This window comes from Lonchura striata, chromosome 13 (assembly GCF_050655825.1).
Source record: "Lonchura striata isolate lonStrDom1 chromosome 13, ASM5065582v1, whole genome shotgun sequence".
Taxonomy (NCBI): domain Eukaryota; kingdom Metazoa; phylum Chordata; class Aves; order Passeriformes; family Estrildidae; genus Lonchura; species Lonchura striata.
In genome coordinates this window covers 2,617,615-2,761,346 of record NC_140715.1, presented here as the reverse complement: position 1 = coordinate 2,761,346, position 143,732 = coordinate 2,617,615, and the positions used below count along the sequence as shown (strand labels likewise).

Genomic DNA, 143,732 nt, shown 5'->3' with positions numbered 1-143,732 from the left:
CCAAACAGGAGCTTTCAGGCTTCCACCTGGGTGCTACAATGAGAGCAGCAGCTCTCCCAGCATAAGCTGGGAGATGGAAACCATATTGAAAGGAGCACATTAGCACTGACTCCAAAGAGATGTGAGCTGGGAGGAACTAAAAGGCTCAATAAAGAAGCGGGAAATAAAGAATTCCTATTTCTCAGCTTCCTGATTTTTGATGCATTTATTATTGGAATTGCCATCTCTACGTATCCCACTAGAAGTTCTCACATTTGTTTGGCTTGTGCTGTTAATTCCAGTGCTATAGTCTGAATAAAGTCAATATTAATAATTCTAGCTTCAAGTACGCATTCAATGGATTTTTGAAGAGGATTCTTTGTTTGCTGAGGTGGTAAATGAATTGTTATATTAGTACATCCACCAGAGACATGTCAGACCCGGTTCCAGTTTCATATACCCAGTTTATCTTCATCAGGCTGGGTGGAGAAACCCTGCTGCCATGAAGAGCAGAAGAGCACATCAGAAGCATCACATTTATTTCTTAAGCTAACAGTGGCACTGCTAGAGCACGAGAGGCTTTTGTTAGCCCAATACAGCTGGAGAAACAGAAAAGCTTTCAAGTGCACAGGGGCTTCTTCTGCTTTCCTGGTATCACCACAGTTAGCCTAATAAAAGCCATGACCCCTGTCTTCAAAATTATCTTTGTTACTCATGACATTCAGTCAAATGAAAAGAAGATTACAATAAATAGCATGTGGATTTTGTCTTATTTTCTTCTGTTTCATAACTGTGTCTGCAAGTGGGGAGCACCAAGGATTCCCAGAGAATTTCCTGTGCCTCCTCTAGTGTGGAGCCTTATCAGGAGCCCTTGTGCTTCCAGAGCCAGCCAGCATCTGACACACGGTGTCCCAGGTACCAGGGCACAGCCTCCTGTGGCAAAGGATCCCCTGCATCTGCTCAGCTCACAGTCATTTCAGCCACCTCAGGTTGGCTGCAGCAGCTCTCTAAACCCCAGTACATCTGCTGGCTTAGAGGTACCACAGCAAAGTAGCCTAACAAACCAAAACAATTGGTTTTAATAAGAATCTTGGCTTGTTTTGACAATGCACAGAATCTTCAAGTTGGCACTCTGAATGATTTTTTAGGAAAATGTATGCATCTTTGCAGCACTCAGCAATTGAATCCCCTCTTCTCTTGATGGAAAGGCTTTCCTGGCTATCTGCTTTCTTATGGATTCCAAGTCCCTCGCAGCTGTTTGTTGTCTGGGCTGGCACCATTTTCACGTGGAGCTGAGTGTGCCCCCGCTGTGTGCCGTGTGCGGGCAGGGCACAGGGCACCAGGGGCACACCCCGTGCCCCCCTGCCTCCCAGCACAGGGCACCAGCGGCACACCCCGCGCCCCCCTGCCTCCCAGAACACTCCCACAGTCTGCAGGGGCACGGGAGGACCCCCGAGCTCTCTGCCCTGTGCAGCAGAGGGGTTTGCCACAGCTGCAGGAGCGGCTGTCCCCTGCTCCCAGCCCTGTTACAGGCAGTAGCAAAACTCTCAGAGTTCAAAGGCATTTCATGCTCACTGAGCATTTTTCAGCAAGAAACCTGAGATTAAATAAACTTGAATCCACTCTGACGAGAAAGCAGAAGATGGAGGGCAAGGAGCTGGCTCTCAGCTGCACAGCACAATCCTGGTGTACCTTGGAAAACTCCCAAGTGAGGTGCACCTCAAACCCACACTGGCCACATTTCCCTGTGGGACCAGGTTTGTGCCTGCTGGCAACACTGTGGATTTCAGTGTGCTAGTGCCACAGCTGCCAGCCTGCTGCACACCCCAAAGTCACCTGAAATGCTTTCTAGCCATTTATCTCATGGCACTGCTGAGGCTGGAATTTACAGTGGATTCACACGTTTTCTCTATTTTCATCCATAAAAGATGACCAGTTAGCTTGTCACCAACAGAAATATCCAGCTTTCAGTGAATACAGGCATGAGACCCTGCCTCTCTGGAAAGAGCTGAGCTGTTCGCTAGCAGAAGCCACATTCCCCCCTTGTAGTAAAGAAACAGGGCCCTGAGCACATCAGCAGCCATGGTCTGAAAGGTGGCTGTGAGCATTGCTCATCCAGGACTCAGAGAGGACAAAAAATCCAACTGTTTGATGTTTTCCCTCTTTCTAAGAATTCTGCCTCTGTGGGAAAAAGAAAGTATTTGGGTCACACAGTTGACTGAAATGCCATTCCCACAGATGAGAGCTGTTTGTGCAGTCTCAGTGATGGAGCAAGCTGTAAATGCCTGTCCTGGGTACACCCCACACCTGAGCCCCAGACAGCAGCTGAGTGCAGGTAAGCTGGGAGGTTTTATTCTGCAGGCGAGACCATTCCCCAGAGCTGGGGTAAGGTATGTGCTCAGCTTCCAGGCTGGGATTCATCACCACGCTCCAGAAGGTGCTGGTGCTCCTGCAGACGTGCAGATGTGTCCAGGGCATGGAGCCCCCTGCCCCAGTGTGCTGCAGAGCTTTAACTCCACTGACTTCCTGAGACAGACACACAACCCCACCGAGGATCTGGGCTCAGTGTGGTTTGGAAAATCCTTCTGGATGCCATTCCTCATCTTTAGGTGACAAAATACTTCTGAAATCCCATCCCAAACACCCTCAGAGACTTTGGATAGTCTGTACATAAGTCTTTCCTGGGCTGCCCAGTTGAAAGTCACTGTGGCTTTGCTGGAAAAAATTTCCAGGTCAGGTCTGACTTAGGCCTGTCCTTGAAGAAGCCATGGAAGTGACAATTAGCACATCTTCTCTGCTGTAGACAAAACAAGTCCAGGACAGATCTGAAAGCTTGAAAGACAGACATACAAGAGTGTTATGTCCTCTGTCTGAGAGCTGAATTCCAGGGAGGGTGGAAGCAGCAATGTAGGACAGCTGTGAGTTTGCTTAGTATTAATATAAAATATAATGGTAATTTAAAACAGAATCTTTTGGTACAGATCTGAACTACATGAGCCAAGTTATGAAATGATATTAGCAGCTGGATCTGAGGAGCAGCTGAGACTAGGCTGGCCAGCAATTGCCGTATGTCTGATTTGCAGAGAATATTTAAATAAGTAAACACAATGAGTTAATATATACATGAAATAACTTTGCAAGATAAGCACCTTCTTATGTGGCAGGTTGTCAGAATGATCACATCCAGGGGAAACCCTGAAAAGGAAAAATGTATATAGCACAATGCTGGATATTTTTTTGAGTATTCAACTGACTCAACAGCATAGCCCAGAATGGTGAACATTTATGATTATCTTTATCTGCTGGCAGGTGAGAGGATCCTGTTGCCATTACCAAAGCCTTAACTCATCTTGGTGCTATAAACTGAAACTTTTTAAAGATCTTCTAGCTACATCCCTGTGTAGGCAGAAGGGGCTATCATTTTACCAGCATCAAAGGTATAGAAAGTCATGCTGCTTTCCAGTAATTCCCTGATAACACCTAGAGGGTGAAACAAACCTGCTGGTGGTCTAATCTGAACTGGAGGAACAAAAAAAAAAAAAAAAAAAAAGTGCTAAACACTGATTCTGGGAAAGAAACTATTCCTTAAAAACAAGCAAGATAGATTCAGTGTCCTGAATTCATCTGAATTTGTGCATGAATCTAAATGTCTCCAGCGAGGGTTTAACCTACAGAGCATTTCAGGATTTGACCCAAGGGAAGCTTTGAGGGACCACCAGAGTTCAGGGGTTTTATTAAGAAATCTCCCCACCTTGAACAGCCGATTGAGGGCTTGAGCATGAAGTAAAAGGCATCCAATTGCTCCACATGCACAGCTCCCAAACACATCCAACCCCCTGAGCAGTTCCCTCTGAATCACATTCTTTTATTGACAGAGGAGGCAGAATATTAATTGCATACTAAGAACATTTTTGAACAGAATTTTTTTGTAATCTCAGCATCTCCCTAGAAAATGTCAACAATTTGATTCTAATAGCAATGGCAATTCTAATTCTAATGGCAATGCATGTACTATCGGTTTATCAGCCTCAACTTTTTTGCTTTGGGTGGTACAAAATGGTACTGAAAATTAACACTGCTATTAATAATAGGTGCTCAGAGTGATACTTGCAGTCATTTTAGAAAAGTTCAAAGCCCAAGTTTATTTTGGCTCTCTAAACGAGATCACATACCACTGTTTTAATTTAGAACAGGACCTTGCTTCAGTTCTTACATGGGTGGGTTCAAACAGGACTGACCATCTCAAAGATGCACAAGCTGAATCCTCCTGACTTCATTCTTATTCACTCTCCTTTCAGGATAGGATAAATTGTGTCATTCAGTAGAATAAAACCACATCCATTCAGGTTTCCTGGGGCTTATTTCCAAGAGGTGTAAAATACCTGTTTTAACATAAAGCAGCAGTGCCTCTCTCCAGAAAATCTTCCACCAGTGAGAAAGGTTTACTCCATAAGGGCAAAAAGCTGTAGTAGGTCTCACTAACTATCAATATCACTTTTTCCTGACCCCTTGTGATGAATTAATGAAAAAAGTTAAATTTTATAGAGGCTGGTTGTGATGGGTAGCAGATGAAATTGTTGTGATGTTTGGAGGATAAGTGCTTTAGGATTCAGTCTGACTGGCAGATGCTGCACAAAAACATTCAGTTGCCACCCCATCATCCTCTCCCCATTTTACTCCCTTGTGGGCAGCTGCACATCTGCCAGGCAGGGGAGGCAGAGGAGCTCTGCACCATGGGGCTGTGCTTGGGTTCACTACACACACCTTCCCACCTCTCTCAGCCCTGAGCCAATAACATGAACACCCCATACCCCTGACAACAGCCCTCAAAGGTAATTTGCACTTTCACAGCCTGGTTTGAAGTTGCAAAGCACATTGAGGGAGCTAGTTAATGATACAGACAGGTATAAAATATATGCAAGTGCATAAAACAGAGGAGTGAAATGGCTCGAACCAACCAGACAGAGCAGTCAGCCCAAGAGCACAAACATAGAAATATGATGGGTATGAAATCATTGGGAGCCAATCAGTAAGCTCCAACTTCTAAAGCAATTTCATAATTGAGTAATGGGACACAGCAGGGTCTGAACTATTGTGTATTATAATCTGAATGGAATGCTGTGAGAAGGCTGGAGCAATCTGATCGCACCGAGACCTCGCTCACAAGAAATGCCTTTGACATATTTCCTTAAAGCGCAGCAATAAGAGCAGAATAACTGCTTGTTAATGACACCCTGATGGGTTGTCTGCAGGACTGAAACTGAGATAGCATAGGTTGGAAAGCATGTGCCTCTCCTTGGCTGGAGTTAACACAGCAGCCCCCACAGACTGCCCACCCACTGCAGCCCTAATCTCCGGCATGCCTGTACAATCACCAGTTTCACTTCACTACATGTTTCTTCCCCAAGAACCTTGCTTATAAAACAAGAGGCACTAATAATCTGAGATGATCCCATGCCAGCCTCCTGTCATGGCACAGTGCTCCTGCTCCATGCTGGCCAACCCATGGCTATCTACACAGCTATATTAGCTGGGTTCTGTTCCTTTCCAATCTGCAGTCCTTCCTTGGATATGTGTGCACTGACTCCACAAGAAAATATAACCACTTTCTGGTTTAAAAGACATCACCCATTCTACCTTCTCCTCACCCCTTCTCTCTGCCCTACTTGCAGACAAGCCTGGAAAGAGACAAAAGCTGGGCTCTGGAAGAGTTTGACACTGGTGCAGTAGGGATGGGTTTTGGTCTGGGCCCCAGGAGGTGCTGGGGGAAGCAGGGCAAACCCTCAGCCTGCTGTTGGCAAAGGCTGGAACACATCTCTCTTATTCACATCTCCCTCACCAATGTGCTCCACTGTGGACAGGGCTGCAGGACAGGCAGCAGACCTTGTCCTGCTTCCTGTACTCCAGGCCAGCTGGGACACAATGTCATGTGGGAGAGGGTGCAGCTTTCTGGGGAGAAAGGGCCAGGCTTTGCTGGAGAAAGCTGAGTGGGTGCACCAGCTGTGGCAGAGTTTGCATCATTATGGCAAACTGGAAGGCTCCTGAAAGAGTCAGGAAGTGTGACTGTGGTGGGGGCCAGACTCCCAGCCAAGCCTCAGAGGTGACACAAAGATTGGGAGCCAGAAGAGAGCTGTGCAGCCCGTTGAGTTGGCCACTGAACCTTCTTGGGTGGTAAGAGACCCCCTTTTCTCCCTCAGAGAGCATTCTGTGCTTTCAGTGCTTACTCTGTTTCAAGAAGCAGCCTTGAACACTCTTGCCCTTTTACAGCATTTCCACACTCTAAAAGGACATCAAATGTTGCTGCAGTTGTGTTGAGGGCTCCAAGGAGCCTGACGTGATCCATCAGCCAAAGCCCCAGCAGGCAAAGAACAGGGAATGAGGGAGCTTTTCAAAGAGCTGAAGTGCTCCTGGGCACAGTCAAAGGAACTCACGTTGCAGAACCAGATTTTTCTAGGTCACTGAAGATACAAGAAAGCTCCAGTTGGGAGCTCATGAATGGCTTTCTAGGCCTGGAAACCAATAGCAGCACCACAGGACCAAATGTCCCAGGAGCTCCACTCTCAGCACCTCACTGTGACAAGTGGCACCTCTGGCGCACCCAGACCTGCGGTGGCTCTGGGGGAGAGATGGGCAGCCAGGTATTTCCAGGGCTTAGGGGTCAGGAACAGAGCCAGCAATGAGAGCTGGAGTGGGCAAACCAATACAACGGAATGAAAAGAAAGTGGGAATTGGGCTTGGAAACTCAAAAGGCACTTTCAGAAAATTCATCCCACATAATTCTAGCCCTTTAAATACTAGGCTGGTTTCTCTCCTCTGCCCAATGGGCTGTTTTCATAAAACCTGTTAAAAATCCCTTGCTAAATTCTGAACTTACAAGGATGCAGCCCAAAGCTCAGTCAGGCTTGTTGCCAGAGGAGTTACTGGACAGATTTGTTCCCTGAATGGACAAATGTTGAGCCAATATTGAAGAGTCTCAGCAAGCATAATGAACACCTATAGCCAGGTGCAAACATGGAGAAACCTATTCCAGAGTGTTCCTGTCCCTTTCAGATGAGGAGGTTGTCTCTATGGACCTTCCAGGGCCCGGCAGTGCCAGCTGCCTGGGTTTTAGAGGGATTTAATCAGGCCCATGTGAGCTATGTGCATGCATGCAAGACAGCCTTGACTTCAACTATCAAACACTAACAACAAACTGCTCACTAATAAGCTCCAGACCATGATTTCCTTTCTTTTCAGAGATTTTTTTTTAAAAAACCTTCCAAATAAGTTTCTCAAAGAAAAATCCAATCTTTTCATATAGACAGCTCACATACTGGAAAAAAAGACAGTATTGCTATTTAGATTATTCATTACAAATTACCCACCTATTTCTTGCTACCAGTGCTGCTGCTTGTATACCTGGAGCTGTGGAAAAGCTAGGGTCACCTCAGAGATTGGAAGGGTCACTAAGAGCAGCCCTGGGATATCAAGCCAGATTAGGATGATAGTGGGACCTCCTGACCTGGCATTTATCACATGTGCACACCAAAAATCTCCTTTTTAGCCCATCAGTTGTTTTTCTGCCCAAATCTAACCTAAGGGCTAGCAGAAATAAACAATAGAACTTCGCTGCAAAGCAAAGCTTTGTAGGTTTCCCTCTTGCAGTGTATGTTCTGTGTGAGTGGTGTCCCCACGCGTGCTGGGATGCCGTGGTTCACTGTCCATGTCCAGGGCTGGGACTGGCAGGTAACAGCTTCCATCTCCCCCTCTCCAGGTACTGATCCCGTGTCCCACACCATGGTGTGGCCAAGCTCCCTGACCTCCCTGGACTCACTGCAGAGCTGTGGGGTTCACAGAGGAGCACAGCCCATGTCATTGCAGAGTTGTACTCTACCTTCTTCAGGCATTCCAGAAAGGTCTTATCTCCTACCACGAATCTATCACACACATCTTCCAGCTGTGAAAAACCTGCTGTCATGTCATAGTCTGAATGCACAACACCTGAAGAAATCACAGAGTGGGGGGACGTGCTACGTCTGTTGTCTTCCTACATTTTCCCAGTGTAGCCCTGGCCAGACTGGACCGTCCACGTGGGTACCTGTGGCTACAGCTCCTCAGGCTGGGCTGAGTCTGGCAGAGTTTTCCACCTAGAGACAAAGCAGCACATGGTTATGTACCCAAAAATAGGGCACACATTTTTCTGACTGACAGATCTTCTTATGTGTTACATTACTATTGTATTTTAGCACTACAAGTATATAATTTGACTAGTCTACAAGGAATTACTGGAAGTGAGACAGTTGTGGAATTCAGCATGTTGGTTTCCTCTTACTCTGAAGCTGACCACAGAACAAAGTAGGCTTTCAGACTTTAGCAGATAGTTAAGATTCATGTGCTATGGATGCACATGAAATCACCTTAGAGGAGATCAAGTGTCAGTTTGAACCAGCAGTTCCTCAGATCTGATGCTCTCCTTTGGCAGAGGCTTGTCTAGCAGAAGACACGAGCCCATGTTCCAGGAGGTCTGTTCCAGAGAACAGCTCCTCTCACTATCTTCCTCCTGCTTCCACATCTTACATCTGCTTGGAATTTAGAGGCTGATTTAGGATCTGACTCTGGCTCCTGGCGAAGGCATCCTGACTTGTCAGTCTCTGCAATGGCTGCTGCAAGAAGCCAGGATAACAGCTTGGGTTGTGTCCACTCTCCAGAGCCAGCCCTGCTGCGGGGCCATCTGGACACTCCTGAGGTGCCAAACGCTGTCGTTCTTGTTCAGCCCAGCTTCCTGCTCCAGGCACCTGGTATTTGATGAGTGGCTGCTCAAGCACTGGGGTTTGACCCTCACGTGTCTCCAGCCCTCCCCAGCAGTGACAAGGTCTGCTCATCAGCTGTTGACTCAGTTTGCAGTAGAGCCAGCTGAAAATTTTTCAACAGAGTGATTTCTCATCCAGTACAAGTCTATTTAAAAATCAAAATATTTCTCGGCAGTTTGTCAATTTCAATGAAATTTTACACCAGGAGAATGTCAAAACATGGTGTTTCATCACCACCGCGCTGGTTCTTCTCAATGGCATTGACATACTTGGTTTCATCCTGGTGTTCTTGCTTCCACTGCTGCACAGAGCTGAATATTGACTCAAACCTTTGAGAGATTTTAGATTTTCCATGGCCTAATGTCTTAGTTTTTCCTGATTTTGTATAATAGGAAAGTAGAAACAAATAATTTAAATAAGGCTTTCTTTTCTGAACAGTTCCTAAATTTTCATTTTGTGGGAAACTTCCAAATTGCACTTTTTTATCTTGATTCAATAACAAAAGGAGCTGGGGAGTGTCAGAACTTCTCCTACAGTGAAAATTCCACCTTCTGAGCAGCTCCCATTAACACCCAGCCTGACCCAGCTGCAACCTTTGGGTCTGTGGGAAGATCCGGGGCAGATCTGCTTCCCAAGCCCAGCAACAACCAGAGAACAAAACTGGCAAATCAGCCTTTTGTGAATCATTACAGCTCTGATGGAGCCCATCCTCCGTGCAAGGAAAATGTACCTCAGCAACAGAAATAAGATCTTAAATCAAATCAGACACAGCTTGAAATATTTATCTACTGTTCTGGGAAGAGGGATAGTAGTGGAACAAATCATCAGAGTTATTCTACTCCTAAGATGGAAAGAAGAAAAGAAAATCTGAAGCAAGTTTTAGCAAAAATGAAGAAGATGACACACCAGTGTGAAGAAACTCTGGCCAATGAAGTGCCATATGACACTGAACAGGCAGCCTCCCCACAGACTGAGGAGCTAGAACCCACATGAGACAACTCCAAAAACAGAGGAAACACTTGCTAGTGTAAGTCACAACAGAAGCCCTTGTAAAACACAAGACCTCTGAATGCAGATAATCAGATCTGGGTGAGATTCCCCTCTTCCAGAGCAGCACTCTTGGGACAGAGATGTTCCATGCTTTCTGAAGGTTCCCTGTGACTGCTGAAGCTCAGCTGCCGTCTGCCTGAGCCCTGTTTCAGATGCTGCAGCTCCTCGCTGTGTATTTGGTGATAAACTGGCAGGGCAGGAAGCAGAGGGTGGGTGACCATAGAGGCTGTGGCACCATGGGGTGACAGTCATCTGCAGAAAGACAGAGGAGCATGAGCTGGCAGGATGAGGTGTGATCCAAACCACTGGTTCCACACTTCTCTAGAGGAGCCATCCCAGAAACCCAGTAGCACCCAGAGGATTGTTTGCCTCAAAAAAGGCTTCAATCCTATTCCAGGGGCAGTTTATAAGATCACCCATAAAAACACTTCACCTCTGCAAGGCAAACTGAGGGTTACAGTCCTAGGACATGAAGAACCTGGCCTGTAAGACAATTTAAAGGATCAGTTTGGTTGATCTTGACCAAATGGTTCCAATTCCCTCAGCCTTCACTCCTGCATTCACCCACCAGCATTCTCTTGCACCTAAGCTGGCTACAGCCTTTGGATCCCATGCAAGAGGAATGTGTCCAGTCTGTGACCTGCTCTTCTCTCCACTTCCCTCCAGCCTTTTCCCCTGGTCATCCAGCTGGGGCCGAGTCCAGCTGTGAAATGACCACACTCCCAACACAAAGCAGGGGCAGTGAGTTTTCCCTCTCATGGGTGCCCATTCCAGCCAGAGGGTTACTAACTGCAAGGTTAGATCATAAGTAAAACAGGGTGGGAACTTCCTAGTAGAGGGAGGAAGCCTCTCAGGGCAATCCCAGTGCAAATAAACAAATAGTATATTTCCAACATGACTGATGTGGAGCCCCAAATTTTTGAGGCTGGGTACCCTGAAGGAGGGCCCTGTGGACCAGAGGCCCCTCTGAAATGCAGTGATTGGAGTGCAGTAACCATGTAAAAGGAGAGTGCAAAGTGACAGAGCCAGACTGTGGTTTTGCAGCTGCACTGGCCTGGGCGATGAAATCAGGCCCAGACAGGAAGCAGTTTTCCTCAACAGTAAGCTGCTATTTTTACCCATCTCAGTTCTCCAATCAAAGAGACATTTGGAGTCAGTGGACTCTGTTGTGCTGCTTGTCGTGACAGCACCAATGTCTGGAGCGGGGCTGGGCAATGAGCATTGCTGGCTCCCCTCTCTATCAGTATCCCTCTGCTATCTCAACACATCCCTGATCATCTCAACACCCCCCTGAAGATCTCAACTCTGCCCTGGTCATCAACATTGCCTCCAAAGGTCAGACCATTCAGGCCTGAAGCTCAGTGGCTGCATCTGCCCTGTGTAAGAGGATAAGTTGAATTTCCCATGGATCAAACAGCCCAGGGTGAGCACAAGAGGCTGTAGCAGTCTCACCAGCCTCTCACCCTGCTGCTGCACCACCCAACACACAGTGTTAGCCTCCAGGAATTATGGAGGAGGAGCTGCAGGGCATAGATGTGTCCAGTGCTTTCCTATCTCAGCTGCTGTGTGAGGATTTCGTGTTCCTATTTATACTCGGAGGCAATGGTTTCCTTCAGCTCCTGCATGTCCTGGCCCTGGTCACAGCCCTGGCTCCCACCTCAGGGCTGCAGCTGGGCTGGGCAGTACAGGCAGCTCCATCTGCCACTTTGTGCAAGGTGACAGCTCTGTTTATTCTCCATTTCTCCTTCTCCCCACCCCACAGCAGTGATGTGGGCTGAGGGAGTGGCAGCACTTCCCAAATCCCAGAGCAATAGATCTGGAGTGAAGTCACGAATAACGGCTGCTTCACAGGAACGAGCTGGAAAATAGAGCTAGAAAGGGGGAACAAGCTGTTTATGCCAGAACCACTGACATCCAGTAACACCAAGAAGCAATGAGGGGGAACATTACCATCCCCTTCTCCAACAGCTGATTTTCCCCCAGTTTCAGTACTTGTCTGTGGGAAATGTGAGCTCATCTGGAAGAAGGTGAAGTGAAGTGGGCAGGGGTTTGCAGCTCTGTCAGGAAGAAAGGAAGAAACCCCTGTCCCCGAGTCCCACTGAGGGCTGAGGCAGCTCCCTGCAGATCTATGCCATCCTCCTCCACAGCAGGCACCATGGCAGGCATTCTTTCAGCTCTTTGCTTGATGTCTGTGCACATGCAGTGACCAGAACATCCCATTACACCACCCTAACACTGTCACTGTCCTTTTCAGCAGATGTTAAATAGCAGAAAATGCTCTGTTTCCAGCTCTCTCCAATGTTCCAGTCCCAGCTTTGTCTCCCTTGCTCTCTGAGGACCCTGCCACACTGCACAGACAAATTGGGAAGCTGAAGACTAGACTTAATGAAAACATATAAATTAACATATGCCTCCTAGGGGGGTTGTTAGGCTCAGCTCATTAATGGTTTAAAGCATATCCAATGCTCTAAGTTATTTGTTTGTTTGTATTTTTGCAGCTGTCCTTAGTTTTCTTAGGTCAAGTAGAGGTGTGAGGTCCAAAATAGCATCGGGATGGCTGAGCTTATGTTTCCAGTCCTGAAAAAACAATGAAGTGCTAATAAAAAAAAAGCCTTGTGAGAAAGATTTCACTCCAAAGCTCTTTGCAAACAACACACAAAACAGCATGGAAATGCAGGAGCCTCTGCTCCCCGGGGAGGGGAGCTGCTGCCAGCTAATTTGGGAGGAGAAGTGGAATCTCAGTGGCCTGGAGAGAAATTTTGGACACGGATACCAGAGTAAGAGAAGTCACTGGATCTTTGCTCTCTGAGCATTGCAGCTCTGCTGGGTGGCTGATGGGCTCAGAGGAGCCCGTCCCTCCACCCCGCTGGTCACTACCACGGACACGCAGCTCTGCCTGCACAGCGCTCACAGCTCCACGGAGCAGCCCCAGGCCCTGCAGCGCCTCTCGCCAGCAGAGGCACTTCAGCCCAGGCTCCTTCTCTAGATACAATGCAAGGAGATGCATGTTCCCAAAACACAGGGACCCTGCTTGGGCTGCAGGGAGCAACTCTTCCTCAAGGGAGCTGCTTTGCCCCCATACCTTGTCATCAGAAACAAAGAGATTCTTGAAGCAGACCTGTCCTGTTTTAAAGTGCTCCTCCCTTTTCCAGCTGAGCACAGCATTAGAGATCTGGAAGTGCAAAAGTATATGTAAGGCTTAGAAGCCTCAAAAAATGCTATGGAAGAACTGCCACCCCTCTCTGGAGTGCGCTGAGCCCAGCAGCTGCTGCACTTCCCCATGCAAGCTCTGAAAGAAAGATCTGACTTTTCCTACAGCTGGCAGTGTTGAAGTGGACCTGCATGTTTGCATCCTGGAGTGGACAAATACTGAACTGAGGTTGAAGATTCCCATTTCTGCACGGGCTTGGTCTCATCTGGTGACCAGGCCACTTGTTTGAGATCTGCTGGATGAGTGGCAGCACTGAGGGGTGCAGGCAGCACCAAGGTGGTGTGCTGAGTACAGGGCAGCACGTTCACCTTTGGACAACATAAAACCAGACTGATGGTTCAGGCAAAGCCTGCAAACCAACCGTGAGCTCATGAGAGGACCTCTTCACTTGTTTTGGTTAACTCCATCAAAGACATGCCATCACTTTTAAGCAAAGAAACTCCACTAAAAATAAATGACACCTCAGCTTGTAATGCCTCTCCATTCCTGGGTATAAACACTGCTAGGAGGTGATGGAAGAACAAACCATCAAGCAACACTCTGATGGAAACTTTATCCCTAAAAATTGCCCTGAGCACAGCAGGAATTACTGGTGACTGTCCTACCTTTGAGAAGAGGTCAGGGAGAATCTTCCCACAATATCCCTTTCTTTCTACAGCAGTCATTAACTGCAACCCTCTTTGCCATCAAGAGAAAAAACACATCTTTAGAGCCTCAGAGGTAAAAGCAGAGGCTTTATCACAGTTTCCAGTGATGAGGTGACTTTTTGAGCAACACTGAGGCACTTGGATTGTCCCTTCCGTTTAACAGCAGCCTCTTAACAAGCAAAACCCTTCCCTTCCCTGGCACTCCTCTCCCCACTTCCACCTCACAAATTTAACCGTAAAAGTCACTAACAGTGGTCTCAGCCCAGGCAAAACTATGACTCTATGAAAGCCACCAGGATTCCCTTTTTTTGGGGTGGAGCCAGAATCCCACTAGCCAGATTTCAGATGGGCAAGAAGAGACTCACTCTCAAGTAAGAGAGGTGCTGTGTGGCTGCAGGAGGAGTTAAGGAGACCACAGGCAAGGCTGCACACCCAGGCAAGGGCTGAGCACCATTCCTGCAAGCAGGACAGGAGCTGGGGCAGCCTTATCTCACACTGCTCAAACTCAAGCTCATTTCAGGAAAGTGTTGTTGTTTTGATCCTTCTTCAAGGGATTGAGCTCAGATGAAACTGAAGCAGGTGCTAATTAAAACCAGAACAATTCTTCAAACTGGGCTTTTAATTACTGTAAATATATGTCAAGGAAAGTTGCAAAGAAAAATAGTAATTTCTTGTGCTACCTGCCATTTTCACTTGATTACCATCACACTTTTCTGTAGAGCAAAAACATCAGTCCTTCATAACAAACTCCTCTCTTGGGGGCTAGTGTGAATTGAGAGCTGTGAGGCCCTGCCATGGGTTCCAAAACTAGCAGCATAATGTCTGTAACAGACATGCTACCTAATTAAATTGTTAGGGAACAGGCTTTTATATCTTTAACACCTAATTTACTATTGTTTCTTTGAAAGTGTTTGGCTTCCCTGTGGTTTTTTGGGCCTCCCTTCTCAGTTTTACGATGGCTTTTAAGTTTTTCGTGTGTGTTTCTACTAAATAACCATTTTGGAAGTTTTGTTAGGGTCCCGGCTCAGGTTGGACCGAGGGAAACAGGGGCCTGTTTTACTGTTGTTCATGCTGGGTGAGTTACCACTACCGTGCTAATTATGTAATTACCCTGTTTTAATAGCTATTGTACACTGCTTTATTGCTAACAAATCTGATTTCCTCTTTCTTTGCTAACTGATTGAACAGTAAAGGCACAGGGACACACACAAACATTATACAACTCCATAAACCTCAGCACCAGAGCTGGGAGGGCTCTAACCATAAACAAGCATCTTCAAGGCAGCAGGTTTAGCTAAATCTACTCCACACTAATGATGATATAATTCTTGCTTATTGGGAAGACACAAAATTGAATTAATTTCTCAAGAACCAAGTGTTCCACAGCTGTTGCTCAGGGAGTCTATAATGTGCTCACAACAAAAATCAGGGAATATACCCGAGATGTTTGGATTGTACCATACCAAAAATGAGTAATGAATGTGTTAATCAGCTACTTCCTCCCTTGTATTTTTAGGGGAAAAAAAACAAAGGAAATATTTGGCCCCAGAGAGGTGGGGGAACATATGTTCCAAAATATTCCTGAATTCTGCACAGTTATTTGGAGTCCATGACTGAAAGGACAAGGTATGGTACTCAGGGATATCAGAATGCGGAGGGGCAGGATGAAAATGGGAAATGTTACAAAATGTCTATCCCATACAAAATTCAATCATAATAGTAAAACTTTATTTTTCTCCTCTGCTTGTTTTTGCCCACAGCCAGCCCCAGGTCTCATTCCCAGTTTATTTGAAGGAGAACCAGTCTCCAAGACAAGTAAAACATACATTAAATTCAGCTGGACTTTCAGCAATTGTGCCTGCTCCTTTCCACTGACACTGATGGGCTCCAGTGCCCTCCTCTGCACCAGGAAGATCCCTGGAAACAGCAGCAAGATCTGACACTTCACATTCCTCCTTAAATCCATCCGTTGCCAGCATATCCACCAAAAAATTGACAGCAAGAAACATTGCATTAGGCTGCTGGTGTGCTAAGACCACTGTCTATCATAGTGAGCAATATTGGCTCGGCTCTCCCTGTGCTCGCTCTCTGTCTGCACCCATCTGCTGCCTTTCCTCTCCTGCTCGTCACTGGGTCAAGGACAAAAACTTTGGGATGCTGGGAGGCTACCAGTGAATACAGAGAGGCACACACATATATGTGTATTTGTATGTACAATGGGTGTGTGGCTGTATGTCTGTGTTTATGGATGCATAGGCATGTGTATGTATATATTTCTATATCTATCTATATCATGCATCAAAAGCAGTGCGGGGAGCCAGGTAGGGGGGGATTCTGCCCCTGTGCTCAGGTGAGCCCCCAGCTGCAGAGCTGCCCCAGCCCTGTCCCAGCACAGGAGGAGCTGGAGCTGCTGGAGCCAGGCCAGAGGAGGCTCCAGGATGAGCAGAGGATGGAGCAGCTCTGCTGGCAGGAAAGGCTGGCACAGCTGGGATTGTTCACCTGGAGAGGAGAAGCTTTGGGCTGAGCTCAGGGTGGCCTTGCAGGGCCTGGAGGAGCCACAGAAAACCTGGAGAGAGAGAATGGACAAGGGATGGAGGGACAGGACACAGGGAATGGCTCCCACTGCCAGAGGACAGGGATGGGTGGGATACTGGGAATTAGGAATTGTTCCCTGTGAGGGTGGGCAGGCCCTGGCACAGGGTGCCCAGAGCAGCTGTGGCTGCCCCTGGATCCCTGGAAGTGTCCCAGGTCAGGTTGGACACTGGGGTTTGTAGAAGTCTGGGACAGTGGGAGGTATCTCTGCCATGGCAGGGGATTGGAATGAGGTGATTTTTAAGGTCCTTTCCAACTCAAATGATTCTGTGATTCTCTGATTCCAGGACTCTGGACTATTCCAGAAGACCATCATGACAACACTGACTGAGATCTACCTACAACCTCTGCCTTTCAGACCCCTTGTCCATTTCCCAGCCAGGCTTCTAGCATGTCCTTCAGAAGGGTCCAAACCTGATCACTTGGTCACAGGCTCTGCTCCTCAGAGTTGTATGGATGTCAGGTCACTGAGAGGAGACACCATGCACAAGCTCCATTTCATCAGCTTCTGCCTCCCACCCTGAAGGAGTTAAGCAGAACTTACAGCATTTTTAACTTCTATTACTCACTTGCATTGAATTATTCTTGGATCAGATATTAAATGGAGATTTTCCATATAGTATCTGTCACAGATGGAAAAAAACCCATCATCTATGGATGAGTGTAATCCATTCATTGGTTTACAGATACAGACCTCTCCAGGGATTGTCAGAAATAAACACCATGTCCTTGTTTGCTGGATTTTTGCATTTGGATTGCTGAGCTAGCTGAAAAAATGTGTGAAATTGCATGAAAGCCGACAGCTCCCTATTGACTCGGCATACGAACAAGCTCCCATGTGTTATTTATTCCAGCAAGTCCATGGACTGTGGCATGTACATGAAATGCAAACCCACTCTGAAATTTGAGGGCATAATAATCAATAATGCTTTGTTTGGAACGCAGCTTTCATCTGCAGAGCCCAGAGTGGTGGCAGGGAGCTGGGGGAGAAAGGAGGGGCAGAAGAACAGACCCTCACTCAAAAAACACAACTGGAACCTGTCTCTTCACCCTGAAAACCCCAGGGACAAGATGCCTGCTGACAAGGCAGCTTTGGCATCTCAGACATGCTAAATCCATGGATTTTTGTTTGTTTGCTTGTTTTTTTAACAAAACCGTCTCTGCCAGAGCAGCTTTACAGTTACCTGCAAAGACCAACTGCAGTGGTTAAAAACTACTTTTTCTTTTGGAATTCCTGGGAGGAATTAGGGATATCAGTGTTCCCAAAGCAAGGGTATGGCAGGATAGGAAAAGTCAAGTCTATTTCCAGCCCTTGTTTTGATTCCTGAACACGGGATTTGCTGCAGCATCCTCTTGCCAGGCTGGTGCCACCACGTCCCCGCGGGTCACCCTGGATGGGCTCACCCCGTTCCCTCGGCAGCGCTGCCTCGTGCTGAGCAGCATGGCACAGCTCCAGGACAGCATCACCCTCACCACACAGCTACCACTCGCTCAGGGATAATTAGTATTTCCCCCATCTGCTAGATGAGCCTGGGGAGGGGAGGCAGGGGAGCGCTGCCAGGGTGTGCTTAACTCTTCCATCCTCAGGCGTTTCACTGCCACTCCCAATCCCAGGCTCATGTCAAACCCAGCTGGAGCCTCAGGAGGTCTGGGAAAGGTAGCTGGATCCTGCCTCCCACCTGAGCCTCTGAGGGGCTGTGGGAAGGGGAAGGGTCTGCCCTGCTCCCACGGGAGCCACCACCAAATCCATGCGATTCCCTGTACGTGGCAAAGCACCCGCTGCTGTGCCAGCACGGGCGGCCTCCAGGTGAGCAGCTCTGGGTTCCTCAGCTGCAGACCCCTGCCCAGCTGGCCCTTTCTGCCCTTCTCAGCCAAGGCAGGGGCCCATTGCCCAGGACAGTGTGTGGGTACCCCTTGGAATGAGGCACTCACGTCCAGGAGACAAAGGAGGATGTTAACAACTGCAGCCCAAAAGGCAGATGCAGGATTAGTGCTGCTCCCGGCAGCAGGCTCTTTCCTGCATTAGAGTCAACACATCACCCGACACTTACTTCCCACCTTCCCTGGGGTGGCCAGAGATCTCCCTTTCTAAGGTTAATGCCTCCTCCTCCCCCAGCACCCTGAAAGAAACAGGATATTTCCTAGTTAATTTATATGTGTCTAATTTTCATATCAACAAAGCAAAGTCATGATTTGAGGCTTTTCCAGCTTTGCTTTCTTTCTCTTCCCACATTCCCACTCTTACTGAGGCCATTTCCATTCCTCCACTCCTTTCCCAGATTTCAGTATTCACAGGTTTCTGGGTTAACAACAAAATAACACAGGCTGGAACCTGTTCAGGTGACTTTTTTAATAATTATTTTTATTTTCTTGCTTGGAAAACCTTTTCCCCTCTCTTTCACCCTTCCCGCCAGGGAGTTCAAAGGGACGTGTTCGCAAACAGGGGCAGGGCAGCTCTCCCCACCCACACTTGCCACCTTGAGGGAGGGAGCGGCACAAAAACTCTCTGGTGAACATTTGTGCAAATATTCATTTGGCATCTGCTAATGTCAAGTCTGGCTGGATTGGGGCTCGGAGCTGCAGAAAAGCATAAATGAGTCAGGCAGACAGCAAAAGCCGAGCTCTTCGTTATGCAAACACGAGCCTCTCACAGCAGCTCTTGTGCACAGGGAAGGAACTCATGCTCCTCGTAATTTCTGTTGTGCTTTGTCCTGCCCTTCAGTTACCATGACTTTTCTCATGCAAAGCCCCTGGTGTGCTAAATGCTGGGCAAACCTCCAGCCCCAAAAAGCACAGCCTCAGTAAAGGCTGGTTCGACATGGAGAGCTTGGCAGCCACGGGCAGCAGCAGCAGCAGCAGCGGGGATGGGGGCTGCCCTCGCTCCTGCTGTCACAGCTATTCTGCTTTATGGCTGTTACTGCCACAAAACCCTGGCAGGACTGAATTCCTGGGACGTACACGGAACTCCACGAGCCTTTGGTCCTGCCAGCTCCCTGGCTGTGACAAACGCAGTAGAGCAGGTAGCAAGGGATGCAGGGCTCCCTGCCAGCACAAGCAAAATGCTCAAACAAGTGCAAATAACCCACTCGCCCAACGTTAAGGGGGTGGCCACAGCCAGGGTGTGTGGCTTGTTAGTAAAGTGTCCACATGCAGAAACAGACCCAGGCCTAAAGGTTGGAGCCAGTTCTCATTGACTTACCTGGTGACAAACCTTCATTGGCAGGACCTCATGGGGCACAGTAGAGCTCACACCACCATGGGAGAGGTTTCATGCAGGAACTTCATCCGTCCCTTGTAAATTCAGCAGCACCAATGCAGTGGTTCATGGACCACACAATCGATACTTTAGAAGTAATTAAACAAGGAGCAGGATTGCTTCCTGGAAATGATGCCTCCAGCACTGAGCACATGGATCCTGGGAAGGATGTCAGAGCACACTTTGCTCTGGGGCTTCTGATACAAACTGGTCACAAACATTTGGATGGCAAGAGCTGGACTGGCCATGTCAACACAGCCCTGATTCACCCAGCAGCTGACCTCCTCCCTGGTCCCCTGCTCTGGCTCACTGCTGCCCTGACATGGGTGACACAGGGCTGGGCCCAGAAGAAGAGGGCCTGGCACTGCACTGTTAACCATGGGAAAATTCAGCACTGCCTTTTCAAATCTTATGAACTGAATAATCAATGTAAGAGCTGGCTGGAAATCTCCACACATTTACAGGTAAGCAAAAATTTTTCATTGAAGGAAGATTGTTTTTTTTTTGTCAAAAGCAGAAAACCTGAGACACGGAATGCATTCTTTTCACATTTCAGTATTTTTAGATTTTGTTTCTAGGCTGGAAAAAGACAAAGAATTTTCCAAGAAAAAAATTGGTTTAAAAAATGCAAAACTTAATCCTTTTCCTTTAACTGTACTTTCCAAGGCACAAAGGACAAAATTCCCAGTCATATTTCACCAGACCTCTAGCTGATTCCTGATTTAATGTTTAGTCCTTGTTCAATCATCCCAGTCAAACCCCAGGTTCAGCATGGCCTTGGTGAAGGTGTCCCCTGAGGTGGTGCCAGGACCAGGCACAAGTGAGGGTGTCCCTGTGTGCCAGGGCAGATGGTCACTGGTGCACAGTGTGGTGGGAGCTTATCCAGGGCCCCAGCTGCACCAACCATCCTTGCCTGGGTGACACCATGGTCAGAGCAGAAAGGAGCACTGACTCCCCCAGCAGCTCCCGCCAAGTCTGGCTCCCTCCCTGTTCCTTTAAACAGCTTCCCACTGCCAGAAGGCAGGGTTAGATTAGATAGCAGGAGGAAATTCTTCCCTGCGAGGGTGGGCAAGCCTTGGCACAGGGTGCCCATAGAAGCTGTGGATCCCCTGGATCCCTGGGAGTGTCCAAGGCCAGGTTGGATGGGGCTTAGAGCAACCTGGGACAGTGGAAGGTGTCCCTGCCCTGCCAGGGGGTGGGACTGGATGAGCTTTAATAACTGAACCAATCTATGATTCTGTGACACATCCCAGCCAGAGAAACCCTGGGAGAAAATCTGAGCTCCTCCAGGGTGGTACAGTGTAGGTGGAGGTGTTGGATGTAGGTGAGCAAAGACTTGTTCCTTAATCATGCAAACAGCTGATGAGTCCATAGAGAAGGACAGGCAGGTGAGTCAGGTCTCCTGCTTTCTCCATTGCACCCACAGCCTGAGCAAGGATGCCTGGATCTCCAGCAGCACCCCTCCTCACTCCCAGAGCAGAAGGGTCTTGGGTTCCTGGGTTTGACTGAAAACACTGGGGAGATGAATCTGAGTTCCTCCTCATCAGCCTAAAGACTTCCTTATTATTTATGACTGGGAAAGATTCCCACCCGAAATGTGTTGCTGGTTATAATTTAAAAGTTTCTTCTAACTCAGGAAATTTCCAGGAAGGTCTAATAGTAAATACAATAATGTGCCCACAGGTTACAAACCAGTGATCCTGTTTGTTTCATTCATTTGCCCAGAAAAATAATGAATACAAAACTGATGGTGGTTTTTGTTTGTTCCCTAAAACAATGTTATCAGTACATGCCCTCGGTGCATTTTTACTGCAACTATAAAGGTTTTTCCAGCTGGAAAGTGAGTCAACTTAACGTTTTTCTTTTAAATTAATGACCATTTAATGTCAGATAAAAGGTTTAAAGGAAAGGATTAAGTACCACGTTCAACAGAGATGGTGGGAGATAATTGACTCAATTTACCCCTGATATCCGTGCAGGACACTGAATGAATGTGTTTGAGATACAGCAGAGCAAGAGACTCCACTGGAGGGAGGCCCTGCACTCTCCTGGTGCAGGTGGGTGCTCACATTGTCCCCTCCATCGTCCCAACACATCCAGCATCTCTAGTGGGTGTGCCTGCACCCTCCAGGAAGATGAACTTCCTGCTCAGGAACCAGCTACACCTTTCAAACAGCAAAGAAGTTGTTTGGCAGATGTGAAGCTGATAATGCACCCTCAAAAGGAGATAACAGAACAAAATGCTCCAGATATTTGCCAGCAGACAGAGGCACAGCCCTCTCCTGATTCTCTAATCTCCAGCCACAGTCATATTTCCACCGGCACCAACCACCACTTCTCTGGAAACCAAATGACTTTTAATCTTTCATTCCATGCACTCCTTTGAGCCATTTTTTCTGCCATTTTCAAGAACTTGGGGTAATTTCTCCTGGATCAATGATTTTCTGACTTCTTTGAGCAGGACAGGTCACAAAGTCATCACCCCAGCAGCAGGGCTGCTTCAGATGTCATTGCTCCGCTCTGCTCACAGCCAAAGCCACCCTGGAGCTTGCTGGCCCTTTTCCCTGTGGTCGTGAGGCTGCCAGCAGAGGCTTTGATTGCTGCTCTGGTGTAGGAACCTCTTGGCTTGGGTGTTCAATGAAGCACAACCGTAAGGCATTCACTCTGTCACTGCTCCCTCGCTACACAGAAGTCACCTATAAATTTCCATGTCATGAATTCCACCCAAGGGCAGGGTTTTGGTTTATTTGCCTAGTAAGTCACTTCCTGAAGGCGATCCCTGCCTCCCGAGGCGGCTGGGAGCTGCCTGTGGGATCTGGCTTGCTCCATGCACATGGAAAGTGATGCCCTGAGAGGAAGAAGGGCTTTGCTGGCTTGTGGCTCAGCTGCTGGCAGGTGGTCCCAGCACGTGAGTGAAGCCACCCCATGTTTGGAGGAGCCACCTGGAAAGAGTGAGGGTCTGTCCTCACTGTGTTGTCTCACGAGCAGGCTGTCTGCTTCACGAGCAGGGTCTGGCTTCACACCTTGCACAGGTACAAAGCAAACCTCCAGCCCTGAATCATTTGGCTGCTGCAGCAGATCGGAGATTAGGGCACCTCGAGCCACGTTCAGACCACCCACGGCAGCGTCTGCTGGCAGCATGTACAGCTGAGCCACAGCTGGGTCACAGCCGGGCCACAGCTGGGTCACAGCCGGGCCACAGCCGAACCACAGCCGAGCCACAGCCGGGCCAGAGCCGGGCCACAGCCGGGCCACAGCCGGGCCAGAGCCGGGCCACAGCCAAACCACAGCTGGGCCACAGCCGAGACACAGCCGGGCCACAGCCAGGCCACAGCTGGGCCACAGCCGAGCCACAGCCGAACCACAGCAGAGCCACAGCCGGGCCAGAGCCGAACCACAGCCAGGCCACAGCCAAACCACAGCTGGGCCACAGCCGAGACACAGCCGGACCACAGCCGGGCCAGAGCCGGGCCAGAGCCGGGCCACAGCCGAGCCACAGCTGGGCCAGAGCCGAACCACAGCCGGGCCACAGCTGGGCCACAGCTGGGCCAGAGCCGGGCCACAGCTGGGCCACAGCCGAGACACAGCCGGGCCACAGCCGGGCCACAGCCGGGCCACAGCTGGGCCACAGCCGGGCCACAGCCGAGCCACAGCCGGGCCACAGCTGGGCCACAGCCAGGCCACAGCTGGGCCACAGCTTGGTCACAGCTGGGTCACAGCTGGGCCACAGCCGGGTCACAGCCGGGCCACAGCTGGGCCACAGCTGGGCCACAGCTGGGTCCCAGCTGGGTCACAGCCGGGCCACAGCTGGGCCACAGCTGGGCCACAGCCGTGTCACAGTCAGGTCACAGCTGGGCCATAGCTGGATCACAGTTGGGCCACGGTCAGGCCACAGCTGGGCCACAGCTTGGTCACAGCTGGGTCACAGCTGGGCCACAGCCGGGTCACAGCCAGGCCACAGCTGGGCCACAGCTGGGCCACAGCTGGGCCACAGCTGGGTCCCAGCCGGGTCACAGCCGGGCCACAGCTGGGCCACAGCTGGGCCACAGCCAGGGCACAGCCACAGCCAAGCCACAGCCGAGCCACAGCCGGGCCACAGCTGGATCACAGTCAGATCACAAACGAGCCACAACCAGGCCACAGCCGTGCAGCCCAGCCCAGCCCCTGATGCTCCTGAAGACGACACCAGTCTTGGCAGGGCCCAGAGTTCTGGAGACAGACTCGCATCCGCCCTGCAGCTGTTTGTGGTGCTTCCCAGCAAACCATGTCATGAAGCCATTTAGCTCTCCAGAGCAAAAGGCTTGTTATGTGCATGGATGTCCTCCTGAAACCACTGGAGAAATCTGGCTGTAAGGCACCAAACGGATGGGACTTGAGCACCTAAATCCCCCAGGCCACAAAAGATCTCAGTCCAAATGTGTGCGAGGAGCTTGGAGGATCAGGCTGTGAAACACAGACGGCAAACTTGCCATGTTCAAGAACAGACGAGTAATCCCAACATCTCCACCTCCACTTGGGACCATTTGTACTCAGCTGACTGGCTGGCAGACATGAAAGGCAGCAAGGACTGAGCAAGGTCTGGGTCACCCTGTGGAGGGGTAGGACAGTTCTCCTCTGTGACTCCATGCAACACATGGCCATACATCCCTGCCACATCCCATACTGATGCTGTCTTGATGGTGAGCAAATGGGATGGTCCCTCTCTGACACAGCAAGGGCCTTGGAATCTAAAAAGCACTGAGAGAAAAGGCAAGGTAGGGTTTGCAACCAGGGTTGCCACATGGGTAAAGGTCTCAAAGGTCTCATTGTAAAGAGGTGCCTGTGGAGCTTCCTGTGGGGATGGAAAGGTAAAAGAGTGAGGATGGACCATACAGGTGTCCTGCAAGGCCATCATGGAACATCTTTGGTGCTCCTTCAGCCAGCACAGGAGTATGAGAACAGCAGGCCTCTGTGACACAGGATAGGGCAAGGACTCAGAGCACATATGCAATTATTTCATTCTTTTTCCAGAGCTATTTAACGTGGATGAAACAAGTTGAACCCCAGTGGTTTTCACTGGGTGGGATGGGTGAAGCACCAGTTTCTACAGGGGTGTGCTGCCCAAAACCCTGCCCTTCTGAGGCTGCTCTCCAGGCTCCCACTGTCTGAGCCCAAAGCTAATTTCCATGCTACATGTTAATTTTCCCCAAGTCAAGAACCCCTCTCTTTCAGCAGTTTTGACATTTGCTGCCTTTCATTGAATTTCTCTGTGCTGGGAGAGCAGGTGAATGGGAGATCCTAATTTACTTTCTCTGCAGTCTAGACTATTCATTACTTTTCTGTCTCTAAATGAAGCAGGCACAGTCCTTTCAATACCTACATAAAGCATTCCCTCACCAGGCCTCTAAGTATTTTCATTGTCAGCCTCTGAACACTTATTATTTCCACTATATCCCCTTTTGAGATCAGATATCCAGAGAGAAGCTCGGTGTGTTAGCAAGGGTCTCCTCTGGACCTATGCTGTGAGCAGACAGGAATTAGGGAATGTTTTACATCCCTCTCCTTAACCATCCTCATATTTTGTTTTACTCTCATAACAGCAAAGATGAAAAAAGTGGCTGTTATTGCACTCATTTTGTGAGTGTAAATGACTGCAATTAACATGGAACCCGACAGAGTGCAGGCACAGCTCGAATTATTCCTCACCATGCTTTGCCTTGCAGTTATCAGGGGTGAATTTTATCTGCCATTGTGCTGCCCATTCACCTAGCTTTGTGTGGTCTGACAATATCTCAACCCAAGGTGGTATATGGTTGCAGGCACTGCCGCTCTCATTATTTACAATGGCTAATTAAGATCCTGCTACAACCTTCATCCCACCCTTAATTCTTATGAAGGAGCCAACAAAAGGTTTTGATTTCCTTTTTGGCTGCAAGACCTTTTGGCTTCTGCAAAAAGGGGATTAAGAATGAAAGCACATAAAGGTATGTGCACAATCACAAAGTCATAACAGCTCTCCCAGTGCAGTCTCCCAGGAATGAAACGCAGCATTAGCAAGAATGGCTAATTGGGACTGGTTTAAGGAGCGCACATTGTGTAGTTCAGTCCAGTAACACTTTTGATCAGGCAGACAACACAGCCACAAATTGCTTTCTTCCCCCTCCAAAATATCTGACTCTACAGGAAACGGTGTTTTACCTTTCCCAAGGAATCCAGACAGGCAGGCAGGCAGACGGATGGTGCACACGAGCTGGGTCTCGTGCGCCCAGGGCACAGCCTGCACAAGCCCAGCTCTCTGCCAGCTCTAGGCAGATGCAGGGTCCCTATCCCTCGCCCTCAGGGTCCCCAGAGGCTGGTGCTGGCTCTGATGGTGATTGCCACTGTCACTGTCACAGCAACTTTAAGATCAGATGGAGTCACACACAGGCAACTCACCCCAACTTTCTCTTCAGGGAGTGCTTTAGGCACTGCCATCAGCTGTGGGTTTCCAAGCAATTGCTCTCCATCACCTCTTTGCCTTCCAAAGAAGTTTGGTCTCAGATCCCTTGCTTCAGGTTGCTTCTAGAGAGCCTCCCCATTGCACACCTTTCTCTGGAACCTCCTCACTGTCTGCCTTGCCCCATGGGGATCAGCTCTCACCCCTGTCCTGTCCCCCCATGGGACAGGAACCCCATGCAGGCTCTCCTACAGTGCTGTGATCCCCAGAGCCTGTCTAAAGCCCAAAGGTCTCCCCTCTCTGTCTTTGCATCCCCAAGCCAGCTCTGCAAGTCAAGCCCAGGAATCTGGTTCCTTAGCTCTTGGAGATGCCAACCCCCCAAATGTCATGGCATGCAGGAATCTATGAAAACCAGAGGTCTGGGACATGTGTTTTTGTTTGTTTGCATGTGCCAACATTTCCAATGGCTCAGAAATGTGTGCCTGTGAAAGCTGCATGTGTGTTACTCATTTAGGATTATTTTCAGTCCTTATAATAGGAGGCTCATTTTATCCTTTTGAAAGCTCTTGAGCAGAGATGATCACAGCCCAAAAGCCTGCCATGGCTGTGAACAACATCTAAGTTTAAGACATAGCTGTCTCTCCTTGGAAAATGGTCCCACCAAGAAGTGGAAGGATTTTAACTCTGTGCTTGTGTCAGATACACACATAAAGAGGCAGCTCATTTCTCTAGACTCCTTTGTAAACCCTAGCCAAGATTTTTACATTCTGGTTCATGCAAATACGATCATCTGATCAAAGTAACATGCTACCTTCCTGGAACTCAGGCCCTGCTGGCTGGGCCATGGCCCATCCCTCGAACACCATTGCCTTCCCTCTGATTCCTGGCCACTCCCTCCATCCTCACACACAAATCCCTCTGGCCAGCAGCAGCCCCAGGCCTGTACCATGGTCACCTCCCAGCTGGCCACTGTGGGCTCTGCTCCCATCCAGCTCCAAACCAGCCACCACAGGGGCTACTGACTCTGCACAGCCTCACAACATACTGGGACAGCCTTTCCCTGCACCCTTGATGCTCCACGCATGCCAGAGTTTCTGGTGGCACCTCTCTCCTGGGTAGTCATAGGGGTGTACCCCAAAATGGGCACATGTCTCTGAATCCCCAAGCTGCAAAGTTTTGGGGTGAAATTTCTCAATTACAAATTTCTCTCATGATTGCCATAGCTCATTGCATTCACTCGGGACAAAAGCAGGTTCAGAATTTCCTCTTTGGCAGAAAAAATCTGGCCCTTCCAAGACTGGTATTGTACAAGCCACTGAAAACCCATTCCAAGGGAAGAAGAAGCCCTCAGATGGGAAGGGGAACATCAGCATCACCTGCAGTGCTTCCCCATCTGGGCCACACTGTCCTGCATCCAGGACATCCCTCAAAACATCCCACGAACCTCAGGATGCCTGAGCTGCTTATCCCAGGAGGAAACTCCCATCAGAGGCTTTGGTGTGGTTACGTCTTCTGTGATTCCTGACCGCTGCGGTTGTTTTTTTCAAAACAAAGGCAGTGTTTTCTATGCTTTAGGCCTGAGCAGACCAATTCATCTCTCTTTAGATGGGTTTGATGTGGCTTGGGAAACTCAACCGATTGTTTTCCAAGCCCAGCATAACTCAGTTATGCTTCCTGTGGCTCAGCCACAGGTCTTCCAGCCTGGCAGCCACTGGGATGTGCAGACAGTTACCCTTTAGTCTGCTCCAAGGCTGGGAATCAGCCCTTGCCCAGGCAGGTGTCAGCCACCTTCACGCTGCACTGGTTGGACTAAACTTTCCGTAATTTTCTGAGTAGAAACGAGTCCCACCCACAACAAACAGTCAAGGACCAGTCACTACCAGAGCTCACAGCTTGGCTTGTCTGTGTCAGTAACCACTAAATTCACAGGTCTTGATGGCCATGGAGCTCCCAGTATGTGCCAGACCTTGCTGAGGGACAGGGACTCTGGAGGATGCTCATAGTGTAGATCTCCTTGTGTTGGCACCTTAACACAGGCACTTAAAATGCTACAGGAGAAAGAAACCAGTGTTCTGAACTTTGCTCCCATCACCCAGCATTCAGCCTCTTATAAAAAGGGGTGGGCAGAAGGAGGGCAACAGGAATGAGTGGGACAGGGAGAAGGTCCGGGCTCTGCACCCATCTGTGGGCTCCCGAAAAGGTTCCATCCAGGGCCTCAGCGAGTGGAGAGACAGCATTTGCTAAAGCAACAGAAAACTGCCAAAGGATTAAAGGTTCAGTGTAGGACTCAAATCAGCTTCAACTGACAAATAGGCAGGGGAGACTATTTTACTCATCACATAATTGTTTTTTACCTTCGAAACTTCTATTTCTCTTTTCTTCCCCTATGAAATCACATGTATTTAAATAAATTAAATAAATCCTCAATAACAGTAAATTAAACATCTCTGGTAAACCCAAATCACTCCACTCAGAACTTTGTCTCACTTGAAAGAAAAAAAAGAAAAGTTTCAGTTTGACCTGGTTTTTCCTCCCTAATTTTTCAGCTCACACTGTTGGAAATAACAGACTACATAGGTTACATCATTTGTGAGGAATCTCCTCTCATCCGTCTCCAAATGAATAACAACAAACATTCAAAAAATAATTGAAGTTTTATATATATCCCTTGGCCATTCAGGTGGTATGGCTGGCACAAGACATAGGCACTTTAAACAGCTGTTGTGAATCTTAAGTATAAACTTCCACCCTTTGGCACAGCACCAGGAAATTCTGCATAGGAATATACCTGCTCTGCCTCACAGCAGACACAACCCATGGTGTTTAATACCTTGAGAGTGGACAGCAGAGAAAAGCTGTTTTCCCAGGGGACATCCCTGCTTTGACCCTTTTCCCTCTGTTGGATGAGCATGACTGAGCGGGGCTCAGGGGAATGTACAGACCCACACACACAGAGCTCCTCTCTATCTGCAGTTACTTGTGTTGTAGAGTAATCCATTGGCCTATAAAAGCCCAACTACTACTACACACACACATTTTCACCTATTCTAACCTTATTTCTCAAAGGAAGGCAGGATAACACAGCCTGTTGTGGGAGCCAGAGTAACCCATATTTTCTGTTACCCAACTTGTCCCATTAGAGCTGACTCCAATTGCTTAGTCAGATCTGCCTTGGTGGACAAGCTCTCCTAAACAATATAAACACCATCTTCTCCAGCTGGAGTCTAAAATCATGGCTGAACTCCGGTTCCACTGCTTTTGTTGAAAGTACAGAGACACCAAATTGAGCAGAGGATCAACCACCAGGTACATGGTGCAGATCACCATCCCTATGGCCTGTCAAGCCTTGCTCCAAGAGCTGGTCTAGGCTGATTGCCTAAGCCAGACCTAACTTCCACCTTGCCATGTTTCCATGAGCAGGTAAATAAGCTGCTGCAAAGACTGAGGCAGTGCAGCAGGCAAGTCTGGCCTGAGCTCAGGCCTCACACTATTTTTTGGGGTCCTCTCCAAGCTCTGACCCTCTCCAACATCCACCCACAGACACACAGGGCTCACAGGCATGAGGGCATCTGGCCCGTTTAGACTACGGCCTTAACTCCAAAAGCCAGGGACGCAGAAATTGGGTCTTCTTGTCACTTAACTACTAGGGCAGCACCCCTTCCCAAAACTTCATTATTTTTGACCTGACTGCTTCCTTCTCCCCGCGTCCCACCTCATGACATTCATTGGAGGATGGATCAGCCATGCTCCCAAAAGTTGTTATAACTACAACTGCACAGATATCACACATGCTGATGTGTGAGAGATGCAGCTGAAGGGATCAGTTCCTATCACAGGTAGGCTACACCTGGGCAGGTACAGAAGGGAAGGACTAAATCTGCAAACATGCTCCTGAAAGAGGCTACTGCACTGCTTCACGTCTGTGAAAAGTTCATCCAAACTGTCTGTGTGACCTAGCACCAGGGGAGTGATCCTGAGCTAGAGACTGTAAGGATGGCACTCAAAGGATTGTTGCCAAAAGCCAGCTGCTGGCCAAGAGGGGAAGATCAGACTCAGGTCAGAGCTTACCATGGCACTTGCATTTGCATTAACAAGGCAGACACTGAACAGAACAACTCTGCTGCTAAGCAGGACAGACCACACCAACTTTGGGGCTCCAGCTGCAGGGATGTGAACTCAGCCACCCACTGACAGCTCTGTGGCAGGGGCTAAGAAGACTAGAACAACTTGGCAGGGGGCTGGAACGTACCTTGCACAGGGACTAGGACACTCTTCATCCTCTTGGCCAGTGGTAAGTTGCAGGCAGGGCAGAACACTACCATGGTGGGTTGTGGGGTAAAGGGTTTGCCCTGCCTAGACCAGACACTGAGCCTAGCTGAGCTGTGACCACTGACCCTTCACCCTCACAGGGACAGTACCAGAGGTCTACCACCCAGAAGGCCTCATCAACCAGCTCTGGTTTGTGCAACATGCTCAAAAAACTTCCTTGGACCCACGGAGTTTCCCTCTTGGGCTCAGTTGCTTCTGCACCTGACAAAGCCAGCCAGGTGTTATGAGCCCATGCCTCTCTCTGGTCTTGCCTATCAAAGCAGTGTGACTAATCCAGCAGTGTTTCTGAGGCAGTTTCTCCAGTACGCTTTTATTAATGCAAATTGAGCAGAGTGCTGGTTAAAGCGTGCCAGGTCAGAGCGCCACACATATTAATGCCATCACAGACTGTTAAATCCCTGCATGTCTTGGTTGGAAATGGGGCAGTTATTTCTATCTTATGGGGCAGTTATCTTCTGTTAATTGGGCCATTTTCTTTATCTCTTCCACAACCCATCCTCCCTCCGGGAGATATCATTTGGTTAATGGGCCATTGAGTGTCACTGCATGATTGATAAAAATTCCATCATCCCATTGGGAGAAGCTCCGCCCAGGGGAGGAGCCAAGCATTCATAACTGGATGTAATCTACTATATGGAAGACCCCAGTCAGCCTTTTCCACTGGATTCCCAGAGGAGCAGCTGTCTTCTCCACAGGATCTTCAGAGGAAGAGTATACCCTTCTACAGGCTCACTGCTTCAACAGAACCACCGTTGTCACTGCAGGAGGGCTGCAGCCACCATTTCAATTGGACTGCTACAATCACCCTGACCCACAGGCTGTCAGGTCGTATTCTGACTCTTGTCAGTGTTGTTTTGTATTAGTGCATTGTTTCTTTTATTTTTATTTTCTTCCCTAATAAAGAACTACTATTCCTGCTCTCATACCTTTGCCTGAGAGCCCCTTAATTTCAAAATTATAACAATTCAGAGGGAGGGGAGTTTACATTTTCCATTTCATGGGAGGCTCCTGCCTTCCTTAACAGACACCTGTCTTTTCAAACACAGACAGTTGCTCTTGAGGAGAATCCCAGAATAGCAATTAAATCCTCATTAACAATCTTCAGTTATAAAGTAAACCAAATGCAAGGTCTCCATGGGAAATCTCAGGATGACTGAAGATTTTCTGAAAGGACAAAATGAGGTTAAACACCATAGACAAGCTACTTCTCTGATCTGGATGTCAGAGAGGGACCTGTCCAGCAGGGCTGCTGACAACCACCTCTAACCAGCTCCTGGCTCGATCCCCGAGCACAGTCCAGGCAGGAGTACCATGTGCTCAAGCACAGGGATGTCCCTCACTGAGCACAGGATGGATTTCCCCTATTTCTGTTCAGTCTTTGAATGTCTCCTACCCAGAGCACCCTTTTGTCCATCTTGATGGCCCTCTGAAGGGGATAAGTTGCAAATTCTTCTCACCTTTGCCCCTGCTTTTGCTGTTAATAAAGCCTGAAAGCAGATGTTCAAATACAAACACTTAATGGGAACCATCAGCCAACAAATCCCTCTAGCATTACCTAATCTAAATGAGCATCAATCTCCTCACCACACTGCCTTTCCCCAGCCTGAGGAACCTGTACCACTACTGTCCAGGAAATACTCCTGCAAACCAATGACGTGAGACACAGAGGCCCCAGCTGCATACTAGTTGTATGGCCCATCACTCCCATGTGCCAATCTCCCATTGTGGGACAGGGAGTAGATCCTCCCTGGTTGCTCACAGCCTCAGTCTGGAAGAGGAGATCCCTTCTGCCCACACTACTCCAGCCTTTAATGCCCCCACCCCTTTGAATTTCTCCAGTGGCAAACAAACTCTGTTGTTCTAACAGTGAAACCATCAGGGCCATGGCAATATTTCAAGGAGAAAAAAGGCACCAATAAAGCCTTTCTCACTCTGGAAATCAACTGGGTGTCTCCTCTTGGAGGTACTAACACAGCAAATCTCCAGTTGCTCCCGATCCTCCACCCCAGCACTCCTCTGAACTTTCCCCAGACTCTTCCCACATGAATCAATTTGAAGACAAAGCTGGCAAAGCCTTCCAGCCCCCACCAACCAATTCCACCCTTGGGTCCTGCTCCTGTGCTTGTCTCCAGGTGCCCCAGGAGAGCAGCTCCCAGGAATCCCCTGGGACAGAGGCTGTTCAGTGACCTCCAGTGCTTAGCTGGCGTGAGGCATCACCTGTACAGCTGCCCAGCTCCTCCTGGAGCAGCGTGGAGTAACCCTGCTAAGCACTGCTCATTTTTCTCCAGGCTTGCAAGGTTTGGAGATTGATTCAGATAAGCATCCTCAAGCTTGCATGCTTATCTGCACTATCTCCCAGCTTTGATCTGCAGGATTTGGCTGCAGCTCTCAAAGTTATCTTGGGAAAGCTTGTTCTGGGGAGAGTCTCCTGATTAACAAGAAAATCTTTCTTAGTGGTTTTGAGCATTTCCAGCCCTGGCTGTAACCAGGGAGTGTAGCCATATCTGCAGACAGAGAGAAGGAAAAGCCAAGTGAGCTTCTCCTTAAAACTTTACTTGGGCTCCATCGCCATTCCAGCTAAAATCTGGTACTTCATCTTGCTTCTTTTCCCCACTTTCTGTTTATGGGACATTTGACATCACCCATATCCTGTGCAAAATTCCTGTAAGGAAAGCTGGCTGGACTGACCAGGGAAACAAGTTCCTGGATGAGCTGGGTGAACCATGCAGGACAAGGGAGAGGGATTTGTCTGGCTAAGGACAAGTTTTAAAAGGCACAATTTTGAATTAAACAGCTGAAAGCAAGAGCCCCTCTAAAAGCTCTAATGAAGGAAACACAAGCCACACGTGTTAATGCAGTCAGATACTAATTTTCCAGTTTACTTTCTGCTTGGCTACAGCTTTAGGAAATATTCCTTGGATTGCAAGGTATCAAATGTGCTGCTCTTGAACAACGCTGGCACGGATTCCCCCATACTCAGCCCACCATCACCCCACAGAGACTCTTCCTTGTGGCAATGACCAGAGAGGAAGTGGAAGATGGTATTAAGGAACAGGAGGAACTACAGAATCAACAGTTAAGTTTATAGTGGGGAAACTGCCCTGAACATTTTCTGCTGGCCTTGCTTAAAGGATAAATATGCATTTAAAAACCACTACTCAGGGAGGGGAAAGAAGTGTGAACAGCAAAAATATGTACATATGTTTTAAATAATTTTTTTTAATTGTTGAGGCAGTAATACTTGGTTCATGGAACTGCAATATACAGAGAGGTGAAATAAATAGCTTATATATATATAATATATATAATATAGCTGGTTTTAAAATATTCCCTTATCATTGGTGTACTAGGTCATCTTGTAGTCACTTGAATGTAGTTAGCAGCATTCTCCAGAAGTGAGCGGGATGCAGGATCACGGAGCTGTGAGTCCCTATGTCGTCAGGAGGGTTACAGAGGATCGGTGCACCGGGAGCTCCACGGGTCAGGTCCCTGCAGCTCCCCCCGCCTGTCCTGGCCGGCGGGGAGCAGGCAATAAATAATTACTGCCAACCGGCACTTAGCGGGGCAGGGTCTCAGTAACTTTGGGAAAGAACTTCGGTTTTCTTTGGTTTTATTTATTTATTTTTAATAATCCTTTTTTTTTTTGTTTTGTTTTGTTTTTTTTTTCCTCTGGGGATATTCTTGAGAAGTTGTCCTTTCCAAAAAAAGCAAAAGAAGCACCTGTGTGTCATCAACAATAAGAAGTCAATTTAAATAGAGCAGTTAATTTCATTTTTCAAGTCACAATAAATCCCGAACAGCTTTCCCCAGCATTTGCCATCTAGTCTTTTATTAATTTTTTTTATTTTTATTTTTTTAAAACACAATGTACAAAAATAGAGCTTCTTCCTTATTTTTAATGTAAAAATATTCCTCTGGTGCAGTTTTTTTTTTCTTTTTGTGGTTTCTTATTGTGACACTATTTTTGTCCGTTTTTAGCTGGGGTTGGTAGGTCGTATTCTCTTAGTCCTCTTGGTGACTGTTGTGTACTTGAAAGGTTTCTGTATCTCCATTTGCCCCTTTGGGTATCTCTTCATAAAGTGTACATCTTGCTGGTTTTCCCGGGTCTTGGGCCCTTTCCGTGGCCTCCCTTTTTTGGTGAATCCAACGTACCAGCCTGAATATTTTGCAGACATCAGTGCTGTGTAGTTATTTTCTAGGACTTTTTCAATGAAGACACACTCCTTACTGGTGCCATCAGGCTGAAAAAGGGGAGAAAAAAAAAAGGAAAGAAAAAATAAATAATCCAAATGCAAGCTCAGTGACCAAAACCCAATTTGGCATAAATAAAATCATCACATCTGGACCTCTTTTTTGGTTCAAACATTGTTAATAAGAGCCATAACAAGCATCGGCTAAAATAGATTTTTTTTTTTTAAAGCATGAAAGTGTGAGGTCATAATTTCTTTTTTTTAAATGGTCTTATCCAAGGGGAGAAAAATTTTTCAAAGACAACAGTTAAGTTTATCCAGTCCAGTGCCTTCAACTGCAAGCAAAGCAAGACATCCAGCTTTGCTTTTTTCCCTTAGGGAGAGAGGATGAATTGAATTCGTGCCAGGGAAACATCATACTTAGAAAAAAACCAAACCCCAGAAACTCACATAGCCCGAACAAGAGCGTTTTCCCTTCTACTCCTCACTTCTGATGTTTTCTGAAATACCTTATGGGCTTTCACCCACAACTACCCAAATCCCACTAAAATTATTACAAGCTTCAGTCTCAGCCTCCACAGCAATTTGAAAACTCTCCCCCATGTGATCCCAGGTCATCCCCTGGCAGATGGACCACACGTGGTGCTCCAGGGGTGCTGGAGCCACTGGGGTCCCTGGGACCCTGGAGAGCCCTGAAGCCAAACTGGGCTCAGCTCAGCCTGGAGATCCTACCAGACCCAGAACTGGGCTTTGAACATGGCAAAACAAGGATCTCTGCATCCAGGACTCTCACACAGCACAGGCAGCACTGGAGGGAGTGACAGCATCACACAACTGCATCTTCAAGTCCTTGAGCACAAAGGAAATTATTCTCACCCATAACATTTGCCAGAAAACATTTTGCCCTTTAACTGCTGAGTTACCGCTGCTGTATGTCACATGTCATGTACACCTGCACTTTGATTTATGCATCAGAAGATATTCAGGAGTAGATACAGGATAAGTAGATATAAGCCATTGCACAAGACTTAATTTAAAGCTCAGCAAAGTCAAAGTCCATTGTAGCCCAATTCAGCTTCCCACTGATACCAAATGAGTTTTTGGGAACTGCAGGCCTACATATACTACTATTAAACCCTGCCCACCCAAACTAAACACTGTCAGATCCTCTCAGTCTTCACTCATCATATCTGGGGGGGACAGGGAAGCTGCAGCAGCGTGAGCTGCTCAGCCACCAGCCCCGGCTCTGCTCAGGGGCTCCTCTAGGCACGAGGCTGGGGCAAGGAGACAAACCCTGCATGGTCACCATCCCTTCCCCAAGGACAGCTCAGCCTGCCCTGCCAGGGGAGCCACTCTGAAATGTGCTGCACAAGCCCTGTGGAGCTTGCTGCAGTTTGTGGCACGGGCAGGCAATCACAGAACAGGAGGGAACCCCTCTGGGCCATGCTGCACAGGCTTCCCCGCACCCCTAAGCGCCAAACACCCACGAGAGGGGAACCATCAAGCACCATGACCCAGGCTGGAGCAGCAACAGAGGAAAGCCAGGATGGCTGGTCCCCAGCAGCCTCCAGGACTCCATGCCTTTAGCAGAGCTTTGATTCCATCCGTGTGACTGAAGGTGATGTTTGCCCTGAAGTCAGCACTGCACCCTGCTGCCTCAAGGCTTTCGGCACCAGGGAAGATCTCATTAAGAGGGTGAATTCTGGCAACTTTTCCAACAGTTCTGCTAATCCAGGGTCTGCACAGGGGTTCTGCCCTAGGATCAGCAGTCTCCATCCAGAATAGGCACAAAGGTCCTCATTTTACCATCCACAACTGGAAGCTCACAAATGCTTTAATGAACAGCAGAACTGGGCAAAGCTCAGTGGTTCCAGTTCCTGGGGGTGTCATTTTCCAAGTCCTGGGTTTGATCAAAGCCACATAAGTGGCAAAGGGGGAAATCAGTCAACACCACAGGGTTCCACCAGATTTCAATGGGAAGCCATAAAACCAGCTCCAGGTTTCTCAGGGCCCAGCCCACTACAAACCCTTCCCCAGTGAGTGGAGAATTTTTAAACAATACCATGGCTGGGATTCAAATCCACCCAAGCCCAGGTGCCTGTGAACCGACCGGATCCATACTGCAGGTAATTGCAGGGTTGTCCCCTTCATGCTCGTGGGAAGGGATGGGATTTGAGCCCTGACCTTGTTGCTAGGAGAATTAAGGGGTTTTCATGCAATTTGGGAGGGTTCTGCTTGTACTGCAATGTTCGTTTTTCACGGAAAATGAGGACTGGAGTGAAAAGAAAATGTGTGTAGGAGGGGGGAATTTATTCTATTAATAACAAAAAAGTATTTACTTATACCTTCAAAGTTGCCAACAGAGCCTAAGATGGAGACAGGAGGTGGAGGAATAACAAGGTGCAACTTCAGGCCAACCTCAGGGCTAATTTGAAGTAAACAAGGTGCATGAGATAAAATAACTTCGTTCTGGAAGAGGAAGAGCTAAATGGTTTGATAACATGAAATTACAGCAGCATTTACAAGTACCTAGAGATAAATCAGGATAAGGACCTCACTTCCCCAAATGGAGCATTCCTGTATGTGCTAAGACACGTCACAGACACACAAATTATTTTCAAATACTGACAAGCTTCAGTCCATTATTACAAGCTTCAGTCTAAGCCTCCACAGGAATTTGAAAATAATTTATAAAAATATATTAAAAATAATTTTACAGCTTCTTTTATGGTCCCCAACAGGATAAATCATTCACACAAGTTACCTACACCATGAAGAGCTGTACACACAGCAATATATTAGGGGAAAAATCAATTTGTGGGGGTTTTCAGTAATTTTTAAGCATCAGGTGCCCAACATTTAAAATATAATCAGTTCCCTATTTAAGCCATAGCAAATCATTCCTTGGGTCTGTCAGCCATCCCCTCACTCCTCCAAAGAGAGGAGGGGGGAAAGAGAAAAGGGACACAGCTTTGGCCAAGCATCACTCGCTGCTCCAGCCACGGGGTCACCCTTCCCCAGGAGCTCCTGATGCAACCGACCCAGGGCTGCACCCTCCATCACCAATGCCAGCTGGGAGCTGCTGCCAAGCACATCTCATACACACTGTGCTGGCAGGGATGCAACCTGCAGAGCACTCGCCCTCCAAAACACGGATCTTTGTGTTTTCAACTGATTCTTGACAATAAATTCTTTAAAGCCTCAGAGTTCACAGGAGCTGTCTGGCCCAGTGTAATGGCCTGGTCAGAGGACAGAGAAGTCCCACACCCAGCCCCACATCCCTGTCCCCTCCACAGCAGGAATAAGGGCTTCCTGAGACCCTCGTGTGCCCCACTGGCTGCTCCTGCCTTTTGGCTTCACCATCCCACTGGCAGCAACTCGAGCCATGCTCCCTGCTCAGAGCCGGACACAGCAGAGGCACAACCCTGCTCCTGCAAAGGTTCTCTGCAAGTCAGAGACCAAATTGTTGGTGTTGGCCCAGGGGCTGCTGCGTGGCCATGCAACAAGACCGTGCCACCTGGCAGGTCAGTTCTTTGCAAAGAAATCATTCAGAGCATGTTTTTGTTTAAACACAGCCTAAGGACTTTGGGAAGATGTGTTATCTGTTAGCAAAATTTCTGATAAATGACTTTTAAAACGCCTGATCTAAATGCCACCTTCCAGGGAAAGCTCTGGGGTGTGGCCCAGGTCTGTGCAGAGTGAGGTGAAAGCCCAGCCTGAGCAGCACCAAGGGCTGGCTCCAGCAGAGCATCTCCTGGAACAAGGGCTGGGGAGCAGCCTCGCTGGCAGCGGGTCAGTGCCCAGCACCAGGCAGAGACCTGAGTGGTGCCAGAGATTTTACAGAGCAGGGTTAGAGCAGCAGCAGCCCAGGCTCGCCCCGCAGTAAGGGGTTCGAGGAGAGTTTCTGCGCCGTGAGCCAGTTCCACCCGCGCAGCAGAGCGCAGCAGAGCCGAGGGGCCGAGCTGAGCCGGGGCTCTGCGAGCACATGGGGATCACCGAGGAGCAGCCCCAGATTGTTTGTGCAGAGCATTTGGTGAGCGGCTCTCCAGTCTTAAACGTGAAACATGTTGAACTGACACTAACGCAGAATTAAGTGCCAAAGCATTTGCTGCTTCTACAATTACACTCCGGAGTGCTTTGGTGCTCCTGCTCTCCTTTTTATGACCCAACTTGGTCTTATTGTAGTTTGGCTTTCTCGTTTTAAGTTCTCCAAATGGAAAGGATCAAAGAGCTCTTTGTTGTCCTAGCAGGAGCTCTCCTCGGAGCGAGGCACTCCTGCCACGAACAGCTTGCAGCTCAGGAGGAATTCGCGGCCGCTCTGTGCCGCCAGCCCGAGCCAAGCATCAGCAGGTGCCGCAGCCGCCCCCGCGCTCCCCGCAGCGCGGCACGCCGAGCCACCGCAGCAGCTCTGGGCGGCACACCGGGGCCGGGCCAGCCTTTCTCATTGGCGCGGTAGGCACCGGGAAACCCAAACTTCCCTCGGCTGTCACAGAACAATGAGCTCCCGCCAGCAGCTCGGGTGACACCGAGGAGCGGGGAGAGAAGCCTCCAGGACGGAATAGTTTCTCTGTTTGCAACGATCGGGGCACAAACGAAGCTTTTGTTAGCTAAGCTTAGGTTAAAACACTTCCCCTCCTCAAGCGCTGCTGCAATTAGGAGCTCTCTGGGTGAGCGACTGGTGATGTGCTGCAAATAACAAAAAACCCCAAACACTACCAAACACGCCTGTGACAACCCAGGAATACCAGCTTGGCACAGGGCACAGCGAGTGTCAGCACCCCAAGTGAGAGAGGGCTGAGTCTCTGGTTTAATTATCACCTTTCTGCCAGCTCAGCCCCCAGGCTCAAAGTCAAACTGTGGTGACACCAGCCCCCCGTACAATGGAGAGCATCTCCGTCTGCGAGGGAAGCAAGCCCCCACCTCCCAAAAATCCTGGAGCAGGAAAAGCTACCACTCAAGCAAAAGGTTTCCCAGAGGTGCATGCACCCAGGCTTTTACAAGGAAAACTGCTGAAAATGGACCTTTCCTGCACCCATCCTTCTCTCCCCCTCCACAGACAGACAGAGGGGGCTCCCAAGCCCTGGCACCCCACCATGCTGGTTTTCATGCCACCCCCAGGTGTGAGGCACACCCACTGAGCTCAGCAATCATTTCAAAGGGCTGCTGAAATTCCCTTGGACACTGACCCTGATAGATTCACCCATTACATTACACAGAAGAAATCCCACCCTGTCTCCTAAATTTCACAGCAGTGACAACAGGGAAGGCTAGGGTTCCCAGGAGCAGCATGGCTCCGCAGTCCCCGTGAGCTGCTCCTGAAGGATGCCCAGCTGAGGACCCAGGGCTGTGCCCTAAATGCCAACCTCTGGCAGCTGTGGAGCTGAACCCCCGCAGTGCCCAGAGACTTGAGGCTTTCAGGAAGTTCCTTCTCTGCCAGAGGGCCAATGCTCAGAGCCTCCTATAGACTCACTCCACACGACTTGGACAATGCCAGGTGGAAGGAGGCAATACAGGAGCTGTGTTAATGTCAGCTTTTACCACTGCCCCTCTCCCCCTTGACACATAACTTCTAAAGGCAGGTCAGAAAACACGATGGGGAGGTGAGCACACCCTGCCAGAGCCCAGAGTTCTGGGGTGGCAGAACCTGCTCACTCACAGCACTGAGCCTGAGTGCTCAGCCATCCCCTGCACTTTATGGACATTATCGGAACAGATCCATCAGCAGCATCCTGATGCTCAGCATCTTGGATTTATGACAAGGCATCCTGACCACAGAGACACCTCTTGACCTAAATGCACATTCCTGATCCTAGAGCAGGCTGTAAATCAGGGAAGCTGCATCCATAACTGCCAAGAGTCACTCAGCCTCATGTGCATTTCCTCCAGCTCTCTGCCCTCTGAACCTGCACAATCCTCCGAGGAAAATACTTAGGAGTCATGATGGGCAGTTCAATAAAAGTGTCTGCCAGCACAGCGGAGAGTTAATTATGTATACAGGACATCTAAGTGCATTCATGAGGCAGGGAAGTAACACAAAACCACACTTTCTCGTGGTCTCAATTCAGGCTGGACATCAGGGGGAATTTGTTAAACATGGGAAAGGACTGCCCATGGACATGGAGTCCCCAACCCTGGAAGTGTCCCAGAGGAGATGCCCCATGGAGGGCACATCTGCCTCCAGAGGCCCCGTTCCAAAGCAGCCCTGCACAGATTTGCCCCCAGCTGCCCCCGCATGGGGGGAACACCCCATCCCTCATGAAAACAGGCAAAAAAGGGCATGGTCCTGCATGTGTGGGTGAGGGCATCCGGGCTTGGCAGAGCCCTGTGCCTGTCTGTGCCAGGCACAAGCTGCAGGAACCAAGGAAGGAAGAGAACAGTTTAAAATCTTTCTTTCTTTCCACCTTCCATTCCAAAATTCCCCTTTTCTAAGTAAGTTCAGCAATCCTCACATTGCCCTGGGAGAGCTCTCTGTCACAGGATAAATGGGACACAGATGAAAGGAGTCTCTGTAGGCTGTACCAGGCAAGGCTGGGGTTACACCAGGACAGGCCTCCTCACCTGCTCCTTCCATCACTGCCATGGCTCCTGCCAACACTCCAGCAGGGTGGCCACAGCTCAAATTAGGGCAAACCAGGTGGCTTTACCTGGAAAGATGCACATTTGCTTGATAGACATTCCTGACTTAATCTCAGAGAGCTGCATGTACTTAATGAGAAGAAATATCAACTGCTTTTTAAATGAACTTTTTAAAGTCAAAACTGCAGGTTCCCTGGAGCAGGATGCTGTTGCTCTTCAGGAGGTCTGAATCCCCAGGTAGGTTTCAGATGTGATATCTGAGCCATCTTCTGTTATCTGCACCCACCAGGTCCAGTTACATGGAAGATGGGAGGGGCTGCACGTGGTAAGGGACTGGAAGGTGCTTTTACCCCTCTGTACAAAGCACAGCCTGCTGCTGAAGGGCTCTGCTGGGCTTTGCTGGGAGCTCTTTTCCAGCAGTCATTTCCAGCCTCCACAGACCAGTCCTGAACTTTCTATAAAAGCCATCTAAGAGCAGCAGCATATTTGATGTAGGCTTCAATTCAATCTATAATTGTAGCAAGGTGGGGGTCACTCTTCTCCCTGGGAACAAGTGACAGGATGAGAGGACAGAGACTCCAGCTTGGGGAAGATCCAGGCTGGACATCAGGGGGAATTTGTTAAACATGGGAAGGGGCTGCCCATGGAGATGGAGTCCCCAACTCAGGAGGTGTCCTAGGAAGGGCTGGAGGTGGCACTCAGTGCTCTGGGCTGGGGACAAGGAGGGCATCGGGCACAGCTTGGATTTAATGGTCTGGGAGGGATTTTCCAGCTTCAGTGGTTCTGTGATAGACAGAGTCGTGCCATTACAGGAAATGTGTTCTTAAAATGTGTTTAAAACATCAGGTGTAGATGATAAGTGGAGCAGGATAACATGACTAGAACAGTTGCTGACCTCATATCAAGTTTTGCATTTGTCCCAGATTTATTCACATTAAACAAACATGCACACTTACTGTAAGTTATAATTTCAAACAAATGCAATCTCATCCAGGCAAGATTCCAGTAGTGACACCACTTTCCCTGGGGCAAGCTTAAATGGGGGAATTTAGAACCGGAAAGGTCATTGCTTGTATGGAGGATGGCATTAGTTTTCTTAATGTCAAGTTATATTACTAAGAAAAGAGAGAAATCCATCATCAAATCAAGTACCATCCATAGAACATTAACATCCAGATTTGTTCCAGCCTGTGAGTGACCAACTTCCAACCCTATGCAACAAATGCAAGGCTTGAGATTTGTCCTCTCTAAGGAAAACTTTGTATCTTTGGGTACCCAAAGATACAAAAAAAAAAAATTTGCTCCTGTTAGAGCACAGGTTTTATTCTCCACTGCAACAATAGCCTCTGTTTTCTCACCTCCTCTCCAAAACCAAATTGCAAGCCAAGGAGAAACAGTCCTTGAGGAGCAGGAGGCCCCTGAACGTGATCTCCACTGCACCCATTTGAGAGAGACCAGAACTGCTTCGTTCTTCCTGCAGTTAAATACATCGCAGTGTTTGCTAAGTAGTGCTTAGAAGAAACATCACCCTCAGCTTAAGAGATGCTCAAGACCAACAAAAAATTGCACTTGGGAGATGAGATGCTCTGAGGAAAGCAATTAAATCCAACTTGATAACTGTCAGCACAAGATGCATTCAGCAGCACACCCTCTCCACCCAGACAAGACAAGGCATGACCAGAGCTCAGGGATCCCCATCAGTAATTTTAATTAATATTAAACCTTAGGGAACTGAAAGAATCCAACAGGACACACAGCTGCAGCCACCACAAAACACAGGGGACAAGAGGTCAGCAGCTTTATGGTGACACTTGCTTCCTGAACACAGCAAGGATTAAATTAAATTAAATTATCACACAGCTTTCAAGAAGATGGTTTTCTTCCCTGGAAGGGGACAGACATCTTCCAGCCATGGGATAAGGAAATGATTCAGAGGTCAAGCCTACAAGTTTGGTCTGTAAGTAAACCTTGACTTTGCAAAGCTTAGACTGAGAGAGAACTGGGGCTTCTTAGAAATATACAAAGGAAACACATTTCCTAAAGAGGAATCACAATAAACCAATAAATGTGTTACACAGCTCTCTGGTGACCTGACACAGCCAGGACACAAAATGCTCACATCCCCAGCAGAGTACCTTTGAGTCCTCATCATAAAAATAATACCATGAAGAAATTTTATTTTAAGTAAAAGGACCACTTGCTTTATTTCAGAGCAAACAATTGAAGAATTATGGCTGTGCTGAGAAGCTTAAGTTAACTGCAGATGTTCACATACAGATAAAAGGTGACTTTCATATATTTTGGTGCTCAAAACTGCCCCAGCACTGGAGCTGAGGCTGCCCCAGCCCAGAGCAGACTCCAGGGCACTGCTGACTCATGTCCAACTGGCCACGGACCAGGATCCCCAGGTCCCTTCCTGCAGCTCCTCTCCATCTTCTCAATGATGTTTGGGGTCTGAGAATGGAGGATGGTGGTTTAGTTTCCAATTCCACTTTTAATTTCATGAGAATCTCAGCTTCTAAATTTTCAGAAAAATAATTCCATTTCTTTTCCACAGGTTGCAGCAAAAAGGCCTGATCAGGTAAATGAAGATTCTGATGGCCCAATCAAAATAAAAGTGTTTTTTTCATCTCATTGCTTTTAAGACCTTTACAATCCTGAAGGCTCTGATTCCAGATTTTTGGACACTTGAGATAGTTCTGAAACAGGTCTCCCTGTCCAAAGTATGGCAATGTCCAAAGTTGGTTGGCTTCAGGGTCCAGTGCATGTGTTTATTTAGATGACTTAAACTAAAAAAACTCATAGGAGAGCGAAGACCCAGACTGCAGTTCCAAACAAGATCTGAATGATATCCAGCAAAAGCCATGTCAAGTTTTGCTTTCACATGGGATGCCAAGTTGGAATGGTTTATGGCTGAGCATGTCATAGAGAGATCCACAAAACACATGCTATTAAACCTGACACCCCACCAACCCTGCTCATGTTTATGTTGCAAATTCAGCATTCAAAATGGTTAGGTTTTACAAGCCCCTTTCAAGCAACCCAAATACTGTGTAACTCCTGGAAAAATTCTGGATAAGCATCAAACTCCAGTGAAACTTAGAGTTCTGCCCCAAATCCAAGATGCAATTAGGTGTGGTTTTAAATATACAAGCTGAGGAGGGAAAACACCTCATGCACTGCACCAGAGTTCCAAACTGCAAGCCCAGGGTGGCCCTGCCCTCTCCACACACCTCCTGGCACCTTTGCAGCACCCCTGGCACAGCAGGCACCGGGAGCACTGGCACCCAAATGTCACACAGGACTGGGGCATCTGGAGGGCACCGGGCTCGGGGCTCATCCTGGACTGTCCTTACCTCAGCCCCCAGCCCTGCAGTGAGGAACTGGTTCTCCACCAACAGCTTTTCAAAGACAACAACTTTTCAAGAAAGCTGAACCTCACTCTCGGCTAACAGCTGATGAAAACCTGCTCCAGGTACAGCAAAAAGGCTTTGGAGGATCCCCTGGTGTCTCCCACCGAAGTGAGTCTCCTTCCCTACAAAGGGAGGCTTCTGCTGAAGCCTCCACAGCTCCTTCTCCCATGGGGCCAGAGGAGTTTCAGGGGCCAAGAGCACATTTACAGGCCACAGTGGGCACCTTCAGTCTTTGGTGCTGTCAGAGTTTTTTAGCCAACTTTCCTGACTAAACACACTCATGCCTCAAGAAAACCCCTATTTTAAAGCTGTAATGTAAACAACCCCAAATTATTACTATCCCCTAAAGGCTACTGCTGGCAAGCATCAGTGATAAAGCTCTGCCAGAGCAGTCTGGCATCTAGCAACAATTTGTTTGTTGTCCTGCAAAAATACAGAGAGCCTTGCCATATGGTATTAGCAACTTTCTGGTAACATTAAGAAATATATTGGCTTGGAAAGCAGTTATCACACCAGTAAAAATGCTGTGTCTGAGAGGCAGGTCTCTGCTGTGAGTGGTACCAACACAGTGGCACTGGTCAGGGCTGGGAGAGGCACTGGTGGCCAGCACAGCCATGCCACCTTCTGTCCCCTGTACCAATGGCATGGCCCTGGCACAGCCAGGCTTTGGCTGGCACAGCTTTTGTTCAGGAGCTGGGCTGTGCCGGGGGACCAAAGCTCATTGCTGCTCATTGGGAGTGCTGGGAGGGTGCCAGTTCTGCAGATGTGGTGTCAGGGGACACATCCCCAAGAGGCACCCAAATTATCTGTCACCTGTCAGGAGCCACCCAGCTGTCCACAGCTTCCTACCCTTCACCAAACAGCTTCTCCCCTCTGCTCACATTTAGCTCAGAGAATGGAGGAATAAAATCAAACTCATTAAAATGCTTTTACAAAAATAATGCCCCTACCTGCCTCCAATACTACCATGATTTTGAGAGTGTGTGGATCCAGATCACTGGGGATCTTTGAAAAAAGGTGGGAGTGAAGTACCCTTCCCACAGATACCTGCTGCAGCCTGAGCACCAGCATTGGCCAGACTGCCTCATCCCACAGGGGGATGTCATGGGACTTCCCTGGACACAGTGCTGGGGTCAGGAGATGCTCTGCTCCCCCTGCAGCAGCCACTGACCCTGGCTGTGTCCAAAACAAGGGCAGGCTCTGGCCATCCTTTGATGGTTCAGGCTTCACACAGACCCAAATGCTCTCCTGCCAGATGGGACAGCACAGGAAAGGCAATCTCTGCAGCAACCCGCAGCTCTGGGGAGCTGGATGTGCTGTAAGGACAGGCTCAGCTGGAGCCCAGCTCAGGAAAGAGCCACCTGCTCTGCCCAGGCTGCTCCTCGCTCTGGGAGACTTCAGTGCCTTACCCTTGCCAGCCTCAGAAACACAAATCCCCACTCTGCCCTTATCTCAATGTACAAGGTAAGAGAAGCTGAGGCAGAAACAGCAGAAGGACTCCCCAGGAGAACCAGTTAGAAGCTCAAGAGCTCCTCCAAAGAGACCATCAGCTCCTCTTTGCCTCTACCACTGAATTACTGCCAAAATTCAGAGTTGCTGTGTTCTAGATGACTTGTCACAAGTGGACAAGTCACATCGTGACTCTCCTTGGAAAAAGAACTGCACCTTTCAGTCCTCTATCCCCCGTGTTTTTAAGAAGAATGAGATAAACAAACAGATTTAATATTTTTTTTTTTTAATTACAAAAAAGAAAAGCAGCTGGCATCCTTGTTCTGAATTTTCATATTTTAGTCTCTCTCCTTGTAGTGTGATTACACCATAAAGCCTGGAGAAGAGAGGGCTCTAGGAAGAACTTACTGAAGCCTTTTAGTATTTAAAAAAGTTAAAGAAAGATGAGGACAAATCTTTTAGCAGGACCTGTTGCAATAGAACAGGTAGTAATGGCTTTAACTAAAATAAGATCAATTTATACAAGATATAAAGAAAAAACTCTTTGCTTTGAGGGCACTGGCACAGGTCTCCCAGAGAAGCTGTGGCTGCCCCAACATCCTTGGAAGTGTGCCAGGCCAGGTTGGGCACTGGAGCTTGGAGCAGCCTGCGATAATGGAAGGTGTCCCTGCCCACGGCAGGGTTGAATGGGATGGGCTTTAAGGTCCCTTCCAACCCAAAAAATTCTGTAATTTTATAATAAAGTTCAGTAGTCCAAAGAAAACCTCAGGAAGACCAGAAAACTCAGGACCTACAATTTTTATGCAGCACAAAAAAACCCATAATCAAAGAAACAGATGGGCAGAAGTAAAAGGAAATAAAATTAAATGTGTCTTGGGCCTTCTTCAAAACAACACCAAGAATCCACAAAAGACCACACTCCAGACTGTTTTCCCCAGGTGCTGCTCACCTGTAACAGAGAAGTCATTGCTGTACAACACATCCCTGTCTCATTTTCCAAAGCACCACAGAGTGCCAGTGACCGCAGCAGCTGCTGTTGTAACAGTCAGGAACCTGCCCAAAACAGCTCCAAGCCCTTTGGTCACTGCTCTGGGAACACACACAGCAGCACCTGAGAGACGCAAAACCCACCAAATTCGGGGCTCCTGAGCAGGCTCCATCAGAGGGCTCTGCTAAGAAACTCTGGTGGAGGTGCAATCATCAGAAATAAGGACACAAAGGCTGCTCTTCTTATCCCTGTGGGTTAATCTGCTTCCCTACAACACAGCCAGCTCCAAGGTAGGGAAAAGCCCTGTCTACTCTTGTGTTCATCACCAGAACAACAACCTGCTCCTGACCATGGCACTCTTTGTAGGTGATTATTGGACACAAAGGGGACTAAATTCAAAGCAGGTTTTCAAGTGGGGAGGATCCAAAACTGCTGAGTGAGGAGAACAAAGCCAGATGGCACGTGCTGCTCTGGCTGGGGATTCTGCAGTGCAAGGCAATAGGAAAGGAGCAGAGGAAAGGCCTGGGTTGGTCCCATGGCTCCTCTCCGGCCAAACGAACATAGCAGGACAACGATGGAACAATCACTTTGTGGGCTTCATTCCCCTCCACCTCCACACTGAACTTAAATATTTGTATAAGCCCAGGCATAACTTTTATCTCATGTTTTCCTTGGGGTTTACTGGCTGTTTAGAGCATCCAGGCTAAAAAGAATTCCCTCAAACTCTTGCCGCAAAGAGAGCTGAAACCATGACACTAATTAAAAACACATTCTTTGGTATCAAGAAGACATGCTATTGTTTTCTTTTGTTGCTCATGAGGAGCTGCTAATGTGGGCAACACATCTGGAACATTTTCCTACACAGCACATTCCCCCCAGCCCAGGTTGGCTGCTTTGGGATCTTGTCATAGGCTGGGGTGGGAGGGCAGTAGTATTTACAGGAACAGACTTATTTATTCTTTGTAACAAAACATTTGCCAGCTTAACACCTTGAAAAGCACATTGGGGAGAAAAAAAAAGGTTCATGCTGCCTGAAAGGTGACAAGCGAAACAACACTCCTGCCTCAGTGCCCAGTGGGCCAAATCAAGGGATAAGCCTTAAATACACACTCCATACAAGTATATGCTATGTTTGGAAAAACTGATGCTGACTTTGTCAGGATGCTCCTGGACACTCCATTCAGAACAGAAAAGGCTGCAGGCTGCTCTGTGTCACTGTTGACCCACTTAGAAAATGATTTTTCTAAGATTTTGTGCTCAATTTACTCCACCTGGGTGCTTCTAAGGTCTCCATGACTGGTATCAGCACTTCATAAATGTTAACAACATTATCCTTGCAATATTTCTGGGGAAAATGCTATGATCACATTTGAAAGATGGAAAATTAAGGCACAGAAAAACCTAAGGTAGGTTTGTGTCCAATGCAACCTTCAAAAGCATCCAAAGTGGTTTAAAACCAGTTAAAATAATTTCCCTGTCCAAGACCAAACAATGGGGTCCCATGCAGAGTGATAACACAAGTGCAGGAGGCAGAGACAATTGGCTGCTTTTCGCCTACCCTCCCAGAGTGCTGATTTCCACTTCTCCCTGTTTTTAGCAGTGGTCTGGATGCCTCCTGCCTCGACAGATAGCTCCAAAGCAGGTCAGGCACAGGGTCCTGGGCTTAGCTTCCACAGAGCATCGCTCCCCAAGGCAGCACAAGTGGAAGAGGGAGGGATCCTCCAGGGAAGGCAGTGTCCCACAGGGGTCTCTCCTGGGACCACAACAGTAAATAATTTTTCACAAGAGCCATTTGGTTTCTGGTTTCTGTTTGGGAGCATGGCATTCACTGCTTTGACTGAAACAAAACTCTGCTTCCCTTTTTCAGGACCACAGAGATGCTACATTTGAATTCCTGGTGATGCAAAGTGAGCACAGCAGAGGTTTGAAGGCTGGAATATTCTATTTGACATTTATTTTTTGGCGGTACTTTAGCTTTGCGCAAGCCTCTGCCTGGTTAGCAAGCCTCCAGCTTTTCCAACAATAAAGAAGGACCGTGTGCATTACAAAAATCCTACTTCAGCACACAAGTTGGGCTGAAGGGGTGAACACGCTGTAATTTGTTACATACTTCCACTGGCGAGGCATCCCCGATGTCCAGATTCCAGCCCTGGCTGTGCTGTGCCAGTGCCTGGCTCCTGGCTGGCAGGAAGGAGCTTTCTGCTGCCCAGCATGAACCACAGCACAGTGCTCTGCTTGCCAAAAGGAATTCTGGGGGAAATTCATATTTGAATGTCCCCCCAAAGAAATACCAGGCGAGGAAGGCGCTGTGGAGGTGGCCCTGGCACTGGGACGCTGAGGTGACTTCTCCCGTGAGGGACGACCCCGTGCACACCTGCAGCAGCACTGGAGAGCCCCACGAGGCTGCAGGGCTCCCTGAGAGCCTGGGGGGGCTGACAGAGCCCCTGGGCCAGCAGGAGCTGCCCCACAAACCCCACATCCCCCGTCCTGCTTCTCATTTGGGGCTGACAGACGAGGTTCAAACACATCATCACAGCCTTGAGGAGGCTGCTCAAGGTAACACTCGGGTTTCAGATGAATTAATAGGAAACACTTACCTTCCCCACTAGCTTGCCTTTCCTGTTCATGCAAAGGTAGAAATCTGTCTCCTTCCCTTTGATCCGGACTTGACTTCCAAAAGTGTCTGTTTCCACTAGAAGCTGGGCTTGGAAAGGAAGAAGAAAAGAGCATTTACCAGTGTGGTCCCATGAAGGCACAGGGTGCAGAGCTCCCCAGGGCACTTTCCCACTGCCCAGCTGAACCATGCCAGCAGAGCCCGAGTGCTCTGCAGGGGACAGCCCGGGGACCACCCAGGGACCGAGCTTATGGCTCGGTGCAGGACTGACACCTCTCCACTCCTTCCCACACAGATACCCTAGATTTAAAGCTGGTTTATCACAGAATAACCAACACATGTGTGGGCTTCATCTGCCACACCAACCCCACCACCACAGCAATGTTAGCTCAGTGTTAATAGAAACAGAGAGGAACAAACCTCTGAGATCATCAAGTCCAACTTGATGGCCTAGCACTGTTGTGGCCACCATGACACCCTGTCCCCAGGTGTCACATCTACATGGCTTTTAAACACCTCCAGGGATGGTGATGCCACCACTGCCCTGGGCAGCCTGTTCCAATTACAATGTTCTCCTTCACGCTGCAGGAGGACTCTTGGAGGGTAAGAACATGGATTTTATTCTCATGAAGATGAAAGATTAGCATGACAAGAAAGAAAATCCTTTTCCCACAGTCAGCATCCCTCAGACACCATACAGAAGTGGTTCAGCCACACACTCCAGCGCAAAACATCACAGTGACCTCCCAAGGGTCACCACAACAGCTAGCAGGGAGAAATTTGGTACTGCTTGTTCTGTCTGATGCACACCCACCCTGAACGTGTCCTCCATGCCTTGTTGTGCATCCAGGAGGTCACAAATTTCTTCCTGGCAGTCCAGGCCAAGGTCTCAGGCTCTAGCTGGGAGAAATGTGGCCAATCTCAGCATCTTGCAGGGTATGGATGCCAGAGCTGGTTTGCAGCAGGAGCCAGGGTAGAGGACAGATTTCTGCTGCATCTCCATAAACACCCTGCTCAGCCACTGCTGTACCTGCAGAAGTGGCCAGGCTGACACCCAGACAAGCAGCATGCCATCATCATCATCTCAAAAACCCAGACAGATCCAGCCTTTTATTCCATCTCTAATCTAAACACAAATTCCAGTCATACTCAAGACTCAAATTCCAGGAATTTCCCTGGAGAGGCAGGAACAGGCAGACTGGACATTTTGGTTCAGATCCATCTCTGACATGGAGGATGAGAAGGGAGACATGGTTGAAACACAATGCAAGAATGTGTGAGTGTCAGCAAGTGCAGCTCCATGCTCCTGCTCTGGAAATACTCACGCCTGCGAGTGCTAAGCCCCACCATAGAAATACAGCTTTTGCCAAACTCTGGAGAATGTTTGATCTGTGCTGCAGAAAGTCACATTCTTTTTGGCATTCATATTTCAAACTTTAAAGCCCTCTAAGAGCAAATATATTCATTGTAAGGATTTACCATGGGGATAGAAATAGGAGTTTGTTTCATTTAAACACATTAATATTTTTCCCACTTGTAAAGTCAGGTTTTGGCTTCTGCAGCAGTGCAAATATCACAAACCTTTATCTCACAAGGGCCCTAAACAATTTTCCCCTCACAGCTCAATCACATCTGTAAGTTCTGGGGCTTCCAGTTTTTAGCTGCTTACATTTATTTAGATCTATTTGTTAAACCTGTTATCATGGGGGATATTTAAATTATAACTTCTTTCTGACAGCAAGTGGGATAATGTCTATATTACAGCAGGATATTACTTGCAATCATGCACAGATATGGATATTTATGGAAGTTTTTCAGAAACACCTCATAGGTTTAGGTACCTGTGATGGAGAGCAGCCTGAAGAAACACCTGGGTGCTGCCCACTTTGTCCCCTCACCTGCCAGGGCAGTATCCAACCTGTGACTATTCTGTGAGGAAGGGCCCCGAGCCAGAAATAACCCTTCATGTGAGGATCCCAAGGTGAGCCAGCCAGGAGGGGGCACAGGGCCAAGGACAGCTCCTCCAGGGCAGGCTGAGCAGTGTGGCTGGAACACAGCGAGTGCCCACTGCTCCAGGAAGCTCAGGGAGGCTGCTCAGGTGCAATGCAGCATTAACAGGCAAGGGAGCAGCAAAGGTGGGACTGTCTGCCTTTAAAGAGGGAGGTGACTCTGAAAGGGCTTCTCCTCACATGAGCAGGATGGAGGTCAGCCTCAGAGCGGGAGACTGAAATATGGATGAAAAATTAAAACTTTACAATTCTAATATAGATTTGTAGGGATTGTATGTTTTTATTATAGTGCTGGGCGCACACAGGGATTTCCCTTCAAAGGGTGTGCACACCCCTAAGAACTCCCGATCTTTATAATTAATTGTTTACTTTTAACTAATTTCTATATGTATAGAGTTTTACAATAGGCTCATGAATATTTATTCTGCTGATTTTGCATTACACTTATAGCTAGCTACACTTGTACTTAGTTTTTGTCAGAAAGTACAGAAAGAACTCTTGGGTCACTCTGTGCTGTCTGTTTTAAGGTCCGAGGAGTCTTTCTTATCTCTTATCTTTTTAGTGTGGAAATCTTTATTCTTTTTCCTTAGCTGGGGCAACTTTGCTAGTGCTGCAGTTACTAGACTAAACAGCATATTTCACTTATGTTAGTAAGCTTAAAGTGGCACATTTTACCTAAATCTAAATGGATTCCTACCTTGTTAAATTTTCATTTTGTCTCGAGACCAGCAGCTAACATATGAGTGAAGGTTGTGGAGCCAGCAATGCCTGGTCCAGGAGCCATGGCCGACACCCAGAGCACCAAGGAGCTGCCCACAGATGTTCAGTGGCCAAACCACCCAGGCACAAACTGGTGTGGGACCACCCAGCACAGGGGTCAGCCGAGGGCTCCACACAGGCCAGACCAGGACAGCACAGCTCCCTCTGAGCTGTGAGGCATTCCCTGCCCACTCCAGCCTGAGAGTAGAGAGCTACTGAGAGTGACTCTGAACATCAGATACAGGCTCTGGCCAGCCAGAGGAGGAGCTAACACCAACAAACCCTCCAGCACGAGAGCTGTGAGCCGTGGTCCCACGGGACAGCCAGCAGCTCCCACCCCTCTGACACAGGTTCTCCTGGCAGCCCGTGCTCAGATAGACAAACACAGGGCACACTGGCCCATGTTCCCCACCCCCTCGCTCTGCAGCCAGTATGACTAATATCCAAGCTGATTTTAATTTGAAAAATATCACCTTAAAAAGATGCCGGTTCCCTGCTGTGAAAATTATAACCATCTGGATGGAGTGATTTCAAATAATTAATCTAGGACTCCTTTGGCACCGCTACTAATTAAAATATGATACCTTCCTCCTCATTTTTAAATAAAAAATTTAACTAAAGTTTAAAGCTCTAATAAAATAATGTAATAATTTAGAACTAGATGGAAGTCACCTTTCCTGCAGGCTGCAGAGGTTATGGCAGCGCTGAGATCCCTCCCAGGCAAGTGCCACAGCACAGCCCGAGCAACAGAGGATAAGCAGGCATCTAGTGAGGTATTTGTGCTGGCAAACACAGCAGCATCCATCCCAGGGCCCCGACAGACAGCCCAAACCCCCAGGGACCATCTTGCACCCCGTGCCGAGGAGTGGGAACAGAGGCCAGGAGGTTCAGCAGAGAATGTCTGTTCCCTGCTGTGACCTGAGCTGCCCTCAGACAGGCCAAGGCCTCACAGAGGTTTCCCACTTTTGCAAAATCTGAGTCTTAAGATGTTGGAAACATCTTATTTCTAGGGATCCCTGACCCCCTTTTCTACAAGAGAGATCAGTGCAGCTTTAGGGTGGGTTATAACCCAGTTGGCCATAACCCAAGGGGTGTGCAGCACCCCTGACAGCTGATGCTTCTTTGTGCAATAGGCATCCTCCCTAAGTGCTCTCACAAGTGGGGACAGGCGCCTTAAACAGCACATAAACAGCACATCTGAACTCTTCTGGGATGAATCCCAGCCCTCAAGGACGCAGCCAGAGTTCCTAGGGGGGTGGAGCTGACCCAGCACAAGGGGCTGCTAATGTCTCTCCCTCTACTCACACATAGCAGGAGAAAAGCTCAGCCACCACCAACACATTTTACATTAATTCAAACTGGACTTGGAATGCTGTCCTGTCCTGTGATAAATACGCCATGGCATAATGGAAGTGCCAGGGAAAATCCAAGAGAATGTACAGGACAGTTCAGGTGAAATGAGTGCCGCCATGCCAGAGCAGCAGCCCCAAAGCATTCTGCTGCTCAGCACCCCTGACTTCCAGCCCCATCTGTCCCTGGACACACCACACAGAGATTGCAATCTTTATTTTCAAAGGCCCTGTGCTCTAGTCTTCAGATTAGGTGTTATTGTTTAAATTCTTTGACAGCTAGATATTCTGATATATTTTCCAGGGGAATAAAATAAAGAGCAAAAAAGAAAAGATGTCTTTAGAGGGTAAGATCTCCTGCTACATGTTTTGCCTTATTGGCCCATTTAACCTAAACCTTCCTGAAAACTCCCACTGGAAGAGACTGGAATTCCTCACAAGTCTAGGTGAAAAGGATTACATATATATATATATGTTGAAAAGCTATCTACCAGCTAAGAAAACATGAAGTCAGGGAGATATGTGAAGGTGGCAGAAAATATGCCAAATTATCTTTCAGATATTTCCTGGGAGTGGGAGGACAGGAGCAGAAAGGCAGAGGGAAAGAGAGGAGAAAGAGAGCACCTGAGAAGTGTAAAGTTTACAAGTACCAATCACAAAATTCTCAGGTCCAGATAAAGAAAGAGATAAAGGGGGAAACACACAAAGGGTGCAGAAGGACTGGATACTTTGAGTCTATCCACTGGTTTGTGTTTTTTTGCAGGCGAAACCCCTGAAAAGGGAGCCACAGGGAGAAGGAACACAGCTGCTTACACCCAGGCACCTCGCAGCTGGCCAGACACTGGGGAAAAGGATCTCAGAGGGGACAAAGATTTTGTTGCTTTGGTTGCACTTCTTTTTCTGAAACAGTCAGGAGATCAATTTTCAGACTTGAAACCATTTCCAGCGAATGAAGAGGGTGCACTGACACACTGAGGCTGGGAGCACAGCACCTGGGATGGAGGGCAGCTTTCCCAGTTTGTTACCCTGGTGCTGTGAACCTGGACATTCCCACCGTTCACAGTGCATAGCTCACATCTGATGGGAGAGCAAAGCCCACACTGCTGAATCTCCTCCTGAGACTCCCAACATGGGCAACAGTGCCTAAAATAGATTAAATCTGTTCAAACACTGCCTACCCCTACCAAAACCACATGAATCCCTTCCATGACCACAACACAGGAGAGAATGACCTTGTCTCAACAGTCATGATGTAACGATGAGGGAATAACACCAAAATTAGGTAAAGTCTGGAGGATCTAATGAAGCCTGCTGGCTGTGGCCCAGTGAGGGAATCAAGGCTGCATCCCTAAGTTTTGTCTGCACACTTGCATAGTCCTGCAAACTAAGTGGTATTTAATAGTTATAATCCACAGAACCCAGCTCCCTTCTCAAATATTCAGATGCAAATCAGGAGTAACCACCCCAGTCAGTGAGGCTGGTGCTTGGGAGGGCAGAGCTCTGACCCACATACCACTGTCCTGAGCTCATCCTGCCTCTCCTGAGCACAGCATATGCACATCAAATTATTAAAAGGTATGTTCGTGGGGAGGAAGACTAAGAGCAGCTTCGAGGTCCAGGCTCCAGATATTGTCTGTTTGAAGCCACTGTGCTGCACGAGACAGGAAGTGCTCGGTGTCAGCACAGAAGCTGCCCAGGGAGCAGCTCCCAGTTCCGACCCAAGGTTTGAAAGATGCTGTTACTCTAAATGAGGATTTTTAAAAAACGCTGTAACTTTCACTCGGTCAGCACCCTAACTGTTGCACCTGGGGCAAAGACTTTTTGGGGTGTAAGGTCCTCAGGGCATCAAAATGTACACCGAGTGCCAAGTCCCCGGCACGCTTTCCTGCCCCATCACGGGGTGGGAAGGGAAGCAGGAGCGAGGGCTCAGTGTGAACAAAGAACGGGCTGCAGACACAACCTGCCACCCGCACAACAGCCTCAGTAGCTCTCAGGAACCAGACAGGTTAAATATTTGCATGGGAGACATCTGAAGAAAATCTATAATGCGGCAAAGACCTCAAAGGCATTTCCACTACAGCAACCTGATTTTGTAAATACTTCCACACAAAGGACTTGGCACACATCGGAAGTCCCTGAGTGCTGATAAAGACCCCTAGGAGGCTTCAGGGTCCTGCCTCTGGAGAACAGCCTGGGCCAGGCTTGGGGACAGCTTCTCCCGAGGGCTGCGCGCTGCTCAGCCCACCTGCACCGCCCGAGGGCAGCGGCACGGGGAAGGTGCGGACTCGGCACAGAGCCCTTCCCTGCGGGACACAGAGCCCCTTCCCTGCGGGCACAGAGCCCCTTCCCGGCCGGGCACAGAGCCCCTTTCCCTGCGGGACACAGAGCCCTTCCCTGCGGGCACAGAGCCCCTTCCCTGCCGGGCACAGAGCCCCTTCCCTGCCGGGCACAGAGCCCTTCCCTGCGGGGCACAGAGCCCTTCCCTGCCGGGCACAGAGCCCTTCCCTGCGGGGCACAGAGCCCTTCCCTGCGGGCACAGAGCCCTTCCCTGCGGGGCACAGAGCCCTTCCCTGCCGGGCACAGAGCCCTTCCCTGCCGGGCACAGAGCCCTTCCCTGCGGGGCACAGAGCCCTTCCCTGCGGGCACAGAGCCCTTCCCTGCCGGGCACAGAGCCCCTTCCCGGCCGGGCACAGAGCCCTACCCTGCGGGCACAGAGCCCCTTCCCTGCGGGACACAGAGCCCTTCCCTGCCGGGCACAGAGCCCTTCCCTGCGGGGCACAGAGCCCTTCCCTGCGGGCACAGAGCCCCTTCCCTGCGGGGCACAGAGCCCTTCCCTGCGGGGCACAGAGCCCTTCCCTGCCGGGCACAGAGCCCTTCCCTGCCGGGCACAGAGCCCTTCCCTGCGGGGCACAGAGCCCTTCCCTGCGGGGCACAGAGCCCTTCCCTGCGGGCACAGAGCCCTTCCCTGCGGGGCACAGAGCCCTTCCCTGCGGGCACAGAGCCCTTCCCTGCCGGGCACAGAGCCCTTCCCTGCGGGGCACAGAGCCCCTTCCCTGCGGGCACAGAGCCCTTCCCTGCGGGCACAGAGCCCCTTCCCTGGGGGGCACAGAGCCCCTTCCCTGCGGGCACAGAGCCCCTTCCCTGCGGGCACAGAGCCCTTCCCTGCGGGCACAGAGCCCTTCCCTGCGGGGCACAGAGCCCCTTCCCTGCGGGACACAGAGCCCTTCCCTGCGGGCATAGAGCCCTTCGCTGCCGGGCACACCCTCGGGGATGTGCTCTGCACTGCCCGCAGGAGCCTCAGCCTCCGGGCGATGCTCTCGGCCGCTCCCACTCCCACAGCACCGCCTCGCAGCACCGACCTCCCGCCCCACATCCAGCACTCTGAGCTGTCCCTTGGCACTCCCCGGCTCGTCTGCAGCACACAGGGCCAAGACGGTCAGAAATCTCTGAGCTGGTGCCAAGCACACCAGCCCGAGTGCCCAGCCCGGCCAGCTGTGCAGGCAGGACACGCCGTGCTGCAGTCAGCCCCACAGGGTGCACAGCCCGGGATGGTCAGGACAGAAAGTATCACTCTCAGGCTCTTTGATAGCATTCTCCTCTATTTAATATCACTCTCTACTTAAGCCTAACACACCATTCCTAGAAATGTGACATCACATAATGGTTGGTTGGAAGAGATTTTCAAGCTCAGCCAGTCCCAACCCCCTGGGCAGGGGCACCTTCCACTGGACCAGGTTGCTCTAAGCCCTGTTCAACATGGCCTGGATCTTTACAGGGCTCTTACATGTAGGGATGCCCACACAAAAAATTTCCCTACCACTTCAGCAGCGGCTAACAAAACACACCCAGGGGACATGCTGAACTGGTGTTCCCCAAGCATCTCAGGCAGATTCTCCCTCCCCATCCTGTAGAGATGTGTTGTTTATGCCAGAATGGCATTATCAAGGTAAGAAGGAGGTTCTAAAAGATACAACTCCTCTTCCCCAGTCTGCCCAGCTTCCTATGGAATGACAATGCTTCCAAACATAGTCCCTACAAACTCACTCTAGTTACCACATCTTGGGAGAAGCTGAAATGAAAATGTGCTAATTTGAGGTCTTTTATTAGCCTACACATATGAAAATTGTTTGAGAGTTCAGCAGATATAAGACCGAATCAGACAAGAATAAATACCAAGGTAGGCCTAAGAGATTTTTGTCCAACTTAAATAAAACTTTAGTAAATCCCTGAATATGTAATTCTGTGAAAAACAAAACAAATAAACAAATACACACAGAAACATCCCCCCACACACCTCCCCTCCAATCGGAGCCATAAGTATCCTATTACTGGTACTACCCAGAGGCTGGTCATCCCTTAGCCATGTGAGAAATGAATGTAAAATACTGTCATTCTAACATGGAGCCATTTGCACGCTTTTGTACATGTAAGAAAACAGGATTGAGAAGTGGGAAGTCAGACTTGACCTCTTGGAGATGTTTTATACATAATTCACCATAAGAGACACTAAAAATACTTTGGCAGTTGCTTCAACGATGGTGAATAAGCTTATCTAGACAAGATTCAGTAAAAGCGGAGGCGGGGAAGTTGTGTGCTTTAAAAACGCCTGGGCGGCGACAGCTGTGAACAAATTCTGCCCTGAACTTTGCCACCTGCAAACTTGCTATGACTAAGAAATAAGCCTGGAAAGAGAAACGTTCAGAATGTTAGCACAGAAATTCCTCTATCTCACCAGGGTGTCCTGCTGCCTCCAAGCACAGCTCAAGTGGACAGTATTTATACAGAGGCAGGAAAACTGCTTGACAAGCTGCCAGGCTCTGAGTCTGGAATTACTGAAGGATGAGCCTCAAAAAAGTTCAGAAGATCTGTTATGCTTGAAAAAGCACCTAAAATGAAAAATAAAGGGCCAAACTCTGACGCCTTTGATCATTCTCATTTGAATAAACTCCTACTGACACAGTCAAGCCCAACAGACAACGACCTCGGAACCTGGCCCTGAGCTCCTCGCTGAAACACTCCAAAGTGCTGGAGACTCTTGGGTCTGGAAAGAGTGTGAACCTTTCCCGTGCCTGTGGAGGCTTAGAATTACTGCAAGAACAAACCCTGACGAAGGTATTTTGACTCTCTTGTTCCCAGTCTCAGGTGCACCCAATAAAAACACCGATGTACACAAAAATAACAATAAGGAGAGAATGACCAGCCCAGCAACCCAGGTGCTCTCATGTCTCTGCAGAGCTGCTCCGTGTGTGCCCAGGAGCTCAGGGCAGAACACAGGGACCCTGCAGCACTGCCCACCTCCCTCAGGCAGCTGCTGGCAGGCTGCTCATCCCTAGGGATGAAGTAGGAGTGATGTCATCACCACCATCTCCTCTTTCCAAGGAGTCCCAAACACATAAATCTCTCCCACATCCTAATGAGATGGTTTTGCACACTCCAGAATTCAGCCTGTCCAGGCTCCACTGTTGTGTTTGTGAGTGCTCCAAAACGGGACTGATCAGGAGAAATGTGTAAAGCATCTGCAGTATAGGTTGAATTAAGATCATCAGATATTCAGATATGCCCAATACACAAAGATGTCAGGTTCTGCCAAGCAGGGTTCTTATTCTGCACCAGTAAAAGCTGAAATTAAGATAATTAATTTTATGGATCAGAGTATAAGTGTGTCTATGGATTTTCTCAAAGGGACTCATTGTAACATTCACTTCTTTCAGCAAGTGAAAAATATGCTGAAAAAGTTGCAGGATGCTCTGGTGTTTTAAGTGGGATTCTTGTGGCTCTGAAACCCAAAGGAGAAAAAGCAGCAGCACAACCTACCAGAAGAAAATATTCTGGCACATGTGGAAAATTCCTTTCTGTTTTGAGATTTTAGGCAGAATTTGCTCTTAGACAAGGTCACAAACACATTTTCAAAGATACCTGACTTCTTAATGCATGTGCTGCTGAAGCTCCTTTTGCCAGATAAAAGATAACTTATTATTAAATGAAGTATAGAAAATTGTCGCTCTTAGGTCAGGGGATATAAGAGTGTGACTATTTTGGAGTACAGGTTAAAAGATGTGGGCAAGGACTGATCTTCTACAGCACCTGGGGACACCTGGAATCAGCTGCACCCTGAAGAGTACCTCCGGGGAAGGACGGTGGAGAAAAGTCCTCTATACCAGCCCCTTTGGAGAAGTTTCTCCCCACAGACACAGCACAATTCTTACAACCGTTCTCAGGGCATGAGCAACAGAAATAATGCAACAACCACCAAAAATCAGGTATCACATTAACTCTCCCTTTAACACCTTTGGTTTCACATATTTATTTTTGGAAACATTTATCATGGGACTTCTCTTAAACTGTTACCCCTAGTCCTCAGCCTATGTAAGACTATATACTTTCCTTTTACTGCATTTTAATTGCATGAGAAGTTTTAAAAGTCTTTTTTTTTTTCTTTACTGAAGTCATTTGGGACAAAAGGCATCTGGCACTGTGTATTTAAATAAGACCTGTCAGAACTGTAAAATTAGTTTTACGTTTTAATAAAGGTACTTTAAAAATCTCAAATATAATTCTGCATTCAAACCATAAGTGTTTGGATTAAGAAAAGCAGATCCCATGTTAAATCTTAATATAAAAAATAAGTCAAGTACAGAACTAAGCCAGTCCTCATCTGTGGCATTATAAAGAGCAGCAAAGAAAAGAGGTAATATCTCCGATAGCATTTTTGGGGGGGCATTCTAAGTTTAGAGAAGCAGCACTGACAGCAGATAATCTGTATTGCATTATATTATTTGCTATTTCTCTAGAGATCCAGACCAGCTTTAAAGCTCAGACTCAGCCCCATGTTTCCATCCAAAATTCTCTCCACGCTTTCTTGTCCTCACTGGGACAGACCATCCTGCCGTCCTCTCCCCACCCTGAAGGGGTGGCCCCAAGGACCTGCATGGCAAAAGATCCCTGGAGCTGCTGGGTGCCGCACTGGCAGGGAACATCTCTGCTGTAGGTGTGCAGCCCACAGCCAAACTGGGATTGACAGAGCTCACTTAGCTTGGAGGGCTCTGTGATCAGCTCTGCAATCAGCACAGAATTCACTCCAAGGACCTGCAGACATACAGACAGAGGACAAACCCAGACCCTCCTTCCAACACTCGCTACCCCACACCAGCAAGCACATTCCTCCTCCCAACCAGGACACCTTCTGACTCCCTTTCTTTGATCACCCTCCAACCTTTGGAGTGCACAGAGAATTGCCCACCCCTACACCTATACAGACCTGAATATTTGCAGGCAGTCCTGCTGGCCACACCTGTGTGCCAAGCCCAAGAACTGGGCTGTCCCCGCTTTTGGCATGGGAGGACAAAGCCACCTTTGAACCCTGCCAAGGTGACAAGTCTCCCCATATTTGCTGCCACCACCTGAACTCAGCAACTGCTGCTGGGACACTCATGGCCAGCACCACCAGAACAGAGGAACCTGAGGACACACCACAGTGGTGGGACAAGAGACAGCCCCTGGCCAACAACACCTTCTCCAAGGGCTTTATAGCCCAGGACAAAGCTGCAGCCTGACCTGTGCCAGAAGGGAGCCCCTTCTCCATGCAGGATCCCAAAGGAGCAAAGCTAACACGGACTAAGGAGCTTCAGTGCAAGCTCCTGGTGGGGAACTACCTGACATTATGATCCCTTCCAAACCAAACCGTTCTGTGACTCTGGCATGGCTTTCCAGGTGTTCAACAGGCCCGGCCCTCCTCCAAGGTCCCAGTGTGGATGAGGGGAGAGGGCAGGGAAGTGCCACAGGTGCAGACAGGCTGGGGCAGCCCCATCCCCCAGCCATGCTGTCACCTCCCTGCCGCCAGCTGCCCAACCTGGCACTTCCCCACAGGTCACCTCTGGTGTGAGGAGTTAACGCTCATCCCCCAGCAGGCGCGATGAAAAGGAGACAAAAAAACAGGATGCTGGTGAATGACAGCAGTGGGTGGCCCAGCCCTGCACACAACAGGCACAGCCAAGTGTGTCTGGCACCAGACAATGGTTGGGCTGGAGGTGTGTGGGGCGGCAGCGCCAGCGCCATTCTCACGGCGGGGCACCCGGCCATGTCGCCTCACAAATCCACTCCTCTCCTCGCTCCCGGCTCTTCTCCGGGGTTGGGTTTGTTTTTTCTGTGTTGTCCTTCCTGTTGGGACATTTGCAGCTCTGAAAAGAAAGCAGGTCAAACCTCCTCAAAATGGTGTATTTAGAGCTTCCCCTTGGGTTCCTGTGGCTTCCTTGCCATTTCCCTGCTGCGCTGGGAAGTGCACCTGGATTTTGGGGTAGCAGCCTGACCCCTGGCTGCTCGGGGCCTGATGTCAAGTGCTGCTAATGTGTTTTGCATTTGTGCTTGGGGGCAGGAAATCTCAACTTCCAGTGCCAAGGGGTTAATTATAATTTATATAGCAAGATCTCAGGCTGTGGGATTTTTTTCTCCAGCTAATTAAGAGGTGCAATTACCTTTGAGAATCAAAGGGATATTCTGGTACCCAGCTCTGAGAAGCACAGGCAGTTAAGACACAAGTACATCTTTGCTTTACTACATGTTCTTAGTTTTTGATGTTGATCATTAACAAGAACTTGTCATATTTCTGATCTGTCATCACAATGTCCTGCTGACCACCTGCTAGAAGCCACTGCAACAGGGTAACACAGAGCACGGCTGCTTTCCCTGTGATTACCTATCCTTCCAGCAATATGCTCAGCTGGCCTGTCATCTGCTACTCAGGGCTCTAAGCAAAACTTCCTGCTTATTAATTAACAAAGCTTCATGATGACCTTGAGGTGGGCAATACCTAACAGCCCAGTCTGTGCTCAGACCACAAGCTCAGGACTACTTACTCCCAAAGCAAGCAATGCATTGATTTGAATGTTGTATTATTTTAATAATAATGTTTGTATTTATTTTTAAATATTATTATAAGTAATAATTATAAATTAATACAATAATTATAATAAGTATAGTATTAATTTAGTAATAAATACTACTAAACTGTCCCATGGCAGCCGCTCTGCATTGCCCTGTCCTTCCCAGTGGTCCAGTGCAAACAGGAGGATATCATTTGCAAATCCACCCCTCCCACAAGCTCTTCCCTTCAGCTCCTTGCCTTCGTGTTTGTGCAGAGGCTTAACACAGAGTTCCAGCTCTCTCTTCTCACCACTCCTGGAGGTGACTGCTGAGCCATTTGCAAGGGGTTGATATAATTGAATATTCAGATGTGGGGAGTGGGGCATTTGGGCTGAAGACAGCAGGGAAAGGTTCTGGGGAACCCTCAAAGTCCTGCTCTGGGGTATCAGCAGAGTTACACATGCAACACGGGCTGCAGCCTCAGCCTGGCCCAGACTGCACAAATAAATGCTCAGCCATTCATTGTTTTTAGGGATGTACTCGGCCACTGCTCCAGTGAAATGGAGTGCTAAAGTTAGAAACCGGTGCCATGCAGTTGTCAGCAGCCCACACACACTGCAGGGCTCACACACCCACAGCAGCAGCCTCCACCCTGACCCAGAGCACAGCCAGAAGTAGAGGTGAGGCTGGCAGTGGCAGGAAGACCAGCCCTTCCTCTGAAGAGGGGATTCCAAGAAGAAGCTCTCTCTGTGTGGGTTAGAAATGAAACTCATGCTGGCAAAGGCAACCGGGGAGCTCAGCAGCTGGTACCCAGCATCAGCAACTCTCTACCACGACTTGATTAGGCTGTGGCAGCTTTATCAGGATGCCCTTTGATGTGCTGACAGCAGCAAACTGGCTGTGTTGAACTTGTGGCCACGCAGGCGGAAGCACGCACCCCAAAATCACAGCACGTGAGGCATATTGTTAAATGAGAAGGAGATAACACAGCTGACACCTCAGCATGGAGAGATGCCTGCTGGCATTGCTCATCTTACAGGGAGCTCCGAGAAGCTCCTTCAGACCTGACAACCGACTTAACCCACGGGTATTGCAACCCCTGGAAGACATCCTTTGGTAGATGGCTGCCAGAGAAAGGGCACATCAGTTTTCATGAGCCATTTTACAAGAACATCTACAAAACTACACAGACTTTTACCAAGCAGAGCATTTCCAGTACAACCAAGTCCCCAGAGACTATTTCTCTTCAGGAGACTAAGCAAAATTCAGGAAGGCTTTCCTCGGCAAAGGTTGAGAATAATCAGGGTAGAAGAGAGGATCGCAGTTTTTAGAACATTTATTACTCTACACAGGAAGGTATCTTGCTGCTTGTTGGTGCAAGCAAGACGTTGGGAAAGGACCTGGCTCAGCCCTAGAAAAACCAAGAGAGGGATTACAAAACTATGCCTGTATTCTCAGTTTAACCCACAAATCTGCACAGCATTCAATGAAAAAGGTTGTAAATGCTTCATCAGCAACATGACCACACTACAAATGAAAGAAAAAGAATGGAAGGGCAGATCTAGAGGGAAAGAAATTTACTCCATCATTACCTTTCCTTACAGTTTGCTATTTATTGAAGAAGCAGCAAAAGCTTCAGTGTGCTTCAGGATACAAACGCTGACACGGAAATTCAGAGCCCTGAACCACCTCCAACAGGGAAAATATACTGACCGCAGTCTCTTTGGAGGTCAAACAAAATCAATAGCCTTTCTCTCCAGTCTGTCTCTAAACTAAGCTTCTTTCAAAGACATCCAGAGAAAATGGATCATCTTTTGTTGTTGTGTGTGGTTTTGGGTTGGGCTTTTTTTGTTTTGCTTTTATTTAAGTGGTCAAACATTCATAGAAGCATAAGGACTCCTTCCTCCCTCAGCATACTGAAAGGATTGTATAGAAGTCAACACTGCCCATCAGTTTTACTACACAATAGATGAGTTATCCACTTCTTGGGGAGGAAACCAAGCTGGAAGCTGCTTAGTGCTTGGCAAGAGAGGAAAAAATAAATCAATGTGTTTGCTTGATTGGGGTACGTTTAAAGCTGGTTGTCAATTAGTTCAACACAGTTTGCTGTTAGAGAGCACAACAATTTAGCCCCAGGAGCCGAAGTTTGCTGCATTTTCTCAGATTCCTCCTGCTGAGAGATAGATATTGGATGCAGCCAGGTCAGGCACAGAGGAGGAGGAGAATGGGTGAGGCTGAAGTCACAGCTACAGAGTAGGAGCCTGACATCAGGTGACAGCTTCCTTCTGTTCTGAGCACACAGCACACCAGACTCATGTCCAGAGAGGAGCAGAGATGAGAGCTGGTTCTCACCCTGGTACACAGCATGCCTCTCCCCTCCCCAGCACACATCTTCTGAGATAAACTACAGCTTACACACCCTTGTGCAGATGGTATCATCCGTTCCACACAGGGGGGTCACCCCAACTGAGCAAAAGGGCAGAAGGACCCAAGCGGAAGAATGAAAATTTTTGACTATCTCCAATTTTTAAAGTAATACAAATTCTTAAAAATCTCAATACAAAAATCACAAATGGGGACAAACCACAAAAGTCACTTCCCAAGGGTCGCCCTGAATGCATCCAAAGGAAAATCACTGCCTTCAGAGCAAAGGGATCACCAGTGGCATTACCTGCTATTTCTTTTCTGGCAATCAGTGTTGAAAGACACTCATCAAAGCAGTAACTCGGGCTGAGAAGGCTCTCGAGAGGTGACCCAGCTCAACCCTCTTCTTCAAGCAGGACCACCAGGGCTGGGGACCGTCGCTTCTCAGCTGTGCTCCAGCTGCCCTGCAACAGGTCACTCTCTGAGCCAGTGCATCCTGATCTGAGCACACCTGAGGGTGGCATTGCGGTGTCACTGGCACGGCTGGAGAGGGACAGACACATCTGCAGCCGCAGGACTGAGCAGTGCCCCAGCAGAGTGGGCTGCCCCGGCCGTGCCCGTGGGACGCGGGTGCCCCTGGCCAGCAGCGCCCGTGCCAAGGCGTGCCCAAGGGCACCGAGCACCGCGACTGCGGCCAGCACGGGAAGGAGGGCTTCTTCCCTCAGCCGGGCTAAGGGACACCCAACTTCTGAGTGAACACATTAGGCACCCATCATTAGGGTCTTAGTCCCGTGCCCACCCGGGTCTAATGGCGCTGGAAAATCCTGAGGAAGCTCAGAACAGGCTCTAGCTATGGTAACCATCGAACCTCCACCCCAGCTCCAGTAGCAGCAGGAACAGCCAAGACTAGGAGCTAGAAACAAAAGTGCTGCTGCTTTGTAATGCTTTTTATCTCCCCTCCTCCAGCCCCCCCAGGTGGGACAATTTACCCGGTGACTATAAAGCTCTTACATGTGCTTGTTAGCACCCCCAAATTAGTAGGTGTAAAGTCAATATCCTTTTGCCTATTTACTCCTAATGAATCACCAGTCAGAAACTTCACTTGGAAAAAAGCGGTTACAAATGCAGATGCCGAAGCAAATGAAATAAAGGCAAGAATCACAAACGTTGCACAAAGGCAAGGGGCTGGGCACACCACACAGCACCAGGCCATTGTCACCGGCTCAAACCTAACAGCTTTGATTTGCCTCCCACCGGCTAAAATGGTTTGAAATGCAAGGTCTGAACAAAGGTGCAAGACACAGGAGGAATGGGAGGCACTGTTGGGCACTTAATCTCCTTTCAGTCTCACACAGGAGCTCCAGGAATGGCTCTGTTGAAATCGGTGGAGTTTCAGGAGTGTAGGAAAAAGGATAATCAAGCCTTGGCTGTAACAGAGATCCAGCCCTGTGATCCCTCCATGCAACCAGCAGAAACCTTACTGGGGATTTATGCTGAAGTTACCTTTAGGCAAGTTCCTTCGGCACTGGATCCTGGTCCTACGTCACTGATCCTAACAGGACAAGACCAGCTTTTGGGAGCTGCAGTGTTCCCCCTCTAACTAACCAAGTATGTGATTTGAAACCAGGAACCTCAAGCATCCCCCAGTCTGCTTCAGCACTCACCCCTGCAAATTGTGAGCCTTGCAGCTATCCCTGGCCAAGCACTGGGGATACCCGGACAATATTTTTTAGATTTGTCTGGTACTTACGTGCCATCCTATTCCTAGCCCTTCCCTGCTGCTTCTGCTCTAAGTTCCTCACAACCTCCAAAGGCTGTAAGTAACATCCCATGATGCTACAGCTCCCCTCTCACATTCCAACAGCCATTTCCTCTCCTGCTTGTCCTTCCAAAAGCACTTGAGAACATCAGATGTAAACCAAAGCGCACCAGCTCGAAGCCAGGATCCCAAGCATATCACCCACCGTGTGGTCAAACACCAGAGGCTCACATCACCATCGAGCTGCTCAGGAGCAACGTCTGCTCCTTCTCTGCCCCACCAGCCCAGCTTTGGGATGAGGCCAGAGCAGCTGAGCAGCAGAGGAGAACAAGGACTCCTCTCCACAGTGCTACCTGGGGCCAGAGCCCTCCAGCCAGCACAGCTGCTGTCACTGCTGGAGAACACCCAAAACTCATCACAGCTGAAAGAGGCAGGGTCACAGTGGTTTTGTTCATATTGCTCTGGGAAGAAAGGCACCTTTCTTGGCAGCTGCAAGTGCAGAAGAGGAGAAGGCTTCTGGGCATACATTTCAGCTCACAGAGACAAGGGCAAAAATATCTGAGCACTACCCTGTTATGGTCCAAGCTCCACCACTCCAGGCAGCATCAACAAAGGACAGACACATCCCCAAGGCAGCTACAGCACAATTCAGGGACTCCAAGCTCAGGATATATTGAGAAGGTCTCAGCTCCTATGTTCACCATAAAAGCATGAACTGTCTATTATAGGCATTCAGAAAATACTGAAAGCTCTTCAGGGACCAAAGTGAGCACTATTTATTGCTGGCACAGCTCATTAAAAGGGATGCTCGCAGAGTGCAGCTACCTTCCCATCTCCTTGAACCCCAATACCCCCACTCTTCCTCACTGGAGGAAAAAGTAGGTGTTTCTTCTTTTTTACTGGGACTTCTTGAGAGCACTGCGACTGCAGACGCTCCACACGTGTTCTCCTCTGCATCCGACTGGCAAGCAGTCTGGAAAATGCCAGTATTGGAACGGCCTGGATTCAGCGGTTTCTGTATGCTGATCGGACACTATTTCATTCAAGCCACAGATAGTCATTTTTGGGGGGTATTTTCAGCTCCCTTTTTGGACTCTTCCAGCTTTCCAAGTGTCAGCAGTTTCTCCTCTTCACAGCTTTGTTATTTTTCACCTTTCTGCCGAGCCCCAGTGCAGTTCTGCAGGGCCTGGGCGCTTCCCTGTTCTTGCAGACGGCCACGCAATGCTACTGGCCTTGTTAATGTTTGCTGTGCTCCACCTTGCAGCTGCGGAAATTCCTGACTATCTATTTTTTTCAAAGAGCTGAGATGAAATCGGAGTGACTGAAGTGCCTTATTTTTTATAAATTTAACAACTTTCTTGAGGAAACCCCAACCTGAAAACAGGAATAGTCTCACAGCATCTCAAAGCACCAAATAATTACTTCTAACCAGGCTACCAGTGTGGTCTCCATTAGCACTTCTCCTTAGCATCTTTCCATCTGCAAAGCTTTCATCCTGCTGGCACACCAGGGGGTGAGGCGGTTCTGGGCTGAGGAGGCACATATGAGGACACTGAGACGATGAAATTCATGCCACTTCATTATACGTGAGGAACAAAATTCCTTCTGTGTCCAGTGTCTGGAGGGTCCAGCCCCAGCATCCCACCACTCCAGATCAGCCAAGGAGAGCAGGAGATGCTCCAGGTGAGTGATGTGGCCGATGTCACCACCACTATGAGTCTCCAGGAATCTGACTTCAGGAACCTCGAACAACAGCCGGGTGAGGTTCCATGGTACCTTCAAGGAGAAGTGCAATCTTCACATCAGGTTTTGTATTCCCCATCCTGTCTTTAGTTAGGCAGTTCTTAACAGGGTTATTGACATTTCTCATTTCTTCCAAATGTTTCTTGTGAAGGAAATATTTGGCCACGTGACATCATGTATGCGAATGTTCACCCAAAGCAAAATGTACAAGACCATTTGTTGACAATGTTTTCCTTCCTTCTTGTCTAAAGTAAAAGCAATTAAAAACCCTTTTGGAAATGCAGACTAGCCTATTTGTAAGGTACTTTTAATTGCACCCCAAAAGCCAACTTGAATTAATCAATGACTAGCCAAATGCTTAGACATAAGAAAACCTCAGAGAGCAAAAAACGAGGTTTGGTAACAAATACCAACACAGAACAACTGCAATAAACCCAAAGGAGCTCTCAGCATTTTTTGCACAGAATCACTGCTGGTCTAGAAAAATATTTAAAATAATGAAAACTTCTTCCAGAGCTCCATCAAAGAATAGTCTGCGTTGTAAGGGACCCTAAAGATCACCTCCCAGTGTCCCCCTAGCAGTCCCCAGTACAGATTTCGGACAAAAGAAATCACTATACTGACAAGCACAGTGCACTTCTGGAGCCATAGAGGAGAAAAGAAAGCCCTAAGTTTGTTTCTGTGTTATTTCATCAGATCCAGGGAAGAACATTTAACAAAGCAGCTGATTGACCTTCATGGGAAAGCACCATAAACACAGCAAGGCAAGAACAGATAACATCATATTGACCTGTCTTCAGGGGCTGGCATTCACATTTTCATAAAGTGTCTAAGAAGATAAATCACTATACTAATAATATTTGTATTGATTATCTAAACTGAAGCAGCGATCGACTCCATTGTCTCACTTCCTCTTAAATTGCTCACAGATGGGATCCTATTTCCTATTCTGCATTTCTAATGAGAACACTTAAATCACAGGGCAGAATTATACACACACACAAACTGTTAACAAAAATCCTTTTATGACTTGCATGAAAATAAAGATTTTTCACTTTGTAGCTCACTTTCCACTCCACACAGGAATTAAAAATGACAAATTATCAGCAGATCTCTAAATTACCTCTCCTCATTATTTCTGAGTCTCTAATATTTGCTGACAGACAGGCCTATGTTTTCCAAACCCTGACCAGTGCTTGTGGAGACTTGTGAAGTTTAGACACAGAGTTAAAAGGAGATTCTTTTTTTCCTGATGAAAGTCAGGTTCTTTAAGCTATCTCAAGATCCAGGAGCAGGGAAATCCAAAATCAGTGTGATGTCAGAGGCAAAATAAGTTTAAGGTTTTGCTGTTAGTGCAGGTACAAAACAAGGACTATTGCAGAGAGACTGGACTTCAGGTGTGATGGTAGCTGCAGCAGGAGCTCAGGAGAGCAGCTATCAAAATCAAAAGTAAAGGAAATTGGCAACAAAGTAATTGTTCAAAACAGGTTTGTCATGAATCAAAAAGGCTAGGATTTTTCTCAAACTTCTCATCCTGCCTAAGCAAGGCTTTTCCCCAACTGGCATGGGCACAGAATATGGCAGAATAAAAACCGAAAATGTCTTCAGTGTACAGATGGTTTGTGTTAGATGCTAACAGTGTGTTTCAAATTGAACCTTTCAAAGCCACCAGGAAGGTGAGGACAGCCAAGAGCCCTCGCTGCCCAGAGCAAGCTGGGAGCCCCATCCCCAGCCCCATCCCCAGCCTCATGCAGAGGCTCCTCCTGGCTCAGCAAAACCCTGAGCTGCCTGAAGCTTCAGCTCATCCCCTCATCTGCTTTCAAGGAACAGCTTCACCACTGCCCCACTGCAAATGAAAAGGGGAGACGTTTTAAGGAACAAAAAATAACACAGCTCTCAGGGATTGCCAGGCAAGCAGGGAAAAGGCCAGAGCCGCAGCACAGCAGCTGGAGGGCTCAGCCCTGTCCCCAGGACCCATATGACTGTACAGCTGCCACGGTGAATGATCATCCCCTACGCTGAGGTCAGCTCTGCCCCCGGGCTAAGTAAGTGAAAATAAATGGTTTAGAAGATAAAAGGTCTTTTAAAAATTTTATTTGTCTTGTCATGATGTCAAAACTGTAATGGGAAGAGACTGGAGGCAGCGATACTTCAGTTAAATGTGAAACAGCCATCCTGATGGGCCAGCACAATAAATTACAAAGCAGATCCCAGCTCATTCGGGATTTGGGGCTGTGCTGTGCTGACAGACAAACCCTTGCACGCACCTGTTCCTGGCAAGAAAAGCAGCTTGGAAATACACGTGGACAAAGTGTGGAAATACAGCGATGTTTCACAAATCCAAACTGATGTTTGGACTATATCTCTTATCTTTCTTGCACAGAAATTTTGAGCCTTCCAGCCACAATAAGTTTAGTTTTTTTCTCCTGCTCTTTCCAGGAGAGGGATCAAAATTGATTTAAACTATTCCATGAAGGGAAAGGGTTAATCAGATTTCCCAAGGCAGCTTGCTGTTAAGGTGCCAGAAATGCTGAGGGAAAGAATGACTTGCTAAAGATGGGACAATGGCACTGGTATTTTGCATTTGTTTCCAGGCTTTCAGATAGAACAAATGGGAGTCATTAGTGAAATGAGTTTAGGGAGTTCTAAATTAGCTGTCAGGCTGCCAAGCCCGAAGAAGTGCTATGTCAGCCATTAATTCTGGAGAGCACCGGATTACCCAAACCTAGGAAGGAATCCTGCAAAATTTAGAGTCAATTAAAGGAGGCTATTTTGCTATAATATTTTCCACACATATTACACCTCCTTATGGAACAGAGCCCACTTCTACCACAAATGAAATCTCTGGCAGGATGGAGTGTGGCTGATGTCTAGACAGCTGTAATGTGCTCTCCGTGGGCAGGTCCACTGGCATCTCCGGGCAGCTCCAGCTCGAACAGGAGGTGGGGGCTGCAGGGCTCACCAGCCCGGCTGGAGCGGCCCCAGGAAGTGACACCCGTTTGCCTCAGCGCCTTGCTGTCTGTGTACCACCCAAAGAAGTACATCTGTCTGTGCCCAGAACGACCGTGGCATGTGGAGGTCACACCCGGCATCGTGTGCACACCCCCTTCCCTTCCCTTCCCTTCCCTTCCCTTCCCTTCCCTTCCCTTCCCTTCCCTTCCCTTCCCTTCCCTTCCCTTCCCTTCCCTTCCCTTCCCTTCCCTTCCCTTCCCTTCCCTTCCCTTCCCTTCCCTTCCCTTCCCTTCCCTTCCCTTCCCTTCCCTTCCCTCCGGTCCCCACTGACAAACCCAGGCTTTGCTCAGACCCCAAACCCGTCCCACGGGGGTTCGGAGCTAAACCCACAGAAGCCGGGGGAGCCTCTCAAGGGACTGGCACTGCCTCAGTGCCCTGTGCTGATGTCCCACCTGTGCCCTGCCCCAAATAAAGCCTCCACACTGTAGACTAGAGAGCTTATCAATGGGAAGGTTTATAAAACACAAGGTTTATAACCTCCCGAGGGACCTGAGAGTATTTTTGGAGCTGTGATGGAATGGATCCATGGGCAAACACCACCTGGAACGTGCCGATTAGTGATGGACCCCACACCACAGCCCAGCTCCGGCACACCCACACGCTCTGCGAATTAAAGCTCACTCCACCGAGAGGAGCCGAGGGCTCGCACACCTCTGCACTGGTGGCTATCGCTGCTCAGTGCCCCCCAGGACAGCAGTAGCTGGGGACAAATTAAACCAAAAACCCAGTGGCTGTGAAATACAAATGAGGCAAAAAATGCCTTCAGCCAACCAAGAGAGCTCTGCCTGCCCAACTGCGCCGCTTACATAGATGGTGAACAAACAGGATAGAATGTCTTCTGCCTTTTGTGAAATGAAAATAAATGAAAGGATCTAAGGTTTCAGGTCACTGATCCCTCTCTTCCCTATCTGTACCATTTATCGGAGGTAGAATATAAAGGTTCCAGGTCCTTTTTTTTTTTTGTCAGCACTTTAATGGTTGTTTTTTCTCCTTCACCCTTTCATTTTCTGAATGAAAGGACCACTTAAGAACCTGTAAAGTAATAATAAGCTTATAATAGGAATATTGTTTTTCTGGGCCAGTGCAAATTCTTTCTGAATAGGTTGAAGGGATTAAAGTAAAAATGCAATTTGTAAATAGATCCGTCTTTTAATTAGTTTATGGTCTGATAAGAGATAATATTTTGCTCACACAGATAATCTATTATCTAAAGATCTCAGAGCACTTTAGGAACATCAATTAAGCCTTTAAAAAAAAACAACCTTGGGAGATAGGTAAGTGTATTTAGATTAATTAGTGCTGCTGTGAGCAGCAGGCATTATTATTAGATTTAATTTAGTCCAATAATTGACTTATGTGTTAATGGACTGTAATTCATCTGAGAAGGGATCAAATCCATCTGATTAAATGGATTATATCGACTCAATTAATTCTATTAACTGACTTAATTTGCCATTTAATAATCCGATACACGGGGCTGGATCTTGGCCCAAAGAATGTATAAACCAAAAATTACACACCAGAATTATTATGACAGCAAAATTATGCATAACAAAGCATGCATTTTTGCCTTGCGCATGGCATTTGCACACCTGGATAAAGCAGTCAACGGGGATTCCTCTGGCTGGGTCCCCCAGCCGTGCAGCATCATTCCTCCCTGAATCAGGGCTGGCTGCTCATTTTGCTGGACTTGGGGTGGCTGCTTGGAAAGCAGAAGTTCCCTGCCTGAGATCTGGCACTTCCCCTCTATTCTGGGTATTCTCTGCAACCAAGAGGTGAGAAGGTTTACAGAAGTCAATAAACCTTGCAATAAAAGTAACCTCCCTTCAAAGGCAGGACAGCCCTCCCATTTGGAAGCTGGATATTTGGGAAAAAAAAAAAAAAAAAGGAAAAAAATAAAAGGAAAAAAGAAACATCTGGACACTGTTGTGAATGTAAGGGAAGAGGGGAAAGAGGCGCTAAAACATTATTTATTCTGCTATCCTTAAAACGGGATGGTGCTAATGGGCTGGTGATGAGCCCGAGGGACCTTCTCTCTGACAGAGCTTCCTACGTGAACCCTGAACCCTTGCGGGATGTCACCTTCTCCCAGGTGGACCGGGCTGTTGAGGGAATTCACGGCTGGAGCCAGCTCACGGGCACCTTTTCCCAGACATTTCTTAGACGTGTTTCTCCTCCTAAAGCCTTCCCCAAGCTGCAATCCTTAGGCCAAGCCACACCGGCCTCGCCGTGCAGGAGCCGGTGCCATCTGCGAGGGTGGCACAGCCCGGGACGGGGAAGGGGCAGGGGACACTCGGCCATCTGCTGCGTGGGAGGTGTCCTCCTCCAAATGCAGACCTGACCGGCAAGACGGAGATGTGGATCAAAAGTTTGCAACTGCTGAGATCCCCAGACCCGGTTTAAGCCTCTCTGGTCTTGATCAAAGGTTACTCCATAATAATGCCTCGGGGGGAGGGGTTCCTGGCACATAATGAACCCTGTGTCATTGCCTTTGTGTCCAGGTTGGGCTGTAACGCAGATGGTTCTCACTTCAGTAACTCCGACATCTCTCCCCGCTCCATTATCCCCGACAGGAGCTTTGCGCGGCCCCGTCCCGGCCTGCCGTGTCCCACCTCACCGTCTCCCCGATTATCATGCTCCGAGCGTTCCGTGCCAAGCAGGACCAAGAGCACATTTCCATAACCTTTCACAGCGCTGGGGGCGAGAAGGCCCCGCGGCCTCGGGCGCGTTTGCCGAGGAGGCTCTGGGGACGGGGTCGGGCGGGGTCTGCGGCTGCAGGCAAGCAACCCACGGAGCACACCGGCAGCGGGGCTTCGACAGGCAGGGAAGGATTCGGGGAAGCAGGGGAGGCAGGGCTTAGAGACAGACAGGGACGGGGGCGCGGGTTTGGAGCAGGGATGCCGGGCTCCCGGCCCGGAATCTCGGGCTCTGCCGCGGCAGCACCGTCGGCCACGAGCACGCTCCCGCACGCGCGGGTTGGTTGTTCAGGCACGATTGCATATGTATGAAGGGGACAAGATGGGCTTTGACACATAAATTAGCACTTGTCAACTGCTCCCGGGAACACTTCCCTGCTGCACCCACTGTAAATGCCGCCTTCTTTCGCCGAGAAGAAAACTCCATCACGGCACCTGACAGCCACCGCGGGCAGGAGCCGCACCCGGGCGGCGGCAGCGCCCCGCGCCTCGGTTTGCACATCAGAGTTCCGGAGGATGAACGCCATGACATGGCAAAATAATCAGCAGCCAAGTGGCACTTTTCCCTCCTGTAATATCTGAAAATTTGGGAATGACAAAGGACAAGGTTGATGAGACCGGAGGGCAGGGCTTTCTCTGAGAGGCTGACCCTATACAAGTGCCTTGGGGGTCACTTGTCCCTGCCAGGTGCTCTCGGGCCGTCGCTTCCCTTGGCACAGCCCGCTGCTCCTGCACCGGCAGTGGCAGCAGCTGCCCTCGGCGCGCAGCGTGTGCCTCATCCATCCTGAAGCTTCCTGAGGGAACAACTGCTCCCAGATTTTGACCTGCCCTCCTCGTAGCTCAGCTCCACCTCACCAGTGCTGCACCCGACAATCCCACACGAATGGTTGAGCCAGCAAACTCTCACAAGCCCCTCTGCAGCAGCACAGGAGCACACAGGGCTGCACATCCCAAACCGGGAATGTGTAAGAAACAGGACCAGTGTTCTCACCAGTCCTAAAATCCTCCCTACAGACAACTAGATTAAAAGCATCTCAGCAGAAAACATCTCAAAATGAACTGGAATTTCAGCATTTTTCATAGCCCAGCCTCTAGCAGCATTTCCAGCATGTTGCTTGTGTGTGAATCACAAGAAGAACAGCTGAATGCACTGCTAGCACAGGGAAAGTATTGTTTTTCCTGCAAGATCCACACACACAGCTTGAGCTCTGGGGTACTCTCAAAGCTCTCAAAGTCTACTTTCAGTTCAAACCAAATATACCACCACCCGAAAAGATGAGAGTGCTTAATTCAAACACTGGATTCACCCAAACACGAGCCCAAGAGTTCATGGCAAAAGGACTTTCCCAACCACCAATTTAGGTATCATTTATGAATTGCAGGAAACACACTGTGAGATCATGGCTTGGGGAGAAAGACATTCTTTTCTTCAACCATATACTAATAAATTGGGGCACGAAAATACTGTGGGAACTGCCTGCAGCTGGGAGGCAGCACCAGCAAAACAAATCTCATGTTCTTAACCTGGAAATATTATTTTTCTTTTATTTTGATTTTATTGCTCTTATTACTTTTCTCCCAAGAGGTTCTTAGCACAACATTCTGGATTAAAGCCTTTGACCTGAAGTCTGGGGGATCCCAGTAAACATTCTTACCATATTTATCTCCATCTTCTCCTTTGGCACTGATCCTCCTGCCAAGCACTTGGATGTGCTTCCCACTTGTCCTGCTGTAGAGCTGATAGAGCCGAAGCTGCTTCCTGCTCACATCGTCCCTTGCTCGCGTCTGATTCTCCACGTGTATCCGAAAATCCACATTCTCCTCAGCAGCAAACATCTGAGATGGGTGGGAAGTGGGGAGAGAGAGCAGAACAGACCATGAACAAAACAAGGCTCTGGGGCAGAGGGACTGCAGACTCGCCTGCCAAGGGCACTGGCACTGGGGGACTCAGATTTGGCTGCCTTTCACCTGGCAGCACTGTCAGGCACTCGTGTGTAATTCCACCCAGAGCTGGCTCTCCACAGAAAAACAAACCTGAGCCATTATAATCAAACTGGGGTTTTTTGAATAAAAACTTCTGCTCATCCCTGCTTTGATTAAATCCCAGTCAGCCACGCTGACCATAAATTAGGCTCCCCACTGCATATGCACAGCCTCTACCAGGTTACATGGGCACAAATTGGAGAGTGTGGACAGCCAAACCCTTCTCAGAGATTTGGTGCATCACTTTCAGCAGCTGCACTCATTGTATGGGTTAACTACAAGAAAAAAAATCAAGGGAAAAAAACTCTTTGTGATGCCCTTAGCAGTCTGGACTTGAACTTCACACTAGCATAAAATCCACTACAATAGAAGTGACACTTGTACGCTCTTCAGCTTAACTGTTTGTCTAGCTCTGCTCTGCAGTGAAGTCACCTCATGGTCACCAGCCATGGATGTATTTCTGCCCACCTCAAAAGGGCCACAGGAGGAGTGCTGAGAGTCAAACCAGCTTTTCCACCAGTGGCTGTGATCAGCAGGGGTCTGACAGCCTCAGCCACCTCATCTGTTTGTTCTGGCCAAGAGAGTAGATTCATCTTAGTTCACTACACCATAAAATATTACCATAAACTTTTAATTTTGTTTCCTATTTTAAGTATTCCCAAGAAATATCAAAACAGGAGTCCCACTTTTCCTTCCAAAGAGTTGTCCTGACTTGCCCAAGATCAGAGGATCCAACAACACCACTGTTCTCAAGGTGCCTTCCCAAAGGGGAGACTGGACAGCATGTATCCAAAAAGCCCTTCCCATCCAAACAATAGAAAAGCCCAAAAATTGCTCCACGAACTGTCCATCTATGATCTGTGGAGCATTTGCACCACAACATCCACACCATCCACTCCAAACTCACAGATGGGCTGGGCAACATTTTGGTGGCTGACTCCCTTTACAGGACAATAAATTACATGAAACATGGCCTGCAAACAAAAGTATTCTGCTGTATCAGTGTGGGGAGGGAACTGGCAATGAAAATGGAAAAGGTCAATAAATCCTTGTTAAGATCCGCTCCTGACTAAAACACATAAAGAAAGTGGCCACAACACCCCAAAGAGCCCCACATGAGCCTCCTGCACATCATCTCATACCAGCAAATACAGTGAAGCCTGAAAGTCACAACCTCAATAGAACTTTGCAGCATTTCCAGTTATCCTGGGGACAGCCAAGCCTGCAGCAGCAGGAAGAAAATCTCAGGCAGGCAGTGCTGCTGAGCACCAGACCCTGAGCCAAAGCCCAAGCTCAGCACAGCAGCAGCAGCAGTGAGGTTCCCAGTGATGCCATGGGACTGCCTTCAGTGCTGGTACTAAAATCTGGGATTTTGGTATTTGATCTTTTGGGGAGAAAGTGATTTATCTCTGATTTGGCTGTCAGATGCTCATAGGGAGCTGAAGGCACAGGCAGAGGCTGGGCAGGGGAGGCTCAGGGCAGTGCTGGACATGGACAGCAATGTCAGAGGTGACAGACAGCAGTCACAGGATTTCCCACTCTCACAAAACAGGGTGGCCAGGAGCTGTGAGCCAGAGCTGGGGAGTGGGAGGAGGAGCAGCCCCTAGCCAGAGGGCATGGCAGGGTGCCACATCAGGAGGCTGACAGAGCTCTGGCCAGCATAGAGCAGGGCTCTGCTTGCCCTGCCCTCCCCAGGCACCACAGCTACACCTGAGCAAAGCACACAGGACTTGACTTTTGATAGAAATCATATTAATTTATTTTTCTCCTTGCTATGTCTTTTCTTGCTTTCTTTTCAAATCCCATTGTGGCAAAGGATACTTAACTACCAAACCCAGAGATGCTCCAGTCATGCTGACAGACTGCCTTGTGCCCACAAAACAAGGCTATTCGCAGCTAAAATTCTGGCTCCATTATTTTAAGATTTAAAACAGATTTTAAATCAAGATGACGTCGTTACATTGCTTTCACCACATGTTAATGAATTTCACATTCTTCTAGGAAAAAAACCAAAACAGGTGGGATTTGAAGTGGGGGGAAGGGCAGGTTGCTTTGCTTTTTTGGAAACTCCCAACAGAAAATGCAATCTGTTTTCCAAAACACGTTTTAATTCTCTTCTAATTGTCTCTGGAGCACTCACACTGCAGAGGCCCCAGCCCATAGCTGCAGTGCCCCAGTGGGCCCAGGAACACCCACAGATCATCCTGCACAGTGCTCAGCTCCAGCATGTCACCAACACACCTGTGCACCTTTGTCACTACTGTCCTACCTAAGGTCAGCTAATTAAGCACCCCTTCCATTTGCAAGAAGGGCACCAGCAGCACAGGGGGTCACATCTCCTCTTCCCCTGTCCAAGGAGCTGGCTGGCATCACCCCTAGCCAAGCCCTGAAGCAGCTGATGTAGGAATCAACAGGTGATGCTGACCCTAAAATACAGTCAGTCTAGCGTGTATCACTCCACCACTTCCCTAGAAGTGCCCAGTTCTGACCCAGGGCAGAAATGTTGGAAAAGGAGCAGGCTACAGGTTCCTCTTGCAGCTGAGCTGTCTCCTGGCCGGAAGCCGTGGTAAGAGCAGCAGTGAAACCACCCGGATTTAGCCACCTGCTTAAAGATAAGCTCACACTTAACCACCCTGTGGAAACAGGATGCTCTGCTGGAGGGTGGCCAAAGGGAATTAACCATGCCAGCCCAGGCTGCAGCCCTGCAGCAGAGAATATCAATACCCAAAAAAAAAAAAAAAAAAAAAAAATCATGCAGGGTTGATTTAATGAGATAAAACTTGTTTGATCATTGCTAAAAACCATTCTCACAGCACTCTACAGGGTACACTCCCTCAAGCAGCAAACCTCTCTGAGATAAGGAACTCCATGTATAAATACCAAAAGAGAGTCTCTTCTATAAATCTCATAAAAAATTAGTAACATATGTCTCCTTTGGCAACTGATTGCCAACACTCAGTCAGGGAGGTCACCTGAAACTAAGCAGACTCACCCTCAAATACACTTGAATGCAGAAATATCTTTAAGTCCCTTAAAATGAAGGGCTTTCACTCCTGTTCACCAAAGCAAGTTTTCCTTTTTTGTTTTCACTCTCAAAATGCTGTTACAGCACATAACAGATCATACACAAAACAAGCCCCTTTCTTGCCTTTCAGTCTGATAATCCACATCTCCATGTAGGCAGCAAAACAGACCCTGGGTCCAGAGCTCCACACAACAGGTCTCTGAAGGGAAGGGGTGCTTGCCCCTTCTAGTTCCTGAGCAGCACTGTGCGTCACAGGAGACAGGACTCCTGCAGGGATTTGGGGTCGTATTATGGTCTGTCTGGCATCTGTCCAACTGGTATGGGCTGCTGTCTGTGCGTGTTGATTTCAGAATCTCAGGACAGTGGTTTTGTGTAACTCCATCTCATTCTTTGGCAACAATTTATAACCTGCAAAATCCCAGTTGTCCAATCAGAGCATTGAATTTAGTTTCGTTTTCACTCTTCTCTTTTCCTTTTCCATCAGTTCTTTATCCATTTATTATTTATTTTTCACTACACCTTTCAGTGATAATATCCACCTACAAATACAGCTGGCTATCCAGAGCTTATACAAGGGAATGAATAGCATTTATTTTAAAAACAACCATCACCTCAAGCCCCAGAAGGAACAGAAATGCCTCACTCATGAAAGGAAGCTGCTCTCCCTTGTCTGTTGTCCTTGCCCAAGCATTCAAGGTGCAGCATTCAGTCCTACCTCCTTTCCCAAAAGCCAAAGGAACCAGAAATGACATCTGTCTTCCAGCAAGTCCACAACAGGAGATTTTCATGTGCTTTTTTGCTAGATGATTCTCAAATAAGAGTGGAATTCATTCTGAATGGCTTTAAAATGATCCTTCAGCTTAAAGAATGACTCCCCTCTTTGTTAAATCCCAGACGGAGGCTGAGGGAAAGACCATTCTGCTGATGCAGCCTAAGGTTTCACTGAGCATTAATCCAAGAAAAGCTCAGGAGTGGCAAAAGCCTCCAACAGCAGCACTCTGATGTCAGCCCTGCACAGGCTGGTGCCCCATCTCTGCACTCCCAGATGCCTCCTGTGAATGGAGCAGTCCCAGCCTCGCCAAGGTCAGTGAAACCCCGGCCATGCCGAGCCACGTTTGCAGGATTTGGCTTTCCACCCAGCCACCCTCCACGCACTTTGGATTTTTCTATTTCAAGCTTCCCAGTAACGGGGGATGTTAATCTGTTACTGTTCATGTCACAAAGCGTTACAGCATGAGATGTCCAAGGCCCACAGCATACCCAAGTTAGCTGGGAGCTGGACTTGAGAATTTCCTGTGTTTTGCTATTTATGCTACGGAACACTCAATAGACAGCTACCTATGTCATTCCCCAAGCTGAACCAGGAATACAAAATCCCTCTAGCTAAGGGCCATACCAATTGCAAAAGGTAAACAAATCAGGCTATTCAAAGTCCTCTCAAACCCCATCTGATAAGCAGGAAATACTTACTACCTTTCAGCCATCAAATCAACCTAATATTAATAATTTTCTCCGTGACCTTCTAAACACATGAAAGTTAGCTCAATAATGTCAACAAGAGGATATCCAAGACAGCTCTCCCTCTCAAGCCCTGAAAGACAAGTAACAAACCACTTTGCTTCCATGACTTTGGCAGAATTCCTGTGCACAAATCACAGCAGGATTTGCTAGCTCCCCATGACAGCCACCCTCAGCACACAGTGAAGCACAATCCAGTCCTTTTTCCTCCATTTAACTGCAAAGTCAATCCACCACCAGGATGTTGTTACCGTCGTGTCACAGAGCCTCCCAGAGCCAGATGGGAGTGGATGAGCAGTGCTTGAGAGTGGTTCCTTCTGTGGGTTTAGGAGCACATTTGGAAAAGCAGCTCCATGCTCTGAATCTGCAGAGAAGGTACTTTGCAGTGAAGCTCCAGTGGGAGAGAGGCCATGGTGCAATAGTACCAGAATTCTACAAATGGAGCTAAGCCTTTCCAAACAACAGAACATAGAGCTTTGCTTTCCTGTTTGTTTCTTCCTGATACCCATCCAGAAATATATTTTTTTTCTTGAAAAATAAATATCCAAAAATTTAAACTGCACTGGTAAATTATGGGCGATGTCACCATGGATGGTGACTGAGCACCCTTTGGGATGGTCTGTGAGAATGGGCATGGAGCACTGTGGAAGTGGTTGTTCAAAGTGATCAGATACCAGATTCCACAAAAAAACTCTACCAATGGGATTTACAAAGTATTTAACTTGAAATGCTGTTTGGTATTTCTTTTTGGTGAGAAAGCTGGAAAAGGAGAAGGAAATGGGGTGATGCAGGCGTCAAGCCTGCCCATCCCTTTGGATTTCAGAAATGTTAAATAAGACCCAAGGAGAACACATTTCCAGGGCTTAGAAAAGGGGACACAGCTCCATGAGGTGACACATACTTGGATCCAAAAGCTGCTCTGCAAGCGAAGCCTCCTTTCCTCCAGAGAGCTGCCTTGTGCATCCAGAAAGGCAGCTTGAATCTCCTCGGGCAGGGTCAGACCTCTGTTCCCTCTGAAACACACAACCTCTGAGAAATGCAGCAGCCATGGCTCAGCCACACTGCAGCAGCTCCGAGACCCCGCCAGCTGTCCAAGCCATGCACCACTGCAAAAGCAAGGCATGTGCTACTGAGCCTGGTATGAAACCAGGAGGGAGGCTGGAGGGAGTGCCAAACAACTGGAACCTGAGAGCTCAAGGAAATGAATGTTTTATGGCCCATCAATCAGTATTTGACCATTTTCTAGAGAAAGATGATGCCATCTTCAAGAAAACTAAGTTTCTCCTTTTGACAGTGGAATGAGCCATAGCCAGAACTGTGAAAATGCACCATGTGTGATATGGTGAGATTCTAAACTTGTTGCACCCTGGGAAATGGTTAATCCTGGGGAAGAGCAGGGTTTCAGCCTTGATTAATTACTTTTAGGAGCCCAGCTCGCAGCACAGCCCAGCGCCAGAGTGCTGCTGAGGTGCTGAAATGCAGCTCCCAGAGGGGCTCCAACGCCCCCAGCCTCCCATCTCCCCCTGCACCTGTCTGTTCTCACTGGCTCAGAACAGGTCACTGCCAGCAGCTCACATTACTGACAATGTCACCACGAGCAGCAGCAGCTCAGCTGCCTGCACTAGGCAGCCCCAGTGCCCCCTGTGCCCCTGAGCTGTGCCCTGGTGCTGCAGCACCAAAGGGGCCAGGACTGCGCCCCCTCCCAGCATCCAAAGGCGGCTCTTTCCCAGTGGGACCAGTTCCTGCTACCTGTGTTCACCAAAGCACCCCAACCCCATGGATCTCAGCTGAGGAAGATCTGCAGGAGGCCACAGCTGGCCATGGGCTCCTGACAGTTTGAGTTTCCAGAAATAGTTTAGACCTTAACTCTTTTCTTGTTTTTCTCCAATTGTGATATATCTTGATGAGGATAATGGTGATGATTATTAGTTAACAATTGGTATTATTTTACCATGCTATACATCAGGCAAGGAGCAAGCAGGGCTTTTTCTTTCTTCCTTTCTTTCTTTGTCTTTTTTTCTTTTTTAATGCTTGTTATATCTCTGCTATATACTTCCTCTCCACACAGAAATATCCCTTCAAAGCTTGATATTATTGAGCAGCTTTCAACCATGCCCAGCAGAGACATGTATTCTCTGCATTTGTCCGGCCTTTGTTTCTAGGAATGAAATGCCAATGGCTGAACAGTGTGACTTCGTTTCACTCCTTCATTCCAATACTTGTTCTATTTCTATCCCACTGGGTCAAACTCACCTATTGTGCGACCTCACCGATTTCAATTACATCAGGGATTAATTTGTTCCATTGCGTTGAAGCTGTTAATACAATCCTGGCTGGCTCTAGATTAGAAAAGGCACGGTGAGACCTCCCTCACAGGCAGTGTGTTTAACAGCAGTCTTGATCTTCAGTTTTGTTCGGCAGTGGGGTGGGTTTTTTCTTCCCTTTGTGCCCCTTTGCCCCTCTTTTCACAATCTTCCCCTTCCTTTCTAAATTGCCCTTATCAGAACTGGGTGGTCTTTCTGACTTCCCCTGCGTCTGGCCAAGTGTTGCCTCCCTGAGCCGCTGCCCAGGGCTTGCGAGGGAGCTCCGAGCTGGAAGGTCTGGCCTGAGAGCACACAGGTGTGACCACTCCAGCTGTGGCACCTCATCTCTGCACAGGGTGCACTCTCTGCTCCAGAGGAAGCTTTTATCTTCATCCATGTCCCCTGCACTCTGTTGACCAGTGGCAATGTCCTTCACCCTTCACCTGGGCCACCCTGGACCCCACATCCCTGAGAGGCTCTGTGCTGCTGCCACCACTCCTCACTGCTCACACCAGGACGCACTGATTTCTCAGAACTCATTTCATGTCCCTGTCCCTCCTCGCAGCATCGGTACTGCTGCAAAGAAATCTGCAAGAGGCTTTGCAGAACAGCCCCAACCAACCCCTGTGAAACTATGGACTGGGGAGCTCAGCATGGTACAACTGGCTCCACAACCTTAACAAAAAAAACTTATTTTCTTAATGGAGAAAGCACTCCTTCTGAAATAACCTGCCCTGGTGTGCAGGAATTGAACCCTTGCCCAGCACAGGTGAGCACAGGGCTGAGGGGCTGCCTGCCCCACCCAAGGGTGCTGCTGGCCAAGCACAGGGGCTGTCCCCATGACCCTCTGCTGCTCACCCAGCGCTGGAGGAGCCTGGGTGGCCACAGCAGTGGAGTCCAGGGCAGAGCTCCCAGTGGGGTGTTCCTGGGACAAAAGCTGCAGCACCCCATTAAAAATACTTCACTTCTTCAATTGGAGCTGAGTCCAATTACTGAGAAACCTGCCAGGTTCAAAGCACCCCAGACCTTTTCTCCCCTTTCCCTGGAGAAGATGCTCCTGCTGCAAACCTGTTTGGCCACAGCAGCAGGGCAGAGCAGAAACCCTGAGCCCACTACCCTGAAACTGGTCAGGCATTTCCTAAAACCTGTAAAAAGGCAGAGTTATTCACCACGAGGATGTAAAATGTCAGTTTGAAGCACAGGCCTGCTAGGTTCAAGGTGACATCTCTGCTCTTCTGCTTGATACCAGCCCAGTTGAGACCTCCACAAAAACAGAAGCAAAGGAACAATATACAGAAGACCTGAGGGATACTCAGGAAAACTCTGCCTCAGAAGGAGATGGAAGTTCATCAAAGACCAACCTCCCCACAAGAGAATAAAGTTATGCAGGGGCAGCACCTCAGCGGTGATCCTGTGCTTATCCTGGGAGCTCCTTTCATCTGGTCCCCTGACATCCTCCAAGGAACACAGATCCTTGCTCCCACTGCAGAAAAGCAACTCCCTCTAGGGTAAAACACAGCAACTACGGAGCACTGCACACCAGGTTAGGGCAGAACTCACAAAATGCCTTTTTGCATTGCAGTTGCAAAGAAAACAGAGATTTGTCCAGCAACTGTCCTCACAGCAACTCCCAAGTACTGACCTCAGGTGAGAGGTGGCTCCTCTAAAAGCTGATTCAGTAGAGATGCCTGGGGACTTGACTGAATTATCTCAGCATCACTTTCCTCTACCAGTGTCCTCTTTGGGAACCTTTTACTAAGCCCCAGTCAGTTCCACTCCTGCTCACTCTGACAAGGTAACACCAGTGACCCTCTGTGGGAACGGTGCTGAGGGGAAGGGACCTCCTCAGGAGTCCCTGCCATTTACACCAGCCCGGGACCTGCTAACAAAAGGAATGAGCAGCAGTATGGCATCCTGATTTCCTTCTGTGCAGAGTCCCCTTCCTGAGGAACCACAGGATGAGTCATGGAATGGCCTGGGTTGGAAGGGACCTTAAAGATCACCTGGTTCCAACACTGCCATGGGCAAGGACAACTTCCACCATAGCAGGTCGCTCCAAGCCCCAGTGTCCAAGCTGTCCTTGGGCACTGCCAGGGATCCAGGAGCAGCCACAGCAGCTCTGGCCACCCTGTGCCAGGGCCTTCCAACCTCACAGGGAAGCACTTTTCCTAATATCCCACCTAACCCTGCCCTCTGGCAGTGTGAACCCATTCCCTTTTGGCCTGACACTATATCACCTTGTAAATTGTCTCTCCATCTTTTTTGTCAGTTCCCTCACTGCTTCATCACTTCCTGCATCTGTATGAGGACTGATCACTTCTGCTTGCATGAGTCACCCTCAATGCCAGCCCCACTCTGTTGTCCCAGGCCAAAAGGCTTTATGAGCATTTTTGCTCCAAGTTATGAACTCCGCTTCAGGCTGCCCATGGAGTGCCCGCAAACCCCATCAGCATTAAGAGGGAGAAATAAAAAATATCCTGGCTGGATACTTTTTATTGGACAGCCAGGATCACCCCATACCTGCCAGTAGTCACAGAATTTCTCCTTCTCCAAAAGCCCTTTGAAATACATTCTCAAGCCCTATTATCTCTCCTGTTTATACCACACTCCCTCTATCATTGAGAAATCTCCAAATAATTTATAAGCCCACAAGCTCCTGCACTAACAGGGCCATAAATCACATTTATATAACCCATCACCTGCTGTTGCCAGGGCTGTGGGCCGGGCTGGACCAGGAGGCCTGGGAGCAGCTCCCGAGCTCTCCACACCTGCAGTTCCCAGGAGAAGGCAGCTCTGTTCTGCACCAGCCACAGGGTTGTTTCCCGAGCACCCAGAGAGGATCCCAGCCCGTGTCCTGCCTCACTGTGCCCTCCCCATCCAACCCCAACACAAGCACACAAAAGAGGGTTTTCTTTGCACAAAATCAAACCAAGGGAGGAGGATGGTTTTGGCTACTTTCCTCAAGGAAAAAGGTTGTCCATCTAATAGTCCCTAAATGAGCAGCGGGTTGTTGGGCTTTCATGTCTGCCTTCAAGCCTCCCCTTGCCGTGCCAGGTCGCTGGTTTTCTTTTCCACGGAATTGCAAAACCCCTGAATAAAACGATTTGTGCATGGAAGTGCTGACACAACCCTTAACTACAGCATCCTGAATATGATACCAGAATAAGGACGCTCCCTGTGTGGCCCAGCCTATGGATAAATAAAGCATTTCAGCAGCCAGCACCAACAGATCATAAACCTCCACGAGCATAAATACCAACAACAACCCAAAAAGATTAGAGGGCTTATGGGCGAGGCATGCTGGGGTGATTTAGAGTTGGGATGGAAGGGTCATTATTGCTGAATAGGTGGGGGTGAGTGGGCCACAGAAATCAATAAACCATTCTGCTCCCAGGGAAGCAAGGGACCACGCTAATTGTGCAAACACACATTTCCCATTTGAGGCTGCAGCTCCCCGACTCAGCCGGTGCAGGGTGATACAGGGACCCTTGTCCACTTGCTGAGGGACGGGGACCTCAGTCCATGACCCGTCCCAGCACCTGTCACTCAGGGCACAGCTCACCCAGCTCCTTGCTGGGCACGCCTGCTGCTGGAGGCAGCTTCAAGTGAATGCAGATGCAGGATACATTCAGCTCCATTAATTCCATTTTCTAGGGAGTTAATATACAGCTGGCACAGGTATCTCACTTGCTTTCAGCATCACCATCAAGTCAGAACTTTTCCAGTGCCCAGTTTTAGCACTGAACAATCACCCAACGGGTCCTGCCAGCACCTGTTACCCTCAAGCACCAAAGACAACTCTGGGATCCATTTCATCCTGATCAAATAATCCCATTTGGAAGTTTCTACACTGGCATCAGAAATGGAGGTGGCCACAGAATGAGCCACAACAGCTCTCTGGATCCTCCAGCGAGGACAGACCCAGAGCTTTGCAGATGGGTTTCCAGGCACAGAGCTGCTGAGGCACAGAGTTCAAAGGCAGTGAGCAATTCCCAGGTCCTCCTTGGGTGCTCCCCATTCCCAATTTTCCAACTTTTTCCCCCCCGCTTTCTTTCTAGGAAACACAGTAATGACAAAAAGATACTCACTTTGGAGAGTGTCGCCTATTTATAAACAGATTAAATCCATACCACACAAATACACAGCTGTTTGTACCCAAGAGGCCAAGGGTAACCAAAGCCCATTTTGGAGACACAAGAAGGAGGGAACCAGCAGCCAGCATCCACGCCCACAGCACTGAGGTGATGTCAGGCCCCGTGCCTCGTCCAGACAGCCCCAGATCTCTGCCTGGTCTGGGGACACTCTCAGATGCCACTCCCCTGGGCCACTACCCAGCACAGGGCAGCTCTTCCAGCTCAGCCCTGCTGACCTCAGATCAGACTTTGCACAAATTTCCTTTGGAAGTGAAACCGCACAACTGAACCTGATGGTGCTCAGTGTCTTGGCACACATGGTGATGGTGCACAGTGGGGAAATCAGGCTCCCAGAAATGAAAGCTGAGCAAATAAATTAAATTTTCTTGTTTGCTACATTTAAATAGCAATTAAATTCTTATTACCTACTCTTTCAACATAAACAGTACAAAGAAAGCCTTCTGCCTTGCTGGCAGACTGCTCCCATTTATTATAGGACAAGGGGGAATGGGTTTAAAGTAAAAGAAGAGAGATTTAGATTAGATGTTGGGAAGAAATTCTTTCCTCAGAGGTGGTCAAGCACTGGCACAGATTGCCCAAAGAATTGCAGCATATTCTGCATTGGAAGGTCCACATTAGGATCATTCAGTCCAACCCCTGGCCCTGCACAGACCCCCTGACAGTCCCATGCTCTGCATTCCTGGGAGTGCTGTCCAAACTCTCCTGGAGCTCTGGCAGCCTCAGGGATGCTTCATCCCTGGCAGTGCCCAAGGCCAGGTTGGACACTGGGCCTTGGAGCAGCCTGGGACAGTGGAAGGTGCCCCTGCCATGGAATGATGTGGGCTTTAAGGTCCCTCCCAACACAAACCAATCTGGTTTTGTGATGAGCAGGGCAGACTCTCCATGCTGGCCAGAGCTGCTGTCACTCCTCCCTTCCAGCCTGAGATGTTCCAGCTTTGAGAACCCCAATGGAAACCTGCACAGAGTCCCTCCCATCCCCACGGCCTGGGGTCAGGCTGGTATAGCCCATCTCCCAGCCCGGAGTTCCAGGGGGAATTCCAGGGGAAGCCTGCAGCACTGCCTACTCCCCAGGACAAAGGTGCCACGTGCCTGCAGCACCCAGCACTGGCCCTGCAGCAGAGCTGCTGCTGCCCCATCGATTGCTGGGGGCTGCCTGCTGCTCTGATCTCAGCTGGCCGGGATTCTCTCAATCACCACAAGGTCGGACCACGGGGTCAGAAACCTGCGCTACATACATCATAATTTATTGCACAGCTAATCAATACTGCACTGCCTGTGCAGTCCTACAGTGCAGCCTCGCACCCAGGGACTGAGGCTGCTCATGTGGGATCGTAACCTTGCAGCCTGGGAGAGTAAGGGGGCTGAACCCAGCTTCGTGTTAGAGCTGGAGAACATGGCTGGAAACAGAGCACATCCTCCACTCACTGTTCATTCCTACAGCGCAGTCGAATTCCAGCTGTGGTCTGAATTCAGCTTGGGAAAGCAAATACAGCTGTCTGATCAGGATTGTACCTGACACGCCAACGGGAGGAGCGATGCAGCCACACCGTCAGGAGATCACCCGGGGTGTGACAGAAGGGGAGTGACCCCAGTCCCTGGAGTCACAGCACTGCCAGCTTTCCAGACCACCCCTCTCTTCAAATGGATAAAAAGCATCAGAGAAGCAGCAAAATCCCCTTCTACCAAAAACGTCCTTCATCCACTTTGTAATTTATATTCCTGGGGCTTCCCATCCCAGCAGCCATGCCTGCAGACACCCAGCACACACACTACACCCAGTCATTGACTAGGGTCACCACTGCTCCCTGTGTTTTTCTGTTAATTCTGGATTTCTGTGCAAGAGCAGCTCAGGGTATTCCAAAAGATACAAAAGCTTTTTAACAAGCTGTCCTTCAAAATGATGCCAAAGATAGCATTCTAGCAGGAAAAAAGGGATTTCAAATACGCTGCAGGAGGAAAAGGAACTGGGAGGACTAAGGAGTGCTGGGAATACCTTGTAGGAAGAGCAATCCATTATTAATTGCTGCATCCTGACATTTGTGTCCATGCAAAATGACTTCTCTGGCACCTTCACCAAGGTTTAGCATCCATCCATTTGGATTTTAAAAGATGAGCAAAGGAATCACAGGGCACACTGGGCCCCTTTGCCACACTGCTTCCCCTCAGGGCCAGCTTCTCAGTGTTTCCAGATCCAGCTCCTTAGCCTGGCCATCATGGGGCTCTGGGTCTGCCTGGGGCAAGTGCCAGCACCCCAGCCTGCCCCTGCTTCCATCTCCACATGGGTGAGCCCACGGGCTGGGCGGTGCCCCATCTCCTGTCCATCACCAGCGACACAACAGTGAGCAGGATGTGCTGGGCCATTCCCCACCACCACTTCCTATCACAGAATCATTGAGGTTGGAAAAATCCTCTAAGATCACCAATCTACCTGTTAACCCAGCACTGCCAGGCCCATGGCTAAACCAGATGCCTGAGTGCCACATCCACACATCTTATGAACACTTCCAGGGATGATGGCTGCACTCTTCCAGTGCTTGAATAAACACTTCTGTTGAATAAATATTTTCCTAATAGCCCATCTAAAAATTCCCTGGCACAACTTGAGGCCTTTTACCCCAATGCCACAGCCTCAGATCTTCCCCTCTCCTCCCAGAGCCTCCAAAGCAACGCTGACCTCCAGCAGCATCAGCAGCAAACTCGGCAGCACCAGCACAGCTCCGGTCCCACAGCCAGAGCAGCACCAGCCCAGGCAAGGTGCCACAGGCAGGAGATCATCAGAGCTGCTCTGCATCCTGGGCTCCAGAAGTCAAAGGTGCTCTGGCTCTCCTGGCTGCAGCAGAACCAAGGCAGTAACTCCATGAGAAGGCACAGCAAGAGGCACAGGGTGTGAGAGAGGCTGGCAAAGGGGAGGATGTGCTGTCACTGCGTGGACATCACTGCCATGTGGTTCAGCCTGAAATGCAGCTGTTTGTGTAGGCAGAGCAGGCAGGGGCTGGGATAGCATTGCCCAGGCAACCAGCCCCCCATGGAAGCACAGGGGCACAGAGCACAGGCCAGCCCCTGGAGGGGGAAGCTTGGCACGCCGCAGCCCCTGGGGCTGTGAGGAGGTAGCACAAAGGGAAACACACAGACCATGACAGGCTAAGCCTCCTCCTTCCTCTGTGTTCCCCTTTCTTTCTCTTCATGCTATGGCGAGGCTGCTGAATGGCAATAGCGAAATACTTTTGCAGAGCCAGACAGTCTTTTATATTTTGGGGTTTTTTTTCTTGCTTTCCTTCCAGCTACTTTGCTGGATGCCTAATCCTCCGTGGACATCTGGAGAGGCATCAGGACACAGAGGCGACATGCCAGGTAGGCAGCACATTGCACAGCTCTGCAAAATGTCTGCTTCTACCTGCTGTTATGGCACAGCAGGTGACCAAAACACAAAAACCCAGGGAAGGAAAGAAAAACAATCATCTCTGGACCTTCCAGGCCACGAGTACCCAGGTGGAAGTCCCCAGGTCTCAGCATCAGAGCACAGGAAGGCCATGCCCTGCAGCATAGCATCTCACAGGCAGGAGGGCATTTAGGTGTCTCCCTGGGCCCAGGGCTTCCAGCTCCCCCAGCACCCACCCCAGGCTTCCCAGGGCCAGAGCAACTTGCAGACCCCAGGCAGGGACCCTGGCAGGAGGTATCCCCATCTCTGTCCAGGCACCAACAGCAGGCATTCCTCTTTTCCCTCGTTAAATCACATTCCATGAGCACATTTTTTCACCTTCACTTATCATAATAAAGTATCTAAATCTGTGGAAAAACAAAGCAAAAACAGCTCTGCAAGTGAGGAGGGAGCAAAACAGAGTCCTAAGGAAAGGAAGAGATACATAAAATTACTCCCAAGGATCTGGGAAGTAGCTTTATATATCCAAAATAATGATTTTTGGTTCCAGGTGAGTCCCTCTCTTGAGCTCAGCCTCCCACAGCAGAGAGAGATACCCACTGGCCTGGCTGACCAGTTTGGTGCTATCAGCTTACAGCAAAATCAGAGATTCAGTGTGGCTGCCCAAGCCCCCAGTGCTGCTCATCCTCCCTGAGCCTCCTGCAACCCTCAGCAGTCACTCCCACCACCAGCTGCATCCCACATGCCAGCTACAGCCCAGAGCTCAGGCAGTGCCACCCTTTGCCCATTCGGCTCTTTTCTCTCCCCCCTTGGAATGCTACAGCCAAGCTACTCTATAAGAAAAACTAATTCTGAGTTTGAGCAGGAATTCCTCCTGTGAATCTCACTCCACTCCAAACCCAGCACTAATCCAAACCCAGTACCTCTCAGAAACCCACACTGCTCTGAACCCTGCACTGAACCTCACACCACTTCAAATCCTGCACTACTCCAAACCTGCCCCTTGCCTCCATCCAGTCTTGTACTTGTCAGGTGCAATAAGGAAAGCAAAACCAAAATAAAATACAGCCATCACACTGCATCCAATTAAAATCTGAACCTCATGGTGTCCTTCTAGGCACTCTCCTCACCAATGCCCCTGTTCATCTCTGTTCCTCTGAAGCACCTCACCCATCTCTGGAGCTTTGGAAAAGCAAACTGCACTCACGCAGGGGTGCAGAGCAAAGCCCCAAGGAGTTCTGCTCTGCTGCCCATTGCCACAGCACACTCAGAAATCCAAGCCCCCAAATGATGAAGCAGCTCATGTTTGTGTCAGCCTTGTTGGAGTAAGAATCTGGAAACAGCTTTGCAAATCATCCTGCTAAATGTCTTTGAGGGGTCTTTGTGGCAGAGAACCTGTCCCAGTGCTTTGAAGGACTGGGGACCTTCAGTGAGAAGCAAAGGCATGGTGTGCCCAGGGCAGGCAGCCGAGAGCTGCTGGTGGGGCACAGGCTACTGTTGGAGAGGATAGATAAATATAATTATTCACAAATAATACAGCCAGGATGAGAACAGTCCTCCCAGCTAGCCAGACAATGCCCCTGCCTACAGATGGGTCCAGGGGTCAAGTGGACTGTTCCATCTCACCCCCAAAATGTATGGTTCACCCCACACCTGTAACCCTCCCCTAAAACACCAAGTGTCTGTAACTCCATTGGTCCAAGCCTTGTTCCAGCCCACCTTGAAGCTCCTTGAAAAAGGGACTTTGAGGGGCCACACGGCCTCTTGGAACTTCCCCTCCTCTTGGAGCTTCCCCTCTCTTAGAGCATCCTCTTGTCTCTCCCCGCCCCCATCCCTTCAAGCCCTGCCACGTGCTGCGTCTGGCAGCTCCAAGCAAGACCTTTCTCCATCCCCAATAAACCCTATACCCCAAGAGCAGCCTTCAGAGATCTCTCATCTCCATTCATCTACACTGTCCTGGAGCAGGCAGCAATCACCACAGGCTGCACATCCCCATCTGTGTAGGAGCAAGACCGACACCTACACACTCACTTGAGCTAAGCTGAGTCTCGCCCCTCCTGCAGAGAACCCCAGCACTCATCAGCTCAAGCACCAGCCCACTGCCACTCAGCTTCCCTGCTCCAGCCCAGGCAAATGCTCTAATGTGCTTCCTCTTCCTTTACAAGCCCAAGCTCTCCAAAGTTCAGGAGGCAGAAGCAGGATACACAGGGCAGCTTCAGGACACAACACTTCATAGTCTGGTGCAATGAGTCAGAAGCAGGGAATAAAAATCCCTTGTGGCAAGTCACATGGTTGTTTCCTGGAGAGCAAGGGCACTGGAACAAATGATTTCATGTACAACAGGACCCTGCCTCTGCAGGTTGCAGGCCAGCAGAGCCATACCATCAGGAACTGCATTCAGTGCTGGGAATGCAGCACAGCACCAAGCCAGAGCTAAACCCATCCCATCAACTCCAGCACGATGGGGCCACGCGCTTCTGCATCGCTGAGCTCCGCTGCTCATTAGCTCAGGCTTTGCTCACGCAGCTTCTCTGGTCTTCTCACTGCCTAGTAATCAAGGCAGGTGCAATCCAAAAAATCAACAGAGAGCTGCCCAGCCTTTCACAGACCACATTTGCCATATTCTGTCCTTCTCAGCGTAACTTCTCCACCCTTGTGGAGCAGGAGGCAGGTACTGACACAGGGATGCTGTCCGAGGATGTGTTGTTCCCAATCCAGGCAGAGCAGAGAGGGATCACCCAGCCTGGTGGGCTCTGGGCCCCACTGAGTCTTGGCACGTAGGACTTGACTATGAGGAGGGAGCAGCCCACGGAGGCACCACCTACCCCATCCCACAGCGCTTCAGGAACAATGTGGGGATGCACAAAGTTCCATCCTTGGCAGCACACGCAGCCTTGGCACCTCCTCAAGACAGACACTGTGCCACCCAGAGAGGACAAAGGCAGGTGTGTGCCCATCTGCAGGGAGGGGAGACATGAGAATAACCTTGTTGGTGATGTGCAGTCCAGCACCCTGACTTTGGTGCTGTCACCAGGAGGGCACGGACAGGGCAGGCAGGGGGCTGTGGCTCTACCACTGCTGCACACCCGCAGAAAGAGTGGCCAGCCAAGGCAAGATGGGCAGGTTGTGACCAGGACCTCCTTTAGCTTCTGCACAGTGAATCCCCAGAGCCATTTGGTGGCACTCACCACCCGTCCTGCTTGTCCCAGGGAGGATGGCTATGGAGCAGCAGGCAGGGAGAGGGGAGGGAGCTGCTCAGCAGGCTCATGCCTCTGACATGTCTTTCTGGCATTCATGAGTGTGGCTTTGCCAGACCGCAGGATCTGGCTCACTGAACGTGTGGAAGCAACACTTCTCCGTGTCTCACTTTACAGTGTCCCAAACAATAACTGTCTGTCGCTGCACAGGAGCTTAGGAGAAACATAAGTTGCTATTGGCATGGCACACAGCAGCCTTCCTCTTACACAACACCAGCAGATGTGAAAATAGCCGAGTGCTGCCTTGTGCATTCCTCTGACCTCCTGTTTGCTTCTGGATCAGATTCCAAAGCTGGATCTTAACCTACAAGAGCCATAAAAGCAAAGGATTTGGCCCTATCAGGGACCTCTTCATAATCTAAGACAGATGCACTCCGTGTAGGAGAACATGGTGAGGTTTATCAGGCAGGGAAGAGGCTGAGGCAGGACCACCCTCTGCTCTGCAGCACAGCCAGGGCAGCCCAGCCACTGCCCCGTGCTCTGCCTGGCCATGCACTCGAGGTGGCTCAGGGACAGAAGAGCTGGAAGCTCTTGCAAACCAGGACAGCACTCAGAACCTCAGATCCTACTGCTCAACTTACACTGAAGCTGCCTCCAGCTCCCACCTGCCCTGGCAAAGGGGACCTCTGAGGTCCCATGTCCCCAAATTTGTTATCTTCAGGGTCACTGGTGCTGCCAGAGCCAGCACAGCATGGGGCAATCCCCTCCAACCCTGCAAAGTGCTTCTGGGGTTTCTCACCTGCTTGAAGAGCAGAGATTGATTCCAAAGCCAAACCCAAAACCACTCTGAGACATACAGAACAAAAAAAGCACATGGAAGAGAACTTGCTCCTGGAAGCGTGAAAAGGCAGGAGAATAAACTGAAGAATGCTAAAGACGTGATAGAGGGAGAGTTCAGTAACCATCAGCAACACAGCATTCCTAAGAACAACCTGCATAAAGAAATGAATTGTCACCAGGGTCTGCAAGGGTATCCAGCATCCCTGCTTTGGAACTGCAGGAACTCCAAGCATCAGAGTGACTTCCTAAGAGGCAAGAGAAGAAAACAAGACAGGGGCATTGCTGTTACAGGGGAAGGTGAATGACCTCTCCTCCAGGCAGGCCTGGGAGGTCCAGGGCCCCTCCCAGGGCTGTGCTGCACCCACGCTCCAGCAGTACTCCCCTCTGCCCTACCATGTGTTAGTCCCCATGCTCCTTGGTGGAAATGTCACACAATGGCAAAGCCCTGGAGGAGTCCAACTCACCCAGGGGTCTAAATCCTGCTCCTGGAAACTCTCAAGCCTCCAACCTCCCTGTGGCTAGGGTTGTGGAACACTTCCCAGTGCTGCCCACAGGACATATACTACACCTGCCCCATCACCCACTGGCGAATGCAGCATGGCCTTGGGTCTATGAGAAAGCTTTTGGCCAGAGCTGAGCCCCCACCACAGAACTGCAGCAGCTCACACGTCAGTGCACCACAGCCCTCGTACACAAGGATCCACCAGATCACACAGAGCATACCCAAACTATGGTGTTTTGTCCCAGAATTCCTCCAGCCCCACACACACTAGAGGGATTTCTACCTCTGCACACAGAGACACGGGTACCAGGCAGCAGCAGAGCGGAGTAATTCTAAGACAAGCATACAGGATGAGCCACAGATCATGGCTTGAACGGAGGGCAAAAGGCAGCCTTAGAACATAATCCACTTCAGGAACTCTTAAATCTCCCCAATACAACACAGAGCCCTTTAAGCAAAACTAAACAACTTCCTTTAGACTAAATAAATATTAAACCTAAGTGATGCATTAATTTACTCCAGTTCACCAAAGGCTAACTCTTACCCAAACTGATCATTATTAAAGAAATCCTATAATCCCTCGCTCCCATTCAGGCTCAAAACATGTAATCCCATGAATAAATCCAGAAAGAAAGTGTAACAAAATGCGCAATAAAAACTTACAGCATTCACATCTTTTCATCTACCATTAATACTGTAAACACTCACTCGAAGGCCCTCGAGTATGACTAATCTAATGTTTTGGCTCCCCACACCAATTGCCGAAGGAGCTCCGCTCTGCGTGTGACACCCAAAGCGCTCCGCCGCCCCTCCGGCCGCAGCCAGGACACCTCTGCAGAGCCCAGAGCAGCCATCCTACCTCACAGCCCCCAAAACGCTGCAAAATCAGCACAAAAGGTAGCAAGTATGGTTCTAATAGCACCAGAGCACAGAGCTTTCTTCTTTTTTTCCTTTTTTTTTTTTTTATTTTATTGCTTTGGAAGCCTGCAAGCTCCAACTGTATAAATGCCAATAACTTTGTTTTAAGGCTGCTGAAGTAAGAGATCAGATTTTAGCAAGTGCTTTCCAGGCAGCCAGCCAAACCTTTTCTGATTCACTAAAAGCACCGAAAGGAGGGGGAGAGGAAGGGGGCTGGATGGCTGATTAACTTCAGTTACCGCACAAGCGCAAAAAAACCTCTCCCCGCTGCAAAGGGTTCCGGCGCTTCGAGCCCTGCGCAGCCTGTGATTCCTCGGGCTGAAAAACACACGCACCAGAGAAACAGCAAACACCTTCCGACCGCAGGGTAATTTACAGCTGCCGATCCTCTCCTGCTGAGGAGGCTGCTCCACCAGGGAAGGCTCTGCTGGTGTCGGGTTCGAGCTGCAGTTTTTGGAGGGGATGAGGAAAAAAACGTGATCGGGCATTTTTTGGATGGATGGGAGAGCACGGGATGGGGCTGGTTGGGGTTTTAGCTTGGCCAGAGGGATGGAGCCCCCTCCAAGGATGTGATCAGCCAGGACCATCCCCTACCGCAGCTGGGGATCTGTGAGAGGGTGAGCAGGTGCAATGCTGGCCAAAGCACAACTCGGGGCCAAGGGTGGCACAAGTGTCCCCCGGCTCGGGAAGGTGGCTGGGGCCACCGAAGTGGCACCTGCTCTGCCCGGCCCCGCAGGTGGGTCTGCTCCAGGATGTCCAGCCAAAATCCCTGCGGCAGTGGGGCAGCTGCCGTCCCCATCCCGCGGGCACCTGGGCTACAGAGCCTCACTCAGGGTGTTCCTCCAACGGCCTCATTCCTGCCGAGACAGGATCAAAGGCTGGAGCTGACTTGGACGGCGTTCTACTGAATAATGGGGAGGGAGCACGCAGCCTCCTTCTCTTGGCTAGGAAAACTTGTGTTTTTCAAAGCATCGGTTTTTGGGAGTGGGAGCGAGTTACCGAAGAGGGAAAGAGGAAAAAAAAAAAAAAAAAAAAAAAAAAAAAAGAAAAAGGGAAAGAAGGGTGACCAGGAGAGCGCCTGCTCTTCCAAGCCAAGTGCATCAATCAACATTGTGCAAGAAGAGTCCAGCACTCCCTCTCGCATCATTAGCCAGGCTAATGCACTCCAGAGGATGCCGCTACGGCAGGATACCGGCGCACCGGCTGCACCCCTGCCCGTACCGGCGGCCGAGCACAACGGGGCACCGAACGGGAGCTGCGCACGGGGGAAGCCCCGGTCCAGGGCAAGTGACACTCCAGCATCTGGCGCGGGGCTCGGTTTAATACAGCTATAAAAACTAGAGGGAAACAAGTGAAAGCCCCAGCTAAACCTGCCTGGCACTCGAGGTCAGCACGCCGCCTTTGTTTCTATTTTACAACCAAAAGCGAGAGAGGACAGAAAGGACACGTACCTGTACCTGAAAGCACAGCAGCAGGAAATGTAAACATCTGGAGAGGAGAAAAAAAAAAAGCAACAAAAGATCAAATGATGCGGTAGAATGATTAAAGTTGATTTTTGTTTTGTTTGGTTTTTTCTTTGTTTTTGTTTGCAATTTTTTAAAGGGCTCAGAGCGATGCTCTGCTTATAAAAAGGGTCAGGTCCCCATTACCACCTGGCTGCAAGGAAAATGCAACCAGAGCCTCCAGAATGAAAGTTAAAAAAAATTAAAATATTTTTTAAAATTAAAAAAAAAAAAATAGAAATATGCCATAATCCTTACAGGCAAGTGCAGGCTGAGAGCAGTGAATACATCGCTGGGCAAGGAGGGGGTTGGCCGGCGGCTGGTCGCTAGCGGAGCGCAGTCCCCCGCCGCCGCGCTGACATGGGAGCGATCCGGCCGGCGAGCTCCGATCCGCGCCGCGCTGCTCCGCGCCGCTCCGCGCCGCCGGGAAGTTGTGGTACCGCCCGCTCTGCCTCCGCCGAGTGACTCGTCAGGCATCAGCTCTCCTCTCCCCCTGTCTCTCCTCCTCCTCCTCCTCTCCCTCTCTCCGCCTTTGGGGGGGATGAAGGTGCTTATTGTCAGTAACTTCCGATCATCAGCAAGTGCCCCCCCGCGTCCCCCCGGGCCGGGCCGGCCCCGCTGGGCGGATGGAGCCTCTCGGCCGCCGCCGCGCCCCGCTCCGCGCCCCGCGCCGCGCTGCGCGCTCCGGCGGGCGGCATAGCGATGCGCGGGGCGCGGAGCGGGAGGCGGGACCGCCCGGGCTGGCACCGCCCGCGCGGAGCGGGCACCGCCCGGCCGCGGGCAGCGTTTCTTACAGAATAAGAGAGGGCGGGGGTCGGGCTCCCCCGAGCCCTCCCCGGCCCGACAGAGCGGGCGGCGCCGCTCGCCCGGGACGCGAGGGGCTCGGAACCCCCGGCGCAGCGGCCGCTGCCCCGTTCCACCGACACGTGTGGCCGCGGCTGCCCGGTGCGCCCTTACCTCCGACGGGGCAAGGAGCGCGTCCCGTGCCTGCCGAGCCCCGGGCGGGCGGCGGCGGCGCCCGGCGGCCCCGGAGCGGCCCCGGAGCGGCCCCGGAGCGGCCCCGGAGCGGCCCCGGAGCGGCCCCGGAGCGGCCCCTCGCGGGCCGGGGCAGCCGCGGCCGCCCGGTCCATGGCCCGGCACCGCTGCCCGGCGGGACGCGCGGCGGGGTCAGAGCGCCGCGCTGCCGGCGCTGCCGACCCGCTCCGCACGGCTCGCCTGCCCTCCAGCGGCCGCTGCGCCGCCCCGCACCGCCCGCGGCCCCGGGGACAGCCCAGAGCCTTCCTCCGCCTCAGCTCGGGGGAGGCTTGTCTGTTTGTTTGGGGCTTTGCTTTAGGTTAAGAAAAAAAATCACACCCTGATAGCGTGTGGTAACTCTTTCCTGTTGTCTGAAAGCTCATTATAGCAGACAAGATGCCAGGAACAGTTAACCTCCACACATAGCCGAAGTCTCCAAAGATCACCCAACGTCAGTTAACACCTTATTAAGTGAGAACATGACCATAGCTCAGAACTCTGAGCTTTCCAAATTCTCCACTCAAATAACAGCACGCATCAGTGCAGCGTGTTGGGCCCAGCTGCTCCCACCTCTGCGGGGACCGAGGTGCTTGTTCCCCCAGCAGTCTCAGCCACAAATCAAGCAGTATCTTTAATCCCTGAAGTTCACCACTGGGGAGCCTTCAGGTATCAAGTCACAGGGTTTTTTGGCCCATAGTTTCAGGCCCAAGAGGCACAGAAAACATTAAGTTTTAAAACAGTGATCAAAGCAAGTCCTTATAAAACTTCCAGCACTAACACATGTCTGTGATGTATCTAACAGACTTCACACTTCTGGTCTTATGGATCTACAAGTTTAAAAGAGGAAAAAAAAAAACCCAAAACTGTCAATTGCTGATGTCACCAACATCAGAGGCCCCATCCATCCCTGTCCTGGCAGTCCCATGGCACCCTGCCGCAGCTGAAAGCTGTTTGCACACATGGCCAAGAAGATTAGAGACACCATCCTGAGCCCTACAAGTTGAGCACACCAAGATGCCTACACTGGAATAATTCAGAATCTGGGGATTCACAAGATCACAGTATTTAGCATAGATGTGAAAATATCCCATATATCCCTAATCATCACCTGTACCTCATTTCTTGGAAGCAGTTTGGGTGGCAGAAGCCCAGCCTGTGCCATCTTATGCTAGTAGGTGCTGCTCAGCCCCACAGGAAAGGTACCCACAGCACAGGGTCATGCCTAGCACCAGCCCTTCACTTGCTAAATCCAGTATCTGCTGCCCAATGCACACAAGAGTTCTGCAAAGCCAGAGGTAGTAACTTCTCCAAAACCCTCACAGTCACCTGTGGGCGTGAGCTTTGACTGCTCCTCAGGCTTTTCACCGTGGCAGCTCCATCACCTGCCTCTGAGAAAAAGCTCCTCAGATGGCCATTGATGGCTCTGCCCAGCACCCAAGCTGCCCCAGGGCTGCTGCACCTGGCTGGAAGCAGAACAGCTCAAAAAGGAATTTGTAAAGCTGCTGGTAACATTTGTCATTTTAATTGCCCCAACAGCACGTAAAATTACAGCAGCTAAAACAGAGCTGTGAGCTGCGCATGGAAAAACTCATCCCAGGTGATGCTGGCCCAGACCAGGCTGAGAAGCCATGTGCTGGCAGCACAGTTGTCCCCACAGCCATGACTTGGATCCACACAGGCCAGGACCTGGACACCACAAACAGCAAAAACTGCCGGGGCAACACCAGGGATTGTTTTAAAGGACACATGAGGGTTTTCTTCTTTCAATTATTGTATTTGTAATCACAAAAGTTCTTTTGTAAAATAGATGCATCCTTTGTGCCTCAGTAGTCTGGCAAAACCCCTAACCTTCAATATTCAAATAGTTACCCGGAGAATAATACCAATATTGGGTGAATCTCAGACTACCAGTCTTGAACAACACAGATGGGGAACAGAATAGAGAAGAGGCAGCTCATACATGTCTCTGAAAAAATACAAATATCGTTTAGTAGCATACTGTTATGAATATATATGAGTGTGTGTGTATGTGTATATATCTCTAATATTAAAAGCTCCACACCCAACCCTGTTGCTCCACTGCTGAAGGCTCCTGTGTGATCAGATTCCCAGCACAAATCCAGCCAGAGCAGCTGATGCCCACTGGAAAACCTTTAAGGCTGTTTAGTTTTCTTACAGCACACTCAGGGCCTGAAGGCTGGTGCAGCATGTTCCTGAGAGCCTGATGTTCTCAACACTATAAACCAAGACAAGGCCAGGTAGGAGCATGCACTGCAGGACACCCCAGGAGCTCCTGGGGTTGCTGCCTTCCACTCACCCTTGCAAATGCCTGAATTGAGGCTGTGTCCTACAGTCCCTCGGTGGCTGACTGGATTAGTGACCACCCTTCAGCAGCTCAAATCAAAGTCTGAGCAGTCTGACCTTTCACTTGCAGGGAGTGAAGGTGCCCCCAGTGAAATGCGCTTCCCTCACCCTGCTCCACTGGTCCACATCTCACGAGGAGTGGGCATTTCATAGAGCATGGAGCCCTTCCAGTGCAGCCAAGGACTTGAGAGCATGCTTGAATGGGAAACCTTCCTACCCCAGATAGGAATGTGAAAGAGAAGCCAGCAGGAACAGCCAGGATCTGGCCCTGCTACATTTGGCACACCAAGATTGAAATTAAAATGAAAAACCTGGGCTGATGTACAAAGATCAAGATCACTCTACATCCCAGCCCTGCTGACAGGGAGCAAATCTGTGTGTGGTTTGCTTCTGTTATTTGCATCTCCAGCCTTGTGTTGCTCCTATAAGCAAACTTTTCCTTACAGAAAATCCATTTTAAGAGGTTTTCTGAATTTGAAAGCCTTGGTAAGAGGAAAGACAACTTTCAGACTGACTGGGGTGCATGTTCTGTCTTTATCCAGTTACACACAAAAAGACAACTTCATCACAAGGTAAGGAACGCCTCTGCCACATAGTCTGGACACTCAGAGAAGGAGGGATGCTTTGCAGTTACTGCCATTTGACAGAAGAGTCACCTCAAAATGACCCTGAACTGGCCAGGAGGACAGCACTTCAGCCCCAGCTCCACCACGTTCAGGCATTCAAGCTGAAGGGCAGCCCAGTGGGGCTGGTTCAACACTCTGCTCTCCTGGGTACCCAGCCCCTCTCCAGTGCCCAGAGCCTGCCCCCACAGTGTCCCCCAGCTCCAGTGACTAGCACAGGGTGGACACACAGGGGCTTTCCTTGATCCCCATGCCCAGGAGCACTGCAGCTCTCCTCTGAGGGCATGCAACAGCTGCTAGAATGCTTTTGAAGGGAGGCAAGAACAGGCCAACCTCTGCAGACAGCCCTACACAAACCAGTGAGAAATTCCACTTTTCAGCCTTTGCACTGCATTAAATCCTAGGGCTTGGCTCCTTGGATTTATATTCCTCTATGGTTTCACTTTTCCCTAAAAAAAAAATTAAAAATCACAAGCTGTTAAGCTTCAAAACTTAATATTTCCTTAACTTAGAGCTTTTCAGCTCAACAGCTCTTAAACATAAACCTCTTTGACTGAAGTCTTTGGAGTTAAGCTGTCTCCAGCAGGTCACCATCTCAAGCCCTGTCTGTAGGATGAGTGATCCCTCCCCACAGCACCACCCTGGCTGCCCTCTGCACCGGCTGCTGGCTCGGGGCAGGACCTCCCCCAACCTGCGTGACCACCCACGTCCCCACGGCTGGCAGGGACACTGCAGGGGCAGTTCAGGGCTGCTGCAGGCACTGACTGGTGACATCACAGACCTCTCAATGCCCTGTGTCACTGTCCCCAGTAGTGACACAAGTGAATGAGGGACCCTGGAGGAACTCAGGGTGGGCTGTGAGACAGGGCAGTTTCTGAAAACGATGCTGGAAAACCTATGTTTCTACTAATCTTTCTACAGAGGAACTGTAGCCACACTTTGCATCACAGCAAGAATTCAGAAAACATCACATGGGTGGATTCACACAAAAAAAAAAAAATTGGAAAATACCATTTTTCTGGAAAAGCAATGTCACAGATTAGTAAAGAGGCATCTCTGGAAGTCCCATTCTCCTGGGGCACGCACAATGGTCTCCTGCAAGCAGAGCTCCACCCACTTGGAGGCACAGCAGCAGGGCTTTTATCAGCATTCTCCACCATGGCCACAGTGAGGGCACTGGCCACAGCCGGGCTCTCAGGGACACTGCCAAGCAACCCAGAAAGGGGACAGATTCACACAGGAGCACCGTGTTTGCAGTGGTGGCTCAGCTTTTCCTAGAGATCAGGGAAAGGCTGTGCTGCTCCTACAGCAGTGGCTAGGAAAGACTGGAGGAGGAACTGAAAAGGATCAGAAGAGTGAAAAGTCTGAAGAGCAGTGAAGGACTAAGCAAGAAGGTTGTGGCAAGATGTAGAACTAGGAAGGAGTTGGAAAGGACTAATTAGAACCATGAAGCCAGAGGGAACAAGTAGAAGCATCTCTCCTAATTCAAGACCCTAAAAATGAAGCCAAGATCCCCCAGTCTCCCTGTCCTGTGCTCTCTGGAGATCACAAAGGGACTGGCTGGGTGCCCTGCACTATAGTGGTCCGATTACATGTTACTGCCCTTAGCTACAGTCATTTAGTTAAAATCTATTTTCCATGTAGAAAACTGTAAGAAAAGGCTTGAAAGTATGGGAAAAATATTTAAGAAACAAGGAAGAATGTCCTAAACACCAGAGGTGGCCTTATTATTAAATTGAAAGCTATATTCATTTGCTGTAGCTGTGCACTGTTGTTGGTGTCCTCACACACATTTACACCCAGGAAACAGCTTTACACCGCTCAAAGCAGTGCCCAGATAACATTCACTGCCTCAAAATAGCACAGTAAGGGCTGCTAGGAGCCTTTTATCAAAGACATCCCTGGGAAAATAGCAAAATTACAAGCTTTGGGACAAATGTAAAGAGCAGTGGGAAAAGTTTCATAAACAGGCACAGATAAAGGTGGCTGCAGTGGTGAAATGCCAAATACCTCAACAGCTACTTCAACTCTCCCTGCAATTATTACTCATTTAAAAACAAACAAGCAAACAAAAAACCAACTAACCAAATAAAAAAAAAAAAAAAAAAAAAACCCAATGTAAAACCTAAGGTTTAATTTGAAAACAGGCAAGAGAAACGGTTTTCTCTTAAATACAGTAAGTCAACAGAATTAGATGGGGCTCAGCAGGCTTCAGGCCCCAGGAATTGGTTGAGTAAGACTCCAGGACGCTTCTAACAAAACTGTCTTCAATTAAAACAAAGACTGTTTCTAGTACCAGCATAATCACTTGAGGTGAATCAGACGCATCAACTCTGAGTGGGCTAGCTCTGCTCCCTCTCTTTGCCATTTGCATTCAAGCAGGGTGGTGGTCATGCCCTTGTCCTGGACAAGGCTGTGGGCAGCAGCACACAGCGCTGGCACGGCCAGCTCAGTGAGGGTGGGCACTGTCAGAGGTGCCCTGCTGAGGTCAGTCACTGAAGAGCTGATCCACCATAACACAGAATTGCTCCCAAAAGTGTCCATGCAGGTAAACCAGCGAGCAGCCAGGAGGGTATTCCCTGTGCTACCTGCAAACGGGAGGACAAGTCAGGCCCCTTCAGGCACACCTGCAAATCCAGCATCACTTTTCCTGCACCCATCACACACACTCCAGTTCTCTGTGTTCACATTGAGAACCAGGCTCAGACAAAGCAATCTTTAATAAATACCAGATCACAAAACCTCCAAACCTCACTCAACACAATCAATTGCACTTGCTGTTGCTTGCCAGAACCTACTGCCCACTAGCCAAGGGCAGAAGTAAAGGCGCTGTGCTCCATCCAACACTGAGCTCCAAACCACCCCAATCTTTTGCAGCTTTTTTCTGACATTTCTAAGTAGGATCCAGTCTTTAACACCCTTTTTAGAATAAGGATCTAGGTGCTGGTTCCACAGAGAAGGAAGGAAAAGTTGAGAGTTTGGCTGCTAGTGAGTAATGGGACATGCAAAAGAGACAGGACATGGCTTGGGGTATCTGGGTAGGAGCATGAACTTAGCCCCTGAGGGACCGTCTGGGTGGCAAGGAGCCCAGAACCACCACCCATCCTGGCCCTGTTTTCCATTACCTCAGCCCACACACACTCCCACCCTCCTGCCAGCCATGCTTGAGTTGCTTCTCTCCAAAGGCTGCAAGAATTGCTGAGCACAGGCAAAGAGCCTTGCACTCATCACAGCCCCTGGATTCTGAAAAGCCACTCTGGCAGGTTTGCTGGCTCATAGGAGCAAAGAGAACCCCAGTGTGGGAGTCTGTTATTTTACAGTTTGTTCTTCTATAGTATGTTTTAATATTCCTTGATATAAGTTTGTAGTGGTTCATTCTCCATACCCCATTTGGCTTCCCTAATGGTTCAGTCCTGAGTTGTTTACCAGAGTTTTCCCCACCAAAATGTATGTTAATCCACATGTCAATCCACCTGTATACATCCCTTGTTCCGTTGTCTTATCCCTGTCTGTCAAAGATTGCACACTCCTTTGGCTCTGGAATGTTCTCTGTCTTTCATCCCTTCCTTGAAGCAGAATTGGATTGTGAGGTTTGCACCCTCCCCGTGTTGCCTTCTCCTGGAGAGCCCTTACCCTGCACCCCTCCCCTAATGCCATCCTGTTGCTCAAAGGTTGTGTCCTCCCCGTGTTCCCCCTACCCTTTAAAAGCAGTCCTTTCATGTTCAGATTTGTCACTTGCTCTGCCCCCCTTGGAGATTAAATCCTTGGAGACTCAGCCAAGTGTCCTTCCCTTATTCCTGTGCCTCGGCTTCCTCATGCTCTGCACCTCTGCTGCGCTCCCCACCCGCAGCGATCGCCGCCACCCGCGGCAGTGTCAGCAGAGACTCGGGAGCAGCCACCAGTGTCTGTCCTATAGCCACCTGTGTGTCTGTCCTACGGCCCCTCACATCTCTCCCCTCCGGCCCCTCGCAGGACAGCTCCTGGCCAGCCTCCATCCCGTGGCCACTGAGAGCCAGGCCCATCCCAGGATAGACCTAAGGTGGCCACAAACACTTCTCTTGAACACCCCTAGGAATAAGGCACAGACCGAGAGCTCCTAACAGGATGGTGTCCTTCTGTTATCACCTCTTCTGAAGTGAGATGCCAAGAGACACCAGAGACTTGGAGATCAAAGAGATCTATATGGAGCAGCTCTATATGCAGTGAACATAGCACGGTTGCACACACCCACTCAGCTGGGTGGCCTCCCCTTTGTCCCACACATGGGGACACCAGCTACCTGTTCACTGTAGGGAATGAAAAACTTGCAGAAGAAAATGAAATATGAAAAAAGCCGGAACAGACAGGATCTGCAACAGGAAAGGCAGCAGTAGGGGAAATTCACATACAAAGGAAAGGCACCGCTACCTGGAGAGGCATTTAATCATCCTGTAAAGAAGTCGTTTTCCCATCAGTGTTAGGAATAGCAATGCATTCGGCTGCAGAGCTCCACATCCTCAAATAAGCCATCCTCAAGGACCAGGATCATACAGACGATTAGAACCCTCAACACAGCTATCAAAACTCTATAGCTTTGTTGTCATCATTACCATGGCAAGAACATGTTTCAACTCTCATTCAAAAGCAGTACTTCAAAAACCTACACCTGGTATTTGTCTTTTCTTTTCAACAGGTATTTTCACATCTGAACTTATTTTAAAATCAAACTTCGAGGCTCTGTTCAAAGTGAACGAGCCGGCAGCTGCATGTGAACATCCAAGAGGATGCAGCTGCATCCAGTCATCAGATAGCCACTCCCAAAAGGAGCCAGGGTTTGGAGATGTGACCAGCACAACAGCAGAGGCAGGGAAAAGGACCCACGGCCAGAAGTGGGGCAGTGACCACCCCTCACTACTACATAAACTGGCAGAGAACAATGCAGGACCTAATCAGGGCCAATTATTTTTATGGTATGAGGGTGCCTCAAAGATGCCTCATGAGGTTCAACAGCAGCCTGACAACGACTTGACCTACATTATACCTCAGCACCAGCACAGCAACGATTTCCTCCAGAGCTGCCCGTACAGGCTCCACCTTCCCCCTGCAATGCTTGTGCAGAGCATGGCTGCACCCCAGAGCTGCACTGGTCAGTCACCTACAGACAACACCCTGGCTTTTCTTATAACTTTAGTAAGCAGAGTATTTTACTGGCTAGTAATTTCTTGCTGAAATTACTGTACAATTTTCACTTTTTTCAGCCAAAATTGAGGGCAATTTTGCTTAAATAAGCCTGTCTGTGCCATTAGCTCCGTTTCACCAGGGAAATCTGCTCTCACTTGTGAATATGACATCATCTATTGACATAACCCCACCAAAACAGGCGTTTCAAACCTGTTATACTCTGCCATTTCACATGCTGCAATTATACTCAAGCTTAAACAAATCTTTGACACAAGACTTGCACCATTTTGCTTGTCTACCATGCACTTCCCTTGACTTTTTTTTCCCAAAAGAACTATTTGCTTCTGGAGACTTGCACTTTCCATTGCAGCACCCAGGATCTCAACAATATGAACTAAGAGTTTTATAATAGCAAACAAAAAATCTGTGGCAATTGTACAAACAAATTGTTTACCTTACCTAAACAAACCGTAGAGAATGCTCAGAAGACCAGACCCCCAAGCCCAATTAGCACAAGCCAGTGCATGTTCACGTGTCCTGCAAAGCCACCTGCTACAGGACTGAAGTGTGCAAGTCCTTCAAGTGGGGAAAACTCAACCTGCTTTACTCAGGGGGTTTCCTGTTAGAATACAAGTCAGTAGTGTTAATTGACAAACACAGCAAGGATTAAAGCAGTTTGATAGTTACAACTGCTGCAATGTTTTCTGAGTATTCTTCCAGTCTCCGTTACTGGACACAAGATGGAAGAGTCATGCATTAAACTGACAGCATAGACCCAGGAGCCTTGAGGAGTCTCATCCTCAAGGCACACACATCCATGCTTCCCTTCACCTGAAAGCCCTTACAACCATTGATGCTCTTACTTCATGTTACAAGAATGGTCCAAAATATTAAGTCTGGCTCTGAGCATCACTTGTAGGCCAAGGAACTTGAAAGGACTTCCTGTTCGTCTAAGCTTTTGGATTTGTTGGAAATCAGTCTCAGCACTCCCAGGAATTTATCCACAGGCTCTGAACTCACTCAGCGAGCTCTCTCTCTAGGTACACCCTACAGCATTCAAGCTAATTCTTTCCACAAAATCCTCACAGGAGTCATTACGTGAGGCAGCCTCAGACTCTTCAGCTCCTCAGAGGAACAGCACAGCCAGCAAATCTCGGATCAGAAGTACTGCATTTTACAAGTGGAGTTCCAGGCCCTATAAACCCAGCAGCTAGAAACCATAAACCAAAGTGCAGTGAAGCAGGTCAGACACCGAGATGCAGGAAGGGCTGTTTGAGGCAATTATATAATTAGTGGTCACTTTCAGACAAAAACAATGCCCCACTTGCCACTTCAGTCTTCTTCCCAATCATCTGCTAAGTAGCTCCAAAGCTTATGGAACTGGAGTTGTTTTTGAAGCTGACAACACATGATAGTTTTTGTGTACTTGGTAAAAGGAAGCAACTAAAATACTCAAAGGTAGGTCCTCAGAGAACTTTAAAGTCCAATTATCTCTGGGTTCAGTATGCAGATTCCCCATATGCATAAAAAAAGAAACAATAGTACTTTATTAAAATACTAAATTTTATTTTTTCACATACATTTAGTCTCCCCACCATTTCCATTTGTCTGACCACCACCATGCCTTATCAAAACATTCCATACATACTTAAAATGAAGCTGAGGGTGGAGTCCTGTCTGTAAAAACCGAACAGGCATTTTGGACAACACATTCTTGGCAAGGTAATCTGGATGACATTTATCAGACACAGGAGGGAAAGCTCTTTCAGTATTTGTAAAAAGAACAGCCAAATAATGGTTACAGAAATAAGACTGCAGATTTTAATGAACTGTTTAAGCTGTTTTCTTTTCTTACAGAGTCTGTCTCCATTGCCAGAGAGCTTGAATGACCTGGAAGTGTACACAGAAAGTTAGAAATTGAAATCAATTTTTAAATATTATTTCTAGCTTACTATCACCACTTATTTAATAAAATACTGACAATAAATTATAACAGTACTAACAATAAATTATAAAAGTACATTCCTTTCAGAGAAAATCAAGTTGAAAGCATGACATTGGGTCCTTCTGCTAGAAGATTATTATTCACACTAGGTCACAATAGTAAGACTTCAGTGAAGATGAGTGAGATGATGGGTGTAGACCAGTGAGGCAAATACTGGCTGAACTCTGCCTACCCTGGCTAAAGCTACAGCAAGTCCAGTAGCTGAGGCTGTTTTTCAGCATTCCTTCAGGAACATATTAATTCGTCCATAGACAAGTTTACACCAAACCACTGAGGGAAGCAGGAAAGCACAAGCAATCCTGTCACTGCAAAACTAACTTGATGGAATTTTGATAGGGAAATCTACGACATATTTGCAGCTTAGTCTGTGTGAAGTAATAACTAATTCAGAAACTCGCTTCCTGGTATCACCTTTTGGCGTGTGCTCTTTTAAGAGCTGCGTTCATTCTGGGAGAGAAAGTGGCCAGAATGCCATAATCTCCATCACAAAACAGCTCCACCATCCCAGACACCCTCCCCAACAAAGGGCTGAACACCAGACTGGCTGAGGTGGCCAAATTCAGCAGCAAGGGAAACCACAGCTCATTTCCTTAACTAATATGGTGCCAAAAGGAAAATTCTGTGGGTTAAGTGAGCAAGAGATAATTTACCAACCATATAAAAGCTGGAAAAATGTAATAAAATATTAGCTTTCCAATCTTAGCCAACTAAAACCCTTAAAACCATTCCCATATATTTAACCTGAAGTATTGTTTGTGGTTTGCAACCCTTTAAAACAGTCCAAAGCTTGTAAAGACTAAGAAGTGGAAAAGAATCCCTAAGGTTATACAAGTTTTTGGACTTTATCAAGCTCTGATGAATTCCATTACCTTCTGGTCCTCCGTCCTGAAGCAATTCTTAACGTAGTTGGCAAATTTAGGCTCCAGCTTAGGAAGGGTAGTACCCTAGTAGGCAAACAAGCAAGCTTTAGGGTCTGCAGGTCATTTAATGCTTTTAATAAATAACCTATGATGCTGAAAACGCTTTGCAATACATGGAGTTTGAACTCACCTGGTGACTTCCCACACTAGTCTGCTTTAAACCATTTTAGGAAGCTTGTTTTTCTACCAAGCCCACATATTTGTCACAGAAGTGGCTACACACGGAATTGCTGTCCAAGATTCTTTGCTGATGCTGAAGAGCACAACAGCATTCACCACTTAAAATCATGTTGTTTGTAGTCAGTCCCATGCTACTCAGATAAATTAGAATTATATTTATGGACTCTTACTACAACACACAACCTGAGACCATCCCTTCACAAGCATGTTTTTAGCTTCAGCTCTCTAAAGCAAAACATTAACCTTACCTCCCACCTATCCTTTAAAATTCACTACTACTCAAATACATGATGTCTATTAATTTAAATAATTGTTCTAAAAACATTTCCTTGTAATCCCTGAATTGTCTTTGCACATGCTCAAATGTACAAGGCAGATTCAGTTAATAAATCATAAATATAGGTTTATCATCTTGTCTCCCAGTATCTCCAGGGAAAATAATACAGCATGCTATTTTAGGAAACACTGATTTTTTTTCCCCATGTCCCAAAAGAAATCCTTTCCAATTTCTCAAGTGAATCAGTTGAAATATCCCATGCCAATTAGGACAGCACACTTGGCTGTTCCCTACTAGACAGCATTTCCCAACAGCACTCTTCAGCCCCCGATAATGGATTTTAAAGCTCTTTTTGCCAGTTATCTGCTCTGCATGCTTCCCTCTGCACACGTCTACTGTGAGCAGCTCAGCCACTTGTGCTCACACTGCAGAAGTACCACTCATCACAGCTCCTCTGAGTCATTCCTAATACCACAGCAGCATCCAGGAGTTATTGTGACCCATCAGGATGGGCCCATCCATCCTGTCAGGCTCACAATCCAGGGCTGTGCATTTCCATCCTCATCACAGTCTGTCATTGATGATTCTGCATCCACCGTGTATTTAAACACTTCTGGTCTCATTTGCATGCCTGTAACAAAGCAGCCCCATCTAAGCAGAAGATGATCCTAATTCTTTAACTGACCTTTGTTTGCCATTGTATGGGTTAAAAAGTGTACTACACCTTGAATTTAAAAACCCCACCAGCAAACCAACATCAGTTCTGAGCCAGCCAAGTACTGCCATAGCCAGGCCCTCACTCCCATCTGCTTCAAGCAGAGAAGCAACTCAGAATGCCACCCTTGCTGGCACATGCACTTCAACCCTGGCTCAGGAGGAAAAGAATCACCTGCTACACCCAACCAGCATGCAACTGGATTTTCTATTTTATACTTAAATAGCTGCTAAGGACACTACTGATGTGTGTGACCACCAAGTGCTGGTCAAACCTGGTAACAACCAGAGCAAATAACTGCCCTGACACCTTAGAAGGGTGAAGCATCCACTGAAGGCAGACTCAACCCCAGAACCCTCCAGAAAACAAATGCTTTCAGGTCTGCAGCAGTGCATCAGTTCATACCACAATCATCTGTCTCCCTCTTCTGGAAGTTACTGAGCCTTACATGCATCAGGATACTGCTTCAAGACCAAGGCATTCCAATCACGTGAGGAACTCACTCCACTTTAGTAAACCGAAGTGTATATGCACTATTTAAGTCATCTTTACAATAAATATAACATAAGGGTTAGGTGAGTTTTTTTTTGTTTTTTTAATTTAAACAGAGACAGTTCACCAAGAAATACCAAATTGCTAATCAGCAATACTGGACAAATACAAAGTGGTTTTGTTTCTCATGAGTAGAAGCTTTTTTTTCCAAATGTGTTTTCATTTCTCTGAACTTCCAACATCAACACACACTCATAGCAACAGCACAGGAATCAGCAACATCCTAATCATTTCTTGAAACATCAAATTCTTCTCATCTGCAGACTTCTAAAAGTAAGGCTGAGAAACCTCATGTCCAAAGACTCACCTTATCTACAGACGCTTGCATTTTTGCTTTTATCTCCTCTAATGACAGAGGGACTTTTGGTGTTTTTGGAGTTAGAGTTTTATCCTTCTTGGAATCTGGAGTCTGAAAATGATTCATTTTATTAGCAACTTGAAAAGCTACAGAGAATATAAGATATATGTTATGTAACTAGCTATCGAACTGGTAAGTCCATATAGTTTTCAGAAAGGCACAAAACCTAAATTTATGCTTCCCACACATTCCTTAGAAGCATGAAAAACAATTTTCAAACCTAGAGTTATTATAGTCAGCATAACTGGTATCTTATGCTTCAGGGCAGGTGCCTCCACAGCTCTCTGAATAGAAATTAAACCAAAAATAGCCAAAATATTTAGTGATTCAGAGTTTACTCCACATCTGCAGCTAGATTAGGTCATGCTTTAAAAGGCACACCACCTGCAGTGCTTCTCAGATGCTGTCCTGCCATGGATCCCATGCTCATTCCTTTATGAACCTTCCTGTCATCATGTCCGAGTACATGCAGCAGAGAAGCTGCACAGGGAATCAGGAGACAGCATTAACAAGGAAGCTGCCAGTCCTGCAGTGGCTCATGGTCACGAGAGCCCCGTGGCAGCAGCAGCCTCCAGTGTTCTCCAGTGGAAACACACTTGGCAGTCACCCTCTTGTACAAGGTGCTGCACAAGAACAATAGATTTAGTGTTTCAAACCAAAGAATTAACAATACTCCCAAGGGACACTATGTCTGATTTCAGATCCTGACTGTTGTAGGTACGTACATACTGATCACTGAAGAGTTTCAGAAAGAACACCAAACAGTGAACAGTATCTTCAACATGCTTCATACCAAGATCTAAAAATCTAATTTGAATGTTAATATGCTGTTTGAAGTTCACATTAGGCAAGAAAACTAGAATAAACCTTTTTTTTACTCAGTTGTTTTCACTCACTTTTGATTTGGATGCTGGTGTGGATGGCTTAGAGTCTTTTCCATTCTGCTTTGCTTTCTGCATATTTTTTCCTGCAACCTCACGAACAGGCTGAAAAGCAAGCACACACACGTTCATTTGTCAAATAGGAAAACCTCTTGGTGCAGCACAATAACACACCCAAGGAAAGTCCTGTTACCTCATTCAGTGCTATCTTTTCTTTTTAGCACAATCATTACCTCATTAAGCATTACATCCAGAAATATTGTCTGGGATGTGCATGGGACATGACACCATACACGTATCTACGACACCCAGTCTAAAGCTCCTATATAAATCAAGGGACCATTTTGTTCAGTCACCCTAGATCATATCAGATGGCAGGAATCTGTTTCACTGTCTTCACCAGGCCGCCATGCACTATCACCCATGGTAATTCAGCAGAGACAGAGCAGCACATGCTGAAGCAAAAACATTAACTACCTGTTTTTAAACAGTAGGTATGAACACAAAAATTCAAGCCGAAGTACACAAGTGAGAACAAGAAAACGCCTCCCCCTTCTCCTGGGGCAGCTGCCATGCTGTGTGTTTACAGCAGCACCAGATGGCCCTGGAGGGCCGATGGAGATGGAACAGCCCCTCCTGGCACCTTCCTGCCTGCATTCAACCCTTCCCTGCAGCTCACACATTTACAGCCTCTTTTGCATCTGAAGTTGCTGAAAGCTCCTTTCCACAGCATGCAGGACTGGAATGCAAAGCAGAACCCTCTTTGAGCAGGATTTCATTTGCTGCTCAAAAGCCATCCAGGCCCACACCAGTCTGACAGCTGCATCTCTGTGCTGGTAAGACCCAGTCACCCCTTTGCAGCCAAAGAATAAAACATGGACTGGATGGGTGCATATTCACACTAAAGTGTTCTCACACCCTAATACAATTTCTTTACACAGACTGAGCTAAACCTAGCACATCCTCCATTCACACATTCCAGAGAGCTGTGTTAAAACTCACTGATTTAGGGCACTACATGCCCAAATACTATCATATCACAGTATTAGCCACTTACTTTCTTTATTGGTGCTTTAATTTCTTCCTCATCATCCTCTAAGTCATCCTCATCACTACAATTAAAAAGGAAATCACTCACCATAACTCAAGATCCACATTAGGAATTGATCTTCCCCCTCCCTCCCAATAAAATGTTTTATTCACAAAGAAAGCAAGCAATCTTTCCAAGTTTATACCTTAACACATAGCTAAGTGCTAGGGCAAGCACTACCTTTGAAGCAGTTAAATGCACTCCCTCCTCTTCAATACTCAAGGGATATATCCTAGGACTTCCACTACTGTTAGAAGTTAATGAGTAACAGGAAGCCCAGTATGACATATCTGAAGAACATTAATTTAGACAGCATTGTAGAGATAAAAAAGACAAGGATGCCTTTTCCCTAGCCAAGATACAGCTTTTTCACTTAGCATCCAGTTGTGTCACACAATTCATGTTCTGAAAGTTAGCCCTGTATAAATACATTATTGAAAATACATTAGAAAAACAGGAATACATACTCATCATCATCATCCTCATCTTCATCGTCATCCTCATCATCTTCTGCTAATTTTGGTTTTTTCTTTAAAAAAGAAAGTCTGTTAAGTGTTGATACCATTTTGTGGTAATAAATAGCAACTGCCATAGAAAACAACTGTGGCGTAAGTCCAAGGCTACTTTCCATCAATTTCGCTAAACCCAGGAAGTTAGGGCTGTGAAGTCCAAAGCTATTGACATATTCACTGCATAAGCTCTGAACATGTGAGCCTTTCCTCTATAGTCCAGCGCTTCAATCAGCATTTCAACTCTTGCTGTACTCTGAAATTTATACCAGAACCTGCAGTTACTGCAGGACACAGAATTTCCACAAAAGCAGTCGTTATATCTAATCCTTCAGCAAAATTTTGGGGATCTTCTGTATTTTATTCTTCCTCCTAGTGGCAGCACTAATACCAAACTAGAAGAAAATGCTGTGAACAAAGTGACTGCAAGTCCATATACCTGTGGTGTTTTAGGTCCTCCTCCACTTGCTGGTCTCTTTGCTGAAGCATTGACAATTTTTGAATCATCTTCCTCCTCATCTGATTCTGGTTCTTCTTCTAATGCTGATAAAACCACAGCAAAGTGTAAAAACCTCACCTCATTTAACAATATAAAGCAAGACTGCTAGTAAGAAACAAACAGCATCACCCACAACTAAGTAGGTTTGGTCTAGCTGAGGTGCTGAACTGACAGCAGGACGCTTCCCACTAGTGACCTAACCACTTACTAGGGGGTTTTCCAGCTGACTGAAGCAAGTGCTACTACAGGGAAATACAAACCAGCTGAACTACCACCCCACATACTGGTCAGAGCACTCTTCACACAGAACAGACAATAGAAAATCAAAAATAACATTTTCTCCATTCCTAAGGAGACACATTTGAAAACTAGTAGAAAGAAAGATCAAAGACAATTTCTTAAAGGAGAAGACTAGTCCTTGGTTACTTCAGTTAAAAAACAGAACTATTTCATGGGCAGCCTTCTCACACTCAGTTGATAAGCAGAAAGCCTACAGTAGGACACACACCAACACCCCCTTCAAAGGGGAGAAGTTAGAAACAAAACTGCAAGGATGATAAATACCCCTTTATCCATACAAACCAAGTGGCAAGGAAAAGCATGCAAACACTCCTCTCAACCTCTGCCCTAAAGCCACTTCATGCCAAGGATGCCCCTTTAATGTTCAGAGGGTCAGTACACTGAAAGCTCTGCTTGTGGCACCAGCTGTAAATCCTTTTAAGTCCTGCCGGTGCTGCCAGGCACCAGGACACAGCAGTGACCAGCCATACTTACCTACAAGGTGCTGACCACTGACGTAAACAGGCCCCGAACCACATTTCAACCTCAACACCACTGGCGGTGTGATCTCAAAGCCACCCAATGAAACCTGTGAGACACAGCAATGGCATTCAGTCAAATATTCCATGCAAAGTGTACTCAACAGACGCTCCACCCCAGTGTGAATGAGCACCAACAGCTGGAGACTCCATGGCTAACAGTTACTCCAAGTTCCCATTTAACAGAGTATCCTGCAAGTATTAGAGTCAACTCAGCGTCAATACGCCACACATAGGGGTTGACTACACTCGTTGCATATCCCAGTTAAAGCACACCAAGGCCAGACCAATACACATTTCCCACTAGCCCCAGCATTGTGTAGTTCTACTTTACGCTATCAGCAGCTGAGTCAAACTATATTGCAGATAGCAGAAATGACAACAAGGTGCTCTTTAACCATAGAGCAGCAATCATCTTCAGAGTAGCATTAAGAGCTTGGGACCTGCAGAAAAAACTAATTGTTCTCATCACAGTTTTAGAGGAAGCAATACAACCTAAGTGTGCAGTCTAGGCATCTGCTTGCATATGGCTAGACTTGTCTATATATAAATGCCATGAATAATTACTATTGCTTAAAAAGTGTAATTTGAGCATGTCAGTTATCTCCACTCGTCTCAAGTACTCTACTAGGCACAAAAAATATGCATTTACTACATCTAGTAAAAGAGACACTTCTCTGAACAGACTGCAGTTTCACTGAAGTTCATCTGACCCCATTTCTAAATTTCTTCTCACGAGGGACCAAATTTACAGTAGATTCTCTAAGCTTCTGTACTTACTGTAGGCTGCACTGACATTTTCAGAGATGCCAGTACTACTTTAGTAGGGTTGCCTTCATAGTCCAGTGCTTCTGCTTCTACAATGTGTAATTCGTCTTTGGCTCCAGCTCCTAAAGTAACCTGTGAAGTCAAGAATAGGACACAGTCTGAGCATCCCGAATATTTTAAAATCTTCTAAATTCCATTCACCGGAATAACTCCATTCATTGTTCTGCATAAATTAATACTAAAATTTGCATTTCTGTCTACGAATTATTTCATCAGACTCCATCCCAATCTGACACCCTTTCTCCACAACACTGAAACTTCCAAGGGGCACCTTCAGGCATATTTTGATGACAGTGAAATCAGGTCACTTGCTCATGGATCACTGCACCAAAGAGGCAGTGACAAGTTCAGTCAGGTCTACAGCTGGTCCAAGGAAAGTATAAACACATAATCTCCTCTACCGAATCACACCTATAGCTTTCCCCCTCCTGGCACATGTTATCTGCCAATTGCTTCCTTTTACCACACTGTGCACCTTTTGCTTACTTGATGTTCACTGAGGACTCAAGTCCAACAGCAGCTTAGTTGAATACAGATTTATGCACATGCCTTTTGTTGTAATTCATCATGGACTGAGAATTGCTGTCCCAAGGCATTTCTAAACTTAAGTGCCTGGATCCCTTACTCAGAGTATGAGAAGAGTGTTACGAGTTTCAAAACTCATAGCTGCAAGGAGACAAGTGACAGACAGTGGTCAGGCCAGAAATTCCAGTTCACTGATCCTTGGGCCTCTCAGACAGGACTATGTGCAGAAGATGTGAAAACCACAAATCCTTCATACTACAACTATTCCCAACAGCAGTGCACAAAGGCTCTGTGTTTCCTTTCCTGAAACCCCTCACAAGAAATCTTTCCAACCCCCACAGGAGATGTAGGTGTGAACACTTCAGGCAGAGGCACGGAAGTTTCCATTCTTCAAGAGCTGAGCTTTAATGAGACTGTAATTGTCCAGATTTAGATGTATCAGACTGAAGGCTGGAAAACAGAACACTGGATTCACTACTGGCAAATTTTGTTATTAGCAATTCAAAGAGGTGAAATTGCAGCTCTGATCTCACCTCTCAAATGTGCTGTCAACAACACTGAATTGCTCAGCTAGTGGGACAAAAATTTTAGTGCATACCCTGTCATTTGCCCTAGTTTAATACTATAGCAGTTATTTGTGATTTATTTCTCTGTGTTTGGCAAGCATCCATGCCTGTGCTTTAACTTCTATATTGAAGGAATGCACACCAAATAGGTGATGAATCAGTGACCATCCCTATACACAACTGTCATTAGTAAGACATTTACAGAAACTCATGGCACTTTTACCTCCTACATTTATCCACCTCTTTTCCCTTTTACCCTTTTCTTCCCATCTTGCTGTACCTCATGCCCAAGTCCCCCACTGCATTTGTATTTTAACACTGTCTTTACTCATCTAGGCTTTTATCGGGAGCATAGACCAGCCCGCAGGTTTTTGCCGCCTTTACCTTTTTTTAAGTCCTTCCTCTACTCAACAAGGTCTTTTGTTTAAACCATGTCTGAGACCCTCCAAGTATCTTAAACATTTCCTAGTTTGTCCTTTGGTATCTTAACCCTTTCTCCAGTGCATCATCCCTTTTTATTCTATGAAAAGAAGTTACTGACAGAAGATTAATTCCCCCCACAAGCCTAGCAACAAAGTAGTGGTGAGGATTGATCTGCTTCATCCATCTGTACAACATCAGAAGAAATGCTACAATTAATTTTGAAAGTATAAATAGAAAAGGAACTCTTGAGTAAAACAATACAATTTAAGTATCACTAATTTTGGCTATGTAACAAATATTCAGATACAAGAAATCTGCATGTGGACTTGCCCTATACATTGCTATGTTCTTCCATCAAAAGGAATTGTAATTAACAACAAATTACTCTTTGTCAAGTCCAGGCTGTACTTTTCATAATATAGTATGGAAAACACATGACTCACATAAAAAAAAGAAGTGTTTTAAGTAACACCATTAAGTGTTTGGAGATACTCATTATGCAAGTGACCTCCAGGAATCAATTCTCCTGTAGGAATTAGTCAACAATTTTAAGACTTTCTTCTTCCAGGCATCAAAGCATTTCCTTGCATTTAAATAAACACAGGAACATGCCATGAAGATGCTACAACTCTTTAATTTCTTGACGGCTAAGACAGTGCACATTATTGATTTGCTACCCAAAAAAAACATGATCAGCCAAGAACAAAAGCCTTGAAATATTGTGTCTGACTTGTGTGGCCTCAGGAAGCTCCAAGGACCCACCCAAGAACTCCTGGGAGTCTGCTAGATGAATTATCTGAATGAAAGATGGGGCTTCCCAGTTACATCCTTGGAAAGGCCAAACCAAGGACAGTAAGTCAAAACATAAACCTTCTGCTGTCTAATTTAGATTTACTTATTATCTGCTTCTGGGAAAGAGAGAGTTAGAGTCAGCTTATGGAACACACTGAAATGGTTTTCAAAATCAGGTTTATAGTAGTCCACAAGAGTGTGCCTATGTATGACTCTTACACATCTATCTTTCTCCCTCTGCTCCTGTAGCATCTGCATTATTTACCTTAGGGATGCCTCATGTATAGCCTAAATTCTCAATTTAGCAGATATTTACTAGCTAACTGTAAGTTGATTTTTAACGTTTTCCAGCCTTGCATTTGTTTGCTGTGAATGAAACATCAGTGAAGAAATGTTTTCAATACAGAAAATATCTGAAATTACAGAATATGCCCCACTGCTAGTAAGAGATGTTTACTTTATACAGATTTACATATCAATTATCACCTGAATTATGTTTGGAGAAATAAATGACACGTTAAAAAACACACCATCACAGCACACCAGTATATTTAAATGGAAAGCAAAAAAAAACAAACACTACTTGCCGTTCTTAGTGACAACTGATGTTCGTTTTCTTCATCATCTACTTTGAACTGAAACTCCTTATCTGCTTTAAGCTCGCAGCCTGTAAAACAATCCAATTATAAGCCTCCTGCTTTATTTAAAACAGCATTACTTGGCAGCTTGCTGCTCCCAGGCCGCGTACTCGCAGGGAAGTAGCGGCACGCTGCGGGCACGCAAGGAGCGGAACACGTGGGGTGAAGAAAACCCCGCGCGAGTGCGCGGCCTGCTGGCGGCCACGCAGCTCCCCGCACGGCCCGGTTAAACCCAGCAGCTTCCAGAGCATCCCCGCCCAGCGTCCGCCGCGGTGCCCGGGACGATGGCACCTCCGGAACCGCCGCCGTGGCGGCCGGGCCTGCCCCGGAGCAGCAAGGCGCGCGCGGCCGCGGCGCTCCACGTGCTCCGCCTCCGGCCGCGCTGCCACGTGCTCCGCGGGCGCTGCCGGGACGCCGCATCCTTAGGAACGGCGGGACACACCGCGAACAAAGCGCGGAACAGAGCGCGACGGGCCCCGCCACGTGCGGGCCGCGCGCCACGTGCGGAGTGCGCGGAAGCGGCCGCCGCACGCCCCCGGCCCCGCCCGAGCCCCCGGCCCCGGCCGAGCCCCCGGCCGAGCCCCCGGCCCCGCCCGAGCCCCCGGTCCCGCCCGAGCCCCCGGCCCCGCCCGAGCCCCCGGTCCCGCCCGAGCCCCCGGCCCCGCCGCGCGCGCGGAGCGGAGGCGCTCGGCCGGCACAGGCCGCGGCCCCGCACGGCGCTCGGCCCCGGGGCCTGCGGGGGCGACGGGGCCAGCGGGCCCCAGGAAAGCGTGGCCGCGGCGAGCGTTACCGAAGAGGAAGGTCTGCGGGCGCAGGGGGCCCATGCTCTCCATGTCCATGGCGCTGTCCTCCATCGCGGGGCTGGGGCACGACCGACCGGGAACACTACGCTTCGGGTGGACGCGCACTAAAGGAAGCCTCGCGCCCGCCCACTCGCTGATATAGCCTCGTGTTCTCGCGAGAGCCGCGCGCTGGGCCCGTCCCTCGGCGCCCCGCGCCGCCCCTGCGCACGCACGCTGACGGTGGTCGCGCGCGGGCCGCCAGGGGGCGGGGCCGTGGCCGTGGCCGTGGCCGTGGCCGTGGCCGTGGCCGTGGCCGTGTGAGGGGCCGAGCCCGCCGCGCCCGCAGGGCCCGCGGCCGCCGCCGGGGAGCCGCGGGGAGCCGCGCCACACGTGGGGCAGAGCCGTGGGTGCGGACCGCAGCGTTCCGCTCCCGGCCGCGCAGCACGCGCGGACAGCGAAGGGGCGCGGCCGCGGCCCGGGCCCGGCTCAGAGCTTGCAGCCGCGCCGGCCCGAGCGGCTCCCCGGCCGCAGAGCCGTGCTGCGGTGCAACGCGCCCTGCTCGCTCTGTGGCGGCAGCTGGCTGCTGCTGCCATCTCTGACTAAAATCATACAGGAACGAAAGCAGCTCCCTTCCTGTGCGTTGCCTGTCAGGATGGGCTCCCATCCCGAGCTACTGCTCCCTGCGCCACTGGCTCTGAAGGCCAGGGACAACAACACTCTGGGAACCTCCTTTTCAGCTGGCGGATGATGGGGGCAAACCACTTTTTAATGTGAAATTAGCGCACGGGGAAAGCTGTCACAACAAAGCTAAAAGTTCTAGGGTTATTTTATACGTAGATCTACTAGTCCTGGAAGCACTTGTTTGCCACCGTGGTGGGAGCCCATCACTGCCCCTGGGCTGGGTTCATCATCCACACATCCCAGGCCATCGTGTCCTGGGGCTGATCTGCACAAGGGTCACTTGTGTACTAATCTCACACTTACCTGAACACTTACTCTGCAAAAATAAAAGTTTATAGGCTCTTGGTGCTCTTACCTCCCTTCTGATTTGAAATGTGTAACTTGTAGAGTTACCTTCATTGGAATTCATAAAGGATCAACATTAAATGATGCTGCTGAAAATGAGACAAACTGAAGAATAACTGGCACAATGGGAAAATGAAACTTACGCTGTCAAAGACTCCCCTTCCTCGCTCTTCCATGAAGCTGGCCCCTTTGCAAACAGCAAATGCAGTTCCACAGGATACACATGGTTTCACCAGGATATGATCCCCTACCATCCTATTAACATTAGGGCAGGCTGTCCACTGAGGTGTTTCTGGTGGTTGCCACAGGCTGACCAAAATTCAATAATAGTTAAATTGTGTGTGAAAACAAGGTACAGGAATAAATTGGAGCACAGTTTAGCATATGAGTGAGGATGGATATTCTGTGATTCTGTGATTTACTCCCCTTAAAGTCTCACAAGGAACCAGAGAACAAACAGTGTTTATTTCATTTTCTAACATTTGGTTTGGTTAATTTCTTATTACCTTTACGAAGTAATTACTGCTGGGTAGGAAGAGTGGCAACTATGGGAAAATAGTTGCCACTATAGATACACCCTCAGCTGCCCTAAGATACGCCCAGGGATCTGTGGAGCAGCAGAGGCAGAAATTCCAACAAGTGCAGTGGCTGGTGTCCCTGGCAGAGAGAGACATCATTAACTGATCAGACATCTCAGCCTTAAAAGCTGCAAAGATGCAGATAAGGCATTTGTTTGGGCTGGATTGAAAATGGGAACTATTATCTAAATTTCAAATGAAGTTATGGCATGAGCCAGATGTCAGACTGGAGCTGGAAGGTGAATCCTACACAGTAATAGTGGAAGGGAGTGAATTGCATTTACCTGTAGTGCCAGCAGGAGGACATGGCTGCTGGCCAAAGCCACCAAAAGTCCTGCCCCGCAGGGCACTGAGCAGCTCACAAACTGCAGCTCCAGAAGTCCACCTGGGTCTGCTGAAGGGAACAGTGGAACCACAGCAGATTCTCCTGTCTGCAGAGTCACGTTCAATACAATTACAGTCTTCCTTTATGGAGGAAATAAATGTGGGAGGAACACACACAGAGAAGAAAAGCAGGGGTAGGAAGTAGGAGATATATGCTTACTGTGTCTCATTTGGCTCCATAGGGATTTAGAAGGGTTGTCATATATCATGACATTTATTATTTCTGCCATGGTACTACGATGAGAAGTCCATTACAATATCGATCATTTTATTTTGCTTGGCTCTGTGCTGTGTAATACTCGGCATGGCAGAAAAGGCTTACAAGTGATTTAGAAACAGCCATACAGGGACAACTAGGAGAAAATCAGAACTTTGCTTAATGGAATTCTCTTTTTAGTGAACATGTACAAAATTCAGGAAATTTTATGTTGAGCATGATTAAAACCACAGTGCAGTTGTAATCAAACGATCAGAAGGTATAGAGACAGTAAAGATTTCCTATGCAATCTTAATTTCCATGCTGACGTAATGAAATAATCTTCAGCTGCCCTAGCCCATGGCTGTCACATAGCCTCTCCACTGGCCTCCCCCGCCCTTCACTAGTCAACAGTTTCTGTCCCAGGGCCAAAATCTTAACTGGCATCAAAACACCATTCTTGATCTCAAAAAAAGATCACTTGCACACCAGAAAATCCAAGTATTTCACTTTAGCCTGAAAGAACTGCATATTGCTGTCCCCAGATAGGGCAGCAAGAGGCAGGTGTTGGCTTTCCTGGTCCCATGAGCTGGGGCAGCAGCAGGAGCAATGTGCTGTCTAGGCACTGCAGGGGCAGCATGGACAGAGCCGCCTGGCTGGGTGCCAGCTGAACACCCTGAACACAGGTGAGAACTGCATCTCCTGGGGCTGCTTTGGGAGGATTTGACCTTGCATTTGTAATTTCCCTTCACCTCCAGGCTGGTTTGCAGCCAGCGCAGGACAAGGAGCTGGGATGGAGGGACCATCCTTACCTGGTTGTCTTCTTTCTTACCCACAATCTGCTTTTTGCTGCTGAACCTGCTGTAAGTAGCACTGGAAGTTTTCTCCATCTTCCCTCTTTCTGTAGTGCCTATTCCGTCCCCAGCTTTGCCTGTAGCATATTACTCATGCAGAGCAGCATAAAGAGCTGTATCAGAAGGTCCTTCAGCACCAAAGAATGCTGCATAAGGGAAGCAGAGGGAGTCTGGTGCCCCAGCTTCTGCTTATGGCAGCACAAGCCGGTGCTGCTCCATCTCTTCTATGGTTTTGCATAAAGCTTTGAGAGGATTCTTCTCCTATTAAGGCCCAGTTTCAGACATACAATTGTAAAAGAGAGGAATGGCAGGTGAGCCAGGATATCCACAGGGGAGGCACTCAGGTATTGCAGTGATGAAATGAAGTAAGGTTACACAGATAGATTACAGGTGTCAGTGTCCACAACAGTAAAAATTAAGATAGCCTGAAATGTCTCTATTTTTTTTTTCTTTTTTCTTTAAATATTCAGTACAGAATAGCCTCTAGGTCCTGGCCATGACCCTTCCTGGCTATTGCAAAAATTAACACTGTCCTGACTGAAACTGGGAGAAAAATCAGGATACTTTAAAACTTTGTGTGTCCTGCAGGTCTCAAAGGTGAGGCCACTTCCCAGTAGGAGGAGTAGGAGTTTGGAGTTGGTGGGGCTGGCATGGGTCAGGAAGGGGGTGGCAGCAGAGATCTCCATCAGGCATGTGTCTGTAAGGCTGGCAAGGCAGACTGCACCTAACATCCTCTCCCCAGCGATGCCAGCTGCCCTTGTGCCACGAGCCACGACTCCCCTTGCAATATCATTTGCTGCTGTGTGCTGAAGCTATACCTGCTGCCAGCCCATGGCACTGCTCTGCTTGTTACACTCCATGAGCTTGATCCCAAAACAATGTTCTGCATCACTGCCAGGGTACATGAGTTCTGCTGAGCACTCATGGGCAGCCAGGGCCTTGGAGATGGGAGATAACACCTGATAGTCCACATCAAAGTAGCCTTTTCTGGTGGTCCCTTTTCACATCTACTCCTACTGCAGCACAAGCTTTGAAATATTGTCCCTGTTCCCCATGGTTCCTGCAGGGTGTAGAAGAGCAGACATAAGGCCATGGGGTGGGGCACAGCATGATCATGTCCAGTTCCTGATTTTCCTGTGTTTGTTATTCTCCATCTCTGAGACACCTTCCTGTGCAGCCCCCCGAAGTTACCAGGCTAGCCCACATCTGTAAGGCCTTGAGGGGAGAGTGTTCCAGGAGCTGGGTGAAGATTCCAAAAGAGGCTCCAACCCCCAATGTGGTCCAAGATGTTTATTCCATAGGAGGAAGAGGGAAAGAGAGAGAACCAGGAAGGGGCAGAGCCTTATCTAGGCTCAGTACAGTAAGGGCTACTTGGCTCCCAGCCAATTATGTCAGGAAAGGAAGGAAGGGTCAAACTAACAGGTCACAGCTACAGAGGTCTCTGGGGAGGGAGAAACCATTCCCCAGAGCAATACAACCCATTCTACAGCTTCACTACCAGAGCCTGAGGGGCAGGTCCATCTGGTGTTTGAGCAGCATGCAGGATGCTGTTAGTCAACCATAGCTCTGTGCAGATGCTCTGGCTGTAAGCTCAGCTGTTCCCTCGTCTTAGCGCTGTCGTTCCCATTTCAAGGTCGACAGCACCATCTAGTGATCCCAAATCAGCTTCCTCCATGGCTGCCTGCCTTCTCCCAGGTGTCATCCATGCCCAGGTGTCCCAGGTGAGGTTTGCCTGTCTGTGCCTACCTACTACACCCTTCCTACTAGAGGGTTGTTTACTGGAAGGTCTTGCATGGGGAGACTGATTTCCCTTGGCCACTGTCACAGACCTCAGAGATGGGATGGCGGGATCCAAACTAAATCCCAGGCCAGAAAATGTGGCAGAGCTGTGTTCCAGACACCATTTGGCTCAGTGAGAATTTTACCTGCCCTCTTGGGCAGATTCCACATTTAAAATAAATCTGCCCAGGGTAAGAAAATAATCCCTCTCATTCTTTCCTTGGGTCTCTGCTACGTTTGACCTCAGCCAACATGTTGTGTAAGGACCTCTCAAGCACACCAGTCAAAGGTGGCATTTTTTCTCCAAGGTCCCACTGGCGTGCACAGCTCATAGTGCAGATGTCAGGAGAGTCAAAAGCTTGGCCAACATTATTTCTCATCTCTCAACTTTGAGCACAAGCAGACAGGTAGCTCCATACCTCCTAAGTGCAGTGGGCCCTTCTGTTTTTTTCCCATTACACCCCCTGCAAAATACCCTACCAAAAAAAAAAAAAAAAAATCTGCTGAATCCACAGACAAACCTGAAGAGGTTGATGTGTTTTTATCATCCTGGTTCCTGCACTGCTGCATTTCACCCTGTCCACAAGAGTCTCTGGGGCCTCTGTGGTGGATTAAAAGGCAGAAGGGTATTGTATATCATATTGTGCCTCTACTCTTCCTAGCTGGGACAATCTGCAAATTTTACTACTGCCTTCTCTCAATTTCTTGGTGTTTCATCTGGGCATCTTGCAGGCTTAAGATGCTGCAGGGCAGGAAACAGAAGGACACCGAGGTTCTGACTGCTCTTGTTAAGGAATTTTGATACATCAAGCAGCTCCTCCACCAACAAAGTCATGGCCAGGAAAACCGTACTATGTTGGATACATGTGGCAAGCTGTTGTGTTTCTACTTGATCGTTAGGCTAAAAGGGTTCCATGTTCCCAGCTTATGCTGGAGGACACTCTTGGAAACCAGGAATCTGAAGCCATGTGTTATACACATGGATCTGGATCACAGCTCTCAAATTTGCAGAGACAAATCTGGGGAAGGTCTTTCAAAATGACTCCAAAGCCATGCAGAACATGATGCATATTTCAAGCCATACACTTGAATCAATTTATTTCCTGGACTTTCCTGAGCTTATCTAATGTGAGCAACAATATGAAACTGCTCTGCAGGCTAGTTTGAATGTGTCCAGCTGGGGCAGCAGGATGGTAGTTTCTCATCACAGCAGCATTCAGGGTGCATTACTGGCTCGGCACAAAAAACACCTGCAGATCACTTGATATGATTGTATGCATATCAGTATGTATATATATGTGCTTATGGACTTCAGCAGGCTTTTGGACAAAGATATTTACTGAACAAATGAACATTTCCCACATTTTCAAACTACAGTTTTGAAAATCTTACAGATCAAACAATGAGCTCTGGTTGGATCTCTGATCACGAGTTTAGAGATGTAATACATATCTCTATGATCTATGTGAAGCACTGCAAATGTCAAAAATCAAATTGAATGGCAGGAAGCTCTGGGAGATAAACAGCAAATATCATTAGGTCAGTGTATGAGTGTGGGGTACAACCACATCTTGACTACTGTAGGTAGCAATAGGCATGTTGGGGGAAAAAAGACAAAATAAAGGGCTATTCAATAACAAGAAGCATGGAGAACAAGAAACAACTGCCTGATGTCTCCCTTAATACAAGAAATAGAGGACATAAAATGAAACTTGTAGGTAGCAGATTAAATATAAAAAAATAAAGAGATAGATCCTCAGCCAACACATAGCAGAGCTGTGCAAGTCACTACCACAGGATGCTGGAGACGCCAGAATTTCATGAGCATCAGACATGCTCATGGGAAAAGAAAAGGCAGCAAGGGAGAATAGGCAAAAGACACTGTTCTGTGACTCAATAAATCCTTGAACATCTTGAAAGATATTCTGGGGAAAAGATCACTGTAATCCTAGTCTGCTCTCAGACATTTCTTCCAGGCACTGTTGGAGACACCGGGCAGGCTGAGCACTTGGTGTGACCTGGTGTCACAGACAGCTGATCCAGCACCTGCAGCTCGAGAGCCCTTGGACCCAGGCTGGCTCCAGCCCAGTGGGCCTCACAGTGCTGGGTGCAAGATCCACATCCAGAAAAGACTCCAGTTTTGAGGCTGGTCATACAGAGTAGAGGTTTAGGATATTCTGGCCAGCTGTTTCCACCCAGGTGCAGCCAGCTTTGGCAACCCCACAGTGGAAGGCTGTTCAGTGATACCAGGGGCTCCTACATGCTTGTACTGTCACCTGCATTGGAAACCTACTTCAGATGGAGTCTCTGTTGTACTGCTGCTAGTAATCTGCAGCAGGTAAAGACAGAGGGGTGACAAAATATTCACACAATTATCTCAACATTCATCTCACAACTGTATCTGATAGTGGGGAAAACTAATCCCTGGAGGAAGGTTACCCAGGGCCCTGGTTCCTGGATGACACAAATGAAAAACACACAGACTCCATGTTTAATCCTCTGCATTTCCCAAACCAGTTGGGAACGTGGTCGTGAATGGTGCATATCTGGTAGATGTAGGCTTTCAAAAAGTGGGTAGTGGGTTTACCAGTGGTTGGGGCCCTGTGGTATGTTAGCTCTCAGAATAACATATAACTTCCTTTCAATAAAGCATTTCCAGCTTCCTTAAGAAGAAATTCTTCAATTTCATCTAAAATTTGGAAGTCTGAGTGCTGACAGCAACATTAAAATAGGAGTTTTTATCTGTCTTGTACTGCATCTACATGCTGCCACTGTCACACCCACGTGCTGTCACTATGTTACACTCACCTGCATAATCTTGTACCTTCTGGTCTTGGCACACGCTGGAACACTTTCCATGTGCCCAGGCATCCTCAGAGCAAGTGGCACGTGGCAGTGCTGGAGCTGAGTAGGACACCAGGTAGATCAGCTCCTGAGGGTCCATGAGGTCCACAGTGCCATCCCTCCACGTGCTGTCATGGTCACTGTGGTGTCCACAACCAGTTGTATCAGACACAATCAGTTGTGTCAGACACAATCTAAATAGATGCAGCTGCGAACCCACAATTTCTTGTTGGCCACAGAGGAGCAGAAGTCAACTGAGGGGGTCTCTGACACCCGTTTTTTAGACCTGGCACACTTTATTGACACTTGCTGCCAGCATCCAAGGTCCCTGCAGTGCCATTGTGCTCCTAGAACCATCCCATAATACACCTGCTCCTCCCTGTACTGCTGGGGCCTCTGGCCCACAGACATTCAATGTTTTATTTTACAGGACATAGCATTGTTGGAGACTTATGTTTCCAAAACTAATAGACCTTTTTAAAAGTCATTGCATGTAATGAAAAACAGATCAGAGTCTCAGCTAATATAAATGTCATTAGTCTGTATAATATCATCCTCCAGATGAACCCCCTGGATGTAGAGCAAGGATGATTTTGGCTCATTGGTTTCTTGTAAATATATTGGAATACTTGGATCAGTTCTGCAGCCATGTTCTGCCCAGGATCCCCACTGAGCTAGAACAGTGTCACTGCTGAGACAGCCCCCTGCTCTCCAAGGCCCCGTGCTCCAGGTCTTCTTCTCATCAGTAGCAACATGAAACCATTTTCATCACAGCTCTGGCTCTGATGTCACCACCAGATCAGCAGAACTCTTCCCTAGTTAATGCAAAGTCTGGGAGCTCCCAGGGGCTCAAGCCAAGCTCATGTGCATGCCTTTCAGGCTGAGGAGTCGCACCTGCGGCCCTCGTGTGTCTGGGGGCCAGCCGTGGGTCCGGGGCCGCTCCTGGCTCTGGGGCCGCGGGCCGCCCGTGGCTCGGGGACGAACGGGTTAAACCCGAGCGGGCGGGACCCGCCGGGGCCGCGCGGGGTCCGGGCGCCAGAGGGCGCTCGGGAACCGCGGAGCGCGCAGGGAGCGCGGCCGGAGCGGGGCGGGACGGGCGGAGAGGGGACGGGGGGACAGAGTGGGACAGAACTGGGGACAGGGGGGACAGGGGGGACAGAGGGGGACAGAACTGGGGACAGGGGGGACAGGGCGGACAGAGTGGGACAGAACTGGGGACAGGGGGGACAGAGGGGGACAGAACTGGGGACAGGGGGGACAGGGGGGACAGAGTGGGACAGAACTGGGGACAGGGGGGACAGGGGGGACAGAGGGGGGACAGAACTGGGGACAGGGGGGACAGGGGGGACAGAACTGGGGACAGGGGGGACAGAGGGGGGACAGAACTGGGGACAGAGGGGGACAGAACTGGGGACAGGGGGGACAGGGGGGACAGAACTGGGGACAGGGGGGACAGGGGGGACAGAGGGGGACAGAACTGGGGACAGGGGGGACAGGGGGGACAGAACTGGGGACAGGGGGGACAGAGGGGGACGGGGGGGACAGGGGGGACAGAACTGGGGACGGGGGGGACAGAACTGGGGACAGAGGGGGACAACACTGGGGACAGGGGGGGACAGAGGAGGGACAGAGTGGGGACAGAACTGGAGACAGAGGGGACAGGGGGGACAGAGTGGGACAGAACTGGGGACAGAACTGGGGACAGAGGGGGGACAGAACTGGGGACAGAGGGGGACAGAACTGGGGACAGCACTGGGGACAGGGGGGAACAGAGGAGGGACAGAGGGGGGACAGAACTGGGGACAGAGGGGGACAGAACTGGGGACAGAGGGGGACAGAACTGGGGACAGAACTGGGGATGGGGGGACAGAGGGGGACACAGAACTGTGGACAGAGGGGGGGACAGGGGGGGACAGAGGGTGGGGACAGAAACTGGGGACAGCACCTAGGGACAGCAACTGTGGACACAGCACCTGAACTGTATCCCTATGGGAGCGTGGCCCACAAACACTGAACCCTATGCTGGAGAAACACAACATTATGCTAACAAAACATTGCCAAAGTCTTGAACTCAACTGGATTTACCTTGCTTTTATGAAGGTGTAACTTATCAGCAACTGTGCTGCAGTCAGGCCCATTTAATCAACATTAAATTTGGCCTTTTGGGTATTTTAAGCTGTTACAGATGACTTATTTTCTGCAAAACCAAACTTCCAGTACCATCATCTATCCTGAGAATCTATAGAAATACAGACACCTGAAGCAGGCAGGGAGCACCAAGAAATTTCTTGGTAAAATCCCTGTGCTCTCCAAGCAGGCGTAAATAAATAAATGGCCATTATTGCAGAGACTGCAGCAGCCAGACCTTCTCTGGTGCCCTCATTGCTAGAGACCAGCAACAAATACACACAGGAGCAAATGAGTTATCCAAAGCCTCTGCTTCCAGCCCTGGAAACCCTTCCTGGACCACACGGCATTGCCACCCTCAGCTCTGCCAGCAGACTTCTCTCCTGATGGGCACAGTGTCTCACACTATCACCAGCGCTAACATTTAGGATGATTTTCTGCTTGTGTGCAACAACTGAACTGTGGAACAGCAAACCCAGAATGGAGGAGGTTTAAGTAACAATCCCAGAAAGGATTAAATCTGCAGCAAAACGCAGTGCTGCCCAGTGGGTTTGGGTGAGCCCTGGAGCAGGCTGAATCCTGCAGGTTTCCTAGGGAAGGGAATCCTGGAGCTGGAGGGATCTCTCCATGTCATTCCGAGGATCCCAGCTCAATAACGGAGAGACGGATAATAGCATTTGAACACTATCTGCTTCAATTCAATTGTATTGATTTATTGCCAGTCCAATGAAGGCATCAAGTGTACAAAATGGTTAATCTTATTTTTTTTCCCTGCTGTCTGTTCAGAGGAGTGAAGTTGTAAACACTGATCCATGCAAGGAGGGTGGCAGGGGAGCTACACTGAACTTTTTTCAAGGCAAATGCTGATTTGTGCCTGTGCAAATTTTCGAGGCAAATGCTGATTTGTGTCTGTGCAAAGAGAATCCAATTTTAGCACAGGGCAAAGGAAGGACACAAGCCCTTCCCACTCCAGACTCCCAGTGGAAAGCTAGGCCACCTGAGTGGTTTGGACCCACCTTGCTGACCCACCTCCCTGGCATCACCACACTCAGTCAGCCTCTGGGAGGTGGCAGGAGCCCCAGCATCACCAGTCTGGGTCAGGAGACCCCAAACCCACCTGGGGGCTGTGGGGCTGCCTCCCTCCTTTTAATACACAGTGACCTGTATGCTTTACCTAATCGCCAGCCTTCCCCAGCTTAGGGAGGGAAACAGTAGTCCAGGACATCCAAACAGACCCAAGTCAGGCAGGACGCTGCTGCTGCTTGAAATGCACCCTGCAAAACAGAGAGTGACATGTGCAGCATGGCCAGCGGGTCCCCGCTCCAGTGCCTGACACCTGGGAGAGAAGGAAAATTAGTTATTTTTTTAAAGTATTTTCTTTTAAAGTGTACATTTGCAATTAAAGGCTGAGTATACTCTATATTTTATTAATGATGCGGGGTAGCAAGGCATTTTAAAGCTTTTTATTTTGATGATTTTTTTTTAGGAGGAGGAAGGGAAGGAATTGAAATGGAAAACTTAGCACTTATGATTTCAAAAATTTGGCTTATATTTTAGGTTCTGGTAACATGCAATTACAGGCACTTAGAAAGAATTCCCTTTTTATGCTATGCCCTAGAGCACAAAATTAAGAGGCCAATTCAGGCTTTGTACTGCTTTCAGAGGCAGTTTGCTGCAGCATAGATCAACACGGAGACTGACTGTCGCCTTTCTATTGAATTAGGTCTATATTTTTGACAAGTATGGCAGCAGTATCATCACTTTAATCACCAACAATCCATTGTGTCTCTTTATGCTAATAAATAAAACATCCTGTGTTAAATATTTCCCAGTAAGCACTTGAAGACCTGCAATCACCACTCCTCCTATGTATGTTCCCAAGTAAAATAATATAATGGTAATAAAATCAAATGATGTCTAGGAGTTTTATAGACAACTAATAGCAGTTATTGCAAAGTGCACATCAGATACCAATTGAAGGTTACATTTCTCTTTAATATAATATAGCATGCATATTTCACTGAACTGTCTCTGTATATCAAATGAATTAAGCGATGGGATGATATCAGTCAAAAATGGAGTTCTTTAGGACAGGTCTTCAGGCATAAGAGTTTTACTAGAGCTGTGTATTAAGAGTGGGAACACTGCCTGCAAAATATGGGAAAATCATCCCAGGTTATTGAGGAATTGCTCAAGAAACCTCCTCACAGTTCCAGCCAGCCCTGTCCATGCATTGAGCCTTTGCTCTAGGGATTGATGTGTGCAAGGGTCTCACAAATCATCATGGAAAGGGCCAGGAGGGACCCCCAGCCCATCACCCATCCTCTGCTCTGGAAGAGCACAATGGGCTCAGCCCAAGTCCTGGAGCTGTAATGGCAAAGCAGAGGTGAAGGTCTCAGAATAAGCACAACTGGATCAAGAGTGAGCCCACAAAGGCGCCCAAGCTCCGGCCCTGTGTTCTCTGGGGCTCTGGCAGCAGCTCAGGGAAGGGCTTCTGCAGCACAGGCTGTACCATGGGGCTGCTGTCTGCCCTGTCTGTGGCAGGACGTCCCTTGCTCCCACCATCTGTGGGCCCTGGACTGCCCACATCCTCCTCCCTCTCGCTGCTTGGCCACCCCAGGGTTCCTCAAGCCCTGCAGCCCCTTTGCTGCTGGAGCGACTCCACACCAGCACTGGGAGCACGGCACAGCCCAGGAGCCCCAGTGCAGCTCCAAACAAACCTTGTCCTCAATTTCCTTGATTTCTCTGGCTTCATTCCCACACTTCATTCTGGAGTTTGAGAGCCTTGGAGTCACCTAAAGAAACCCTTTCCTAAACTTCAGTCTGCTTGTTGAGAGATTTTTCCCATCCTTGTTACTAACATAGCTAATACATTCAGGGGGCCCTGCCTCAGTCAACATGAATTGTAAACTATTTCTCTAATCCCCTCAACAATACCCCTCCCCAAACCTTTTTTCTATCTTAATTAGATATTCTATCCCTTCGGTTTAAAATAGTATTTAATTTCACTTAATGATTTCAACAAAAAATATTAGGATTCCCCAAACAGACATGTTCCCTCTGAATTCTCTCATTCTTTTTTCCAAGGGCTTCAGTTTCATCTTTTTGTTGCTTTGTCAAAACACAGCTAATTGACTGTCCTGAAAGTACAATTTTAGTAATTTCTCTCAATGAAGCATTGCTGCCTCCTCTATTAACACTGTCTAATTGGACTTTGAATCCCCAACCAGCGACTTCACCCATGCTACAGGCCCGGATCACTGCAACAGTAAATATCAGCATCCCAGTTAAATGTAGGTTGGCTCACATTCCCCCAAAATTGGCTTTCTGCTCCTTAGAGTCCAATCTGATGTAATATTACATTAACTGTTTTTTTCTCTGGGAACTGGAGGGAGGGAGGAGAAGCTGCAGATCTGCGTTTCCTCTGCTCGCAGAGCGTGTTTGCCCCCAGCGCTGGTGGGGAGGGAGCGCTGCGGGCTGGCAGGAGCTCTGCAGCCTCCCAGCCCTCATTTCCACCTTCTCTGTTAGCAGCTTCAGCTGCAGACAGTGCAGCAGGCGAGACCACAACGGCGTTGATCCCCGTGGGCCCCACAGCTCCAGAGGGGTCCTGCCACCCCATTCCGTCACCCAGAGATGGACCCCAGCACAGCTCTGCTGTGGGCAGCAGAAATCATTTCTCTTTTCCCCCCCTCCTTCTCCAAAATACAAGGCGGTATGGCACGTGGCTTTCTACCATCGAGGGCTTGGCACAGACTGGGGGGCTGGGAAGGTTGAGTGGCCATGCCACACTGCAGCATCAGCAAACCACCCCCGGGGTTCATCTGCAGCCACTCTAATTATCTCAGAGCATCTGCCATTAAAATGCAAGATCAGGCCAGCTACAAGTAGGAAACAGAAACAGAACTCCTCATTGATGCCTGTAACAGGCACCAAAGGCATATAACTCTGCGTAATTGCTAATTGTTATTACCATTGCAGTTGATGCCAGAATTGCTCAGAGATGCCTCTTGCTCCCTGTGCCCCTGCGGGGTTTGGGGGAGGCTGAATCCCAGCACAAGCAGCGGCAGTGTTCCCAGCAGGGAGCCCCCATGGCGAGGGTGTTGAACCCCTGAGAAGCCCTGTCAGAAGCCCTCAGCACCCGTCCAGCCGGGATCTGGGGGACAGAGTTCAGTGGGCTGGAGCTGAGGGCCGGCTCTGAGGGCAGGGCCGCACAAAGCTGCGCCACGCTTCGCCTCCAGCTCCTGCTGCGAGACCCTCTGGGGCCTCATGGAGCCACTTGACCTCTTGCTACCTCCATTCTCCGATCTCCAAAGAGGGTATTAATGCTCCTGACACACAGGCAGTCAGGGGGTGGGGGTGGGTTTGACACGGGCTGTTCCAGCCCTGCTCACAGCTCTGCAGCAGCGCATCCTAAAAACACCCTGAGATTACCCATGCTGTTGTGTGAAGAGCTCCTTACAGCACACAATACTATCAAACGTTTTTTCCCCATTGCTGCTACTTTCCTGTGTCCCCAGCAGGGTTCAGCTAGGATCTAATTTTGTGTTTCTGGACTGGATTTCCATTGCTCACACTCAGACTGCTTCACCACCCGCACTGCACTAGGTGTGAAACCCTCATAAATCTGACCAAGCAGCCCCATTTCTGCTCTATGCATGCACAACCCACTTGCAAACGTACAGCTGAATGATCCCTTTGCTCCCCTGCAGTGACTCACTGACTGCTCCTCCTTGCCCAAAGCTCCAGGGTGTGGTTTGGAGCCTGGTCTGGGTTTGATCCCAGGACCTGGCTGTGGAGCAAAGCAGGACCTTGCTTTCAAAGATGTTTGGATCAGCTCTTTCTGTGCTGCAAGCAAGCACTCCAGCAATTAATGTTTCTTGTATACCATAGGTGGAGGTAAAAGCCCACAAAATGGAGATGCCAGAAGCGTTTTTGTGATTTATTTTCTTATTGGAATATCCTACCAAGGAAGAAAAGACATAATTGATAGGACTGACATTAGAAGCAGCCAGTAAAATTAAAACTCCAAGGAATGGCCTGGCTTTTTCTTGTCAGGCAGGTATACAGATTCCCTGCTGAGCACTTTAAGATATTCATAAAGATACACTTTAAGATATTCATAAATGTCAGGGACAAAACTCTCAAATAAAGAAGGGAAAGGTTTCTGCTGCCTTCATATTTTAAGACCAGTTTCAGATGCTTTAAAGGGCCTGGCTTCCATCTGAGTACTCCTTCTCCTGCCCCAGAAGAGGACCCAGCCCCAAGAAGGCACCAGCACATCTGGTTTCGGGGCTGGTGCATCTCATGTTTCTGCTGCCTTCCACAAGCTCTGCTCTAAATAAGGCTAAAGAAAACCAGTCTCAGAGCCCCACAATGAGCTTGGAGCTGCATCCAGTACTCAAAAGCACATGTACACAGCAGGTTGATAGATAAAACCAGTTCAAACCCATCCCCCCTTATAGATGTAGGCTTGTGGAGATGGAACAAGAGGACTCACAAGCTCTAAGCTCAGAGGTGCTGGGAGTTTTGTTCCTGGACAAATCTCAGTAACTTCTTGGAGCTCAGATAAATGTTTTGCTTTATTCTCACTGGCCTTATTCTCTTCTTTCATTTTTACACAGATTACACCTTACCCTGAAAGCACATTTTTTCATAATGGGTGAACAGCCCATTCTGTGTCTGGGTTCTTTATCTCAGGGCAGCGGGAATCAAGCTTTTAAATTCAGCTGTCTTCTCCCCAGTCCTGCTCCCAGCATCTTCCACCTTCCACCAGCCCGGCACAGAAAGCCCTGATCCTGTGAGCACCTTGCCAGTGTGCACTGCACACTCATGGATCTAAATGAGCACCACTCCTTGAGCTTCCACATTTTAGGAATACATTTATCCTGATTATAAGAAGATAACAATCTTACAACAATCTTGCAGTAAGCACTTAAATAATGTTACAAATAAACAATTGTGCATGTGTTCAACCATAAGCACAAGGGAGGCGAGGTGACCTAAGCCCAACCCTGATTTTGCAGTACCAGCCTGTGGCCCACACTCTGGCCATGAAGCCACAGCAGCAACTAGCCAGGCTCATAAGAGGGCTTTCCTAATAAAATCAGATTAATGGAGACCAAGTTCCTCCTTCCCACCCCTTTCACTGTCTCTAAAACCAGACATCCAGGCCCTCTCTGACACGTGTGTACCAGCTGAGCCTCACACCAACATTACATGTCATTAACAAAACATAAACCAGTGGTCACAGCTTAACAGGAAAAGTTAAATCTCTTTATGCAGTTAAATAAAGATACCTTGTCCAGTTGTTAAGAAGTTATTAACTTATCTAAGAAATAACAGCACTATGGTTGTCAGACTGGCACACAAACACTAAAAAGAGCAGAGATCAGATATCACATTAGGCTAATTATAAAGAAAAGAAAAGACAGCCAGAACCATAAAATAGACATGTGGACAGTATTTTCCTGGAGTTTTTCTTTGCACAGAAAAGGCTATATGATATATGGGTATTAAAACAATTTCTCTCCTGTTTTCCCTAATTTAGTGCTGTACGTGAGGAGGCAGCACATGTTCAACCTCCCAGATTGTGTGAAGCAGCGGCCAAATCTTCATAGAGATCCAGCATCTTCAAACTAATAGAAATCCTTAAATCTCTGCAGTCAACCTGGAGCACAATTCCAGGTCCTGGAGGCTTTGCAGAGCAGAAGTGAGGCAGCACAGCCCATCCCACCACCTCCTCCTCACCCTCCTGCCATGGCCATGTTCCTCCTCTGGAGCAGCCACAGAAGCTCCTGAGATTCCTGGAGCCTGGGTACACTCAGTTCCTTATCAACCTGGTGTATTCATCAGAGTCACCCAGCCCTGAGGTCCAAAGGTGCTTGATTTCCCCTCAGAGATAAACTGAGTGCCTTTTCTGCAATTTCTGCCCCATTTGTACTCCCAGAAATTAGGTTCATCTCTCTTTCCTGGCTTTGGCCAGGGTATTCCACACCACCTCATGTCATTGTTGGGGCCAGGGAAAAGGGACACTCTGGCTTCTGAGAAGAAGCACATGGCTTCCAGTGGGAAAAGGTGGTGGCATTGTCCATGCTTGTTCCTTGCTTGGGGTCCATGTGGATGCAGCCTGCTGCACACAACCAGGGTGAGGTTATCTGTGACAGCCTTTGGGACCTGCCAAAATCCTGGCACCTGAGAGACTTGGGAGGAAGAAAGCAGGGGGCACAGCACTGGGAGGAACCTCTAGAATTAAATAGAGGTTGTGAGCATCTCAATACTAATTTTAGGCTTTAAACATCAGTTTAGCGGGAGCAGATGAGTTGCAAACCCATCTTTGGGCAGGAGGCTGCCCACTGTGCTCTGACAGCCAGCCAAGCACAGACCTGCCCTCCCCTTCTAACCATGGACAGCAACAGCCCCCAGCTCTGCAGGGATGTGCTGATACTGAGGGATATCCAACCCCTCATCCCATTGTGCAGGATATCACCCACAACAAAGTTTTCCGACACAACCGAAGTACTGACCTGACAGCTCAGGACCTGGGACCAAATGACTGGGACAGCCAGAAGTATCTGGTCACTGTTCAGGGAAAAGAGAGGTGGGTTTCCATTTTTAACACTTGCATCCTCTTTAAAGCTTTTTTTTCCCCCACTAAAACCTAATATTAATAATGATGGCAGATCCTACTTTCCTTGAAGTAATGCCAATTTTAATGCATTTTTTAAATTTAACTGTAGTGCTATTGAGGAACAAGTAGTAAGTGATAGATACTTTAATGTGAGTCAATATGTATTTGTATGTGCTTTATGACTTAATCAATATTGCTACATTAGCAAGAATAAATATGGTGCTTCCTTTTCTGGCCTTGGAAAGAACAAATAAGGAAAGTCACATTCTGAAGTTTAGGAATGAATAAAATCTCCACATTGCCCAGACAATTCAGTAAATTTCTTGATAATTCATTTGTTCTCCAGAGCTGCACAGGCAACACTGAGGACTCAGCCTGGGATCCCAGTTCAGGTTTCTCACAGGGAACTTCCTAAGAGGAAACAGGCCCAAGAAAACAGTGTAGATCCACTCCAGCATGCTGAGTGTCAAGGTGAAGGGCTTGGCACAAAAGCAATAAGGGCTTTTACTGCTGGGGAACAAGAGGAGTTCACCAACCTTTCCCAAGCTGTGCCTGGCCTGGGACGCTGGCAAAAGGTAATGACAAAGTGCTTCTGGTTTACTACTGCTTAGCCATTCAGTGCTCCAAAAGCAAAGGCTGTAACAGGGATAGGACATCCAATTTTGTTATTGACACAAACTTTCCCATCAATTATTTGTTCTGGAGTACTGGCCTCACCCAATGCAGCAAGGAAGCCCAGCCCCAGCAGCAGGATATTTGTTGTGTACTCAACGATCCCAAAGGTCTTTTCCAGCCTATTTAATCCTGTGATTCTGTGATCTTACACATATTCATCCTCCAGTAGCAGGCCTTCAACTGGAGAAAATCTGCTGGGAATGTTCTTCCCCAGCTCCCCTCTGCCCTTGCTGCCCCTCAGGTCAGAGACACACTGCTGGCATGTGCTGGTACTTGCCCCTGGTAAGGCATGACCTGTGCACCATGCAGCAGCTCCACTCCTGCTGGACCCATGCAGGGAGTGAGATCCAGCATGTGCCATCTGAGGTTGAGCACTTTGATGGGATGCAGCACAAGACTGGCTTCTGATACTGGCTTTGATATCTCCAAACTGTGCCTGAAAAGTCCCACTCCTCTTGGTGCTGCTGGGAGACAAATCCAGGCAGCATTCAAGAAAACAATAAGGATCACAGCACTTGTTCCTTCCCCTAAATCCCCCAAATCCAAGCAAGCAATATCCATTTCTGCTCAGAGTCTTCATGCTTCCAATATCACGTTTTGGGGCTTCATCTTGAAGACACCGGTACGATGCCCAACACATTCCAGGGGGTTTAAGGCAGGATCTTAATTTATCTCATCTGACTAAATACCTTCAGAGCAGGTCTCAGCAGTGACCAATGTCCCTCGATATCCCCCCACACAGCTCCTTTCCCAGCCACACTACCCATGCAGTTACAGAGGGTCTCTCACCTGAGATCCTCATTCCAATGTTCAAAGACTTGGATGGGTGCTGTGCTGCCTTCCCTCCCCAGCCCAGCTCTGCAAGGGCTCCTCCCTCTGCGTGTCCAGCTGGCCGCAGGCTCAGCCTTCGGCAGGGGCTGTCCATGCTACACACGAGCAGAGCTGCAGGGTGCATATGAGATACTTGGGACTTGAGAGGCTTTTTGGTGTGCTCTTCTTGAGGAAATAACATCTGGAAATTCAGCCACTGCTTATTGCATCTGCCTTTGGCTGGAGTCAAGCTGGTTCTGTCTGCATCCCCCACTGCTGGCCTTCTGAGCTTCTTAGAACACAGACTACATTCCTAGAACTGGGCTAAAAGGCTGTGCCAGTGATGCTGGAGCTCTGCTAAACCCACCTGGGCTGGCTACTCCCAGCCCAGTGGCAGCAGCTGAGTTAAATGCAGTCTCTCCCCCTGCACTGGGGGTCTCCTGCCCTGCTGTCACACAGGATAATCCCCACGGCTATCCTCCTGCCATTCTGGACTTACTCTGCTTTCCATGGGGTCAGAGCCTGACCTTACATATTGCTGAGCCAGAACATGCATAAGGGCAGGAGAAGAAAAAAAAATATCCTCTATCGTCAATTTGGAGAGTTTGGCAGTATTTGTTTATTTTTAACTGATCACCACCACCACATTTCAGCCCTTTTCCTGTTGTGATCATTAAAACTTTTAACTGGATCATAAATCTTTTATTAACATTTGGTATTATACTAATTAAAACAGTTCCGTGTATGTATTATTAATTTCTCCAGCACTTCTTGTGAGGGTGATGGTTTTAGCTGGCTTAGCAAAATTCACCATAGTAAATAAGGAGGAACTCATTTCCAGGCAATTAGGCTTGCAGAAAAATAAGTTTCTTAATGAAGGGAATGATCATTACAAATTTTACCTAAATAAACAGGGTTTCTTAATGGTAACTCTTCAAGCTAAGTAAACAGATTGGTGTGGTAATGTCCTAAGCAATACTTAAATGTAACTGTTTAATAAATTGGTAAATTACTCATTTCATCTTAGAACAAAATAGTAATGCTGTAGTAATAACCTAGTATATATTCTGTAAATATGAAGCATTATCATTTTAGCTCTGAAGAAATCACCACAGTGATATGTCAGCATTGATCTAAAACTGCAGCATTTTATCTCAAGTTTATTACCCATTTTTGAGAATTGCTGAGATTTTCAGAGCATAATGGCAATAAAAGAAGATTTTAAAAAGCGCTTAAATGTGCATAAGTTAATCAGAGGTATCCTCAGGGGGAAAAGGAAATTTGGTAAAACATGAATTATAAGCATCATTTAAACTTACTTTGGACACTAGAGATAATAAATGGCACCATAATTTAGAAATAGCTTTTAACATCAATGACTGTAAGAGGCACTTTACTGTTCATAAGAATTGCAAAGCAACGGTGCTGAGGCCAATTTTATTAGCCATTTTTTTGTTGATAAAAGCAATGCAACCATTTCCAAAATGAGCAGACAGGAACAAGAGTTACGTGTTAATATGCAAAATGCATTTGAGTTGATTTTTTCGTTTTGTTTTGTTTTGTTTTGTTTCGTTTTGTTTTGTTTTTAAATAGCCAGCAATAAATTTACCAAAAGGTACAGTCTGGAGACAATTGAATGATCATTGAAGAAGAATAAAGTCTGCTCAGAGTTTACATGTTTGGGAAGAGCGGTTAAGAGGAGGGAAAGAGAATCGTTCATACACCCTTGTTTACTGGGGAATGCCGCAGCACTTCCGAGCTCGGGGAGCCGCGGTGACTGGCGGAGGCAGCGCGGGAGGAGCGCGGCTCCTCCTGGCTAACTCTGGCCGGCGCACGGCGCAAGCCAGGCCCGGCCCGCGCAATGCCCCACGAACGCGCTCCTCTCCCGCCGCAGAGCCCGCAGTGCAGCTTGCAGAGCCTGCCCTTGCCAGCCCTCGCAGCAGCTCGTTTTGGGAGGCAGGACAAGAGCGCCTCGGCGGAGCGGCAGCCCGGGCGTCACCGGGCCCCGGCTGCCCGGGTGAGCTCCGACCCCGCTCCCTGCCCGGCCCAGCAGCACAAAACACCCGGACCTGGCTTTACCCCGAGCCAAACAAACCCAGCTCAAGAATTACATTTTAATTTAATCGGTTTCAGACTACCCCCGAGTCTCGAGAATAAGAGAGATTAATATTCTTGAGACTTTCTGTATCTGAAACATCCAGGATGCAAGCTTGACACATGAGGTAGCCCTGCTTGGCAGAACGGGCTGTTAACGCTGAAATTCAGGAGAAAGCAAATATCTACACTTTAATTATTTTACTCCTGCCCACTTTAGCATAATCAAGATCTAACTACAATTCTTATCCCACATTTCCAAAACCACTCCTTCATGCTCTCAGAGCTGCTGGGAGTTCTCCAGTTTGTCCCCCACTAATTTCTGGGTTGTGTTGTGGTTACACGCCATCCCAAGATAAAATAAGGTCGCTTGTATAACTTCCTAGGGAATCAAATTTAAGCCGTCCTGGGAACAGACTGTTTGCTAATTTTCGATGTTGGCAAGATTAATTCAGCAAACTCACACACTGGATGAGCCACAGCACAAAACCCGAAGCTGTTCAAGAGAATATGTGAGAAGCGGGGAAGCATCACACTTATTCCTGAGAGCATCCTCTGCTCCAGGACTTTGCCTTGGCTTCCAGCAAAGTACATTTCCAGCAGAAGAGACTCCTCTAGAAGTAAAGACAGACGATGGGAGCAGTTTGCTAAGTTGAACAAAGAGAAACCAGGAGGTGATGTAAACCTGAGTCTCCTGTATAGGGCTCAGCAGCATTGAGTAAACAAGTGTGCCATTGGTTCCAAGGGCTAGAAGCTAGAATTATACAAATCCAGGAAAAAAACAAAAACAACAAAAACCCAAACAAAAACAACAACAAAAAATAAACAAACAACCCCCACCAAACAAACAAACAAAAACCCTGGAGCAATATATTAATTTATATTGTGGCTGTGATTAAGTACTTAAATTTTGAATCAATTCTTCATCATTAGGGATATTTCATTCAAGACTGGATTACTATTTAAACGAATTATCTTAGCTCAAATAAGGCTTTATTTGGGAGAAATTTAATACCTGTATAATTAGACACTGAATTAAGATGACCTTGCCATGGAACAACTACATTTTAATTTACTCTTCATAATTAAAAGTAAATCTCTAAATACCTAAGGCTGATTTTTTTTTTAAACACCCATTTAAATCTTCGTGTTGTTCTAAGCGAACATCTTAAAACGCCGGAGGTTGGTATCAAAAAACTTGTAACCCTAAGATCCCTTGAAATCTGGAAATACATCTTTAATTAGAGAACTCAGATGCTATACTCTGTGAGCTGGGTAAGCACGGTTGAAGCAGCGAGCCTTGCAATCCTTTTAAGGACCAGTTTAAGACCGGAGGCATGGGGAGACAGGAGGATGGACAGACAGGCTGTGCCCCCCTGAAAGGTGCTGCACCCCCTCGAGCTCCCGGGAGGAGGAACAGCTCCTGTTTCACAGCTGGTTCCTGTGAAAACCAGCTCTGCCATACCGTATCTGGCATCAAAATCAGCAACGTGGAGCTTGGCTTTTGCAGGAAAACATCAACATTTCCAGCCTCTCTTTCCCCTCCCCATTAGCGGGGGGGTTTGCTGTCGCACCAGAGGCAAGCCTGCTATTTTAACGCCACCATAGAAGCGGATCTGTGCGGTCGGGTGTGTGTTTGCTCCCTGCAGCTGTGTGCAGCTCAGCCCGAGGGCGTCCCTGCAGCAGCGCCCTCGGGGGCGCGCAGAGACCGCGGGTCACTGCGCCCGCCCCGCCGCCCGCTCCGGACCTGCCTTCGCACCCGCGATCAGCAAAACACAACGCATGCACTTAGGAAGGTGAAAACTCAAAGTGAAACGTGCGCTGAAGAATTTGGCAGCCGACGGGATTGTGAAATGGGGCCCGTGAGCCGGATTTTCAGTAAAACAGAACAGCTCTATGAACGCTTTATCCCAGCATACGAGGAATCGTCGAAGAGCTCCGAAAAGACCTGAGCAGCAAACATCACGACACAGCGAGTTCCTCATGCTGCCCCGAATCTGACAGACCCTGCTGTTCCTGGCACTTACACACAGAGAAGGGGGAAAATTCCCTCCTGGCTCTGCCTGGGCTACGGCAGGGCTGATCGGGAGTACACAGCCCGAGTTTATTTGTGTTATTCAGAATTGACTTTGGCCTCAAAACCAGAGCTGACTGTTGCTCGAGTACTTACTGAGCTCGGTGCAGAAGGCTGCATCCTCGGCTGCTTCAGTCGCTCTCAGCCTATTCACTCCTTGGCAAGGAGCGACGAGCGGTGCCAATTCCGATCAAACCCTATTGTACACTAATGACATTCAGGAGGCACCAGCCAAGCGCTGGGAGCAGCTGAGCTCTCCCACTGCCTGGTGGGTTCAGGAAGAGTTACAGGTGTAGGATTTGGCTTGGCTGCTTTGTTTTTGCCTCATCTATTTTCATACATACATTCATTTGAGCCTTCCATGACACGTCACTGAATTCCAGACACAAAAATTATCTTAAGGGAGATTTACTATTTTGAGATGATGGGGGGGGGGGGGGGGGGGGGGGGGAAATGCTGCTCTCTACCCAAGTGAAATCTATAAAAGGTACAAGCTCGGCTCTTCCACAGCTACTTTAAGAGCCCCCCACCAGCACAGCCCGCATCAGTGGGTGTCAGTCTCCCTCCCTACCTGGGGGCAGCACGGACCACCCCCAGGGCTGGGCCACCCTCCGGGGGCTGGGAGGTGGCGCAGCTCCCGCGGCAGCCCCGGGGGACGGGCGCACAGGCGGCCGAGCAGGTGGCTGCACACGCTGCCTCTCCCACCTGCTGCCCAGTGCCGAGCCACAATGAACTTGTCAGGCCGTGCTATTGTCACCGAGAGCAGATGTCGGCTG

The 143,732-nt window shown here is 48.5% G+C and overlaps 2 protein-coding genes and 1 long non-coding RNA gene across 4 annotated transcripts; all 3 read right to left on the bottom strand.

Moving 5' to 3' along the window:
- Positions 1 to 33,467: 33,467 nt before the first annotated feature.
- Positions 33,468 to 98,431, bottom strand: FGF18 (fibroblast growth factor 18). The gene is made up of 6 exons (XM_021540045.4): positions 98,327 to 98,431; positions 97,628 to 97,899; positions 97,319 to 97,355; positions 75,704 to 75,884; positions 49,482 to 49,588; positions 33,468 to 34,509 (listed from the first exon to the last, which is right to left on the bottom strand). Exons 2-6 carry the CDS (start codon positions 97,657 to 97,659, stop codon positions 34,243 to 34,245), a joined length of 624 nt encoding a protein of 207 aa, XP_021395720.1. The 5' UTR covers positions 97,660 to 97,899; positions 98,327 to 98,431; the 3' UTR covers positions 33,468 to 34,242.
- On the bottom strand, positions 56,653 to 71,525 carry LOC146766107 (uncharacterized). Of its 2 annotated transcripts, none has more exons than XR_014958248.1 (3): positions 65,638 to 71,525; positions 65,146 to 65,302; positions 56,653 to 61,792 (listed from the first exon to the last, which is right to left on the bottom strand). It is a non-coding gene; the product is annotated as an uncharacterized LOC146766107 (long non-coding RNA). The 2 variants fall into 2 exon arrangements; XR_014958249.1 differs by having other exon boundaries at positions 65,146 to 65,297; positions 65,638 to 71,522.
- A 9,641-nt stretch (positions 98,432 to 108,072) lies between the features above and the next one.
- On the bottom strand, positions 108,073 to 120,020 carry NPM1 (nucleophosmin 1). The gene is made up of 11 exons (XM_021540044.4): positions 119,897 to 120,020; positions 119,056 to 119,135; positions 116,115 to 116,234; positions 115,291 to 115,384; positions 114,457 to 114,560; positions 113,976 to 114,037; positions 113,476 to 113,530; positions 112,434 to 112,523; positions 111,487 to 111,588; positions 109,405 to 109,479; positions 108,073 to 108,420 (listed from the first exon to the last, which is right to left on the bottom strand). Exons 1-11 carry the CDS (start codon positions 119,958 to 119,960, stop codon positions 108,382 to 108,384), a joined length of 885 nt encoding a protein of 294 aa, XP_021395719.1. The 5' UTR covers positions 119,961 to 120,020; the 3' UTR covers positions 108,073 to 108,381.
- Between the last annotated feature and the right edge of the window lie 23,712 nt (positions 120,021 to 143,732).

Bases quoted from the DNA above. Each gene is read 5' to 3' on its own strand.
- NPM1 (XM_021540044.4), bottom strand. From the start codon at position 119,960: ATGGAGGACAGCGCCATGGACATGGAGAGCATGGGCCCCCTGCGCCCG. The intron at 116,235-119,055 runs GCAAGTAGTGTT...TTGACTTCACAG, and splicing joins ATCAGTTGTCACTAAGAACG to GTTACTTTAGGAGCTGGAGC. The intron at 114,038-114,456 runs GTATATGGACTT...TCTTTTTTAAAG, and splicing joins GAGGACCTAAAACACCACAG to AAAAAACCAAAATTAGCAGA.
- FGF18 (XM_021540045.4), bottom strand. From the start codon at position 97,659: ATGTATTCACTGCTCTCAGCCTGCACTTGCCT. The intron at 49,589-75,703 runs GTAAGAATGTTT...TTCCTTTCCAAG, and splicing joins AGAAGATGGAGATAAATATG to CCCAGCTTCTAGTGGAAACA. The intron at 34,510-49,481 runs GTAAGTGTTTCC...CCCCTTTTTCAG, and splicing joins AAGGCAAGCTAGTGGGGAAG to CCTGATGGCACCAGTAAGGA.